Source organism: Sarcophilus harrisii, chromosome 4, assembly GCF_902635505.1.
Source record: "Sarcophilus harrisii chromosome 4, mSarHar1.11, whole genome shotgun sequence".
In the NCBI taxonomy this organism is placed as follows: Eukaryota; Metazoa; Chordata; class Mammalia; order Dasyuromorphia; family Dasyuridae; genus Sarcophilus; species Sarcophilus harrisii.
Genome location: NC_045429.1, coordinates 334584695 through 334709928, shown reverse-complemented (window position 1 = coordinate 334709928; position 125234 = coordinate 334584695). Strand labels below are relative to the sequence as shown.

At 47.0% G+C, this 125234-nt stretch overlaps 6 protein-coding genes across 14 annotated transcripts; 2 read left to right on the top strand and 4 right to left on the bottom strand.

Annotated features, from left to right (window-relative positions):
- The first annotated feature begins 9049 nt into the window (after positions 1-9049).
- Positions 9050-28691, top strand: PGAP3 (post-GPI attachment to proteins phospholipase 3). Of its 4 annotated transcripts, XM_031966189.1 has the most exons (8): positions 9060-9323; positions 14946-15043; positions 16122-16274; positions 25724-25786; positions 26016-26077; positions 26381-26517; positions 26911-27115; positions 27462-28691. In XM_031966189.1, the coding sequence occupies exons 1-8, from the start codon at positions 9143-9145 to the stop codon at positions 27523-27525; spliced, it is 963 nt and encodes a 320-aa protein (XP_031822049.1). In that variant the 5' UTR covers positions 9060-9142; the 3' UTR covers positions 27526-28691. The 4 variants fall into 4 exon arrangements, 3 of the variants coding, with proteins under 3 accessions (XP_031822051.1, XP_031822050.1, XP_031822049.1); XM_031966190.1 differs by lacking the exon at positions 16122-16274 and having other exon boundaries at positions 9058-9323; XR_004233860.1 differs by lacking the exons at positions 26016-26077; positions 26381-26517; positions 26911-27115; positions 27462-28691 and adding an exon at positions 21438-21764 and having other exon boundaries at positions 9050-9323.
- A 562-nt stretch (positions 28692-29253) lies between these two features.
- PNMT (phenylethanolamine N-methyltransferase) lies at positions 29254-32176 on the bottom strand. The gene is made up of 3 exons (XM_003768309.4): positions 31278-32176; positions 30517-30724; positions 29254-30025 (listed from the first exon to the last, which is right to left on the bottom strand). Exons 1-3 carry the CDS (start codon positions 31471-31473, stop codon positions 29587-29589), a joined length of 843 nt encoding a protein of 280 aa, XP_003768357.1. The 5' UTR covers positions 31474-32176; the 3' UTR covers positions 29254-29586.
- Positions 32177-35065: 2889 nt separating this feature from the next.
- Positions 35066-36761, bottom strand: TCAP (titin-cap). The gene is made up of 2 exons (XM_031966188.1): positions 36603-36761; positions 35066-35924 (listed from the first exon to the last, which is right to left on the bottom strand). The coding sequence occupies exons 1-2, from the start codon at positions 36710-36712 to the stop codon at positions 35519-35521; spliced, it is 516 nt and encodes a 171-aa protein (XP_031822048.1). The 5' UTR covers positions 36713-36761; the 3' UTR covers positions 35066-35518.
- A 2126-nt stretch (positions 36762-38887) lies between these two features.
- Positions 38888-59069, bottom strand: STARD3 (StAR related lipid transfer domain containing 3). 5 transcript variants are annotated; one of them, XM_031966183.1, is made up of 15 exons: positions 58697-59066; positions 48740-49018; positions 45913-45990; positions 45331-45408; positions 45131-45184; positions 44535-44652; positions 43813-43911; positions 43482-43537; positions 42854-42946; positions 42359-42421; positions 41741-41836; positions 41376-41455; positions 40995-41099; positions 39985-40078; positions 38888-39596 (listed from the first exon to the last, which is right to left on the bottom strand). In XM_031966183.1, the coding sequence occupies exons 2-15, from the start codon at positions 48959-48961 to the stop codon at positions 39492-39494; spliced, it is 1341 nt and encodes a 446-aa protein (XP_031822043.1). In that variant the 5' UTR covers positions 48962-49018; positions 58697-59066; the 3' UTR covers positions 38888-39491. The 5 variants fall into 5 exon arrangements, with proteins under 5 accessions (XP_031822043.1, XP_031822045.1, XP_031822044.1 ...); XM_031966185.1 differs by lacking the exon at positions 58697-59066 and adding an exon at positions 49377-49452; XM_031966184.1 differs by lacking the exon at positions 58697-59066 and adding an exon at positions 49336-49407.
- Positions 59070-62900: 3831 nt separating this feature from the next.
- On the bottom strand, positions 62901-76016 carry PPP1R1B (protein phosphatase 1 regulatory inhibitor subunit 1B). The gene is made up of 6 exons (XM_031966182.1): positions 75569-76016; positions 73251-73337; positions 71640-71754; positions 66151-66351; positions 63993-64118; positions 62901-63804 (listed from the first exon to the last, which is right to left on the bottom strand). Exons 1-6 carry the CDS (start codon positions 75647-75649, stop codon positions 63755-63757), a joined length of 660 nt encoding a protein of 219 aa, XP_031822042.1. The 5' UTR covers positions 75650-76016; the 3' UTR covers positions 62901-63754.
- A 31178-nt stretch (positions 76017-107194) lies between these two features.
- On the top strand, positions 107195-112162 carry NEUROD2 (neuronal differentiation 2). 2 transcript variants are annotated; one of them, XM_031966180.1, is made up of 3 exons: positions 107195-107416; positions 108969-110098; positions 110956-112162. In XM_031966180.1, exons 2-3 carry the CDS (start codon positions 108975-108977, stop codon positions 111011-111013), a joined length of 1182 nt encoding a protein of 393 aa, XP_031822040.1. In that variant the 5' UTR covers positions 107195-107416; positions 108969-108974; the 3' UTR covers positions 111014-112162. The 2 variants fall into 2 exon arrangements, with proteins under 2 accessions (XP_031822040.1, XP_031822041.1); XM_031966181.1 differs by having other exon boundaries at positions 108969-112162.
- The last annotated feature ends 13072 nt before the right edge of the window (positions 112163-125234 follow it).

The following is a 125234-nucleotide window of genomic DNA, read 5'->3' as shown; positions in this document are numbered from 1 at the left end:
TTATTGTTACTATGTACAATGTTCTCTGGTTCATATTTCACCTATCAATTAATTATTGATATTCATTCAAGATGCATCTTGGTAGGCTCTGGGGAAACAAAGGTAGCTGTAATGCCCAGGACAATCAGGGTAAGATTTTTACTGTCTCTGTTCCCCAAATCTTCCACAAGGTATGAAGATGTCTTGTTTACCAGCCCCTTTGTGACCTCACATCGATATAAGAAAGGAGGATCACATACATAACTTCCACTTCATTCCTTCATTTAATTAATATTTATCAAACTCTTTTTAGGTGCCAGGCAATCAACAGACCAACAAACATTCATTCAATTATTATGCTCAAGGTATTTTGTTAAGAAGTGGGAAGATAAATATAAACAAGGCCATCACTGTCCTTAACTAGTGTGAACTGGGGGGAAACAACATGTTCAGAAAATTCAATGTAAAATAACTAATTAGCTAAAGGACCATCAGGATAAGTTTCCTGAATGTAATAGATAAATATAGCAAAGTTCAATTGAACGTTGAGATAAGCTAGAGATTCAGGTGTGTTTCAGGTATGGGGGACACAGCCTATGCAAAGGTATGGGCATAAGAAATGTAATATTTTGTAGGGGGGAAAGGCAAATAGTCCAGTTTGACTAGAATGGAATAGGACCCTCTTGAGGAAACTCCAAGAAAAAAGTAATATGTAAATAGGCCTGGAAAAGTGGGGGTAAGGGGGAAGAACAGATTGGAAAGGACTTTAAATGTTAAACAGAGGGATTTGTATTTGTTTGGTACATAAATGCTTAATAAATACCTGTTGATTGATTCCAGAGGCAATAGGGAGCCATTAGAGCTTTTTGAATGGGGAAATAGCATGATAAAACCTTTGCTTTAAGAACATGTTATGTAGCAGCTGTGTAGAAGGCCAATTAGGAGGAAGTAAGAGTAAGGTCAGAGGTAATGGGAATATCATGGTTACATGAGTAGAAAAAAGGAACATGGGTTAGAGAGATGATTAGAACCTGTTGTGCTACCTAGTTGCCTAGGTATAAGCATTTAAATTATACTAAGATATCTAAAAGCTGAAGAAATTGGGAAACTAAGAACAAAGAAACACAGAGAAAGGCTACGCAAAGATTTGAACTCAGTTCCCAAGAAGGGTCACCTGGATGTCTGCTTAGGACGACTGGAACTACATGACCCTTCAAACGATCTATACATATCCAAAAATCAACACCAGATGAAGAGAGCCAGTTCTCAGACCCTAGTGATTTAATGGAACTAACAGGAGGTACAAGCAGAGGAGCAGCAGGGAATAGTCATGATCTGTAGGAGCAAACTTGAACCTTTACTAGAACTGCAAGTTATGTGGACTGTGCAAGTTTAGGAAGAGTCAGTAAGAGGCCCCTTTCTATTTGTTCATTATAAACTCAACAAACTTGAACATATCAACAAACAAGATACAGAAAAGACTATTTAGAAAACTGCAAGTTTTCTATTATATACAGCTTAGTTTAGGAGTATCAACACAACCTAGTGTCTGTGTCCCCTTCTGAATTTACTTTTGCTCTTATAAATGTATTTTTTAAAATGTTCCATTCATGCACTTTTCTTTTCTTCTGCATCACTAGTACTACCTCCAGTGCTTGCTATAACACTCCCCCTCCTCAAAAAAAAAAGTCATCTTTTGCAACAACAATAAAAATAATCATGCAAAACACACCTATACATCATTGGCTGTGTCTGAAAATATAATGCGTTATTGTGTGCCTGTATTCTATCTCCACCAAGAGGTGAGAAGAAATATGATTTATTAGTAGTAGAAGTAGTATTTATTATTATTATTAGTAGTAGTAGTATTCTGTATTTATAACTGGTCATTGTGTTTTTGTTTTTCCAAGTTGGTGAACCTTACAATAAAGTAGTCATAATATATAGTTTTCCTGTTTCTACTTCACTTCACTTCATGTCAATTCATATAAGTTTTCCCAGGTTTCTCTGAATTTGTCCTTTCACCATTTTCTTTTTTATATCATAATATGAATTATATTACATTACATCTTTTTATATCTCAATTTAAATTATATTAATAAACAACAATTTGTAAATTCATTCCTCAATTGATAGGCATCTTCTGTTAGTTTCCACTTATTTGCTACAACAAAAAGTGCTACTTTAATTATTTTTGTACATATGATATCTTTTCTTAGAGTAGGCTCTTTTTTGACAATAAGCAATATCCTCTTGTATGAAGGCCTCACTTAAAGTAATACTATAAGTTTACAATCTTGTATATATCCTTTGGAGGACTGTGTAAGTTTGGAGATGTGGGTTTACTCTAAAAATGGAAAGCTTGAATTTCTTGGTGGCTGCAACTTTTCTTCCCTTACAGGGGAAAGGGACATTTTGAGAAGTACTAACTATAAGCCCAAAGCAGTACTTTAGAAGTCTCTGTGCAGGTAAGGCTTACTATAGAGAAAGGCTATTTTTAATTCATGGGTTTAGTCAAAGATGGAAGAATAAGAGTCTCTACCTTCAAGAGCTTATAGTTAATAGGGGGTGGGGAGACAAGGAGGGAAGCAGGCATATATACAAATAAGAATGTTATGAGGTAGTATGTAATAAAGACAAAGTAGAGAACTAGGAAAAAAAATGTTTAAGTAGGGATAAATATATGAAGCTCTGAAGTCTTCATGAAAGAGATAACATTGAGCTAGGGCTTAAAGAAAGGGAAGGATTGGGGCAAATAGATGGTGCAGTAGAGTGTTGGCCCTGAAGTCAGGAGGACCTGAGTTCAAATGTGACCTCAGATACTTAATGCTTCCTGGCTGTGTGACCCTGGGCAAGTCACTTAACTGCACTTGCCTCAGCAAAAAATAAAAAATAAAAGGAAAAAGATTTAAGCTGAATTCTTCATCCTTGGTAATCTATTACTGTGCTTCGACACAAACAGTAATCACATGTTTGTGGAATGAGGGAAGGAATGTTTGGAGATGTGGAAAAAGTGGTTTAGAGGTAATTCTCTATATGAATGTATGGATGTGAAAGAAAGCAAGATGTTCAGGGAAACTGGTAATAAGTACTGTGATGTTTTCAAAGTTTAAAAGATACAACTTCTGGGCAATTAGACATTTTATTAATAATACCAGTGTTTTTTTTTAAAATAGCTTTTTATTTTCAAAATATATACAAAGATAGCTTTCAACATTCATCCTTGCAAAATCTTGTATTCCAAATTTTTCCCCCCCTTTCCTTCCATCCCCTCCCCTGGACAGAAAGTAATCCAAGATATGTTTAAAAAATGCAATTCTTCAATGCATATTTCCACATTCATGTTACACAAGAAAAATCAGATCAAAAAGGAAAAAAATAAGAAAGAAAAAAAGCAAACAACAACAAAAAAGGTTGACATATTATATTGTGATCTATATTAGTCCTCTAGGGATGCAGATGATTCTCTCTATCACAAGTCTACTGGAATTGCCCTAAGTCATCTCATTGTTGAAAAGAGTCACGTCCATCAGAGTTGATCATCACATAATCTTATTGTTGCTGTGTACAATGTTCTCTTAGTTCTATTCCACTTAACATCAGTTCATTTAAATCACTCCAGGCCTCTCTGAAATCATCCTGTTGGTCATTTCTTTTTGTACACATGGTATCTTGTATCATCTACCAGAATTTCTTGTAGAACAATAATCTTCCATTACACTCATATACCATAACTTATTCAGCCATTTCCCTACTGATGGGCATCCACTCAGTTTCCAGTTTCTTGCCATTACAAAGAGGGCTGCCACAAACATTTTTGCACACGTGGGTCCTTTTCCCTTTTTAATGATCTCTTTGGGATACAAACCCAGTAGAGACTCTGCTGGATCAAAGGGTTTGCATAGTTATAACCCTTTAATACCAGCATTTTTAATAAATAGGTCAGCAGCATTCTTGAATGCCAAAGGCAGTGATGGCAGTGGCTCATATGTCCTTTGGAAGAGATGTATTTCTTCTGGCAATCAACTCTGATTGATTAACAGTTAATGAGACATGGACTTTACAAACAAGTGAACTCATTCCAAAGAGGGGCTAACAGTGGCATGATGTCATTCTTGGCCAGAGAAACTTTCCCTAAGACTCAGACTATCTCAGCTGTGGGCAAAGAATCTATAATCCCCACCTAAACCTGATTTAGGGGGGTAGAGTAGCAATATTCAGAGTGAGGACAATCTTAATCCTAATTTTCATCAGCCCTGTTCTAAAGAGATTGGACAAATAGGAAAAAAGCTAGGATCTCCCTAATTTTAATAACTGACTATTATTATGAAAGAGAAATAATCATTTTTTCTCAGTATGGTGTGGTTAAAATAAAATCTGGCAGAAAGGATATGTAGTCAGATAAGATTAGAAAGATAGATTGGATCTAGCCTCCTGGGAGCCTGGAAGGCTAATCTAAAGAGCTTGTATGCTAGTCTAAAAGCAACTTTTGAACACCAAGTGATACGATGAGAACTGAACATTATATGGAAGATTATCTTAGCAGGATAGATTTAAAAAGAGTGGAGATGGAAGGAAGAAGACTCTTTAGGAAGCTATTACTGATAGGAAAGCATGAGAGTCTGAATTGAAGGGGTAGATTGTATGAGCAGCAAACAAAGAATGGATAAGAAGGAGGAAGATGGGATTTATGGTATTGGGCAGCTGATTAGATGTGGAGGATGAAGGAGAGGGAAGACTCTTGGGTGATGTGGAGGTTTTGAACCAGCGTAACTGGAGTTGTACTGTAAAACCCAAACAAGGAAGATGAATATATCCCTTGTGTTCTGCCACTGTCTATCAGGTGGTAGATTCTTCAAAGCCAGGGCTGTGTCCTCAGAACTGAGCATGGTGTCTGAAATATAATAGGTACTAAGACTTAAAAAAACCCCAAAACATTGAATTGACTTAAATTGGGAAGAATACATCTTTGAAGGGGAAGATGAATTCAGTGTCAAATAAATTGACTTTGAGGTACCAGTGGGACATCAAAGTGGAGAAATGTAACAAGGCAGTTGGAAATAGGGAACTGAAACTCAGAATTGATAAATTTGGGAGTCTTTTGCCTAGAACTGACAACTAAAGTCAAGGGAGTAGGTAAACTAATCAAGGGAGAAGGTATAGAGTGAAAATGATGGAGAATGGAGCTGAGAATGGAGCCAAGGGGGACAGTTAGAAGAAAAATGGAAGAGGGCTTCGGAAAGAGCTTTACAATACATTAATACATAGGAAGTAGGAAGAGATACCAGTGAAGAAGAAAGAGAAGAAATAGATCAGTGAAAGGAAAACTGGGCAGCTAGGTGGTACAGTGGATAGAGTATCGGCCCTGGAGTCAGGAAAACATCTTCCCAAGTTCAACTCTAACGATAGACACTTAATTAGCAGTATGACCCTAGATAAATCATTTAATCCTGCTCCATCTGCAAAATGAGCTGGAGAAGGAAATGGCAAAACATTTCAGTATCTTTGTCACAAAAAAAAACCCAAATGGGGTCATAAAGAGTCATACATGATTAAAACAGCTGAACAACAAAAGATAAACGATGAAGACAGTATCTAGAATGACAAAATGGTCAATCGTTTTAAACCCTGATGAAGCCTGAATATGGGCCAAGGAAGTTAGCCATTAAAAAGTTACTGATATCCTCAAAGTAATTTGAGAAAGCATATTCAGTTGAGTTCTAGTGACAGAATCCAAGCTGCTGGGGAACTCGATGAGTGGGTGGTGGTGTGGAGCTAGCATCTGTACCCCCATCAGATGATAAGCTCCTAAACAATTCTATCTAGAAGTTTAGCAGTGAAGGAAAAGAGAGATATAGGAGTAGAGCTTGAATAAGTAGCAGTCTTGGGAAGTTTGGGAGGTCGTGGGAGCTGTTTTTTATTTTAGAATTGTAGAGATCTAAATTTGTCTGTAGATTGAAAGGCAGGAACCAGCAAAACAGGAGAAGATACCTAAGGGGATAAACTGGGAAGTGACATGACACGGTCAGACCCATGCTTTAGGAATATCACTTGGGCAGTTGTGTATGGAATAAATTGCAGGAGGGAAGAGACTGGAAATAGGAAAAGCAACTGAAGAGCCTCTTCCAATAGTTTGGGGAAGAGATGCTGAAGGCCTGAACTAAGACAGCCTTCTGGAGCACAGTCTCAGGGCAGAGTGACCAGCTATAGGCCTGGGCCTGTCCCCGCTTGTGTGAAGGCCCCCATATAAGTACATCTGGAAGGACATGCGCATGCATACCAACAAGTTCGCCCCCTCCCAGATCAACACATACATTCCATAGCACACACCAGAAATGCTTGTAATTGAAGGGAAGGACTGTCTTTGGACTCTTTCAGTATCCCGGTACTTAGTACACGGCCTAGCACAAATAGATGCTTAATAAATGTTTGAGGGATGGAGAGAAAGAGAAAGAGGGAGTGAAGGGAGGGCAGACTAAAAAGAGTGGAAGATGAGTAATTGGAAGGAGCTCTCAATCAAAATAAGGAAGTATGGAAGATGGGATGATTTGAGAAGAAAAGTAATGAATTTTATTTTGGATATGTTGAGTCTGATGTATCTATGGAACATCTAGGTGGTTATGTCCAGTAAGCAGTTGGTGATGAGAGTAGAACTCATTCATTCAAGTATATTTATTAAGCTTCTACTATGTTCCAAGCAAAGAATAAAGCAATACCAAGTCAACAGGAGCTTATATTCTAATGGGGAGACAGAGACTGGGATCGGATAGATAGTAAATCTGGGAAACATTAGAGATAACTGCATCTATTAGATCAGAAAGAGACACAGACAGAAAGGGAAAGATAGGGAGAAAGAAGAGGAACCAGGTCAGGGCTTTGGGGTAGCTCTATAGTCAATGGATAGGATGTTCATCATCATTCAACAAAGTAGAATGGGAAGTACCCAGACCCTCCTCCTAAGCCCCTTACCTCAAACTTCTTGCCTTCTCCTCCTCTCTTCTGGTCTCCAAGGAAGCCAAGGCAGGAGACAGATTAGTTAACTATGTCAGATGCTGAGGAAGTGCCAAAAGAACAAAGACACACCTTCCCAATGTTCTCTGCCCCATGTTAAGAAAAAGTTGGGTTTAACTCTGCACTTTATTAAACATGGAGTCCCATAATCAGAATGTTAGAGCTGAAAGTGACCTTAGACCACAGAATACAAACTGTGAGAGCTAGCTAGACTTACCCCCTCATTTTAGAAATGGGGGCACTGGGCCTAGACTGGTAAAGTAACTTGTTCAAACACATGAAATGAGTCACTTCCAGATCCAGGATTTTAATGTAGGTTTCTGGACTCCCAGGCTAACCTGTCACAGCATGGAGAAGAGGGCACTGACCAGAAATGTTAATTTCAACAGTTCTGTTAGTGCTCAGAGGCTACCTAAAGGTGAGTTGGAAACTAGTCACCTTTTCCCATAAGTTTTTTTCCGTAAACAAAAATGGACTTTAAGGGGGAGGAAGAGAGAAGTAAGAGATTAGAACCACTTAATAAACAAGCATTTGTGAAGTGCTTAATCTGTACAGAGCCCTCCTGGGTGTGTGTATATATGTCTGTGTGGGGGAGGACTATGAGTAAGAAAGGATGCCAGCTGTGGTGGAAGGAACACTGAACTGAATCCAGAGACTTAGATTCTTGTCTCATTCTGACAATTTTGCTGTGACAAGTCACTTTCTCCTTTGTGCCTCAATTTTCTCTTTTGTAAACTAAAAGAGGATTGAACTAGACTTTTATTTTATTTATTTATTTTTATTTTTAAAGTTTTTTGTTTTCAAACTACATGCAGTTTTTAACATTCACCCTTGCAAAACCTTGTGTTCCAATTATTATTAATATTATTATTCATTCCAATTCCAATCCCTTCTCTTCTCCCCACCCCTTCTCTCCTAGACAGCAAATGATTCAATATATGTTAAACATGTGCAATTCTTCTATACACATATCCACAATTTTCATGCTGCACAAGAAAAATCAGATGGAAAAGGGAAAAGGGAAAGAAAACAATATGCAAGCAAACAACCACAAAACAAAGTGAAAATATTATGTTGAATCCACATGGAGCCCCCCACAGTTCTCTTTCTGGAGGCAGACGGCTCTCACTGAAATCGGCCTGAACCGCCTCCTTATTTAAAAGAGCCGCGTCCATCAGAGTTGGTCATCTCATCTCCTTACTGCCACGCACAACAGATCTCTTAGTTCTCCTCATTTCGCTCAGCATCAGTTCCTGTCGGTCTCTGCAGGCTGCTCAGAAATCATCCCGCAGATGGGTCCCCACAGATCAATAGTATTCCGTAACCTCCGCGTCTCCGAACTCAGCCACGCCCCATGGGGCGGGCACGCGCGCTCTTGTCACTACCGGAAGTCGCTCGCTACAAACACGGTCCGCATTTCCCTTTTTTATGACCTAGAAGTCTGGGGGCAGGGAGGACCCCCAGTCTTTTTCTGCTCCGCTAGCCCCTAGGCTGCCAGCCTCCACGTTCAATAAGAAAGGCAAAAAGATTCTGGAATTTCCCGTGCATATGCACGTTGGAAACCCTTCCTTCGCCGGAGGGGACTTGGAGAGATTCCCGCTTTGGAGTGGGAGGAGCTTGTTTGGGTGGCCCGGGGCCGTTCGGCCAAACTCGCGCGCGCACCCCCTAGAAATTTATCTTAATTAATCTTATTCCTTATGTACATATGCGTGATAAAACCCGGAACCTGCCTTCCCTCCGGCGGCTACACTCTGGGGGTTACAGCCCCGACTCCTCGCTTCCTGTCCCCTCCCCCATCCACTTTCACTCCCCGACTTCCTCTCGTCGATATGTCTATCGCGGTTGAACTATCGCGACATGCCCCCGACAGCTTTAACTAATCCATCAATATGTAAAACACAGAACGCTAGGCTGGGAGTTCTACTTGGGCTTTGGGACCGGGCGAGGAGAGGGCGGATCTCCAGGGCCCGGATCAGCCCCGGGAGGTGACCCGCGGACGCCCGGAACCCTCAATCAGCGAGCCAGAGGGAATGGGGGGTAGTGGGAGGGTGAGGAGCGGGGGGTGTGGTTGGGAAAAGAATGAACGCCCAGTACTTCCGGCGAGACCGGAAGGGGAGGCGAGGGAGGCGGCTACGGGCCCAGGCTTACGGGGATGGCCGGGCGGACGACGCTGCTGGCCCTGCTGGCCGGCGCCGCAGCGCTAGCGGACGCTTCCCAGGGTGACCGGGAGCCCGTATACCGGGACTGCGTTCTCCGCTGCGATGAGTGGAACTGCTCCGGGGCCGGGCTGCAGCACTTCCGCTCCCACCAGCCAATCTACATGAGTCTGGCAGGTAAGCCCCGCCCCACGCGGAGGCCCCGCCCGGCGGGCAGACCACGCCCACACCCCTCACCCCCTCGGCGGCCCCCTCCCTTTCCCCTTCTCTCCAGCATCTGTGCCTCGGTTTCCCCACTGATAGGCTCGGGGAGCATCTCAATGGTGGCCGCACAGGTCCTTAGATCCTCTGCCCTCCGCGCCTGGCACAACCTGGGGGTAAAAATTAGGGGCTTCGTGGTGAGCGTCAGAAATGTGGCCCGTGTGACCTCGCCTCTGCCCACCTCAGCGTCCTCATCTGTAAAATGGGAATGAATAATTAGAGCATTTCCTTCCCGGGTGGTGGGGAGGATCGGATGACGTAATACTTGTGCAACTGGAATGTAACAGGCCTGGGTCCTCCTCCTCCTCATTGTTAGGTTCTATTCGATTCCGTTTCATTCTATGGCGCAAAAATTAAGATCCTGGCGTGCAGCTGAGGTGCAGTTACCCCTGCTTACCTGCAGCTCAATCCCCCGGAGAGACAATAATGCGCAAGCAGGCGGAAACCCCGCCCCCCCTTTTGTCAGGAGCCCTAGGTCGGAGTCTAGTTCTGCTCTAATTAGCTAGTGGCCTTAGCCAGGAAACGTCCCTCCTCGCGTCCGCAAGCATTTCTCCCCCCTCCTTTTTTTTTTTTTTTTGCTTTTCTTTCTTTCCTATTTCACTTTTATTCTGAATTTAACAAACGCCAAACGAAACGGACATTTCCGTGTAAGCACAAGCATTTCTTACGGACCCGACGCCGGAATAGGCCGCAACAAAAAATCCCCTTTATTACGCCTTGAAAATGGCTTTCACATTTTACTCCTTTCGCTTTCACACGAGTGCATCTCACATCTCACATCTCACATCGTTTTGTTTTCATTTTTGAATGCATTCTCGTAGTTTGGGAAGCATCCGTTATACAAATAAGTAAAGGAATAAGAAAGGGAGGGGAAAAAGAAAAATCCGGAGCAACCCCTACTTGGGCAAACATCTATGTACCTTAGACATCCCTGTCCTCAGGAAGCTTATATGCTAATGGAGTGATAACATGTCCGCGAATGCAGACAAATGCATACCGAATGGAAGATAACCTTTGGTGGGAAGACTTGTACATACATAGATATGGATAGATAGGGCCTAGAGATAGAAGATAGCCCATGGAGGGAAAGACGTTCGCCCCTGTGGATAGGAGGAAGGGCTCTCATGGAAGGTGGTTTTCTCCTTCTGGTTTTTTTTTTTTTAGTTTTATTTATTGGTTTCCCTATAAAAGAGGGTTGAATCTGTTATTTGTCAGGACAGGTCCTGTGGAACATCTCCAGGATCTGCTTCCTTACCAGCCTGGTACACACCCTTATCTCCTATTGATTGCCTAGTCTACAATAGCATTATTGGCCTCCCTGCCTCTGAAACATCTCCACTATCTGCTCCGGCTTGGTGCACACCCTTATCAGCTCCAGATTAGATTATCGATTGGCTGCTCTGCCATCGCTCTGTTGGCCTCCCTGCCTACATCCCTCCTCCTCCTTCCGATCTGTCTTCTACTCCACTATCAAGGTGATTTCCCCAATATGGAGGTCTAACTGTGTAACCTTCCCTATCTAACAAACGCCAGTGACTCTTTAGTACCACCAGAATCAAATGTAAAAATCCTTGGTATGGCTTTTAAACCCTTTATAACTTGGCTCCTTCTCACTCTTCCAGTCATCTTATACCTTAATTCCCCTCCACAGAGTCTCCTGTGCAATGACATTGGCCTTCTTGCTGTTTTTGGAACAAAAGACTATCTCCTGACCCTGTGCCTTTTCACTGGTTGACTCCTTTATCTGAAATGTTTTCCTCCTCATCTCCACCTTCTGGCATCTCGAGCTTCCTTTAGATCTCAGTTAAAACCCCACCTTTTGCAAGAAGCCTTTCCCAATTTCCTGTTAATGCTGGTGCCTTTCTTCCGAGAGAACCTCCAATTTATCCTGTGTTTTGCTGATTTGCACATAATTGTTTACATGTTGCCTTCCCAATAGACCTGGAGAGCCAGCCTGTTTTTGCTTTTATACCTTCTCAGCACTTAACCACAATCCCTGGAACCCAGTTGTTCCTTACTAAATGCTTGTTAACTTTGTCCTGGGGTTCTGAGCAGGAAGGCAGCAGGCCTGCCCGTGTGTGCATGCATGTGCACATGGACTGTGTGTATAAGCAAGGTAGGTCACACAGTGGAGAGAGTCACAAAGACCTGAGTCCAGGTGCAACTCAGATCCCTGCTAGCTGCGTGACTCTGGGCAAGTTTCTGCACCCAGTTTGCCCCAGTTTCCCCATCTGCAGAAAGATTTGGAGAAGGCAGTGGCCAACTTCTCCAGTATCTTTTTGTTATTATTTTATTATTATAACTTTTTATTTACAAAACATATGCATGGGTCATTTTTCAACATTGACCCTTGTAAAACCTGTTCCAAATTTTTCCCTCCTTCCCCCCAAATCTCCCCTAGATGGCAGGTATTCCAATATAAGTTAACTATGTCTCTACAGTATGTTTGCCAGGAAAACCTCACATAGGGTCACAAAAAGTTGGACACGACTGAAACATGAACAGCATACATGTACACGTATACATATGTGTGTGTACACATGCACGCACATCAAGAATACAATTTTAAAAGAAACTGGAGCTGAAGAAAGAGTTCTTAAGGAAGTATCAGAAGAACCTGGAAGACACAAAGTTTCAGGAGAGCTCTGGCTTTATGATCTTAGTACCCCCTGAGAATGTCCAAAATCTCAGAATCCCCAGTGGCCTCCTCGTGGCTATTAGCTGCCTCTGTTCCATCCTCATTCTCCTTGACATTTCACTATGTTGGGGCACTGTTACCTTTTCCTTCTGATTCCTCTCAATTGTTTTGTCATCAATGACAATTCTCTTTTCTCGTTTTTTTTTGTTTTTTTGTTTTGTTTTGTTTTTTGCCTCTTTTGCTGATTCATTTGCCCTCTAAATGTCTTCTAGAGTCCTGCTCTCAAACCTCTTCTTTCAGTAGAATTTCTCCTGTGGTGATCTCATCCATTCCCATGGTTTCAATTATCACCTCTTGCAGATGACTCCAAAATGTAGATCTTTAGCTCTCATCTCTCCCCTGAGCCACAATCTTGAATTTCCATCTGTCTGCTGGATTTCTCCACCTGGATATCACACCCACACCTCCAGCTTCAATGTGTCCCAAACTAAATTCATCTTCTCCCCAAAAGCTGAAGCATAGTGCAGTGGAAAGAGAGCACAGGGTTTGACATAAAGTGAAATCAGAAGCATTCTATTCGGGCTCTGACTCTGCTATCAAGGACATTATGACCACTTTGGGCTTCAGTTCCTTACCTGTATAATGAGAGTATTAGAATAGAAGCCTCCAAGGTCCTTTCCAGCTCTAATCTGAGATCATTTGATTCTACTTCTGCCTTCCTTATTTCTACTGATGGCACAGTCCTTCTCTTAGCCACTTGGCTCAAAACCTAGAGGTACTTTTGACTCTTTCCTTTCCATCATACTCCACCTCCAACTCATTGCTTAATGGAGAGCTTTCTGGGAGCAGGGCAGTGAGGGCTATGTAAATTACTAATTCTACCTCCAGCATATTGCTTACAACCATGCATGCCCTCTTCTCAGCTCTCCTTGCTGCTTCCTTTCTTCGGCAGTCAACATTTGTTAAGTACCTACTAAAAGTACAAAGGAACACAAAAGACAGTTCTAACCTCGAGGAGCTCATGGTGTAATGAATACACAAACCAGTATGTACAAATAAGCCATGTACAGATAAATAGAAAGTGATCATCAGAGTGAGAGCACTGAAATTAAGAGGGCTTCAGAGAGGCTTCCTGCAGGAGGTGGGATTAGTTGTGACTTGAAAAAAACCTGGGAAATCAGGAGGCAGAGATGAGGAGGGAGAGTACCCGAGGCACAAAGCCGCCAGAGAAGGTGCCTGGAGCTTCTGAGAGATGGAGCAAGAAGGGGAGAAGGGGGGAGATGACTGAGAGAGGTCTGCAGCACCAGGTTAGGAAGGACTTTGAGGGTTTTGTGTTTGATACTGGAGTTTGTTGAGGAGAGGAGTGACAAGATCAGACCTGTACTTTAGAAAACTCACTTCAATTGCTGAATGGAGGTTGGATTGACAGACCCACCACTAGGCTGTTAAAGTAACCCAGACTTGAGGGGTTGAGGGGTTGCCTTAGAGTGGTGGCAGGATTAGTGGAAAGACGTGAAGATACTCTGGGAAGGTAAACTAGACGGGCTTGACCTTGGACTAGATTGAATTGGTTCAGGTTTTTATTACCTTTTAACCTGGACTCTACCTCTCTCCTTTCCTATATAATTAATTCTCTTAACTCTCTTAAGGTAACCTTAACTCTCTTAAGGTAAAGCTCTGACTACATCATTCCCCTTCCCCAGGGTCTTTGGTGGCTCTCCAGTATCCATCACCTAAAATGCAGACTTCCTAGTCGAACATTTAAAGCCCTTTGAAGCAGGTGCATCCTGCCTTTTCAGTTTTATTTCACTTTCACTTTCCACTCCTTCAGATACCCTGCATTCTAGCCACCTGGTGAACAGTCTGGCCTTATATAGTCTTCTAGGAGCAGGCTGTCTTCGATACTCTGCCTTCCACTTCCTTCAAGGCCATCTCAGGTATTACCTCCTCCATGAAGCCTTCCTTCCTGGCCTCAGTTTTCTATTAGCATTTTCCTAGGCCTTTCCACATCCTTACCCTCTTTTAATTCGTATCATAGGCATTTGTGTACATATACACAATTGCCCTAGTTAGATTGTCAACAGATTAACCAAAGGCACTGTGCTGTGTTTTATCTTTGTCATCTTAATGCTGCTGCGTGCCTTGCCCATAGTTGTCATTTTGAAAATGTTAAATTTAGTTGGATTAAGTGAAGTGGTGGTTGGGACTGGGGTGGAGCTAAGGAATTTGGGTCTGGTCCTCTGATCCAGATGCTAGAATCTTGGAGCTGAGAGGGCCTTGGGGCCAGCTAATCAACCTCATCTTACAGCTGGGGAAACAAAGACCCAGATGAGTGAACTTCCTTCCCCAAAGTCACGCAGCCAGTTAGAAGCAGCCAAGCCTAGAGCCTGTAGTTCCCCACACAGAGCTCTTTCTATCACTGTTAGCCCAAATGGCCCACATACTCACATATAGAGAGCTCTGTGATACTTACTCCCTGCAATGTGTGGGAGCCAGGAGTTTTGAGCCATTTTGGGAAATGGGGAGATGACCTAGTTTTTCTCCATTCACATTATAGAGCAAGGGAAATCTTCCCTGTGGAGGTTGAGACAAAGAGGGGAGGAAAAGAGGAAAGTTCTGCATCAAGAACTGGGCTGCGTAGAGAGGTCCCCAGCTCAGATGAGTTTCATCTCCTTTAGAGCATCAGAAGGTCTCTAGATTTGCCCAATTACTTCTCACCCTGCTTTCAGTAGCCTTCTCATAAGTGTCTTCTCATCCTTCATTCTTGGAATAAAGGCCAGACTTTTAAGTTCCATGTCACTTCTCACTGATCTGAAAGTCAAATTTCTCTGAGTTTCCTCCAGATCTTTTAAGACAGAAAGTAGGGTTGGGGTTGCTAAGAAACTCTTTGTCTTTTTCAGGCTGGACCTGCAGGGATGACTGTAAGTATGAATGCATGTGGGTCACCGTGGGTCTCTACCTTCGGGAAGGTTACAGAGTTCCCCAGTTTCATGGAAAGGTGAGTTGGAAAAAAAGATGGTAATGGGTGTGTTTGGGAGGAGCCATATGATGAGCCAGGCGGAGGGTGGGGGGGCACAGGAGTGTGCTGTGGAACAGCATGGTCTCCTGCAGTGCCGGGAAAAGGGCCCCAGGCTGAGTTTCTTTTTGACCTTGTTCTTATTTCTAATGTCCAGTAGGAATTCTGGGTCCTGACCTAGGCCAGGGGAAATCAGATCGATGAGCTGGTCAGTAAGGCCCATTAGTATCAGAGGAAAGAGAGATTGTCAAATTTTTTAAATAATAAGAAAAGGACTTCATAAGTAAATATGACTTTTTGACCTGCTTTCATGTTTTAAATTGTTTCTCTAGCAGTGGAGGTGGGTTATCATTATGACTGATGATAATGAATGTATATGTTAATGATAATTTAATAAATACTAAATAGCTTCCAAAATGGTTTCACAGATATAACCTTTCATTTGATCCTCAGTAAATGTGAGGCAGACAGGCGGGTGCTATACTGTGAGGCCCATTTTACTGATATTACTATTACAATTACAATACTCATTTACAGTATTGATACATAAGGAGATGGAGACACAATAAGGGGACTACTGTAAGTCAGCTGACTGGCCCACACTCACATGGCTAGTAACTGGAGGAGCTCAGACGGGAACCCAGGTCTCCCGGCTCTCAGTCCCTGTTCTATTTCACCTCCGGGATTTCGTGGGGTATGGTCTGCAGCCCCAGACAAGATCTTGTACGGCTCACTGAACAGAACAGGGAATGAAGCTATGGATTTGGTCAGAGGTTTTATCCTCCCAAGCCATCCCCCAGGTGGGAAGAAACACCCCAAATGCACCCTGCTTATGAATGCAGATTAACCGACTAGAACTCCCAGGCCTGTTTGTCAGTGTAAAGCAACATCGCAGTTTCTCATCCTGCTTTCACAAAGCAGGCCCAAACCACAGTTGGGGAACCTGTGAGCCTTCAGGCCTGAGCTGTAGAGGAGAGATGGAGACGCCGTCACCTAGAGCTGTGGAGGTGTTTGGGGCACCCAGCTGATGCATGACTTTGAGCTGCTTCTTCCTTTTCAGTGGCCCTTCTCTCGGTTCCTTTTCTTCCAAGAACCAGCCTCAGCTGTGGCCTCCTTCCTCAATGGTTTAGCCAACCTGGTCATGCTCAGCCGGTATCGGACCTCTGTCCCAGCTTCCTCCCCTATGTACCACACCTGTGTGGCCTTTGCCTGGGTAGGTAACTGGGCACTAGTCCAGCCTGGGCCTTGATTCCTTAAAGAGGAACAGAGAACTCCTGGCAGATCTTAGCGGCAGCATAGGGGGGCGGGGGGGAGGCTTGGAGACAGCAGGGAAAGCTTTCCCATGCTGGAGTTCCAGACACCCCAAAGAATGCTCACGAAAGACACCTCAGCTCCTGCCCTGTAGGAGCCCTTTTTTTCTAAATGGGAGGAAATACCAACAAATGCAAATATGTAAAAAATAATCCAAAGTTCCACTTGATTGAATAGCACTGAAACACTTTTTTGTAGGTACAAACAACTGCAAATGAATTTGTGAGCACCTAGAGGACTGAGACCCAGTAAAAGAGTGCCCAGGAAGGTAGGGTTAATTAGGAGAAGTTTGTAAGGCCAGCAATTTGGAAAGTGGGGAAGGAGATGGATGGCTTTTAAAGCCCTCCCTGCACAGTTTGTCTCCAGGCTTATTGTCCCCAGTGCCTTCGAGCCCTGCTGCATCCTAGCCTCCTTGTCCATCTCTTGCCCTGACCGTCTTGCATGCCTGGAATGTGTTCCTTCTTCACTCTAGACTTACGGGACTCAAGTTGAGTCCTCCTGGAAGCCTCCCCTGATCTCCATACTTAGTCCACTCTCCTCAAGTTTCACTCTGTGTTTCTCTGCCCAAATGTCTTATTGTTCCAGCAGGATGCTAGCTCCGTGGCAGCAAGGACTTTGTTGCCCCTGGTTTGAGGCACAATACAGAGCACCTAGGAGGGCCTTAGTCATTGCTTGTTGAATTTCATTTGGTGTCAGGAAAGCATGACAGAGAGGACTAAGAGCTAGTCTCAGAGCTGGAACAACCTCTGGTATGTCCTAGTTGTCTGGTCCTGGGCAAAGGACTTCACTTATCTACCTAGTACTTAAAGTCTGGGGTTGTAAGTCAGAGAGAAGATACTGGCCTGGATTCATTGAGGGAGTTCTCTATATTGTATTAATGAAATCATAGGTCCAGGCTTGGTGGGTATTGGGAAGGGTACAAAATTTAGATCCAACAGGCTTCTTACCTTCATGGTATTGACATATAAAAGGGATGAAACACATTCCAAAATATTGTAATACAAAATTAAATAGAGGGGATGAGAACTAGAGTTCTAGAATTAGCAGTTCAGAAGGACAAGGAATCTCTGTCTCATTCTCTGGAGGATTTTGTGTTCCTTTTTTCAAGATTTTAGGTTGCCCAACATCATTTTAGTCCCTAATTTCTCTTGGGACTAGGAGGGACTATCTGTCCTCCTGAGAACTACAAACCCCAGAATGCCAGTAGCTTCTCACATGCTTATTACATGTGTAGATAAAAGAATAGAAACAAAATGATCTATAGGATCCAGAGTTGGGGAAGGTTATGAAACCATAGACTTACAAAGACCTATGGTGATTCAGCAGGCAGAGGGAAGAAGGTATTTAAAGCTCAAAGGGTTCTGAGAGGAGAGGTGAGAAAGTATAGCTAAGCGAGGATGCCTCGGAGTCTAATCAAGCTCTAAGTGTCCATTCCCTAGTGTTTCCTAAATTCTCCAGTCCCCCATAACCAACTTCTTCCTAACTGTCACCCACCAGATGTCAACATGCCCCAAACATTATCTTTCTTTTCTCCTTCCCCACCTCCCCCTTTCTAGGTCACTGCTGTTCTTGGAAGCAGTCAGGATCACAACCTGTGACCCATTCTTGACTCTCCTCTCTCTCTCACCCTCCTCCCCACAGGCAGTCAGCTGCCAAATCTTGCCCTTTCTGCATAGCGGCTTATATCTTTTTCCTTCTCTCCATTCATATGATCGCTCCCCTGTTTTGGCTTCTCACTACCTAGACTATTAGTGCACCTTCTTCCTAATTGGTTTCTTTTCTCTGTGTCTCACTTCTCCAGTCTGTCCTCCACACAGATGCCCAAGTGACATTCCAGAAGCACAGGTCTGGCCATGTCACTCCTCTGCTCAAAAAGCTCTAGTGACCACCTGTTTTCTCTAAGATAAAATATAAACATCTATTTGACACTTAAATTCCTTCATTGTCTTATTCTAGTTGATCTTTTCAGATTTATTATGCATTACTCCCTTTAATGTACTCATTATTTTAGCTAGACTGGCTATTTAAATCTTATATACTACTTTCTATCTCTCATTACCATAGCTTTGCCCAAGCTGTATCCTAGCCTGGGATTCTCATTCATATTCTCTCTCTCTCTCTTTCTCCTCTCTATTTTCTCTCTGTTTCTTCTCTCTCTGTGTGTCTCTGTCTCTCTCTCCCTTGCCTTTTTCTTCTCTCCCTCCCCTTTTCATAATCCTTGGCTTCCTTCAAAACTCAGTACCAATGCCACTTCCTCCTGCATGAGGTCTTTCCTGATCCTTCCAGCTGCTTCTGTCTTCCCATCCCCCCAGATTGTTTTCTATTTATCTGATGTATATTTTGCATTTACTCTTGTAGAAAGAGAAAGATGTTAGGTCCGTGTTAAGATGGCAGTAGTGGAGAGAGGGGAGTGCAGATATAAGAGTTATTATTGAGAAAGAACTGATGGGGCTTGGTGATTGGCATGAGAGGAGCAAAGGAAACCCTGAAGTTTCAAACATGAGGCCTGTTATAGGTAGTTGATGATGTGGACCTAAAGCCTGAGAAAGTGGTCCCGGGCTGGAGAGATGATTGTGGGAGCCAGTAAGACTTCTAAGGGAGAGGGTTTAGAAAGAAGGGGGGCCAAGGACAGAAACTGGGAAAAGCCCTTCCTTAAAGTCTTCTAAGGAGGAAGAGAAGCTGCTGGAGAGAGGGTGATCAATTTAATATTTGGCTGAGATATCTCAGAAACGAGAGTGGGAGGAGGGACTGCAGAACCAGAGTGAGAAATAGTGTCAGATGCTTTCAGGAGGTCAGGAAGAACAGGAGCTTTAAAGATGCTTGGATTTGGGGAAAAAAACTGTCATTGGGGAGTCGTGTGGATAAAAGCCAGGTTGCAAGGGGTTGAGCAAAGTGTGGGTGGTGCCTTGGAAATAGTAGGTACTCAATAGATGCTTGTTGAATTGAATAAGCGGAATCAACTTTTTTTAAAAAGTTTGTTGATGAAGAGGAGGAGTGATAGGGTAGTAACTGAAACTGGGAGAACAGGCAAGGAAAGACTTGGAGAGCTCTGACTTTGGACTCGGAGAGCTTTATAGTAAAACACAAAATGAAATGGGATGAGAATAAGAACTCACATTTACATAACACATGACATTTTTTTGCAGTTGTTATATCCTGATTTGATCCTTTTGGCAACTCTCTGAGTAGGGGCCATTTTAACCTCATTCAACAGATAAGGAAATTGAGGATCGGAGATATTAAGTGGCACAGCTACAAGGGGTCTGAGGCAGGGTTCTAATCCAGGTCAGCACCCTAACTGCCGTGCTGGGAGAGAGCAAAGGCCACATCTCCTTTGGTCGTGTCCCTTCCGCACTCCTTCCTTGTTCTCCTGGCTCTGGGACAGAGCTGAGAGGTCCTCACTGTCCAGCGTGGTCCCTCCCTTTGGTCAGAGAGATCCTAATCCCACCAGGGCAAAAGGCCAATAGCACCTGAAAAATCCGAATCAAATTTTGGGTGATGACCAGGAAAGCCTTATCTCCCAGGACAGCTTGTGGCCAGGACATAAGGAGATTGGGATACACTGTGATGTCACAGCTTCTCCTTTGGATCGATGGCCCGGGGGAAGCAGGTGGACAGGGAGACGGCCTTGCAGAGGGGGGCCGCCCTCCCTCTCTCGGGTCCCCTCAGCGACGCCACCGTCTCCCCAGCTGCCTCATTCTGCTGCTGCCTGGGTCCTGTCTTACTTCTCACACCTTCACTTGTCACATGAGAACAAAGCATTCCTGCTTGCCTTCTCTCGGCCCAGTTCTCTGAATTTTCCAGATGAATCATAGGACAGGAAAAGATTTCTGGGGTCCCTGTCTGCAGGGAGACCAGTGACTAAGTGTTCCAGTTGGTTACCTGGAAACTGGTGAGGCTTTTCCCCCGACTTCAGTGTCTTGGGACGTCTGATTTGTTCTTTTCTTGACCGTGGGCACTCTCCTTTTTAAGGGGATGAGGCCTTCTAAGAGAATGGACCCTGAATTCTTGGTGTGACCCTGGCCCTCCAGGGTTGGTGAGAAGGAAAAGGGCCTCTGTTCAGTGGGGCCCTGGCCTTCAAATGGGCTCTTCTGAATTCGCTTAATGCTTTGTACAGATTTCTAAGGACCCAGAGAGAGCTGTCATTCAAGTGGATTTCAGAATTCACCTTCCACTTTTGTCTTGGTTGCTACATCTTTAGTTCATTTCTAGCAGACAGGGAATTTTGTTCAGTGCAGAATGTCATCTGAGCGCATTTATTTGTAGCCTGGAAGAACTAGGAGGTTACTGACTTAGGTGGGGGACTGGAGAGTTTAGTGCAGGAGAATCCAGTCCTTTCCTAGAATTCTGTACTACCAGACCTTGGTCTTTTCTGCCGGGGACTCTACCCACCAGGGCTGAGGAACATCCTGTCTTGGAAAGACAGCAACATCGGTGTTGTTGTCGCCTCGTTCTTGGGAGGGGGTAAATCTCCATCCTTCGACAGGGAGCTGAGCAGCAGCCGGCCGTCCCAGGCTCAGACGGAGCTGTGCTTTAGTCTGGTGGGACTAGAAAGTCCTGTCCCCAGGGACGAAGGCCAGGTGTGGCGGGCGTCCCAGCCTGTCCTGGAGCCAGGACGCCGAGAAAGGGGCCCTGAGGCAGGCTCCTGCCCTCCCCTCCCCTGCCTTTCCTTCCAGCAGCCACACAGTCCTCCCCTTTCTTTGGCCTGGCAAAATTAAGGTGAAGACCTAGGGGCCCGCTCTGAGTGGGGCTGAGGATTTGGCTGGAGGGGCGCAGGCCAGACCTGGGCAAGGACTCCCCCGCTGTCCCTGGGGGCGTACCCTCTCCCCGCAGGCAGGCATTCCGGGCAACAGCAGCCCTCATAGTTAACATTCTGACTCTCCCAGCTTCTAAGGCTCAGAGCTATTTAAAGAACTGCTTGTCTCAGAGGGAGTGTTGGTGACAGTCCTGAGCACTAGGTCTTAACACCAGGGTTTCACGATTCTGGATGGCACCGAACACAATTTTTACCCTGCAGTGTCTCCCATTATTCTAGTTTCTTTTCCTTAATGGTCTTATTTTGCAGATGACTAAAACTGGCTGCCCACTCCTGTCGTCCCCCCATTTCTCTGCGGCTCCGTGCCCCTCCATGGTGCTGGCTCTGAGATCCCTGCTCCAGAGTGTTTATGCAGAGCTATTGGCGCCTGCTGGGCTCCTGTTATGTGATCTCCACCAGCAGCTCCGTCTTACTGGCAGGGCCAGCCCAGCCCAGCCCCCACTCCCGTCTCCCCCTCCCCGCCAGGTTAGGACTAGGGGACTTGAGGAAACCAGCCAGCGCCGGTGACCCCCCTCCTGATGCCTCTTCAAGCAGAGTGAAATCCAGTCCTCCCAGACTGGGGGAGGGAGGGAAAGGGTGAGTGTTTGGTCCCACCCCCTTGCCTGCCCAAATGCCAGGCTCCGGGTGGACTCTTGGTCACCCGGACAGGAGCTAGAGTTACAGCCCTGGAGAATTTTTAGATCTGAAGTGATCTTAGAGAGCGTCTCGTCAAGGCCCTTCATTTTACAGCGTAAGTGGAACCATCCAGAGGTAGCCTAAGAGGTCCAAGGTCATAAAAAGTCTGGGGCAGAGGCAAGACCAGAACCTGGCTCTTTAAAGGCCCAGGCCACTGCTCTTGTCATTTCCCCCTAAGTATGATCCCTGACCGATGGGGAACATGAGCGTCTCCTGCACTGTGACCCCTGAGGCAGGAACAGGGGAATGTTTCCCACTAGAGAGCTGGGGATCTTAACATGAAGGGCCCAATCCTGCCTCTTGGTATCCAGGACGTGATGGGGAGCTAATTCTGCACTGGACTTCTGATGCCCCCCAGAAATAGGAGAACAGATAGATTCATCCTGGGGGCTGCCAATTCACTTTGAGATTATTGAATGCAATTCAGCTCCTACTCTGCACCTGGGGTTGGGATTAACGATTGGGACCCAGAGATAAAATTGAACAGATATGGAGTAGGAGAGGAGTCCTGGTTCAATGCCTGCCTTTAACTGGGCAGTCACTTTACCCCTGAGGGCTTCAGTTTTCTCATCTGTAAAATGGGGCTTAGACTAGAAGCCTGGAAAATCTGAATTGAGGAAATAGGGTCAGAGAGTTCAAATGATGTGATCAGAGCCAATGGACTTTTTTTTTTAAATAATAGTTTTATTTTCAAAATATATGCAAAGATAGTTTCAACATTCACCCCTGCAAAACCTTGTGTTCCAAATTTTTCTCTTTTCTCCCTATTCCCTTCCCTAGACAGCAAGTAATCCAATATATGTTAAACATGTGCAATTCTTCTATATATATTTTCACAATTATCATGCTGCACAAGAAAAATCAACTCAAAAAAGGAAAAATTAAGAAAGAAAACAAAAAGCAATCAAAAAACAATAAAAATGGTGAAAATATTTTGTGATCCATATTCAGTCTCCATAATGCTCTCTGTGGGTACAGATGGCTCTCTTCATCATAAGTCTATTAGAATTGGCCTGAATCACCTCATTGTTGAAAAGAGCCACATCCATTAGAGTTGATCTTCATATAATCTTGTTGTTGCTGTATACAATGTTCTTTTGGTTCTACTCACTTCTCTCAGCATCAGTTCATGTCAGTCTCTCCAGGTCTCTCTGAAATCATCCTGCTGATCGTTTCTTACAGAACAATAATATTCCATAACATTCATATACCACAATTTATTTAGCCATTTTCCATCTGATGGGCATCCACTCAGTTTCCAGTTTCTTGCCACTACAAAAAGAGCTGCCACAAACATTTTTCACATGTGGGTCCTTTAACTCCTTTATGATCTCTTTGGGATACAGGCCCAGTAGAAACACTGCTGGGTCAAAGAAGCACTGCTGTGCACAGTTTGATAACTTTTTGAGCATAGTTCCAAATTAGAGCCAGTGTATTTGAATCCTAGACCAACTTTTTGGTCTTGTTTTTTTCATGGGTCCCAGTAAGACATGAGATGGGGCCAGTAGTTAAAAACCAAGTCAACCCTTCCACCAAGGGAAGAGGTGTCCTGTCAGCGGAACATGGGAAAAGGAATGGGTTTCTTAACCCTGTGTTCTCTCAGAATCTTTCCCTTCCTCCAGTCCTCCCCACTGGGAACATTTCACTCTGGGCATCCTAAGGCCAAACCAGAGAAGACAGGCTTCTTCTTCATTCCCAACTACTACTTAACTCAGCCCATTTCACGCCTCCCCCTTCCTGTAGTGGTTAACAAGGCAGCTGGGTGACTGCCAGCCCAATCCCTGCCGGCTGGCTCCCTTCTTGGCTCTCAAGCATCCTTGGCACCAGGTCCCGTGTTCTCCTTCCAAATTACACCTCGTCTGCTTTGGGAAACCTGCCCTACCTGACTTGCAGTGTCCCTGCTCTTCCTTCCCAGCTCCTGTCACCTGCCATCCAGCCACTCCACCCTACCCCCATCCCCTTCATCCTTAGAAGCACAGCTTGGGAGACTCTCTCTCCTTTCCCCACCCCTTCAATCAACTCTTCAGTCACTCACCTAGTTCCAGACAGGATGCCATCAAAACCCTCACCCATAGAACTTTGTCCCCTTTTCCTGATCATCTCCAGAAGAGGGGCTGGGGAGGAGGGGAGATGTGTGCCCAGGGGGATGGTAGGGGCCTAACCTGTGATGAGGAAGAACTAATAACTTAGTCATTGAAAAGCTGAGCTAAAGGGAACTTCGGGGACCCTCTAGTCCATCTCTTCTGGAAAAAGTAACCCAAGAGGCAAGTGACCTAGCTGCCCAGAGTTACCCAGCACAGGGGCTGAGGCCAGAATTGACATCCCTCGAGTCCACAAGCATTTAAGTCCCTGCTGTGGGCCTGGTAGATGGAACCCTGAGACCTGACTCAGTAACTCGGCCCACAGGGACCGTCCTGGCTGCTTTTGGGTAGGCCTTCCCACTCCCACTCCCTCAGTCCCATTCTGGGACCTCCCAGACTCCCCCAGTCTGGCTCTGTGTTCTCGTCTGCCCTCCATCCCTTCTGCTGTCCCATATGTGCAGTGACTCTATCACCCCCATCTCTGCATCCCTTCCTCTCCTCTCACCCTACCCCGACTCAGACTCTAGCTGCTTGTTATCACTTTTCTTTCCAGCCTGATTTTTGTCCCCCACCCGATCCGAGGCCCTACTTTTCATTGTTGTCTCCTTATAAAGTAATTCTGTACTGTTAATGCTAAAATAATTAGGGCCTCATTTGCATGATGTTTAGTATCTAGTTCCATGTAATTAATTTTCTATCCAAAGGCCCAGAAACTGTCCTCTCCCCCTCCCCCCAGCAGCCCTTGGCTCCCTTTTGTGGGTGCCCCTTCACTCCTCCAGCCCAGGCTCTGGTCTATCAGGTTGGGCTGGCCTAACCTGGTCTGGCTCTTCAGTATCTTTTGTGGTGGGATCAGCTTGATCTTAAAGCAGACACACCCCAAGCTGGCTGCCCCCCTCCAAAAACACAGAAGCAAACCCCACCCCAAATCCGGAGGCTGAGGTCACCGGCTCCCCCTAACCTGCTGTCTCTGGGTGGAGGGCGCTGCCAGGGAGGAGGTGTGGCCCCTGGGGGCTGTTGTCTTAGAGATTGGGTAATTTGGCAGTCCTGAAGAAACAGGTTCCCAGGCCTGCGCAGGACCCTGCCAGAGCTGCAGCGGGGGGGGGGGGGGGGGGGGGGGGGGGGGGGGGGGGGGGGGGGGGGGGGGGGGGGGGGGGGGGGGGGAGGGAGGATGGGAAAGAACCACAATTTGGGGCTGGGGATTTCTCTAGTAGGTCCAAGCACTGGTTCGGAGGCTTCCTAAGCCATTTGGAAAACAGCTCACTTTCCCCAGGCCAGGAAATGGGAAGCTAAATGTTTGGAATGGAGGGTTGTGTGCAGGCCCAGACTGACTGCAGCAATGAAATGAAAGGAACCCCCCCCCCAAACCTGAAACTGAAAGCTGAGTGAAAGAGATAAGCAGGGACAGAGAGGGGAGGCGATGGGTGGGGAACAGTGTGCACCTGCAGGCTCGGTGATGTGTCAGTTCTGTTGAACTGTCTCCTCTCCTTCCCCCACCCCCTTTTTGGGGCTATGGTTTTTGTAGGGAGAGCTCACAGAGAGGAAGGGGGAGGACTGAAATGAAAAGTGATTTAAAACAAAGGATATCAAAAACAGCGTTTAAAATGTGAGGATGTTGACTCCATCCAGGGGACAAAGCCAGAATAGGGGACAAAGTGGGGAGGTGGGGAGGCCCCTGAGACAGAGACTTGTGGCATCCCTCCCTGAGCAGTGGGAGGTGAGGCTGGGGCCTGGAGACCTTCTCCCTATTCCCCTGACTCGGGCACTCACCCCAACCCCCAGGTCTCGCTCAACGCCTGGTTCTGGTCCACAGTCTTTCACACCAGGGACACGAGCCTCACTGAGGTGAGTACCCTTCTGGTGCCACGAGAGGGCCGGGTGCCCTTCCCAGGCCTAGGTGCCCACGCCGCCGTGTGCTCCCCTCTCTGGGTTAGGTGAGGGGATCCATTCCCTGGCTAACTGGGAGAAACAGCTACTTTCTTCAAAATCTTGCCCCCCCCCCCACCCCCATCCTACCCTCTCCCCAGCGAGGGAAGCAGGTATAAGCCCTTACTGATCTTGACACATCCCTCAGAAAATGGACTACTTCTGCGCCTCCACGGTGATCCTGCACTCCATCTATCTGTGCTGCGTGAGGTGAGTGCCCCCTCCTGCAGGGCCCTGCAGGGTCCGGGAGCAGGGGAGCCCAGGGACAAGCTGGGACCCCCCCCCCAGCTGTCCCGTTTGCTCACTGGTGCCCTCCCCGCTTGACATCTGGGTTGGCACAGGAGAAGGGACGACGGCACATTAGGGCTCAGGAGGCTGGCATCGGGGGAAGGGGACGAGGCCCCCGCTCTCGGCTCTCCCTGCGGCAGAGGCGCCGGGGGTGCCAGTGGCCCTCAGTCCCATGGCCTCCAGAGCTGAGCGGCTTTGTGGGGCGGGGGGGGGGGGGTGTCTCAGGACTCTGGGGCTGCAGCGCCCGGCTGTGGCCAGCGCCTTCGGGGGACTCCTGCTGCTGTTGCTGGCTGCCCACATCTCCTACCTGAGCCTTGTCCACTTCGACTACGGCTACAACATGGTGGCCAACGTTGCCATGGGTGAGCCGGCACTGGGGGAGGGGCGGGCCGGGGAGCCGGGGCTGACCACGTGGAAGGAGGCTCTAGGCTGCGGCCCAAGTCCTCCAACCCTGGCTGGGCTTCGGGGGCAGAGGTGCTCGGGGGGAGCGGGGGTGGAGAGCAGGGTGCCGCTCCCGAGTTGCTGCTGCTGAGGCTGGAGAAAGGGCAAAGAGCAGCCAGGATGGAAGCTGGGGGGAGACAGGGATAATGGCCGTGAGACAGGAAAGGGGGGGGCGAGGCTCCCAGCGAAGGGAATCTGCCCTGAGGGTTGGCCAGAAAGGGAGGGGAGCCGGGCCGAGAAGGGGGGCTCGGGGCCCTGGGGGCAGAGTCAGGCTGGAGGCGCTCAGGCACCCTCACGTGCTCCTCTTCCCCAAGGCCTGGTGAATCTAGTGTGGTGGCTGGGCTGGTGCCTCTGGAACCGGCCTCAGCTGCCTCACGTGTGGAAGTGTGCTGTGGTGATGGTCCTGCTGCAGGGGCTGGCGTTCCTGGAGCTGCTGGACTTCCCTCCCATCTTCTGGGTCTTGGATGCCCACGCCATCTGGCACATCAGCACCATCCCCATCCACTTCCTCTTCTTCAGGTTGGTGCCCGCTAATCTCCCAGACCCGGCCCCAAGCGCCGCACCACCTGTCAGGCTCCCCTGCCCTTGCCCCGTGCTGCCCCTTTGCCCCCTCCCTCTCTGTGTCCCGTGGGCACCAGTGCCTCCACCTCCCAGAGCAGACCCCAACCACCTTGTCCCCCAGCTGGGCTCGCTCCCCTGCCCCAGCTCGGTGTGGAGGACAGGGCAGCTCCTCCCTCTCCCTTTGTAGAGGGTGTCACCGTTTCTCTTGGGCAGAGGAGAGGGCACTTGTTTCCCCTTTCTGACCCCAGCAGCAGGGGGTGAGGCTGGGCCCAGAGCACTGCCCTTCCTTTTTCTGTTCCTGCAGTTTCCTGATGGACGACAGTCTCTACCTTCTCAAGGACACCCCAGTCCCACTGAAGGTGGATTGAAGAGGCTGGGGGCGGCACCACTCTGCCCAGCCTCAGCTCCGGCTCCTGGGAGCTCCAGCCCACAGAGTGGCCGGTCTTTCTTTTTATTCCTCAAATGTGGACTCTGGCGGAGAAGTGATTCCGGGACTCTGCCCCTTTCTCTGTGCCATTGCCCTCTCACTGCCTTCCAAGTGCTGTTGGACTTGTGCTAACCCCCATTCCCTCACCCCGCTTCCATCCCTCAGACATTGAGGGGCTAGTGGGGGAGCCTGATGAGTGGATGGAACTCCCCCCAGGACCTAAGGCTGCCTTCCCTCACAGTGAGTGTGCACCAGCCCGAGGGCGCCACCCCTCAGAGCGCCGCTCCCTCTCCCCGGGAAGCAAGGAGGGGGCTCCCCGCCTTTTCCAACAGGTGCTCTTTCCCGTGGCACCACTAGGTGGCGATGGATGCTGGCTGTCTGGCATCAGGTTGGGGCTCCCGGCCTCCCACCCCCAGAAAGGTACACAGAGGCCCCAGAGAGTGGGCCTAGGAGAAGCAGGCCCTCACTTTGTCCGCACTCTCAGGAGGAGCCGCCACCTTCCCCTTGCGGGGCCCCAAGCCCTCTCCATCCCCCGGCCAGGCAAAGAGCCAGAGAAGCCCGGCCACTGTTTGGCTCCATGTCAGACTGGCTCATTCTCTTGCTTCTCAGGGAAAAACGGGCTGTGCGTGTGTGCCTGAGTGTAGCTGTGAGTGTGGGCATGTTCGTGGGGATCCGGACAAACTCAGCAAAGTGTCTCTGGGCCTCTCGGCCAGCCTCCTGCTCGGCAAAGGAAGGCCAGCAGTTGGGCAGGGGACTGTACGTGAAGGAAGGACCCCGAGGGCGGACCTCTTCTCCAGGCCCTCCTTGATTCTCACCTCTGCTCCCCCCTCTATCCCTAGTCCCACCAGGGAGCCAGACTTAAGCTAAGAAAATAGCTCTCCTCAAGGACCCTCCTGTCCCCCACCTAGGGCTCCCCCCACTCCATAGCCTCCCTGCTCGAGCCAGTGCAAGAGACCAGCATCCCTCTGACCCACAGGTCACTTAACCTTCCTGAGGCCCCATTTCTTTATCTGTAAAATGGGAGGAACAGTCCCTCTCTTACCGCCTCACAAGGCTGCTGTGAGGCTTCAAGGAGATCATGTATGTAAAGTGCTTTGCAGATCTGAATCTGTTCTGTGTGTTGCTTTTGTATTGTAGAAAAGGGCATTAGGGAGGGGGTAGAAAACACGATTGTTCAGGGAGAGGAGAATCCTTGCCCTCCCTAAGGGTCAGACTGAGGGGCTGTGCCAGCGCAGCTGGGCGTGAGTGAAGCTGCCCCCCGCCAGTCGCTGGCAGCCCTGTTAAGTTCTTGCTATACAGTGACATAGAATGGCGCTCCCCAGAGGAAGACCCAGCTACTGGGGAGAGGTGGGGCTCTTTCTCTCATCTCATCTCACCAGTTTGAGGAGTAGGAGGGTTCTGTGTTTGTTGCCTCTTGACGGTGAAAAGAGAAGAGGAATATCTACCTCAATAGACCAATTCGGAGCCTTGCCCTCCTAAGTCACTACTAAATGTTTGGGAAGAGGGAGAGAAACTGAGAACCTGGGGAAACACGGAGAATCATGGGAGTAAGGGGAACTAGAAACAGGGAAATATATCCAGAACCAAATGAAAGGGGAGGGTGTTCTGTTGCCTTCAAATGCATCTTCCCTCCCCTAAGGTTCCTCTTCAATCCTGTGATTTTTCCCTAACCGGTCTCCTCCAGTCTCCCTTTTCCCCTCCTTCCTTTCACTTCCCTTTTCAGACTTCCCCCAGTTTAGAAATAGTAAGGAGGCTGACCCGATGTTCTGCAGACAGCATGAAGAAAGAAAACTTTATTGAACGAGGGTACAGGATTCCTATGTCCTTCCTCTCTCCTCTCCCATGCCTACCGAAAGAGAGCCTTCCAGACACCTACATGTTTTCTGTGAGAGTCACAGCAACTATAAACACCTAAGAATGGGTACTATGTTTTTATGCCACCTTGGGCATCAATGCAGATCCTGAAATGAATGGGCACCAGACATTGGATAACTCGGGCCCTTCACGCTACGTTCTTCTGTGCCCAAACAAAAAAGATGCCCTTGACATCATCCACACCAGTCTGCAGGTACGCAGGCATGGTGTATGTTCGAAAATCTCGAACTTGGTACCCACTGCGACTCAAAGCTTCTCTCACTTCCCTTTCCTGAATGGGCACCACAGACAGCTTAGCCTCCCCTGCCAGGTACCAGGACTCCTCCAGGGCCCCAATGAGCAAGAGATGCCCAGCAGGTCTCAGTAGAGTTGTGATGTGGTCCAGAGCCCTCTGGAAACTGGCATGGTCAGGGCTCACTGCCTCCAAGCAGAAGGCTGAGACCAGGGCGTCAGTGGGCAAAGGGGCTGGGCTCCCAGGACCCAGTGGCTGGGGCTGGTGCACATCAATGGGCAGGATCCTCTTCACTTTGGAACGAAGCTGCCGCTCCTTCTCCTGCCAGGACTCTCTGTGCAGGAAGACAAGGCTGGGATGAGGACCCAGAGGAGAGAATAGAATCCTTTCCAACTCCTCAGTGCCCTAATCTCCCAGTCGGTTCTGCGGCTGTCTATGTTCCAGCTCTGCTTGTTGCACCCAGGCAAGCTCCTTCCTTTCAGCCCGTCCTGACCTGATGCTTGGTCCTCGCCTGCGTGAGGGGCTTTCTTGTTCATGCCCACCTGTCTTGGGTTCCAGCTCATGTCCATTTCTCCACACGAGGTGCCTGGCTTTTCTCCAGACCTATTATGCCCAGATTTCTGTGCCCGCTGACTATTGAGGCTGACCATGGTCAGTTTCTCAGTGAGGTCTGTTTGCTACCCCCGTGTAACAGCAACTGATACCTGATTACTTCTGTTCTCTGCTTTTCTCCTTCCCTTCCCTTCACAGCTGGCTCTTTCCTCTTCTCCCCTCCTGCCTCGGGCGCCTCACTCATGTGAACCCCACCTATGATGTCTCACTCACCCTTTGCCCTCAATGAGGCAGACGTGTTGACTGTAAAGGCTCCAGTCAAAGGCATCAGGGTCCTGTCGCAGCCAGATCCCCAGCTCCTGGCGATTCACCTCCAAGAAGTCAGTCATAGTGATGTCCTCAAAGTAGGCACAAGCACTGAGCAGCTGGTACACGGTGGGGCCAGAGCCGATGTCAATGAGGCTGTGGCCAGTCACCTCACCTATGGGACCCACAGCCGACTCTTTAGTCACAGCCTCCCCTCTGGTCAGCCTCTGCCGCTTCATTCTTCACCTGTGCAGACCTCTTCTCCATATCTTTCCCTTCTCTACTCCCTGACTCTTCTGTTCTCTCCCTACCTCATATATTTGTCTCTGTGTATCTGTTTCAGTCTTTGCCTCTCATCTCACCTCTTTTTCTCTCCCTATCCCCCATCCTCTCTCTGTCTCCCTCTCTCTCCCGCTCTCCCTCTATCTGCCTGTCTCACTGTCTCTGTCACTGTCTCTATCTCTGTTTCTTCTCTGTCTCTCTGTCTGCCTGTCTCTCTCTCTGTCCCTGTTTCTTCTCTGTCTCTCTCTCTCCTTCCCTCTCTGTCTCTCTGTCACTGTCTCTATCTCTGTGTCTTTGTTTCTGTCTCTGTCTCTGTCTCCCTCTCCCACCCCCTCCCACCCATTAGCCAGTGCCCGTCTGAGTTAACAACCTCACCTTTCTCCAAAGTCGGTTTGCGACACCCCTTCCCCTCCGCCCCATGCCTCCGTTTCCCCCTCGGGGCTCACCCGTGGCAAAGGTTTCAGCTAGACACCGCAGCTTCCAGGGTCCCACGCCGTCTAGTTGGCGCAAGTCCCCTCGAGGGGGCCCATAATTGTTTCGGAGATAGGAGCGAGGCTCGAAGCGCTGGTAACTGGCTGCCACCGCTTCCCTACCTGGGTCCGAAGATGCCTCAGTCATAGCGACCTTATCCTCGCTGCTCATCCTGCTCGCCTCCTGCCTAATCTCTCGTCCAGGCCAGGGCTATATATCTCCTGCTGGATCTCCCCATCCTTCTCGCCTTCCACCCGGCCCGGGGCCGTTCCGTCCACCCCCCACCCCCGCCTCCCTGCCTCCCCCCTCACCACCGCCCCCCACCACGCTGGACTGGAAGCATGAGCTGCCCCAGGCGACAGTCCCTATGCTTTTGAACCCATCCATCTCGCTTAGTGTCAGCAGCCGCCGGAGCACAGTGTCCAGGTTGGGGGGTGGGAGTGGGGGGAGGCGGGAGGGAGAAGGAAGGACGGTGCACGCCTGAGGCTTAAACACCGGTTCCAGGTCCCCATCACGCTTCCCCATCACGCTTCTGATGCATCCTCATGTCCGGCTGCACCGCTCCCTCCCATCCAGAGCCCACCTCCTCCGTCCTTTCTCCCCAGCTCTTTCCAATTCCATTCAACCTAGATTCATTAAGCTCTTACTATATACCAAGCACCATATTGGGCACTTTGGAATGCAAAGGACTAAAAAATCCATGGGTCCCTGCTCTGAAGAAATTTACAATTCTCTACCTCCCCATCTTTCCAGATTCTCTCGCAGTCTATCTCTGTTCCCTAGGGCTGGAGTCTCACCCTCTCTCTGGTGCAGTGGAAAGAACACTGTTTTTTGGGTTTTGCTGAAGCAATTGGGGTTAAGTGACTTGCCTAGGGTTACACAGCTAGGGAGTATTAAGGATTTGAGGTCACATTTGAACTCAGGTCCTCCTGACTTCAGGGCTGCTGCTCTGCCCACTGAGCCACCTAGCTGCCCCAAGAATCCTGTTTTTATTTTTTTTATTTTTTATTTTTTTTATTTAATAGCCTTTTATTTACAGGATATATGCATGGGTAACTTTACAGCATTAACAATTGCCAAACCTCTTGTTCCAATTTTTCACCTCTTACCCTCCACCTTCTCCCCCAGATGGCAGGATGACCAGTATATGTTAAATATATTAAAATATAAATTAGATACACAATAAGTATACATGACCAAAACGTTATTTTGCTGTACAAAAAGAATCAGACTCTGAAATATTGTACAATTAGCTTGTGAAGGAAATCAAAAATGCAGGTGGACAAAAATATAGGGATTGGGGATTCAATGTAATGGTTTTTAGTCATCACCCAGAGTTCTTTCTCTGGGCGTAGCTGGTTCAGTTCAAGGAATCCTGTTTTTAAAAGTAAAATTGGATTTAAGAAGTTCAAGGCTCTTCTGTGTTCCTTTCATCATTAACATAACCCTATGATTTCAATATTATTTCCAATTTTCTATTGTTTAGTCTTTATCAGTCATGTCTAATTATGCCCTTCATTCAGGGTTTTCTTGGCAAAGTTACTGAAGTGGTTTACCATTTCCTTCTCCAACTCATTTTCAGATGAGGAAACTGAGGCAAACAGGATTAAGTGACTTGCCCAGGGTCACACAACTAGAAAGGGTCTAAACTTAGATTTAAATTCAATAAAATGGGTCATCCTGAATCTAGACTCTTCGCTCTATTTATTGTACCAGCCATTTGCCCAATTTTCTGTACAGATGAAGAAACAAGGCTCCGAAAGTTGGTGATTTGCTTGGGGTACACCTCCCCTAAGTGTCTGAGGTCTGGACCCCACACCCAATTCCCTATCCCTTTCCTCAGCTGTTAAATGCAGGGGTGGGATGGCAGGAGTGGTTGTGCTCCTTAAGAGTCTTTTCCAGCTCAAAGTCTTCAGAACCTATGAATCTATGACTTCTTCCCATTCATCTTGCTTCTTCTTCAGTCCCTCCAATTCCTCTCCCTCAGAATCACACTGCTAAGCTTCTGTCCTCTCTGTCCAAGTTTCTTCCATTTCTTCTGCCTCCAAGTGGCCCGGAGCTGTTCCCTCCTTCCTCTAATCTTTCCCTTCCTGCCTCCCACCCAATCCCACAGGATAGTCTGTCCCTTAATGCTTCCTGCGTCCTCGCTTCTGTCGCCTTGGGCCCCAAGGCTGGCCAAGTGGTGTCTCCCTTATCCACCTCAGCCTCCCCCTGCCCTTTGATGGCTGTTATGATAGGGAAGTCAGCAGGACAACCAAGGCCTGCCAAAGCGGAGGACTGAGAGTTAATGCAGTTAGCAGGCCTCCGGGCCCCTTGCTCAGAGCCACTTATCTAGTCCTGAGCATGGCTTGGAAGGGGCATGGGGTGGAACTGAGGGCAGAAGGTTCTGTTCCAGCCAGGGGGAACAGGAGGGTGGCAACCCCACCCATCCTGGCAACTCCAATTCATCAGCAGCCAACGGCGATGGAGAACTGGGGGATTCTGGGGAGGCAAGGGGTAAGAGTAGAAAAGCTGCTGTAGTGGGATCTCCCATGCTCTAGGGAAAGGAGGAGTAGAGGCAGGGACCACCATGGACAGAGACTGCAAGGGAGCCAAGAAAAGGCATTCTCTGGGGGGTACGGCCAGTGCCTCATTGCTACTGTGAACAAGCTCCTATGGAGCCCGGATGCCGGCTCTCTTCTCTGAGGCTTCCCATCTCCTTCCGTAGGCACAGGGCCTGCCCAGTGTCTCCCACCAGTCACAGCCCCATTTCCCTTCTGCCTAGGAGGGAGAGAAGGCACATTTTGTCCCAGCAGGATCGTCGAATTTAGAAGGGACCTTAGAGATCGATGTAGTCCAAACCGTTTCAGTTTTGCAGACAAGATAACTGAGAGGAGAGGGGAAGTACTTTTGCCACGGTCACACAGGTAGTAAACAGCATGGCTGGAATGGGAAGGAACCAGAATTTCTGACTGACTACAGTCTGCTTTCCCTTTTGCTCACTCCCTTCTCCGAGTTGGGCCTCCCAAGCCTTCAGATTACCCTTTGCTACTCCCCCCCCCCCCACCAGCCCTAGATTCCCTCTCCAGGGCCCAGACTTTCTGTCTCCCTCCTCCCAACCTGCCTCCTGCACCATGTAGGGCCAGAACAGCGGTTGCTTGGGGGTAGATGGGAGATTTGCTGGGGCTGGGGCGGGGGGGGGGGCAGGAGTGGGAACATTCTCTTCCTGCCGTCCCTTCACGATTGGGACATGAGTCACCATGACATCGGAGCAGGGCAGGCCAGGAGCCGGACCACCCCGCACCCCCGTGCCCTCAGGTTCCCTGCACTTGTGGGATCGGGACAGAGCTGGGCTCCCAGAGGCCCCAAACATCTACTTCCCGAGGCTCCCTTAAGAACTAGAGCTGGGAGTCGGTGTCCTCGGCCTCTGCCTCCCCTCCCCTGCCCTCCCCAGCGTGGCCCCGGACAACCCTAATGTCAGTTCTTAGGGAGCAATCTTTGCACCCATTTTTCCAGATTCTTGCCCCTCTCTGCCTGTGGGGAAGGATGCAAGGGGGGGAAGGGATGGGAGGAAAAGGGGGGAGAAGGGGAAGCGGGCAGCTGCCTCTGTTTACAGCTTTGTTCTTGTACCCTAGCCTGGGCAATGCCCAGAAGCCACACTATATTTAACCTAGGACCTTGGCAGGAGCTAAAGGACCATGTGCAGATCTGAACATCAAAAGCGTGTGGGCATTTGTGGGCTGGCAGCTGTGACCCCGAGGCCGGAGGGAGAGGCAGACCCAGGCAGAGCCAGCTTTTGCTTTTATTGTAGCACTAACAGATGATGCTTGGGCGGGACCCCGACACCGCCCCCCACCCTGTCTCCTCCCACTGGGGCTCCCCCCTCCACTTTCACATCCCCCTTCCATCTGGTCTCTTTCCAGGGAGCTTCCCAATCCCCCATTCACTCTCCCCTTTTTACTCTGGATCCAATACCCTCTCGTCTAACTCTTGCCCACACTGTTCAGGTGATGTCGATGTACCCCAGCTCCCATCTTTTCACTATCACCTCCTCCCTCTGGGAGCTCAGAAGACCCACACATTCTGCTCTTCAGCTCTCACTTCCCCAACCCAACTTGGGCTAACTACGAAGCTTTAATGACCAGTCCTTCCCACCCCCCAGTCTTAGGCGGGTAGTGCCCACAGCAGGGTGGGCACGGGAGTCGGGGGAGCAGGAATTTCACCCCCAGATCCCTCTTCAGCCTCTTTGTGCTTCCTGGGATAGGGAGCGGGACAGGGAGCGGCGGGGGGCACCCGGTTTGCCGAACTGGGGGTGGCTGGCGGCCACCACGGGGGGCAGCTCCTTTTTGATCTCAACCACCTCGCGCCGGTCCAGGCACTGCCCCCCCAGGGCGGTTTCCAGAGCCAGGAGTTCCCGAAGTTGGACAGGGGTAGCCTCCCGGTCTTCCTTGAAGCCCACCTTCGAGGGCGTGAAGATGGGCAGAGGCAGCGTCCGTGCGTACGGCAGCTGGTACTCCTGCAACCTATGGCCGAGGAGACCCATCCGCATCACCTGCAGGGGTGAGCACTGCACCAGCGCCCGGCACTGCCCCTGCCGGTGGTACGTCTCCCGACGCTCGGAGTCTTCTTCATGCACAGAACAACTGGGGAAAGAAAACTGCGTAGGCAAAGGAGCAGCCGCCGCCGCCCGCCTCCCGTGCTCCCGAGGTGGAGAGGGCCCGTCCCTGCTCCTTATTCAACACAGGCTGCCTGGTTCTGCTGGGCCTGACCGCTTTGTGTGTGTGACAGAGACAGAGAGAAACAGAGACAGAGACAGACAGAGACAGAGAGAAACAGAGACAGACAGAGACAGAGAGACAGAAAGGGAGGGAAAGAGAGATAGGAAGAGAAGGAGGGAGGGAGGGGGAGAGAGACAGAGACAGAGAGAAACAGGGACAAAGTCAGACAGAGACAGAGACAGAGAGAGACAGATAGGGAGGGACAGAAAGACAAAAAGAGAGACAGAAAGGAAGGGACAGAGAGAGATAGAGACAAAGTCAGAGCAGAGAGAGAAAGAAAGGAAGGGACAGAAAGACAGAGAGAAGGAGAGGAGAGAAGGAAGGAGGGAGGGAGGAAGGGGGAGAGAAGAGACAGACAGAAACAGAAAAAAAAAAGAGAGAGGAAAGAGAGAGAAAGGGAGGAAGAGAGGGGGAGAAGAGACAAGACAGACAGGAAAGAGAGTGAGCTTTCTAGAGCTTCTGTCCCTGGAGAGCATTGCTGCTTATTCTCCAGTTGAAGGAGTTCCCTGGTTCTGTCTTGAAGTGGGGGTGGGGGACACTTACCCCTCCTCTGGCCGGGAGGACAATGTCAGGTCCTTCCATTGGGCCCAAAATGCCTCCTTGCGTTCTACGTTCTCTTCGGATACTTCACAGCTTAACTCGAGGGAAGCCATGGTCACTCTGGGTCAGCACTCTCTCAATCTGCCCCTCTCTGATGCTTTATATAACTCCCCCCCCCACCTCCCAATCTATTTTCAGGTCCATTGCAAAGAGACTATATCTGGAGCCAGACTCAGGGAAGCGAGGGGGAGCCCGATGGGCAGTGTGCACTTTACTGGGAGGGGGGATGGTGTGAAGGAGGGGCGGAGATTGCCCACTTTCAGCTCCTGGGACTGAGGGGGGGGAAAGGGGGAGGGGAGGCACTCCCCCAGACTGACTTCTCCAAGACACCCCAGGGGTGAGGACAGAAAAATCACAGGCCTGCTGGGCACCAATCGCCAAGTCTCCTTTTGGGGAGAGAGGTGGGGGACAGACACTTCTGGAGCCCCTCAGAGGCTGGCCTGTGTGTCACTGGGGCCCCAGCCCAGCTCCTGCTGGGGGCAATAGCTCAGCCCTCCCTCCCTGCCCGGCCTGACCCTCTGCAGAGGAAGGTTGGGGACATGTTGGTAAACAGCTGAGCACACACCAGGCTCCTGTGCCCACAGCCTCACCTCCGGGGCCTGGCAGGCTTCAGGCCCGGCCGCCCTTTGTCCTTTCTCCTGGCCCCTCTCATTCTCTGCCCTCTGGCACACTGAGAGGCGTCATGGCTCCCTGTCCACACCCCGCCGGGACGGAGAGAAAGGGCACATCCCCTGTTGCCCAACAGATGCCCCCAGAGAGCAGCATCCAGCTTGGACCCCCTCCCTCAGAGAGGTGGGGAGGGTGCTGGTGGGGGTGTTAATCTCCGCTCTGGTCCCCTGGGCACTGATGACCTTTGCCTGTTGTTTGTCTTTCCTAAAGCCAAGCTGGGCCAAAGCAGCTGTTGCCCCCAGCCGGTGCCAGCTCCAGAGTAGCAGTCCTGGGAAGTCTTCTGGGCTCCCACCTCCAGCCCGGGAAGGTGGGGAGTCTGCCCCAGAGGAAGAGCCCCTCAGGGTTTTCCTCCTGTCTCTGCAGAGTTCTTACTAGAACCTGGGCAAAGCCTTTTTCCTCTTAGGATTTTGCTTTTTTCCTCTGTAAGAAATGGGGGTGGGGGCTCTTTCAGGTTCTCTCCAGCCTTGAATTCTGCTCTCTGGAGCAGGGTCAGTTTTGCTGGGGTTCAGTTTGTCACATCTGGCTCTTCTTGACCCCATTCAGGCTTTTCTTGGCATTTCTTACTCCGGTTCATTTTACAGATGGGGAAACTGAGGCAAGCAGTTAAGTGACTTGCCCAGGGTCACAGAGCTAGCAAGTATCTGAGGCCAGATCTAACCTGGGGAAGCAATGAGTCTCCCTGACTCCAGGCCCAGCACTCTACTTGTGAGCTGTGTATGCTGGTTCTCCGCACAAGACCAGACGGGGTGGTGGTGGGTATCCATGGAAGGGAGCACACAGAACAGTTTCAGAGCAGGGGGTCTTAGGGGCAGATAGGTGGTGCAATAGATAAAGCACCTGCTCTGAAGTCAGTAGGACCTGAGTTCAAATTCAGCCTCAAATGCTTAATACTTACTAGCTATGTGACCACGGGCAAGTCACTTAACCCCAATTGCCTTCCCTTCCCTTCTCCTCCAAAAGGAAAGGGTCTTAAAGATCATTAAATCCAATCCCTTCACTTATAATGAGGGTGGAGCTGGAGAAATGTCCATGGCTCCCCAGTTCCCCTAGGATCAATTGCAAGTCCTCGGTCTGCCATTGGTCCCGGGCTACATTTCTCACCTTGTTCTCTATTACTCCCTTCTATGAACTCTACAGACTGGCCTTTTTGTTTCTCAAACCCCTGTCTCGCTCTATCTGTGCCTCTGCCCAGGCTGGAATGCATTCTCTCCTCTCCTGCTTTCTCTTTCCAGTCCCCCTCCCCTATCCTGCTGCCAGCTGGAGTTGCCCCCCCCCCCGGGCACAGGTCCTACCCTCCCAATTTCAGTGGCTAGAGAGAAAATACAGGAGTGAAGTGTCTTGAATTCAGATCTATAAGCAGACCCCAACTCCTCTGTGTTCAAATGTTTAATGCACAGGGTAGAGGAAAGGCAGAGAGTCTTCCTAGACTAACTAATCCTGAGCTCGGAGACCAAGGGGTGAGCAGTGGCCACCACTCCTCCTCATTCCCAGTCCTCCTTCCCCCCTCCTCCTGGGGCCCCTTTCCTGAAGGTCACTCCAACAAAAGACCAGGGTCAGGCTAGTTTCATTCAGGTTTTTAATGAGTGGGGCAAAGACCCCCAAGGAAGCACTAGTTGGGGAAGGAAAAGGGAGGCAAGGGTAGCACCCAGGCAGGTAGGTTCATATCCCTCCCTCCACCAGTTTTTATGGGGATGAGGGAGGGGAAAGAGTCCCAGACTCTTAAAACCATGATTATAAAAAAACTGATGGGAAAGCAGGGGGACCAATGATTCCCCATCCCACCCACTGGTTATAGGGAGCTCCTGGTCCTGTGACGCAGGCCTGGGCATACCGGGCCCTCTGCCACCCCAAGTCCAGAACCGACCACATCCCGACACTGCTGGGATGTCAGGAGACGCCACTCTCCCCTCAGCTGTCCTGCCCCCCTGTGGCAGGACACGTGAATACCAGCAAGACGGGCACACCTCTAACCAGCAGAGTCGGCCCACCCCGGTCCCAGAACACTGGTGAGAGCTGGTCTCTGAGGGACTTGGGCTCCCAAGGAAGCTCTGGGGGGCAGGCAAAGGGAGGAGCCCTCAAGTCCCTGAGCCGGCAGGCCTGTTGTCCAGGCCGAGGAGGAGGGATGGAGGCCCCGCTGCCCTGCCGAGGATGGCTGCAGGGCTGCTACGCTTGAGCACATAACTCCCCGACCCGCTGCCGGAGGTGGAAGGCAAATTCAAACATGGTGGCGGCCAGGCTCTGGTGAATGAGGTATCGGGGCAGCCGGCCCTAGTTCGGGGAAAAGAGAATCAAGAGACAAGAAGGAACTAAGGGTCTCTCTTCTGCTCTCTCCAGGTTTAGAGGAGAGACAAGCAGTCCTGGCCAGTCCCCTCGCAGAGAATGCTGAGCTTGGGCGGGGGGCTGGGAGCAGCAGGCCCTTCTGGCCAGATAACAGCCAGGCTCTGGGGAGGTCGGGTACGTGTCTGCCCCTGAGAACACGAACCCAGCCACCCCGGGGTCCCACACGCAGCCCTGAAGCCCCACACACAGCCCTGGGGTCCCACAGGCTCCCCCAGAGCCCCACACGTAGCCCTGGGGCCCCACAAGCCGCCCTGGAGCTGGGGGCACAGAGGAAGCAGTCCCGGGGGGGTGGATGACATTCACACTTCCTAGGTACCTTGAGATCTGTGTTGAGGACCCAGACAAAGGTGCAGACGCGAGGGTTGTTAGGTGACTTGAGAACAATGAAGCCACCGGGCCCATTCTCACCCCTGTAAGAGAGTTAGTCTGGGCACACTGTACCCCACCTGACCAACCCTCCCCCTCCCCCGCCTCACTCCTTAACCTGAGCTGGGGAGGAGGGAAGAGGCACTGCGGTGCTGCTGGGGAGCAACCCTGATATCCAGGGGTGAGCCCGGGGACCTTGGGGGTGGGGGAAGGAGGGGGTGGGGCGGCTCAGCCCAGCTCCTCCAGGCCTCTGCCCAGCCTCAACCCCAGCCCCAAAGGCACAATGGTTCCTTTTTAGCCTCCTCTGAGGTCCAGGGTCTCCCCATCAGTCCCACTTTCATCAGCAGAACATCAGCAGCAAGACTGGCCTAGGGGCCTGGTAAGGGAAGAACCAGGGGAAAACTGTCCTCCCTGGAAGGGGCAGATGGACTCCAAACGAGCCGTTTGCTCCTTCACTCCAGGGACCGAAGTAAGAGAGGGGAATGAGGCTGGGGTTAGGGTGCAGGAGGGGAGGACCCTGGAGTGGCTGGCACTGGAGAATGATGTCCCGCTCTCTTCTAGTGCCGTCCAGAGCCTCTTCAGAGAGAATCTGAAACTACTCGGGGTCACCCCGCTGAGAACAGCCCCCTCTCTGGTCCCCCCCAGCCTCGACCATCCTCCCTCTGCAGCCACACTGAGTATCTGATGACAGTCTTCTCCCCCTTGCCCCCCCACTTTCCCCCAACCTCCCTCCTCACTGCTGAATTCTAACAACTGTGCCCACAGTGACCACTGGAGCGCGGCCAGAGCCACTGAATGGTTAGCGGTTTACCGAGTGACATCCAGAGGATCGGGGGCGTGGACACAGGGTGGGGACTGGGGGTCATTTAGAGGACGTTAACACCATACAAGCTGCCCCCTGGCTGGGAGCCCCGTGGAGCTGGGGAGAAGGGAATGGCTGAAACGGCCTGAGGGGCTCACCTGACATATTTGTGCAGTGGAGGCTTGGCAAAGTGGGTGGTGGCGATGCCTGAAGAGAGGTATCTGTCCTTTCGCCTCTCGATTCGTCGGACATTCACAAAGTCCCTGGGACAGAAAGGAAGTGAGAGAGAAGCTTAAGGTCAGGGGTCACGCTCCTGGCTGGGCCCCAGAAAGCCCAGAAGATGTGGCTGAAAGGGGAGAAGTCTGAGCAGAGGATGGGGGGTGAGGGGACAGAGGAGATGGACCAGAGAGAAGGGAGAGAGGGGAGACATGGAATTAGGGTTGGAAAGAGGTGCACAGACTTGGACAGGTCCCTTCCAGCTCAGAATCATAATTTCTTTCCAATGGGAAAGCACACAGAAAGAAAAAGGCAGCCCTCACCTGGGGGAGACCACGCCTCCCGCGGCCCCTGAAGATACATCATAGGTGATGAGAGTGTTGTCTTCTACTCGATGAAGAATCTGTAGTTTGGGAAGCAGTCAGTTTGACCCTCCACCAGCCAGAGCCTCCAGCCTCAGTATTCGGTGCCAGTGGGAAGTACAGAGGGAGGGAGGAGTCCCAGAGCCTCTGGCTCCATCGCAGGTCGGAAATCAGGGCCTCTTCCCTCCATTCCCGCTCCAGGACCCCATTTCTCCTCCCCACTAATCGGGGCAAGAATTTCCTTCTTGGAAAGCGAGCAGCCGAGGGTCCCCAACCAGGGGAAAGACTTGGGGCTCTAGGTGAGACGGGCCTCTTGGTAGACTTACCTGGCAAGCATTCACAGTCTTATTCCACAGGACCATTTTCTCGGGCTGCAGGATGACCTCCTGGTACACCAGCTCTGCCGGACACTGCAGGAATGCCTGGTGGGGGAGTGAGCACAAGCCTAGGTAACCCAGGGGTTGAGCGGCTCTGCCGGTCCCTCCCATCTGTGAATCTCAAAGGCCCCTGACTTCCTTACATACTTCCTTCTTGATAGGACTTGAGAAGAACTTGGCAGGTCATTCAGTCCAATCCCTAGCTAAGCAGAAATCCCTGTTACTCTCTCTGTAACCCCCAGTGGTTATCCAGTGTCTGCCTGAAAACCTCAAGGGAAGGGAAACCTCTCCACTTCTGGACAGCCCTTTTGGTGAGGAGGTTTCCCTGATGCAAGACTGAAATCTGACTCTGTACAGCCCACCCACTACTCCTGGCTATGTTTTCTGGGGCCAAACAGAACAAAGGCAGGCTCCCTTCCACGTGACAGCCCCTCAGGTACTTGAGAGGGCTCTCTTTGGGAATCCTTGGTAAGACAGTCTCTGGGACACCAGGTGTCTGGCAGGGGCTACACATAGTTGTGTATTTGGAGGTGGAGCTGCAACTGGGACCCTCCATGTAATTCTTACCTTGAGAATGAATGTCTTGCCATGAAAAGGAATTTCAATAGTGTACACTGTGTCCCCATACTCCTGTAATAGAGAGAGAAGAAAGGACGCTGGAGAGAGGAGGTAGCAATAAGGTAGCCAAGGTGATTAGCATGGGGTCAAGAGATGGAGAATAAGGGAGGGAAAGCAGAGGGAGTCTGGGATGATGGCAAGGCTGGACAGGTAAGGAACCGGTGGGAAGAAAGCCTTGGCCCAGTGACAAGAGCAGGTGGGAACCAACACAAGAATGAGCAGAGGATTGCTATGACATCGGAGAGGGAAGGAAGGGAAGGCTGGAGGCCAGTCTGGGGATCCCAGAGAGTATCGGCTCTTCCAAGGCCCAGATGGAGGCCCAGATCTGATTTCCTGAGGCAAGAATTCAGCCACCACTGCTAGTTCACTTTTCATGGCCAGACAGATCCTTCCAGCTCCCCCATCGCTCCCACCTCACAAAACCAGGGCTAGCTTTGGGCTCACGTTGTTCTTTTCAAACTTCCAGTTCTCCTCTTGAGCCAGGATCTGGTCCACCACCTCCATGGCTTCCTTCCCTTGCTGGATATACTCCTGATCCTAGTACAGTCCATGCATACATTACTCCGACAGGCCCATACGATGTTCTCTCTCCCCACTCCATTCCCAGAAGAGGCAGGTGGTAGGCAGAGGAGTAGTGATGGGGGGCAGAGACAAAAGGGAGGAAGGAGCCTGCAATCTAGGAGGGAGTCCAGTTCCCTCTCCCTAGGCTGCTCCATCTTCCCTATGAGTCTCTCCTCATTCTCCCTCTCTATGACAGATTCCACTCACCATGGCTTTCCCCATTCTTTCCCATGGTTCCCCATTTTGACTTTCACGACTACAGAATAATGATGTGGATCGTGCAACCTCTTTTGTCTGAAGCCCCTCCCCCCCCACTCCTAGCACTGCTCAGGTTGAGAAGGAAAAGACAATTGACCTTTGACCCAGGACCTCCAAAATACTTTTGATCAAAGACCTCTTGTCTAAAGCCCCTTCTTAATCTGTCCCTCTCAAAAATAAGTGACCCTTCCCTCAAGGTCCTGGTTGTGGGGAAGCCAGGTCTGGGGTCTCTGGGTGAGGGAATGGTGAATACCTGGCTAGAGAAGCCTTTCCTCCCAGCTCCTTCATCATCAGATTCATTGTCAGATCCTAAAGAAGCCACATGGAGAGAGTTATCAGTATAATGGGGGAAAAGGGCCTAAATATGTGTATATATGAGGGAGTAAAGTATGAATATGCTCCCTTGGGAACCCGAAAGAGAAACTCTAGTGTTGCTTCCCTTCCTTCCTCCGTCCTTCTGTTTCAACATGGATCCAATTACTGGAGGCCACCTGCCTTCTTACCCAATCTCCAGCAGGGTTAGAGAGGAAAGGGATGATGTGTACAAAGTCAATGACAACATTAAAGAGAACTATATGTCTCACCTGCAAATGACTCTGGAGGAGAATAAAACTGTCCTTCAGACAATGCCCCAGGGAAAAGCAGGGGACCCCGGGCAGCAGCAGCCTGGGCAGCCAAGTACCCTGGGGAAGAGCCACAGATGCTTTGTTCCCTTTTCTGGAATGCTCTCCCCATGCTCCCTTCAGCACTGTGCTAGCCCCAGATCTATCCATGGGAAAAGCATATTTCCTGGGATTTCCAGGGCTGGCCTAAGCCCACACTTGTCATATTTTTTGCCTATCTCAGTCTCTGAGTGACAGGCAAAACACAAAACAGCAAGGGAAAAGACTCCAGACAAAAGAAAAACAGGGTCTGACAGGGACTAGTGAGTGGTCCTCAGTTGAGTCACTTGGGAGAAAAGTCCCAAGATTTCTCCAGGCAACCCTGGGCTTCTCAGTTCACCAGAAGGATTTCCTCCAAAGGCATGGCACTCTTCCCCAAGCTTATTCTCTTTCCTACCCAGACACCTTCCCCCGGTCCTGCCAGCCCCTGACTCATAGGAATTAGAGCAAGAAGCAATCTTACAGATAGTCTAGGCCAGTCTCCTCACTTAAAAAAGAAAAAATTGAGGTCTGGAGATGGAAAAGTGATTTGGTCAAGATGACCCAGGTCGAAAAAGGGGCAAAACTAAGCATCAGGGCCAGGCCTTCTGAGTTCAATCTAGGCCTCTTCCCATTCCTTTTTGCTTCCTCCTCACAGAACTCACATCGCTCCTCCTCTGCCTCCTGAGTCAAGACCTTGAAGTCAAAAAACCAGGTCTCCAGCCAGGCGATGACGAAGGAAACGATGGGGAGCACGTAGCCAAAGGCGCCTTTGCTGAGCAGCTGGGGAGAATCGGCTGGGCTGGGTGAGGGGGTGACCACCCCAGCCACCCCCAAAGCACCACCCCTGGGGAGGCCAAACCTGGCCAGCTGGGAGGGTATGGGAAGAAGCCCCTTCCCTGATCTTAACGGCCTAGGAGCCCTCGGGTTTCTTTCCAGAGGAAAATGGGCTAGCGCTACAGTGAAAGTGACTAAGGGCGGACCTAAGGGAGAACTTCCAATTATCAATGGGGTATGGGAAATGGGACACAAGAGGAGTTTCCTTCTCTGGAGATCACTGGGACAGGACCCCAACCCCAATTTACCCAACTATGATGATATGCAAAGAGAAAGGAAGGCCTGAGCATTGGAGGGCGTCCTCTGTCAACCTCCCACCACAGCCCCTGATATAGCACCCTGACAAGGGGAGGCCTATTTCTAAGCTCTTCCTCCTCCAAGATTCACATCCCTTTCCCCACAAACCCCATCTAGGGTCACTGACCTGAGAGAGGATGACCTTGACAATGAGGAAGGCGCTGGACACAAGTGTGGTGATCTGGCCAGAGCAGGGAGAAAAGAAGCCAGAAGTTCAGGCCCCTCTTCCATTTGTTTTCCCACTCCCATTCCCCCAATGTCACACTGGTTGTAGTATTCCATGGAGGGGTCCCCAACATGAACTGGGCAAGGGGCCTGGCATCTTACCGCGATCACCCACCAGTGTCGAAGTCTTAGCACAGCGTAGCCCATCAGCAGCCCCGAAAACCGAAAGAAGGCCAGAAGCTGGAGGAGAAGCCACGGATGGAGGCAATTCAATAAGCATTCATATGTTAGAAGAGCGGGCAATGGGCATCTCAGTCCTTTATTTGGTGTTCCAGGGGACACAGCATCAGACATGGTGCCCAACACCAATTACCCAGGGCTTACAAGCAAACTGGAAACAAATCTCTTCTTCCTCTTTCTAGGTTCCTTTAATATTAGCAAATAAATTTGATTGCCTTTGTGGAACGGGGTCACATACTTCCTCTAAGCACAGCCCAGATAGAACCTGTTAGGTCTGGAGACCCTTGGCCCTTAAAGAGCACATCTCACCCAACCATCATCTGCTTTGGGGGAGGCTCTGTGTGAATTCCCCAGGATACCAGGAGCTTCCTAGGGGTAAAGGGCAGGTGTTTTCCTTATCAGATTAGAAGGAAAAACAAAGGTTGAAAGGAATTGAGAAGAAAAACCCAAAGAATGATGTGAAAGTTCCCAAAAGGTTGCTTCCTCCATGCTTAGGTCACTCACAAAAATATCGAAGAAGGAGGTCTTGAAGTTGTAGTTGATGATCTCTTCCTCTAGATTCTTCTTGATGCCCGTCTTTGTCTGGGAGTGGGGAACACAGAGAAAGAAATGGTGAATTGGTCAGGGCTGGACCCCCAACCCTCTGCCTTGGGCTACTCATCCCTCAATCCCCAGTGCTTTGGCTTCTGCCAAAAATGATGGAGAAAAGAAGCCTGTGGTGTAAGCAGGTAAGTGGTGAATTCTAAATCTCTCTACACTCCCAGGTATAATACCTATATCCTTGTATTTTTGAAGCATGAAGCAAGTTCACTCATTGAATAGGCAAGCAGTCCTGGACAACTCAAAGCCAAGAAGTTATGGCTCCAGGGTCACTCAGTTCCAAAAGAGGGGGAGTCTGGTGGCAGGCTGGGGACTCCAGTTTCCAAGGCAACCCAGACTGAGCCACCTCTGAGCATGTATGTGTGAGAAATGTGCACGACTGACGTGGAAACAGACAAGAGATAGGGAAAAGAGACATGGAGAGCTTCTCTCCCCCTGAGGACGTAGGAGGTATGATTCTCAGGGCTGCCTCTCATACAGAAGGATATGGAGCAAATCGTGGCAAACACAACATCTGCATAACCTAATATCCCTCTACCTTCCCAGTCAACAATCCATCTAGGGAATCAGAGAGGGGTTGGGGAGGACAGGGGATGGGGAGAGAAGGGTGTTGGGGAGTGAAGGGTGTTGGGGAGTGGTGTCAGACAGAGCCCCAGGTGGTAAATCAATTGATTAGATTTGCATCTAATGGGGAGAATCCATCACTCTGCCTGGTTGGCCAGGAAGAAGGAACAAATGGATATGTCATTATTCTTCCTTATTTCCAACCACATACATACGGTTTAATGCTGTTAGTTTGCCCCTTTCTAAAAGGAAAAGGACTTTGGGGAGATGAAGCCCTCTTCAATTCTGGCTGAGAGAACTGGACTGGAAAGTGAGTGTGAAAGGGGTAGGTGAAGGGCAACCGAGGAATTAGAACCCAACTGCTTGAGCACGGAGGCGCTTGGCCACCTACCTTACGCAGAGCAATTCAAACGAAGCTGCCTGTGCAAGGGTACAGGCAGGTGCCCCTGCCAACAATGCCCACTGGGCAGAATGGATGAAGCAAAGGCCTGGCAGCTAGGGCACTCGGGCTCTACCCTACTTACAAGCTCTATGACCAGGGAGCATGTCACTTTGCTTTAGTAGGCCTCCGTTTTTTCATCTGTCAAAATTAGAGCACCACCAGCCCGGCCTCCCTCACCAGGTTGTTATGAGGCACAGCTGAAATCATGAGAGCCTCTGAAAACTGCCAAGTGCTACAGTAACCATCTATTTCTCTAAATCTTCATCCTTCTCAAACCCACAAACTGTGGCTGCTCCTGCAACTCTGTTCTCAGCCTCAGAGAAATTATTCCCTTTTCTGTTTCATTTATTAACCATTTCTGGGCTGATGATGGATCTGAAATAAGAGGACCTGGATTCTAATCCTGGTCCTGCCATTAACCAGCCTGCAGCCTCTGAAGAAACAACTTCCTTTCTGGGGGCCTCAGGAACTTCCCCCTCAGAGCTACAGACTTGAGGATTTAGAATCCTACCTAGATTAGCAACCTACTCTACTCCTAGGGCATTCTGCTTCAAGGCTCACCTCTGGAAAATCCAAACTATCCACCCTTGCTAATATTTCTAAAGCAGAGTTCTTAGCAAATCAGCCTCTGTTCAAACACCTACCTTCTGCCCCCAAGATATCTCTAAATTACTCTGTCTGGTACTTACAGCTCTTTACAATCTGGTCCCAACCTACCTTTCCAGTTTAATCTAATCCAACTCTAGCCTACTGCATAAATAATCAAAAATTGTCTTGTTGTCTGCCAGATATAACAAGTCTATTCCCAATTTCCTGACTTATCCCTTTTCTCCCTCTGCCTGAAACGCTTGGCCCCTTCCTCTGCTTGGTGAAGGCCCGTCTATCTTTCAAAGCTCAGCTTCCGCTGTGAAGACCTTCCCAGCCCACCTTCACCCACTGGGATCTCTATTGTCCAGACCACACCCTTCCCATCTCCTAGACAGAATCCCAATGAAAGTTATCATTGTAATTTCTGTATGTAACTCTAGCTGGGAACTCTGGTATGTACCTGTCTCTGTATGTGCCGTGTTTCCAGAACCTAGCACTGGGCCTTTTGTGCAGAGGGAATCGATAAATGTCTGTGGAAGGTGGTGGTCATGATGATAATGAACTGAGTTTATTTCATTTCTCTGTCTCAAGGAGGATCGAATCTCACAAAATCTAGACTGATGGAGGTTTCCCTGGAACCCTTGTCCCTGGGGAGAAGGATGAGGATCACTGCAGAAAAGAGTGGGAAGAAGAGAAGCACAGAGCTAGATTCCAGAGTTACAGAATTGAAGGGGTCCAAGGAGATCCAACACTCATTTTCAGAGGAGGAGACCAAGGTCCAAAGAATGACTTGTAATTTCTAGTCTGCCTGCCTCCTCTATCCTGCCATCACCCTTTATCCATCATAACATCCTTTTTCCTTTCTAAGATATTCTGCCTCTGTTCTTTCATTTTTTCCTTAAGCCTTCTTTGAGGGGCAGAGTAAAATGCTCTCTCCCTGTTAACAATTTAAGGTCCAGATATCACACAGCAAATTGTCAACTAGATTAGAATTCAATTCTAGAATCAAAAGATATTATACATAGGGCATGGGGAGATGGGGGGGAAGTCTCTACTCTCATCTCACCCCCATTTTAAATAAGGGTTATATGAAGCCTAGAGGTATGTCTGTCCCAGGGCCTAGGCACACCCACATACATTCAGCTCGATGATCCAGAGCAGAGCGATGAAGAGCAGGTCGAAGGTGACAAAGAGGCAGAAGGTCCGTCGGACATCCGAAATGGCCCTGCGCTTCTCTGGGAGGGGAGGGAGGAAGGATGGCTGGAAGCTCTGGCTTCTGGGCAGTGAGGCGCCCAAGGAGGCTACAGCTGGAAGACTTTGCTCCAAGTCCCTTGACGAGATGACGGGCAGCTTAGTCATCCTGGTGGGATTTCCTCCCCCCTCACTGGAGGGGAGGAAGAGCTTTCAGCAACGTATCTGTGAAAGTAAAGGGAGGAGATGCTAGAAAGAACAAGACTACTGGGGAGGTGGTGATTGGGATCCAAATCTGAGACTGTGGCACCTGATGATTCCTTATTAAATGGCCCCTAGCTCTATTCTTTCTGCTCCCAACAACCCTTCCCCCATAGCAGCTTGCCAGACCCCTTCCCTCTACTAGTCTTATAAAGACAACAAACACACAGTCCCCTTCCCTCCCAATTCACAACTTCATAATTACCAGATCACAGATTCCCTAGAATTTTAGAATCCTCCCCACCCCTTTGCACACTCTGTTGGGCCACTCCTATCCTCACCCCCATTGTTCCTTGGGATCTAAGCATCTGCTTCTCCATACCCACTATCCCCGTCCCTTCCTGGGGCACTCCCAAGCATCCAGTCCAGCCCAACACTGGCCAGGCCATTGTGCTCTGCCAACAGGCTGCCCCCTCTCCCCTAGGAGGAGGGAGCCCAAGCTCTGTTCTTTGTTTATTGAGAACAAAGCCACATTCCCTTCCCCTCCTCTCCTGGCAACTCTAGGGGTGGGGTGGAGATGGAGATGGAGGGAGGAGGAAGACACTTCTCGGAGAATTCTTTAATTCTTTATGTGAGTGAAAGCTGTCACAAGAGCAGGACCAGCTTACTAACACTTGGTAGTGAGGGGCAGAGGTGGGAGATATGCTCTGCCTCCCTTCCCACTCCCCATGATTATTTTCCTGATTCTCTGGAAGGGAGGAAGGAGGAGGGAGACGGAGGCAGCACCCACATCCCAAGATCTAGCCTATGAAACACCAAGGGTATGCTGCACACCTCACCAGGGAACCCCCAGTTCAAGGCACTGATAACATCATCATGACCACCAACATTTTCTTAGTACTTTATATTTTCAAAGCCCTCTCACACAGTGTTACATTGTAAGGAAGGCAATAATGTTCCTGTTTGCATGCATTTTTATGTTTACAAAAGGCTTTACTTCTTTGAATCACAGGCCAGCCCTATAAGATAGGAACCATCATTATCCCCATTTTATAGATAAGGAAATTGAGGCTGCCAAAAGAGCCCTGCTCAAGAGTCACACAGTTGGTAAGTGTCTGGAGGGAGGTAACTACAAGCTCCGGGCCTCATGAACCCAGGCTCAGCATTCCATCTGCTCTGTCCCAGTGTCTCTCCGGTATTGCAGGTACTATAATCTCCCTTTCACAGATTTGGAAGCTGAGGCTCAGCCAAGGTGAATCATTAGCACAACAGCTACCCTTTTCCATGCCCAATGGCTATGATCTCCAAGGAAATCCAGAATGCAATGAGGCTTCAAGCCTGGATCCCGACATCTCAACTCCTGATGTTCCTTGCTCTTTGGTACACAAAAAAGCAGCTATTCCCAACTTCAAGGAGAGTTGCTTTGGGAGTCTTTGGAGGAAGAAGCTCAAAGACTGAGGGAGGGATGCCTGGATTCAATTCAAATAAAGCTCAGTGGGGAGAGGTCAATCCAAAAAGATATGCTGTAACTTCTTTTCTCCATCTCTCCCTCACTTTTCCTGAAACCATATCTGTTCCACTTCCTTCCAAAGGGATGAAGTACATTGAATTGCAAGTCCAGGATTACAATGACCACATTGAGGATCTTGTAGGAGGGGAAGGGAAAATTCTGGCTTTTCTGCTCCAAGGGTTCAAGATCCAAACAAACTCCTTCTAACAGCTCACTCATCCTCAGCATCACTCAAGGAATGTAAGGGGAAGACAACTGGCTTGCTATTTGGAACTAATCAAGATCTGCTTCTCCCCTTTCTCTACCATATTCCTGGATCTCCCTCACTCTTAATAACCAATCATGTGATTGATATTGGGTCAGGTGGGAGGGGGGAAGCTTTGGAGAATTGGACTCATATGTATCCTGATCTCTAAGTAAGGCCATACATGACCTTGCCCCAGCCAATAAAAGTGATTCTGCTCTTAAAAGATCTCTAATTTTTAAAATCACTGAAGCTCTACCAAGGTAATCAGGAGTTTTGTATGGCATCTCCAAGTCCTTCAAGAAAATCTATAAATTGGAAACCAACTTCCCTTCCTATCCCTCTCCCTAAACATCTTAGTACATTAAAGGCAAGCTCAATCTATACATCAAAAATCTATCTAACTATATGTATTGGAAGCATGGGAGCTTGCGGGGGGGGGGGGGGGGGGGGGGAGTGAGAGTAGGCAAGAAACTCATGATGTCAGGATGTGTGGTCTGTTCCTGTGGCTTCAGCATAGGACCCAGGAGTCCTGTCCCTGAGGGAAAACAAGTGGAATATTTGTGCCCCAGTCAATAATGCTTCTCTTCACTGACAGAGAAAGTTTCTCAGGGGGTAATTACATCCTGAGTTGGGGTTCCATCATCTATGGGACTGTCTCAATTCCTTCCTGTGGGGGCAAGAAGGGTAGTCCAAAAGCTGGGATGGAAGACATGGTGACTGGCTGCTAATGATGGGCCACCCCAACATCCATTCGTAAAGTGGGAAATGCCCAACTTTCCCTTTGAAAGAGGAAGCTCCAAGGCTCAGGACATTTAGTAACATCTTTCTGAGTTTCTACTTTCTGTTTCTGCCTCTCCTTTCTGTCTCATCCAGGTCTCTCTTCTCATCATGTTTCTCCTCTTCTGTCTCCTTCCTTTACTCCCTCTCTCCTTTTTGTGTATTCTCTCCCTAAGTATGTATGTCTCCTCGTTCTGTGTCACTCCTTCCCATGTCTATCTTCACTGTCTCCATAATTTTTCTTCTATGTTTCTCCTCTAAACTAATTCTGTATCCTTCTCCTTCTTAAGTCAGTCTTTCTTCCTAATTTCTCCTTCCCTCTCCCTCCCTTCAAGAACAAATACAAATGACAACAGCTTGGGCATGAGACAGTACAGCACTGACACTCACACCCCCAGATAAACTCAGAAGAAGTGAGACATACAAATGGGGGGCAGCGGAGTAGGAGGAGGGATGTCAGAGATAAGATCCAGAGGAAGAAATGAAAGCAAGCTGGAGAACCAAATATTGTACCTTAAACACATATACAAAGAATTGGGGGATGGGGAAGACTGGCCAAAAGTCAGAGAAAGGAGTTTCCATCATTTCAAGGTCCTGATTCCCTTTCTTGGATATTGAATCCCAATCTTTTCAAGCAGGCAAACCTAGCTTGGGAATCAGGAAATCTGGGTTCAGAGGATTATGGAATTCTGTCAGTAATTAGTTGTGTCTTTAGGCCTGTGACTCCTCCTCAGCTGCCTCCTCTGTAAACTAATAGCTTTGGACTCTATCTCTAAGGATCCTCCTAACCCTGACATCCTAGGATTCTCTAAAGTCAAGAACAACTGAATTCTCAGTCTGAAAACAGAGCTCATAGATCCCTAAGGCTAAGCCAGGGACGGCAGGACAGAGAAAAACAGTGAGGGCAGCAGCTGGCAGGCCAATCTATTTGCTCTATTATTGGGGCACTCCTAAGAATTTTAATATAACTTGCCCCAATTTGTTACATGGGAAGCTCAGCGGGCACAAGCCTGATTTTTGCAGTACTCTTAAATCAAACTGCGTTTTTACATCTGAAGAGAGAAGGGGGAATGGGGGAGTGCTGAGGTAACTAGAGAGAGCCTGCTTCCCGATCATCCTTCTGAGAAGCAGTAAACTCTTGGGCCCCCAGCTCAGCCAGCCTGCTGCTAACATCCCCATGACAGTTTCTGATATGAGCCCACCACCCCTCCCCGGAACTAGCAGAGGTGTTATAAAATGAATTGCAGGGCGTGAACAAGTCCGCCTGGGATGGCTAACAGATTTGACACTCAATTTGTTAGCAGGAATTAAGCTGCTAAGGCAAGAAGGGGGAGTGTTTGAAGTTTTAACATCCTAGGGTAGAGAGGAAAAGCAAAGGAGTCAGAGGATCTGGATTCAAATTGTACTTTGTACATTTGCAATTTGTATAACCCCCCTGGATTTCAGTACTCTCATCTGAAAAATGAAAGGGCTGAACTGGAATATCTCTGGGGTCCCTCCCAGTTCAAGCTCAATGTTCCTATGATCGAGGGCTTCAGACTGACCAAGGATTATCAACTTTTTCTTTTCTTTTCTTTTCTTTTTTTTTTTTTTTAAATCAAAGGTCCTTTTTGGCAGTTTAGAGGAGCCTATGTATCCCACTGAGTCTTTTTTCACAATGAGATTTTTAAATTCACAAAATATATGGAATTACAAAGAAAATCAACTGGCTTTGAAATAAAAATGTAATTTTTTCTCTCCATATAAGTTTATGGACTGACCAGAGGCAACTGCACCTATAGGTTAAGAACCCCTCATGGAGGCTAATTCTCTCATTTGACAGAGGAACAGCAATGAAGTCTAAACCAAGTTTGACAGACATCTAGCTCTCATAAGAGAATGATGGGAAGCCATGAAAAAGCAGAAACAAGAAACCGTTTCCTTCCCTCTCTTTTCAGGAGAAGCTAAAATCTATTCAAGATGCAAGACTACAGATGGAATTCTTCATGCAAGGCTTTTACCAAGAGATTTCTGAGTGGAGGAGAGCAGGTTACCTAGAAAGGGATAGGAAAGAGTCCCCAGAAACACCACCTGTTCTGCTTGTCTACAGTTGCTAAGCCACTTGCCCCTTCTTCCCTGCTTCCATAAGGTAAGTCTTTCTGACCATTCTCTCCGATCTTTGCCTGAAGTGTGACTCCAGCCCTAGACACACACTAGACCAGCTGACTAGTCACAATTGTTCTCCAAAAAGGAAGTTTTCCTCAGAGGAGGAAGTGAGCTGGTCTCAGGGTACAGGGCATTCCCATGCTCATCCATGTGGCCTACAGTCCTCTTCCTGGATAACAACAAGGATATAACTAGACAATCTGCATTACATTTCTAGGGTGCTTTCAATTTTTCCAAGTCATTTTCTGACAATAATTCTGGGAGGTGGGAGTACTATCCTCCTATTACAAATGAGGAACCTGACAGAGGTTAAGTGATTTGCCCAAGATTGCACAAAGCTACAAAGGGTCAGAATGGGCATTCAACCTCAGTCCTAACCTAACTTGGAGTCTGCATTCCTTCTATGATACCATGCTGGCCTTATATGGGCCGATGATGATAACTGGAAAAGACAGCCATAAGGGACATCGTGGGTCATGGAAATCATGACTTGCAAGGAGCAGTTCTGACCTCAGACCTCTGGCCCTTACCAACCTTTCTTCAATTATTGGGCTGAGGGCTGGAGGCTGCAGGGGAAGACTGTATTATTTATTGTATTATACCCTGCTTTGGGGAAAGGGGCAGGAGCCCTTGGAACATTCACTATACCCAGGTCCCCAAGAGGCTAGAGGACAAATTCAGTCAGATCTCAGAAGGAATAACATGGACTCCTCCTTTTGTGAGCCCCCTTCCTTATGAGGAGTTGGAGGAGTCAAGTGTATCTATTTTATAAGCGCCTCCTCCCAACTCCTGCCATCCTGTTAATGCTTTCAGCAGATATTAGATGAGAGCACCTGATTTAACATGGCTCAGCACAAGCCCCTGGTTCACACCCCAAGTCAGCTCGGCCTCCCCCCAAACACACATGCTCTCTGAAGTCACACCTCAGCCCCGCTCCCACATAATGTAGAGTCAGCCCCAAATGCCACATTCTTCCACCCCCCGACCCGCCTCAATTGGCCATAGATCTCAAGCTTTGTCTCACAGGTTAATTACCCAGTCCTTACTCATTATAAACTCCACTTTTTTCTAATGTCTCTCCATCAAGCCTTCAAGTCAGCCAATTTCCCCTGGGTCCCCCACACTGAGAGAGAGGCTGGATTAAAGCTTTCCATTCAGGGGTGAAGATCAGCCAACTACTCCATGCTTGATGGGGGTGGGTTCCCACAGTCAACATGAATGACGAAGATCTATGAGTAATCAGGCTACTTTGTTTCCTAAGCACTTTATTCCCACAATCGTCCCCATCTCAACACATACAATGGAGCAGCACTGAACAGCTTTGCTCCTTCTGATAGTTGGCAAAGCAGATGGGATGTGGCTGAGGACATCTAAGACAGGCCATTTTCCTGGGAAATAAGAGAGAACAAGGAAATTGGTATGATTCCAGGAGTCAGTTTTCACTGGGCAAATATATGCAAATACAGAGTCCACTTTTTATAGTCATCCTGATCTGACAAATCTCCACCTGAATAGGGAAATCATCAGTGTCTCTTAAATCTGGTCAAGTGAAAACAGGCTAGTGGTAAAGGTTCCTCTGGATCACCCCTGAAGCCCAGAGAGCTCCCAGATCCCAGCATGCTGGGCTGGGGTGCTAACAGGGAAAGATCTACTGTACTTTCCCTCAAGTTCCAAAAAGGAAACTGAAGATGGGAATGGCTAGACAGCAGGGCCCGTTTGCCCCCCTCCCTCAGCTCAACACCAAGACCTGCTGTGGGAAAGCTTCAGTGCATCACCAGAGGGTCCTGCCCTGTCCTTCAGGAGACAAAAGGCTTTTCCCTTTGGGCTGTCTTCTACAGATCGGAATCAGTTAAGGGTGGAGAGGGAAGCTACCAACCTTTAGTGGAGCCAACCTCACCTTTCCACTGCCCAGGCTTCTCCGAAGAAACTAAAATCCTCCCCATCTTGTAGGGACTCAGATCTCCTTCTGGGTCTCAGAGAGACAGCTTCCAAGACTGAAAGGTCATGCATGAAGTGGATCTTGGACTGCATTTTTGCAGCCGTTTTAAACATAAAGGGAACAAAGAAATTTGTGCCACATATTCCTGAGATAGGTGCTTCCTCTCTCTTCCCCCATCTGATGGAGAGCAGAGGACTCATTCAGGTATGATTACTAGAGAAGTGAGAGGGCAAGAAGACAGGGACAACAGAGATACCAAAAGCTGAAACCTTTGCTCATTTTTCTTTTGACTGTACTTGGGAGGTGTAATTTGGAAAATAAAAGTAAAAACAGAAATTACATTCTCAGATCTGGTTTCTCCTCATCCCCTATCAAAGCTAAGTACCAAGTGCCCTAGCCCAGCACTGGTCTCTGGAACCTGGGAGCTCTCTGGACTTCAGAAGTGAGATTAAGAGGAGCCTTTCAAATTCCTCTACAAGGTCAGGACCTCCTCCCCAAAGTGAGAAGGATTTTAGCTTTTTAGAGAAACTTAGGAAGCAGAAAGGGAAAGTTGGGCTCCTTTGAAGGTCAGCAGCTTTCCCCTCCATGACATTCCTGTGAACCTGTTCCTATTCATGGATAAGTGTAAAGAGCCAGCACTCTGGAGACATGTACTTGATGCAAGGATTCTTACAAGGTGTTAATTCGGTAGAACTGATAAGACAATGGTTATCTAGCTTAGCTTGGTGATTAATAGTTTTCTAGTTCGGCATGACTGACTTAATCTTACAACAAATAATGGTTCCCCAGTGATATAATGATAGCATGATGAATGGATTTAATTGTAATAGAGTATTTAAAAGGTCGGAGTCAGACCTAGAGGAGGTGCTCACACACCTAGGAAGGCTTAAGTGACTGAAGTCGGATTTGAACTCAGGCCCGATGTTCTATCCACTGCATTATCCACCTGCCCTAAGGAATGTATCTTTGACACAATACATAATTCCATTATGTCCCAGCTCTTTACTAATGGCTCCTTCCTTTGGCCTTCTCACTTTCATCTGTAATGGCAAGAAAAATGAAGCTGAATCCTTAAGCAATTTCTCCATCTGAATATCCACGAGGTGAGGAACTTTTAAGAATCCCTTGGAAGATCATGCTATTCTGGAAAACTACTCCAGCCCAAGTTCATTCATACTAATCCCTTCTCTGGGATTGTACAACTCTCCCAAGTACATGGCTACAGGGACAAATGTCCAAGAGCTCGGGCTACCCCCTCATCTCTTGGGAAAGGAGCAAGCGCGTCTCCTGCTGCTCTGCAGTCTAGGGATACCATTTCTCCATGCTGTTGTTCTGTGGCTGGGAGACGCTGACAACTCCCTGCTACTTACCATGCGGACAAACAAGTCATTAACCTCTTCAGACCTCATTGACAATCTTAATTTCCTCCTTTATAAAACCAGAGGGTGAAACGAGATGACCTAAGGCCCCTTCCAGGTTTTTCCTTGTCCATAAGTCCTAGGAGGTGAGATAATTAAGGTCTGATGTTTCTGAGAATCCTGGGCTGGGGGCAAGAGAGGTTGCGGCTCCAGAAGCTTTTGTTCTCCAATCTAGGTCCCAAATTCACTGAGTTGCTTAGGCTTCTAGTGCGGCAGAATTGAGGATAATTTAAAGATTTTTGAGAAAAGATCATTAATGTAACCTTGTTGCTGCTTTATGTGAAGTTACTCTCCCTAGAGTAGTTTGGAACTATGCTCAAAAAGTTATCAAACTGTGCATACCCTTTGATCCAGCAGTGTTACTACTGGGATTATATCCCAAAGACATTATAAAGAAGGGAAAGGGACCTGTATGTGCAAATTTTGGGCAGCCCTTTTGTGGCAGAAATGAAACTGAATGATGTCCATCAGTTGGGAGAATTAAAAATTGTGGTATATGAATAAGGAATATTATTGTTTTGTAAGAAATGACCAACAGGGTGATTTGAAAAGGCCTGAGAGACTTAATGAACTGATGCTGAGGAAATGAGCAGGACCAGGAGATCATTCTATTAACAACAATTAGATGATGACCAGTTCTGATGGATCAGGCCACCCCCAAAGACAACCAAACATTTCTAATGGAGCAGTAATGAACTGAACAGCTATACCTAGAAAAAGAACTCTGGGAGATGACTAAAAACCATTACATTGAATTCCCAACCCTATATTTATGCCCACATGCATTTTTGATTTTTCAAAGCTAATTGTACAATATTTTTGAGTCTGATTTTTCACAGCAAAATAACGTTTTGGTTATGTATACTTTTGTGTATCTAATTTATATTTTAATATATTTAACATCTACTGGTCATCCTGCCATCTGGGGGAGGGGTGGGGGGTGGGAGGTAAAATTAAAAGAGGTTTGGCAATTGAAGTGTAGTTACCATGATAAACCTGTAAATAAAAGGCTATTAAAAAAAAAAAAAAAAAAAAAAAAGGTAACTTGGAACCTGATTGTGAAACACTTAAAAAAAAAAAAAAAAAAAAAAGAAGTTACTCTCCCTAACCCCCAAATGCACAGTGCTGAGAGTCCTGGGCTGGAGGCGGGCCCGTGTGTCACAGAAGGGGGGGGAGGGTTGGGAGGGGGAGTAAGGAGATGCGGGGCCCCGTGCCCACGTCTGTTGCTTCAGGACCCCGTCTCCTCCCTCCAAGCCTCACCTGCCCCTCCCCACTAATGGGACGGGGGGGGGGAGGGAGGGGGTCCCCTGGGATGAGAAGCTACGGCGGGGTTAGGATGGGAGGAGGGGCAAAAGTTACTTCCCACTCTACTTGTCACCCCAATCCTCAGCCCCCATGTCACCCCGTAGGATCCTAGGTAGTTGGGGGGCGGGGAGGGGGGGCGCGACTCCCCTCCCCTTACGGAACGGCGCACGCGAGAAGGAACTCCAGAAAAAACAAGAGACAAGAGACAATGACAGAGGCAGAGGCAGAAAGACCGCGGGCGAGAACCGGAACCCGGGACACGGAGGGGAGCGGGCAGGGACGGACTGAGGGAGCGCGGACACCAGGCCGGAAGTAAGGGGTAGCGGGCGGAACCGAACGTCCCCACCCGGATATCACCTACCTTGTTCCTGTTCTCTTCTCTAGGGCCCGCTGGCTCCATGACGGCTGCGGCTCCGGCCCGTCTTCCTTTTCCAGTTCTCAATTGTCCGGTCCCCGCAGCGGACCAAACCGGAAGTCACTCGTCTTACCGGAATCGCTTCTTCCGGGGTTGAGCCCGCCCCTGGGTCCCTGGCCCCCAGAGTAATTCTCGCTAAGTCCCGCCCCTTCTCGCAATGCCCTTCCCTCTTGTGCTTAGGTCCCGCCCTCGCCTCCACCCCCTGGTTCCAGAACAGCCTCAGAACGAGGAGACTAGAGTTAGCGGATATTTAAAAGTGAGCTTTCAGAAAGGGCTTCCCTTCTGTCCAGAATGGCAATGGGTATGGCAAGAACAGAGAGGATGCTAAGAACTTCCTTCCCTCCAAAGTCGCCTCCCTCGTGGGTGGGTCCATGGCCCAGGGATGATTAGCCAATCAGGAAGATGGGTCGTGTCCCACCCTCCGGGAAGTAGCCAATCCTGGAGCTTGTTTCCATCCCAGCTACACTCCCCTCTCCGTCACTCCCCACTCGAATCAATTAATAACTTAACCGCAAGCAGGCACTCCCAAAGGCCGCTGACAGGTGGCCCTGCGAGCATCCCAGCCGCAGCCCAGTCTCCCCGCTAAGAGGGGAAAGTTACAAAACCACGCGTGTAACTGCTCTAAGTACCCACGCATTCATTAACAAAGATGCTAGTGCAGGACCGCCCCAGGCCAGGTCCCAGGGGACAGAGCCCTAGTCCCCACTCCCACGGAGTGTGTGGTCCGGGAAGAGAACGAGGCACGAAACTCCCACGGAGTGTGTGGTCCGGGAAGAGAACGAGGCACGAAACTCCCACGGAGTGTGGGGTCCGGGAAGAGAACGAGGCACGAAACTCCCACGGAGTGTGGGGTCCGGGAAGAGAACGAGGCACGAAAGCAGGCATCCATCAGGGAAGCGCGCGTCGGGATGGAGGTTGGGGAGGCCCTCCCGAAGTGGGAGCCATTGCAATTGAACTTTAAAGGGTGGATGAAGAAGGGGTGAGAGAAAGACCGTAAGGGAGCGGAGAGCTGCCCGGTGAGAGGCAGGAGCAGCCCAGAGAGCTCAGAGAGTTTGGATTCAGAAGACCTTGGCTCCTGTGTGGGCGGCTAGGTGGTACAGGAGACAGGGTCTGCTGTTAGGTGGATCCGAGTTCAAATCTGCCCCAGATATTCATTGGGTGTTTATCTCAATTTTGTCCTCTCTAAAATGGGCATAACAATAGCATTTCCTTCTCAGGGTTGTTGTGAAAATCAAATCAAATAATAATTGTAAAGAGTTTAGCAGCGTGCCTGGCACATAATAAGAGCTATATAAATGTTAGCTATTATTATTTCTCCCTCTGACTTTGGATCCCTTTAGCTCCTTGGGTCTCCTTTTCCTTATATGCAATTTAAGACATTAGATTAGGTGGTATTTTATATCCCTTTGATCTTTAAATTTAGGGTCCCAGAACCATTCAGAATAGTCCCAAACATAATCTGATTTAATTCAGAAAGGTAACAGTAATATGAAACACTTTGGTGTCACTCTGGGTTACTTAATTCTGCCTGTTCACCTTAGTTCAGTTGTAAAATGAATCGAAGAAGGAAATGGTAAATCGTTCTAGTATCTTTGCCAAAAAAAAAAAGGGGGGGGGGGCAGGAAGAGTTGGACGTGAACTCCAACAAAATATCAGATAAGCCTGATTGTGAAAGATTTTGAATGCTTGGAATTGCAAAGAAGTCTAGATTTCACTCTGGAGGCAATCGGGATCCAGTGCAGATTTTTCAGAGTGAAGGCGTGAGCACTTTTTATAAAAAACAAAGATTATTCTAGCAGGGATGAACTGAAAAGTGGAAATGAGTTGGCAGCTTATTGGATTTGAGAGGGAAGAGTCAGAGATAACCCCATGGTTTTAGCCATGGAGTCAAATATAATGATTTTGGATTGGAGCATGTTCAGTTTGAGCTTTTAGTAGAAAATTAAGATAAAGCTATCCTGTAGATTGTTAGGAAAAAAACAGGTCTGGATATAGGTCAGGATTGAAGATATAGATTTGGGAGTCACTTGTGGAAAGGCTGGAGTTTAAATCAATCAACAAGTATTTAAAAAATACTTGTTAATTAAATAATTACTATCATTAAATAATACTCATTATTAAATACATATTTAATAAATATACTTACTATGTGTTTGGCATTGTGTTAAGTGCTGAGGATACTAAGAAAGGCAAAACAGGCCCTTCTCTCAAGGAACTCACAGTCTGATGAGGGAGAAAACATTAAAACCATAAACAAACAAGATCTATACAGCACAAATGGGAGATAATCTCCCAAGGAAGGCAGGATTAAAGAGAATATGGAATAACTTCTTGCATAAAAGGAGATTTTAGTTGAAACTTGAAGGAAGCCAGGGAATCTGGTAGGCAAAGGTGAGGAAGGAGAATATTCTAGGCATAGGGGATACTCACTGAAAATGCCAAGAGTCAGGAGATTAAATGTCTTGTGTGAGGTACATACAGCAAGGAAGGCAGTGTTCCTTGATCACAGAGAATGTGAAAGGGAATAAAGTGTAGGAAGATTGGGAAGGTAGGAAGGGATCAGTGTGTGAATGGTTGTAATAACTGAATAGAGGATTTTGATTTTGATCCTGAAAAAGAGCTGAAATTTACTGAATGGGGATGGTGGTGACATGATCAGATCAATGCTTTGGTAAAGACTATGATAGCTGTAGATATGAATGAGATTTTTAAAGGGGAGAAAGTGGAGAGAGAAGAGCCACTAGCATACTCTCAAGAGGGAACACCCATCTTAAGGGAAGGAATAAGGATAAGAAATAAGGGGAGAAAAAGGAAGAGGGTGATAAGAGTGTAAAGTTTTTGAATCCAAGAGTGGAAAAAGGAACTACTAAGTAATAGTGTGTAGTTATCAGTATCAAAGGGAGGCAGCTAGGTGGCTCAGTGGATAAGGGTCTGGAATTAGGAGAACTGGAATCAAATCTGGTCTCAGATACTTAATTACTGTGTGACCTTATTAAGAAATGACAAACCGTGTAAAGTTACCCATGTATATATCCTGTAAATAAAAGGCTATTAAATAAAAAAAAAAAAAAAGAAATGACAAACCATTCCACTATCTTTGCCCCCCTCCCAAAAAAATCCAAACCTCACAGACAGTATTGTGTGTATTAGTCCATGGAGTTACAAAGAGTCAGTCATAACTAAACAACAACTAAGTATCAAAAGCTACAGACAGGTCTAGGAAAAGAATGATTGAAAACAGGATATTCAAGTCGGAAGTGAAGAATCCATGACCTTAGAAAGTAGAGTTTCTGCAGAGGAAGGAGTAGGTGGTGATGTTGAGGTATCTCAACATATACTTAAAAAAAAAGTTTACCTATATATGTATTGATTCACACATACCTGTAATGCCTGCTATCCAGACAGCTAAGATTGGTGGATTGCTTGAGCTCAGGAGTCCTGAGCTTCAGTGTGTTAAAAACTGTTTGTTTGACTGCACTAAGTCCAGTATGGAAGAAGGTGACATCTACCTAAGGAGATATGAATTGACCCAGGACAGAAACAGAATGGGTCAGGATTCCTTAACTGATCAGTAGTTAGGATTAGGTTTGGAAAGACAGCTGTACTTCTAGCCTGGATGAGATTGGAAGCTTCTGTCTCCTTCTACTCTCCCAAAATATGTGTTTTTTTTTTTTTAACAGCCTAGCCAGAAGAACACTGTGAGAAAAGTGTCTCTATAGCATATTGGTGTGTATAAAGAGAAAATTCTCCTTCTAGGATTTTTGCCTAAGGCTGTGGAAACCTGAGACTAACCCAGGAGAACTCTTCTACCCAGATTTTCCACTCTCTGTTTGTTCTTTGGGGGAGAAGACAGGAAATAGAGAGTTCTAACTTCCCTCCCAGCAGTTCCTATATCTCTTACCTTTGTAATAGGAATTCTCATTATAACACCCCCCACCAAAATAAATTTTGAACTGGAAGAAGGGTAGCTTATGTTCTAATCCTGACACTTAAGTCAGCTTCACTCTAATGTGCTACTAGGCAAGTTATTCCTCATTCCTGAAGTCTAGTTTCCCATCTGTCAATGTCCTAAACCCATCTCTTCCCCTACCTGTCTTCCTCTACTCGCCCATAACCTAATTTCATCTATTCCCAAACAAAGTAGCAGATCAGAGTTATTTACAAAGCTTTATTCCAGCAAGGAAGGGGAGCAGGCCCATTGGCAGTAGTAGGGAAAAGGGTACATGGGCAACAGGGCAGATTGAGGGTGGGGGAACCTTATCCCACCCCCACCCAGAACAAATACATATTCCCACACACATAGGCTAGGTTGCATTCCTGGCATCAAAGCAAAATAAAACAAACACAATCCCCCCCAGACCATCTTAGGGTGAGGGGAAGGGCTCCCAGGGACTCAGGCATCTAGGCTCCCCATTAGAAGTGGTAGGAATGGAAGCAATTTCCAAAAAGTAGGAGGGACACTTGAGACCTGTGCCCTAGGCAAAGCTAAATAAAGGGAAAAGGGCTACAAGAGATGCTTCAAAAGAGTTCCTGAAGCCAGAGGAATGGGGGAGTTCTCATCTCTCCATGCTTTTCCCCCCGACTCTGGGCTTAGGGTCCTGCCCTGTGGGTCTCCTATGCCTAAGAAGAAGGGGGCTCCAAGAAATAGAAATGGTGGGAGGTTCAATTACTGAATCCAGTGCCTTGGAATCTCTAGCATGAGAGATGGGCCAAGACAAGAATGGGATTCAAAACTAACCCAACTTTACCTCCTCAACTCAGGGAGGGGGAAATCAGGGAATAATATGGATGGTAAGGGTGGGCATCAAGGAATGTCTGGGGGCCCTGGGCATCAGCAAAGGGACAGGCAAACAAGCAAACACATAGACTAGCCTCGATCTTCTAGGTATCAGAAGCTGCAGCCTTGGCAGGTGAGAGGTAGGGGGTAGGGAGTGGGAAACAGTGCTGTTCCCCCATCTTCCTCCCTCTTTGTTGGTAGAAGGAAGAAACAGCATTCGGGGATGTCTATGTGCCAGGAACAGGAGGACCAGGATGCTGGGTCCCCTCACCAGGTTCTGCAAGATAAGTATGAACTAACTCAGTATGCAACTCTCTGTCTAAGCCTACTCAGAGTCACCTGACCCTCCATCCCCATCCAGGTCCTCAACCAATCCTTGTTCCCCAGTCCCACGCCTGGACATGGCTCTTTTTCCTGTGAGCTTCACTCCTTCCCTACCTCCTCCAATGCCCTCTTGTCTCTCACCATTCTGCACAGCCTCTTCTTTCTCTTCCTTTCCTTCAGAAGTTCCATCCTTCTGGGGCTCATCCAGTGGGGGTGGCCGCTCCCAAGGCCCCTCCAGGCCCTGGCCACAAGAAGTCGGCTGCACAGCTATTAGATTTGAGGTGGAAGAATGAAAAAAGGAAGAGAGGCTAGAAACTCCATTTATCTATTTGATTTTCTCTCCGCATCTTTCTCCAGCCCATTCTGCTTCCTCAGAGTATGGATATATGGTAAATATGTGCTTTAATTGTCTGCCTCCTTTTATTTTGTCTCCATCTCTTTGTCTCTCTCTGCTGGTCCAGTTTAGTGTTTTGTTTCTTGATAAATTGGTCCCCTCATCTATCCCCTAACTTTCTCTGACTAAAGGCAGACTTCTCTTTCTATCCCATAATCCTTTTTCACTGTTGTCTTTGGGAGTAGGGAAGAAAGAACAGGGCCCCCTCTAAATAAACAATTCATTTCCTTCCAGTTCTGCCTATTCAAGAGGATACACTGCACTCATTCTCATTCTCTCTTGCTCTCGCTCTTGCTCTCTTCCTCTTCCTCCCTCTCTCCCTCTTTCTCCCCTCACAAATGAATTCAAGCAAGCAATTGATTAGGGAGTAAGAGTTTGGACAATTAGTTGGCTTGCAGAATAAAAGATTCTGACACTGTCCTTCCCATTCACCCCTTTCCTAAGAAGAAGAGATAGAGAATCAAGTATTTTTCTTCTTATCTGGGGGCAGGACATTATTAGTACTTCTTCATTCTCATGCTCAAATGGGAATGTAAACTTCAAAGCGCTGTATAAATGTTGGTTATTAATACTATTTTTCTGTTTGCAGACCCTCTGAGAATAATACTTAAAATTCAGCAGAAAGGATGGAGGTTAGATATATGAACATGGCAAGAAATCAAGAAGATGAATAACACTACTGTTCTAAGAAACTTTCTGTATAAGGCACATCCCAGTTCAGGATTCATCTGTGGGGCCAAGAGCTCCTTCTGAGGTGTTTCTCTGGACTCAGAAGACTTTTCCATGGGGTCCTTTTCTGGATCTGGGGTACTCCCTTGCATGGTTCTTATGGGTTGGGAAGGGTCTCTACATCTGGGAGCTTCTCTTTAGGGGATCTCTCCAGATCTAAGAATTCCTCTATGGGATTTCTCTGGGCACCCTTCTGTGGCATTTTTCTTGTCTGGGAACCCTTCTGTGGGATCTCCTTATACCTAAAGTCATGTCTAGACAGACACAAACATCCACCTGTGATTCCCTATGGCCTTGTCACTTTTTAGGCCTTCAGTTTTCACGTCTTTTGAGTCAGGGATTGTATTAAATGATCTCTAATCACACTTCCATTGTTGACAGACTATATATTATGCTTAGGGTCTTCTTGGGCCTTCACACTGGCTGTCTCCCACACCTGGAATATATTCCCCCCTCTTAGCATCTGTGTCTGTCTCTTAACATCCCTTTCTTATAAGATTCTTGTGAGTATGTATTGTTTCATTCGTTATACTTGTCTCTCCAGCATTTGCATCTAGCACAGTGGCACATAGTAGGCACTTGATCTTTGATTCCTAAATATAGCAGAGGAAGAGGTTGGGGATCAGCTATTTCAGTTCTCCATCCAGACACTAGAGGGCATTACTCCCCTCGCCACAAGACAGTGATTTTAGATTCTTAGGTCACTTTTGAGTTTGGGGTGCTGAGAGGAAAGACCTAGGAAGACAGCCCAGAACCATGGGAAGCTTGAGATCTTATCTCATTCTGTCCTTTGCTTCTAGACTGACTGTCATCCATACCCTGTGGGAAGAGGCTCTCCGGGAAGGGACTTCTCCAGCATCCTCAGTCCTGTGCCTCCTACCTTTTTACCTGCAAGGAAGACCTTTCTAATTCTAACTTAAACTTCTTTGTGGCAGATTATTCCTTTTGTCCCAGTCTTAGAGGAGACTATGACATTTAAAGCCAGGAAATACCTTAGAGAAGACCTTCTAGATGAACTGAATTGATATTAGAACTGAGTACCTCTATTTCAGAGCTTAGATCTGGAATATGGCCCATAGTAAGGCAATCCTCCCATAGTTTTGAAACAATTCATAAGTATGAGAGAAACTATGAGCCAGAAAGGAGCTGTTCAGGGGCCCAAACCTTCTAACTCACCAGGCTCCTTTCTGCCCTTGATAATTTCTGCCTGGCTAGAATCATCTTCCTCCTCTTCTTCCTCCTCCTCTTCTTCTTCTTCCTCCTCTCCCGGACATCCTCGGCTTCCCTGCTCACCTTCTTCTTCTTCTTCATCAGAAGGCTGATTCTCACTCAGGTTGCTGATGGACTGCAGGTGTGATTCAGCAATGCGCTGGACAGCTGGCACAGAGAAGGCATCGTGGTTATCCATACCCATGTGGTCACTTAAGACCAGATGGGAGGATGAACCAAGGAATTTGTCCCTGAATTAGGGCTGTGAGAAACTGTGACATTCCTATTTGTGACAAAGAAGATACCTCCCATTTTTCTTGTGCCCCTTACATGGAAAGGGTCAGGGCAGCTTTCAGCAGTCAAATTGAAAAGAGCATGGCAGAGCCTAATGGATGAGGCCTGGTTGGCATCAGCTGTGCCCATGGTTAGCTCTAAGGTAGAGTTTCTGGCCTTCAGGATCCTGGCAAAAAGAAAGCTCTCCTCTAAATACCTTGTGCCAGGCGCCAGAGCCTGGGCAAGACCAAGTGGGCAGAGTATCGAGTCAATGTTCTCTGGCCAGGAAGCTAGCAGCCAATATGGTCTGTGATTCAGCTGGAGAGTGGGCCATGTTTTAGAGCCAGAGTGACAGTAAGCAGAGAGGAAACGCCCAGCTGACCCCCTCATCCCCAAGGATGTAGGGGTACCTGGACAAAGGGATTTTCTCCAAAGGGCAATATGCCAGTGTTACAGAAACCTCTCACTACCCCTATTGCCAGGTCGGGCATGTGTGGTCCAGAATTACCATTTTTTTTTTCTGGCAAAAGAGATCAGTAATGGTTTGAGCCCCTGGACACTATGCCCTCTAACCATATGATCATAGATGTAGAGTTGGAAGTAACCTTAGAAACCATTTAGTTCAACCCCCTCATTTTCCAGATAAGGGAACTAAGGCCAAGAAAAATTAAATGACTTGCCCAACATCATGTAGGTAATAAAGGTCTAAAGCAGAATTTGAACCCAAGTCCTCTCCAAAGCCTTTGCTGTTTCCTCTGTAGTCTAGCATGAGGGGAATGTTTCCAGTTAAGCATCCCACCCACTCTGATGGGTATTTCTAATTCCATCTCTCTATCATTGATTACCCTAGATACTAGTCCAGCTGGATACCAGTCCAGTTATTCCTGGTGAGTATCGCTTGTTTCCTCCAAGCACCATAGGGTTCTCACAGTCATGTAAGGAGGGTAATACCAAGTTGTATTGAGGTAGACAGTGTCCAGGGACCCAGTAAGTTCCCAACCCAGCCCCCGCTGGCTTGACCCACATCCCCTCCTTCCCAGCTCCCTCTGCATTGACCTAGAAAGCAGAAGTCATTACAGGCCTCAATTGGATACAGCTGACAAACAGCAGGCTGGGCATAGACCTCCCCAACAGGAACAGCAGAGGCATGGTTCCACCTTCTCCAAGCCAGACCTACACCCAGAGACAAGCCCAACTAGAAACCACTCCAGCTTGGACTACTTGGAGACAGAAGTGGGGAAATGAGGGGCAGAAACTTTAAGGACAGTGAGGGAGATGAAAGATCTGGGAGAGTGAGGTAAGAGCTAAGGGGACACCAGGGGAGGAGCAAGGCTAGAAAATACTGGGAACAGGGAGGATATTGGAGAAGAGAAGGGGAGAAGGTAAAGTCTAGAATGATTTCTGAGTATTTTGACATTAAATAAACATCAAGGAAAGAAAATTCAGGGTAAGATGCAAATGAAAGAGCCTTCTTTTGGGAGACTAAAACTCAGGTATTTCTTCTGTGGGCCAGGTCCAGCTTCTTGCCTTCCACTTCCAACCCCCACTGCTTGGGCACACCCTCTCTCCTTCCTGATCCCCAGGTTGGCACAGTGCCAAAGCAGGGAAGGCCCAGGGGGGCCTATCCTGGCTGGAAATCTTGCCTGCTGAGCCTGGGAGCAGAGCAGTCCTGGCTTCTGCCAGCTCCTTGAATGGCAACAGTGCCTCCATTGTCTGCCCACTGGTCCCGCCCCCAATGGCCCCTCCACCCCCTTCCCTCCATACCCCGGGAGACCCAGGCCTTCACTACAGCCTGCCTGACTTTCTGAAAGTTAGAAACGCAATAAAAACATCATAAATCCCTCCACCCTTGTCCTTGATCCCTTGCTCCAGAAGCCTGCAGCAACCCTTAAAACCTGAGGACTCTATGTCCTGAGTCTCCTTGAACCTCTGAAGGATCCAAAAGAGAGATTACAACTCCTTTCCCTCTCTCCAACTTTTGTCCTCTTCTTAATATCCTCTTTGCCCTTTCCTCTTTCTTTTCCTGTCCCCTTCAGACCTTCCCCTTTACCGTGGTCTCTTCCTAGCCCCCATTCTTGTCCCACCAGTGTCTTCCTACCTCCAGGTTATCTCTCTCCAGTACCCTCCAATTTGTCATCTCTCCCTTTCCAGGGGACCTCAGCCTCTGACTAAGAGGATAAATATTGAAAAAAAATGGATAAAATTTACAACAAGCATTTATATGGCTTTTGGAGATTTACAAATTGCTAGAAGTACAGTAATACCTTATCTGATCCAACAACCCAGGATCTCAAAGCATTTAGCAATGTGTATATTCTTCACACTGTTTTTCTCTCCTTTTTATCCAAAGAAGAAATCACAAAGGCTTATAGAGAGACAATTGCCCTCCATCACTGTATGTGTGGAAGCAGACGCTGGGGAAGGAGCAAAGTAGCCCAGGGAACCTGGGAATGAGGGACCAACTTAGCAAAGTCCCTGGAGGAAGCAATGAGAGAATTTAAGAGTTGAGATGATCACAGGAGTCCATAAAAAAGGGGTATGTTGTGTTGGAGAAGAAGAAATGGTATTGGGGATACCCAGGATAAAAGGGGTCCAGGGAGTGAGGAGGCTGAGGCATTCCCCCACCCTAACCTCAGCCCTGGGACTCTGAGATGAATCAGGGGAGGAAAATCTTGGAGCTTGTGAGGTATGAGCAAAGTCTGTAACAACAATAGGTTGTGTGTGTGTGTGTGTGTGTGTGTGTGTGTGTGTGTGTGTGTGGTGGGGAGTGGGGGATGGGGCAGCTCCTGAGTGGTTCGAACACTCTGTACTCATGCTGAAAGGTTGGCTTTCTTTGCCTTTCAGTCTCTTCTCTCCGTTTCTCCTCTTCCCTTGCCTATATCCAGACAGGTCCTTCTTTCCATGTCTCTCTATAGCTGCTCCCCCCTTTTAACTCAGGGCAGCCCCTCTCCAATTCTTCTTTTTGTACTACCCTCCCTGCTGCCAGTTGCGACCCTCAGCCTGAAACACCTGGAGTGCCCTGGCCGCCTGACCCCAGGAGTGGAACATTCCCTGGGCAACGTGAGTCCCCACTGAGAGGAACAAGTCTGCCTTTACCCCTCCTCCCCTGGCAGGCTCAGCCAAGTCAGATGCCTTTACCTAAGAGAAAGTAGGGGGGGGGTAGGGCTGGACCAGAAGGTCCATTGAATCATTTAGTACCCTTCCAGGCCCTCCTAAAGTCATATATTTCCCTCATTTTCCAGGAACGTCTCCCCTAACTCTTTGGGAGTGGGACTAGGGATTTGATCCCCCCCCCCCTCTATTCTTTCTGGACAAGAAAAATACCATGACATTTATCCTAGGACTTCGTGGGTAGGTAGCCCTTTCCCACTTTTATTCTCATTCTTTGCTGTAGTTTCATTCCCATGAGCTCTGCCCTTCTGGGGAAACTTTAATGTCCCTTTTCTTTTGATGGGAGTGTAGAGGACTAGGAGATGAGGAAAGAGGTAATCCAAGAGTCTGAGAATGGGGGTCAGTCAGTTACTCTGATTAAAGAGCTACACTCCCATCTCCCTCCTCCTTCCATTCCCAAGCTGGATGCACCTGTTGACTTTGGCTGGCATACTATGCTAGTTAAAGCCACCTCTGGCTTCATTACACTTTTTCTGACCTGGGGGAGGAGAAGGAGACAGAAAGGGAGGGATTCAGGAAGAGCCTCAGGCAGAAAGAAGTTGAGAAAGGAGAAAGGGCCTTGAAGTATTTATCCCCACTTAGTACTCAGAAGGAGAGATCATGGCTAGGAGATATCTTGCCCCTCCCACCATATATATATATATATATATATATATATATATATATATATACACACACACATACATATGTACATACATAACTGGAAAATGTTCAGCATAGAAAAACAGAGATAAATTCAGTCTATTTAGATCTTTGCAAAGACATGGAAAGGGAAAGGAAAGAAAGATAATGGTATTGTGGGGATTACCTCTCCTTCAGAGAAAACAAGAAGAAAAAAGAAAAACTACAGCTTTAGCAAAGCTGTAAAAATGCTTGTAAACCAAGCACTTTTGTGACCAGATATAAACACGAACTTTTATTATTTAAAAACTATAGACATTTCTTTAGGTTCTGTCACCTGGTTTGTTTGTTTTTAGGTTCAAAAAACTAAATTTTTTTTACACTAATCCACAAAACTGAATTATGTGAAGAGGGATAGGGATTGTAGAAAAACAGCCCATTTCAGAGATACCTCCACTAAAGGTCTTTCTGAATACCCTTTTCATTCTTTCAATCCATCCTCCACATGGCCACTGGATTGATATTCTTTTTTTTTTTTTTTTTTTTTTTTTTTTGGCTGAAGCAATTGGGGTTAAGCGATTTGCCCAGGGTCATGCAGCTAGGAAGTGTTAAGTGTCTGAGATCATATTTGAACTCAGGTCCTCCTGATTTCAGGGTTAGTGCTCTATCTATTAAGCTACCTAGCTGCCCCCTAGATTGATATTCCTAAAACACAAGTCTAACCATCTCATTTCCTGGCTCCAGATAGGATAAAATACCAACTCTTCTGTTTGAAATTTGGAGTCCTTTGAAATTGGATCCCAGCCCTTCTTTTTAAGTTTAATTTAATTTTTAATGTTTTATTGACATTTTTTTCTATCACCGTCCCTTCTATTCACCTTTGCATCCTAGTTGAGCCCTCCCTTGTAACAAATAAGTATAGTCAAGAAAGAAAACCAACATGTTTCTATCTTATCTTTCTGATTTAAATCTACAGTACTCCTTTCAAGCATTCTTGGTTCCAACTAATCTGTCCTATTCACTATTGTTCAGTATGGGGTATTTCATGTTCCACCCTTTGCCTTTGCCTAGGCCATCTCTGGCTACAATGCTTTCCCTCTTCCCATCTGGCTCTTGGAAATCCTTTATTTCTTCAAGAAGCCCTTTCCTGATTTCTCTAGTTCATAGTGTACCCATCTGAAATTACTTTGTATTTCTTGGTCTATACTTTGTATCTAATACCATACATGTCGTATCCTTTTGCTAAAAAAGGATCTCCTTTTGGTCAGAGACAGTTTTTTTTTTAATCTTTAGCACATAGCACAAAGTAGACACTTACCATCCCTAAGTCCCTGTTTTTAGCTCCAGGCCCAGAAAAGAGGCAAAGGAACAAATAAAAGAATAAGTAGTACCTTTTAGAGAAGGTGGAGTATAGGCACAGGGATTGGGTCTCTTGCTCTTGAGGTGATGCCCCTCTCCGGAGGATCTCTGCCAGAGCGAAAGTTTGGGATTAATACTCATTCTACCCTGGGCTCTCCTCCTCCCACAACCATTTGGCCCCTTTTCCCATGCTCACCCTATCTAACCTAAGGATTCTTTCTTTCTTGTTCCTTCCATAGTACCCTGCCTAAATATCAGGAGGAAGTTGAGCAAATTGTCCCTGATAGCACAGGATGTGTAGGAATTATGCTAGCCTGTAATGGTGTCCACCTTGGTTAGAGATGCCTGTAGAAGAGGGGGAAGTTAATTATGAGAGAGTCAGAGGTACCCTAGAGCCAGCAGTGACCCAGTAAGGTATCTGCCTATTGGTACTGCCTCCAGCTCCCTGGAGGCTCCACCCTGTGTCCTGGATCACATCCTGTTTAGGCTATAGAAGGTACAGTGAGATCAGTGAGGTGAGAAATAAGGGAGCTCTGAACCTCACTTCCATTCTCTGGGCCCATTTCCTCTTTTATAAAAATGAGGATGCTGGAGTGCATCAGAGGTCCTTAACAATTTTTTTCTTTTCTGTCATGTACCTCTGGCAATCTGGTAAAGCCTATGGACCCCTTCTGGGAATAATGATTTTTTAAAAATTGAGGGAAATGCTAAATTTAACAAGTTTGATGAACTCAAGAATTAGAATGATTATTTCAGCCTTCTAACTTATACAAACCCAATGAAAATCTGATCATGAGAGGATACTTCAGATTAGAACTTCTGAACTCAAATATTCAGCTCTACTCTTGCTGAAAGGTCCAAAAGGACAGTATTTTGATACTGATATAAAAATTTTGAATTGAATAAATTAGTGAATTATCATATGACCATCTGATTTATTTCTGAGCAACCTACTATGGAAGCCACTTCTCTGGAACAGACTACCAGACCAACAAAAAAAGAAACAGACTGATCAGTATTTTGCCAAGCCTAGTCCACAGACAGTATTAGATAATGTTTGAATTCAATCTACCAATTAGTGTATGAATTGATCAAGGACATCTGTTATATTTCAAGCTCCTAAACCTAATCCAACTCTCTAGCCTCCAATAGGAATTTCCTGACTTCCTCTGGAACCAGATCATCACCAGACGAATGACAATGAACAAAAGACGAAAAATCAGAACAGACTGGAGCTGAGGAATCAGTGATAGTGTGTCCAGTAACATCAGATGGACCAAAGACAGTGACTTAAGACGGGAACATCAGCTGCGACCCATCCTATCCTGAGACTACTGAGCAAGAGGTTGACTGACAAAGGAATTTCATATATCTTAAAGCTCTAGAACTAATCAACTCAGCTAGACTAGATAGTGAATGTCTAGAACTCTGATTGAAGCCCTAGACAATCCTCCAGGAGATAGGACTAATTCTAGGTAACAAAGGCACTAGAGATCTTAATTCGATTAGTCTCAGAATCTGAATCATAGGATCTGGAGAAGTGTGGAATGTATTAGTAGTCTTAGTGAGTTCAGAGGGTAACATCTGAGTCTGGGACTTCAAATGACAGGACTTAAGATACAGAGGAACATCAGCGCCTGAACCCCATCTTTATCCGGAGGGACCTCACCTGGAGAAGAGTGCTCTGAAACTCGGAACAACATGGCCGGGGTTGGTCTTCGGCGGCGGATCTGTAAAATTAGAAAAAGAAAAGTAGGGACAGGATAGTGAATGCTGCTGAAACTCTGATTTGACCCTCACCTACCAGGAGACAGGAACCTGAATTCCCTAGGGGTCAATTCAAATGGCCATCTCTAGAGGTATCTCCTTCCTTAATTCTGAATTCTCAGTCCTCAAATCTGAATCATAGATCTGGAGAAGTCTGATGTTTTCTCAGTGTCTTTGAGGAAGTCAGAGGGGAAGCACATCTGAGTCTGGCTTCAGTTGCCAGGACTATGCTATTCAGAGGAAGATGCCCTCATATTCTACTTGGCACTGCTCTCCGGTAGGTCAATTCAAGGACTCCTGGGGAAATCCAATCCACCTGCGGAGATGAGGTAGCGAGAGATGGGCTCTGCAAGCACTAGAAGCATCTCCATCTAGCATTATGCCAATTCCCAGGTGGAAGAGATGTTTGCCCTTGTTCTTCTGTAGGGGCTCCCTCACAAAGGGATCTACTACCTCTCTCTGAACTTTCTCTTGTCTAATCCTCTGCTATGCAATTGTGTAGGTCTGGAAAAATCTTCTGTGGAGAGTCTCACTCTATTCAGGAACTCCTCAATAGGGCTCGGCTCTGATGTGGGACCCCCAATTGAATGAACCTGACTCCCAAACACAGCTGGAAGTGAAAGGCACCCTCTGGATGCCCATGTCATGCCAAGAAGCCAGTGGTTTTAGCCCCTGAGCTGTTTCCAGTGCCTGAGATCCAAAAGTGGAGGCATCAATTAATTAGGTCCCCTCTGTGGGCTCCAGGGAAATTCATAAAGAGAACCAGGTGAGAGTTAAGATCCAACAATTATCTCCCCCCTGTCAGATTACCAACCCTTCCCCCATTCTTTCTTCTACCAGAAAAAAATGCTGCTTAGTTCCAAGGATCCCCCCCCTTAGCACCCACCCTCCAAAATAAAACTAAGTATGTGAAAATGCATTTTAGATGGTAAATTGATACATAAATATAAGGTACTGCTGTTATTGTTACTACTATCCTTATTCCCTCCCCCCAACCCACTTAATGGTTCCTTTAGAGCTGGGACTCTTACTTTCTTTGCTCTTCTTCAGAATGAGCTATATTTCAGCATCAGGTGATACAGCTACCATTCTTGACTGGGTCAAAAAGAGACCAGAACTCCCCCATACACACACATCTATGCCTTACCCCACTCCTATTCCCATAATCCACCCCCACTGAGCCAGTGACCCTTGGGAGGAACGTTAAGCTACGGGGACAGTCTCCAGAATGCTGGGCTATTTTTCTCTAGAGTTGGGCGTGGGGTCAGCGTCATTTCAACAAACATTATTTTGAAATGATCTGGGGGAAGGGTCCTGAGGCAGGAGGTCTGGTTGTTCTGTAGTCAGGGCTGCAACTTGTTTTCCTTTTGCAGGTGGGGGAGGGGAAAAGGGACAGTGGGGGTGGGAAACATTTCCCACAGCCCCACAAGGGGACTCTTAAGGATTCCAGGGGAGCCTGTCTCACCCCCAAAAGAGCTGAATGGGGCCAGCATGAGAAACTAATGGTAAGCAAGAGAGAGGCAAGGTATTAGGAGAGGGAGAAAGCAAAAAGTGGTTCTTCAGGGGATAGGAATAATGGGGTCAGTGTTGGGGTCCCTCGGGAAAGGAGTACAGCTTTGCTAATGTCCTTTCAGCCCAGCAGTTCTGAGATAGGAGGCAGCATTGCTGTGGGGGAGGAATGGGGACAGTGAATATGTGGTGGAGCGGATTAGAGGAGGTTGGAAAGTTCCCTTGGTGATACATTCATGGGCTTGACCCACGAGCTCCAAGCACCCCTGGCTTCCTGGCTACCTAGAGCCCTCGCTGAAAAAGCTAGGAGAGAGGAGGGGGAACTGGTGCCCCAGGAAAAAGTTGACCAACTCTCTAGCTAAGTTTGAGTGCTTTGCTTCCCTCCCCCCAATTCCCATGTTAATGTTCCCCTAGATAGCAGGAGCCTCTGTCTCCCCCTTCCCCCCCATTACTTCTGCACCATCCATCCTCACCCCTTGCCCCTAGTCCCACCCTCCACTCAGGCAGGAGTCCAGCACGGCATTTGGTAGGACAGGTATCCTAGGGAGGCGAAAGAGAAAGTCAGCTAGAATGTTAGAAGGGAGGTGGGTGCCTCCTGAGGCAGACAGAAGGGGGTAGAATTAGCTCTGAATGACCACAATGATATCCAGTACCCTCCGACCACAGTGCGCCTTCCTATGCTTACCATCTCCACCTGGCGAGGGTCTAGCTGGCTCGGGGGCGCAGGCACAGAGAATTGAATCTTCTTTCGGTCTTTGGGATCCATGGTGAGGACTGGGAGGTTGAGGGGGATGACTCTCCTCTTGCCTCTGTTATCCAGGGAACCGGAGGAGCCTGTGGGTCCCGAGCCGTTCTTCTCCTCCTGGGGTTCTGCTCCCCCGCTCGCCTCCCTCCTTTTCCTTCCCCTCTCCCCTCCCCTTCTCTCCCCTCCCCTTCCCCTCAGAGGGTGCGGTGACAGGCAGGCAACGTGTGGAGGAGGACTGTTCACGCACAGATAAAAATACAGTACTGAACGGTGGGGAATGAGGATTTGCTGGCTTTTTTTTTTTTTTTTTCTTCTCTTCTCACTCTGTCTCTCTGTGTCTCTCACTCTCTCTGCTTTCGATCTCTCTGTCTCTGTGTGGAATGAGTGTGTGTGTATGTGTGTGTGTGTGTGTGTGTGTGTGTGTGAGAGAGAGAGAGAGAGAGAGTGTGTGTGAATATGTGAGTGGTTCTCTGGTCCCCCCTGTCCACTCCCTTTACCCTAGCCTCAGAGTTGCATCCCAGCCCCTTTGGCTTATGACTGGCACCTAGGTTTCAGAGAGGGTGTTTAGAAAGGTGACCAATGAGAGGAGAACTGTTTTCTCTTTGGGACTGTAAGGAGGTGGGGTAGAGGGTTGGAATCAGGTTGGAGGGGGGCTTCAGGCTGGGGGCCCCCTGCTGGATCCCCAGAACTGGAAGCTGCATTATTGATGGAGTCCAGCAGGGTGGATAATGGGGGGGGGGGGAGTATGGAGAGGGCAGCAGGGAGGGGGACTGGTGTTTAATTAAGTCTTTAACTATTTCGTCCTCAGGATGTTCTGGTTCCCAGGGGGAGCATAGGGTCAGAAAGAATGTAGGTGCTGGGCCAGGTTATGTGAGTGTATGAGGATGTCAGGTGTGCAGGAATGTGTTGATGTACAGGTAGGTGTACCAGAATGTGTAGGAGTAAGAAGTAGGAGCATGTGAAAACGTGTAACATCTTCTCCTATGTCTGCTCCTCACATGCACATAAGGGAGAGGTCATGGGTACATGTGTGCATGGGTACACATGCTTCTGAGTACGTGTATAAGTATATAGACGTGTGAGCATGTGTACTCGTGTAGGTGAAATTTATCCACCGCTTTTGTCTGCTTAGTACTTCAGAACATGTATGAGGCATGTTTCTAGCATGTACTTATAGCTGAGAGAGAAGAGTAGTGGAGCAGCATTAGGGATGAGAAAACTCATTGAACTGAGGAAGAGGAATGACTGTCAATTATATGTGGGAAACAGGAAGAGAATGAGGAAGGGCAGAAATGCAAGGAGAATTTAGAATGTCAGATCTGGAAGAGACTTTAAAACATACAATACAGATTGTTGGAGACGGAAGGAGCTTTATTTAGAACATAAGATATTAAATGACAGGATTAGAAGGGGCCTTAGAACAGGACAAAAATGTCAGAAGTAGAAGAAACTTAAACATATTTTGTGTAAGCCCTTCATTTTCTATAAAAACACCCAGGATTATGGAGGGACATGCCCAGAGACATGCAGCTGGTTAATGGTATTGTAGAGCTACCAGACTTCTTAAATTTTTCTATTCTAGACTCCTTTTCACCCGAGAAATTTTTATGTGACACTAGGGTATACAAATAAAATATATACTGATAATAAATCATAATTTTGAGATCCCCTCATTCAATTGCGTGATCCCACATGGGGTCCCACCCCACAGTTTAAAAAGCTTTATGTTAAGAGGTTTGGCAATTGTTAATGCTGCAAAGTTACCCATGTATATATCCTGTAAATAAAAGGCTATTAAATAAAAATAAAAAATAAAATAAATAAAAAGCTTTATGTTAGAAAACTAAAGAATTTAGGTCTTCTTATTGACTGACTGACTGACTGACCCACCATCTGAGTCCTTCCTAATGTAATATGTTGTCTCATTCCATGTATGTCAACAGAATAATATAAAAGTATATATTTGTATTAATAAAGCAATGAGTCAGCAAGCATTTAGTAAGCTGCTACTATGTGCCAGTCACTGTGCTGGATGATGAAGATACAAATCCTAAGAATAAAATAATCATAGCCTCAAATAGCTTACATTCTAGCAGGGGGGAAGCCATGAATACCTGTCGAATATGTATCTGCATGACTTTGTATGTCTGTGTACCTATGTGTTTTCTATGTATCTGTGTTACACACAGATCTCCTGTAGGAGGCAATATGTCACAGTAGAGAGAAGGACCTGAATCAATCCCTCAATTAACAAGCACTTTATGCTGATGCTAATCTAGAAAGGGATAAAGGGGAAAGGAACAAGGATTTATTGATGTTTACATCTTGCCCAACACTGTACTAAGCATTTTATAAATATTAGTTCACTTGATCCTCAGAACAACCCTAGGAGAAATTGGTGCTATTATTAGCAGTTATGGCAAAGTGGAGCACAAATAGTCTTGGAGTCAGAAGACCTGAGATCAAATCCAGTCTCAAAAACTTTCTAGCTGTGTGATCTTAGATAAGTAACTTAATCTCTCTTTGCTACTGGAGAAAGAAATAACAAATTACTCTAGTATCTTTGCCAAGAAAATTCAATGGACTGAAGTCCACAGGGCCACAAAGAGTCGAACATAACTGAAATGACTGAATAACAACATTAAATCTAACACTCTATACCATGATAAAGTTGAAATGGGTTCATGATTTAGACATAAAGGGTGATACTATAAGCAGATCAGAAGAGCAAGGGATAACTCTTTCTGTCAGATCTATGGAGTGGAAAGGAATTTATGGCCAAAAAAGAAATAGAGAACACCATGAAATGCAAAATGTATAATTTTGATTACATTAAATTAAAAAAGGTTTTGCACAAACAAAACCAATGCAGCCAAGATTAGAAGGGAGGAAACAGAAAGCTGGGAAATGATTTTTATAGATAGTTTTTCTGATAAATGCCTTATTTCTAAAATATATAGAGAACAGTTTACAGTTGAGGAAACTGAAAAAGACAAGTTAAATGACTTGCCCAAGGTCACCCAACTAATAATCAGCTGAGGCTAGATTTAAACTCAAGTCTTTTGACTCCAAGCCCTGCACTCTATCAACTACATCACCTAGTTGCCTCTAACTTATTTACATAATATATAAAGAGAAGCAAAACTAATCCCTATCCTAAGGGAGCTAACATTCTCTTGAAAGAGAAAATGTAAACAAATATAGAGTAGACAGAAGATCATTTCAAAGGGAAAGGCACCAATTAGAGAGGCTGAGAAAGGTTGTAGAAAGTGAGATTTGAAAGAAATCAAGCATGCTGAGAGGCAGAGGGAAGAAGGGAGGACATTCCAGGTGTGAAGGACAGCCAGTGTAAAAACATGAAGATGGGAAATATGGACTTTTTTGGTGGGAGGAACAAGTAGGCCAGTGTAAACTGGATTGTAGAGTGAGTAGAGAGGAGTTAGGTATAAAAAGAACGGAAAGATGAAGAAATTTAGATGTGAAAAGAGGAGTTTCTATTTGTTCCTGAAGGTAATACAGAGCCACTGAAGTGTATTAAATAGGGAAGTTATGTGATGGAATTTGTGCTTTAGGAAACTGGCAGCTATGTAGAGGGTGGATTAGAGTGGGGAGTCCAATTAGCAGGCTATAGCATTGACTGGGGAGGCATAGAGAGAATAGAATTCAAGGCCTAGAGTCAGCAAGACCTGAATTCAAATCCAGCTTCAGATCACTAGCTGAGTGATCCTGGGCAAGTCACTTAACCCCATTTGCCTCATTTTCCTCATCTGTAAAATGATCTGGAGAAGGATATGGCAAAGCACTCTAGGATCTTTGCCAAGAAAACCCCAAATGGGGTTATGAAGAATTGGACATGACTGAAAAATGACTGAACAACCACAAAAGCAATAATCCAGGTGATGAGTGACTAACCTAGGATGGTGTCTGTGTGAGTAAAGATAAAGGAATGTACATGAGAGATGGTGTGAAGATTGAAACAAGATGTGAGAACAATAATATATGTGTGCCGGGGGAGTGAGGAGTAACATTGAGGTTGTGAGCATGACTGATTGGTAGGATGTAGGTACCCTTAACAGCGAGGGAAGTTGGAAAGAGGGGAGGGATTAGAGAGAAAGATAATGAATTCTGTTTTAGGCATACTGAATTTGAGTCATCTACAAGACTTCCAGCTCAAGATGTCCTTAAGGCCATTGCTCAGGAAAGAGCAAGATCTCTCTCTCTCTTTCCTTTTTTTCTCCTTTCCTCTCTATTTCCCTTCTCTCCCTTTTTCTCTCTTCCTCCCTGCCTTCCTCCTCCCTTCTCTCTTCTTTTCCTCCCTTCCTTCTTCTTTCTCTCCCTTCCTCCCTTTCCCTCCTTCTTTTTCTGTCTCTTCTCTTTCTCTCTTCCTCTATCCATCCATCCCTTCTCCCTTCCCCCCTCTTTATCTCTCTTTTCTTCCCTCCCTCCCTCTCTTCTTCCTTCTCTCTCCTTTTTCTCCCTTCCTCTCTCTCTCCCTCATTCCCTCTGTCTCTCTTACTTTTTCTCTCCCTTCTTCCCTCCCTTTCTCTCTCTTTTTTCTTTCTCTTCTCTCTTTCTCTCCATCTTTCTATCCATCCCTCCTTCCCTCCCCCTCCCTTCCTCTCTCTTTTCCCTTTCTCCTTTCCTCCCTCTCTCTGTCTCTTTCTCTTTTTATTCTTCTCTCTTTCCCTCTTCCCCTTTCTCCATCTTTCTCTGTTTCTCCCTCTCTTCTTCCCTTCCTCCTCCCTCCTTCCCCTTCCCTCCTTCCCTCCTTCCCCCTTTTCTCTCTCTCTTTCTCTCTCTTCCCCTCTCTCCCCCTTCTGCCTCCTTCTCTCCCTGTCCCTCTTTCTTTCCACACACACACAATATACATACATATATATGTATATATACATATATTTGTAATAACAACTCTAACTGGACAACTAGGTAGTTCAGTGTATAGAATGCTGGGCCTGAAGTCAGAAAAACTAATCTTCCTAAATTCAAATATGGCCTCAGACACCTACTAGCTGTATGACCCTGAGTAAGTCATTTAACCCTATTTATCTCATTTTCTTCATCTGTAAAATGAGCTGGATAAAGAAATGACAAACCATTTCAGTATCTTTGCTAAGAAAACCTCAAATGGGATCACAAAATTGAAAAACAACTGAACAACCACAAATATAGATGATAGATAGATATCTATAGATAGAGATAGAAATAGATATAGATATATAGGATATATAAAGATATGCACATTAGGGAGATCTACATATATGTGTATACATTGTATATATGAATAATATGCATAGTGATGATACTTGTACCTATATGAACTGATGAGATCACTAAAGCAGAAAAGAAAAGACCCTCAAGACAGAGCCTTGGGAGTTAGTGATAGTGATACAGATGAGAATCCAGCAAATAATGAGGAATAGTCAGAAAGGAGAACTACAAGAGAGCAGTGTCATGAAAACCTAGGAAGAAGAGAACTTCCAGCAAGTCCTGGAAGTATGAGAAGATAATGAGCAGTGACATGAACCCTAGTGATATACTAGCATTATGACCCAGGATAAATCATTTAGACCCTCAAAACTCTAGGTCAGTGATGTCAAATTCAGATAGAAGGAGATCCCTGTCATTACACATTGAATGAGAAAACCACTTTGTTGTGTTGTATTTTTTTTTTCATTAAACATTCCCATTTACATTTTAATACTGTTAGGAGTTTGACACTTCTACTCTAAGTACAGAAATTTTAGGGGCAGCTAGATGGCTCAGTGGATAGAGCACCAGCCCCAGAATCAAGAGAACCTGAATTCAAATCCAGCTTCAGACACTCACTACTTACTAGCAGTGTGACTGGGCAAGTCACTTAACCCCAGTTGCCTCACCCAAAAAAAAAAAAGACTAGAAATAGAAATTTCATAGAAGGTGTTTACTGCTCTTAGTATTTCCTCATTCTGGATTTCTCTATATCCCAGGCTCAGTCTCTATCCCTCTGTGGCTGAATAAACCTCAGAAGGATTGTGTATATATGTCTGTGTATGTGTGTGCTCTTTTTTTTTTTTTTTAATTTAATAGCCTTTTATTTACAGGTTATATGCATGGGTAACTTTACAGCATTAACAATTGCAAAACCTCTTGTTCCAATTTTTCACCTCTTACCCCCCACCTTCTCCCCCAGATGGCAGGATGACCAGTAGATGTTAAATATATTAAAATATAAATTAGATACACAATAAGTATACATGACCAAACCATTATTTTGCTGTACAAAAAGAATCAGACTCTGAAATATTGTACAATTAGCCTGTGAAGGAAATCCAAAATGCAGGCAGGCAAAAATATAGGGATTGGGGATTCAATGTAATGGTTTTTAGTCATCTCCCAGAGTTCTTTCTCTGGGCGTAGCAGGTTCAGTTCATTACTGCTCCACCGGAAATGATTTGGTTGATTTCATTGCTGAGGATGGCCTGGTCTATCAGAACTGGTCATCATATAGTATTGTTGTTGAAGCATAAAATGATCTCCTGGTCCTGCTCATTTCTATGTGTGCTCTTCAAGAATATTTATATGTTACTATATCTGTACTTACCAACATGGCATAGTTAACGAAAGCCATGCTGGATATTGAATAAGAAGACCTGGGTTTGAGTTCCAGCCCTAGCATTTATCTCTCTGTATGGGCCTCTTAGTTTCTCCTTTGTAAAATGTGGGGGTTAGCCATTGTGTGAGTTAGAAGTGGTTTCCTTGGCAGCCCTGCTTGTAGTGGCTAGAAGCTGGAAAATGAATGGATGCCCATCAATTGGAGAATGGTTGAGTAAATCGTGGTATATGAATGTTATAGAATATCATTGTTCTGTAAGAAATGACCAGCAGGATGAATACAGAGAGGCTTGGAGAGAATTACATGAACTGATGCTGGGTGATATGAGCAGAACCAGGAGATCATTATATACGTCAACAACGATACTGTATGAGGATGTATTCTGATGGAAGTGGATTTCTTCGACAAAGAGAAGATCTAACTCAGTTTCAATTGATCAAGGATGGACAGAAGTAGCTACACCCAAAGAAAGAACACTAGGAAATGAATGTAAACTGCATTTTTTTTTTCTTCCCAGGTTATTTATGCCTTCTGAATCCAATTCTCCCTGAGCAACAAGAGAACTGTTCGGTTCTGCACACATATATTGTATCTAAGATCTACTGTAACCTATTTAACATGTATAGGACTGCTTGCCATCTGGGGGAGGGGGTGGAGAGAGGGAGGGGAAAAATCGGAACAGAAGTGAGTGCAAGGGATAATGTTGTAAAAATTGTCTTGGCATGGGTTCTGTCAATAAAAAGTTATTTAAAAAAATAATAATCTAAGCAATCAAAAAAAAAAAAAAAAGAAGTGGTTTCTTTCCAATAAATAAAACAACACTGGGGGCTGGCTTGATCTCTGGGATCCTTCCAGAGATCTATAAAGAAAAGATTTATAGAGTATGTACTCTTGTAGGTGTGTATGTTTGCTTGTATCTCTGTAGGATGACAGGCTATGACTGTGATCTGACTTTGTGGCCCTCTTTAGGGCTCCAGATGAATATGGATCTTTGTGTGTCTGGACCATAGCCTCTCTGGCTAGGTCTTTTGTGTTGGCTGCTTCTCTTGGTCACAATCAAGAATTAGATAGGCCACCTTGAAGTTGGGAATGTTCTCTCCTTCCCTCTTCCCCCCTTCCCCTCTTTCCCCCTTCTTCCCTTCTTTTTTCCCCTCCCTTTCTCCCTCTCCCTTCAGCTCTCCTCATTCTGCCTTTGCCCGTCCCAAAGTAACTTTTCCATTAAATGTTCTTGAGTTTCCATAGTGGCATCTTTGACAGTTGGAAGGAGAGAAGCAGGAACAATTCTTTGGAAATAGGAGTTGTTGGATTCTGATGAGTTTCCTTGCACATGGTATGCTCCTGGAGGTAATTTTAGGACCATGAGGGAAAGGGTGGTAGGGGTTTTATAGAAAGGCAAGCACTAACTTTAATCTTTAGCCCTTCCTCCTACCCTCATCCACTCAGGCTCAGCTTAAGGCTTGCTGTATTTGTTGATTTATAAGCTTGTGGCAAAGCAGCCGGATACAAGGACATTGGAATTAGGGTGTGGGCAACACTGGCATTGCCCATTCTCCATTGGCATCAAAACTCTTGAGACACAGTAGAACTGGCAAACGAGGTTAGCCTGGACGCCCCCCTCCACCACCACCACACACACCCCTAGTATTTTGAGGGAAAGAACATTTGGCAGTGCCTCAGCACAGTAAACAAGGCGTGTCCGGCTGATGTCCTTACATTTGAATGGACACAGTGAAGCCATGTCCTGGGCAATACTTGGAGGGTGGATATGACTGGGATGGAGAGCAGGGTGAAGATGAGAGAAACAGGATGGTACAAGAGGAAAAGTGGAATTGGATTTGGCGTGAGAGGATCTGAACTGGAATCCTGGCACTACTGTACCACATCACCTCTGTGATCTTGGACAAACCCCAACCACTGTAGACTTCCATTTTTATCATCTGCAGAATGAGGGAGGTCAGACTCCATGACTGAGCATATCATTTTTAGATCTAAATATATGATTCTATGAGAGGGAAATGCTGCATGAATTGAGTGTCACGACCCAGGATAAATCATGTAGCTTTTCTGGGTCTCACTTTTCTTACTTATAAAACGAGAGGGTTTATAGATAATTTCTGAATTCTGGGAGCCTCTATGAGGGAGGGGAGAAGGGAAGATGTAGACATCTTATGGGCTGAATAGAAGGAGAAGGAATAAGATGAGAGAGGAAAAGTCCTGGAATGGAGATGGAAAGAGTCTCAAGGGAATTCAGAACCTGGTCCATAGAAACTGGTAGGAGAGGGACGCAGGTGGCCAAAAGAACAGATGGGTGATGAGAGGAGGGTAAAGAGAGGACAATGAGTCACCACCCTTTCCTTCCTTCTCTGTTCCCTCCTCCTCCTCCTCCCCCTGCATTGACGTCTGTTTGGCTCCTGCCTGAGTAGGACTGGGGCCTGGAGAAGAGGAGACTCTGGATAAAATATTTTAAGCCATAAAGGCAATGGGAGGGATATAGGTCACAGGTCATATAGACTCTGAGCCTAGAACGACCTCCATTAGCCCTTCTAGATGTAAACATATGCTGCTATGATAGGGGAATGTTGCCTGGGTCAGATGTTATGATCTAAGAGAAGTTTCTCTGGGTCTTGCTTCTGAGGGTGATTTAGTGGTCCCCCAGGCAGGGGTGGGTAAGAAAAGCAGGGAAGAGAGGGAGCCATGAGGTGGGGGAGTAGAACTTTGTTCATTGTAATCATGGGCAAATCACACTCTCCTGTAGACCTGTCTCCTCTGAAGGAGCTGGATCAGATTACCTTGGAAACCTATAGGTCTTACCCTGTCTTCCTTCTTGAAAGTCTATGGACAAAAATTCTCTGATGACTTTAGGGGATGGGGTGAGGAACAGGCCAGGAATCAGCCAGGCAGGCAGACTTGAGCATGGGAGTCACCTTGGAATTGAAAATGGCTCAATTATGGGTGAAACTATGATGCAGCAAAAAGAAAAGACCTGGTTGGGGTCAAATCCTTTGTTCCTTTCTTTATTCCTTGCTAGCTCTGTAACCTCAGTAAATGACAGCCCCTCCTCTAAGACCTCAGTTTCCAGTTCTATAAAGTGAAGGGGCTGGAGTTTAAAGTCCTAGCTCTAAGTATATGATCTCAGCCCTCTTTTCTTCTCTTTCCCAGCCATTGAAAGCTTTGACCCCATTAAACCCCACATATCAAGAAGAGGAAGGGGCAAAGGAATTAAGTTTGGGGAGGGTCTGACAGACAAAGACAAGAATGAAGAGAAAAAACAGATGGGGAGAAAGCACAGAAGAGACAGGAAGGAAAAGAGAGCAGTAGAAAGAAAGATCGACAGAGAAGACAAAGACAGAAAAAGGAGGCAGTTAAAGAGAGACAGAGAGATCAGAAAAGAGTGAGTGAGGGAGTAAAAATAGCAGAACATTAAGATAATTGCAGCTCACAGCTCTGCCCTCCGTTAGGAATTAAATGAGGTTTTATTACTTTGATTTTTTCTCTTCTGGATCCTACGCGATTGCAAACCTCCTCAAGAACTTAGGAAAAACTTTTTCCAGGTGGGTGGGAAAGAGGTGGGGGTTGTGGGAGAGAAAAGAAAGGTAAGTAGGGTATCAGAGGTCACCTAGAGAAAAGGAATGGGTCCTGGGGAAGGGAAAAGCTGAGTGAAGACTGGAGGAGAGTGTCAGGGGCTAGAGCTAACCATAGTATTTAGATATTAAATTAGCCTTATGCAAATGAATGCAAAATACTATGCTAATTATATTTATTATTCATGAGGCAACAACACAGGCACTTTGAGTAAAAAGAGCAAATAAATCCTAGATACTCAGAAATCTGGTCTTCGAGGTGACAACTCTTCCCACCACCCACCACCCGCTTGATGTAATAATTATAGCTGTGTGACCTTGGCCAAGTCAAACCCCATCTTTTGGCCTTTTTTCTTCTTCTACGACACGATAGAGATGGACTAGATGGTCTTTAATGCCCCTTTCAGTTCCGGCCTTCCCGCTCTGGGTGCGGGGGGTGCCCAGCCCCACACGATGCAGACTGGCCCATTCCCCACCTCTTCCGGGCCAGGCTGTGGGCTTTGGACCGAGCTGTCTCAGGAGGTGGGCAGGGAGCCTTGAGACCAAGGGTTGAAGTTCCGCTCATGGCCAGCAGGTGCCAGCAGCCAGCCAGGGTTTCCTACTGTGCCATCAGCTGGCGCAGAGAGGGCTGGCACCACCTCTGTTAGGAGCTGGGCACCACATCCCTGACCTTGGCACCGCGAAGCCAGAGCCAGCCCAGGCTGGATGGCAGGGACGTTGGCACACTGCTGCTGGCATGGAGTCCCCTAGAAACCCTGGGCATTGGCTAGAGATAAGCAGCACAGGGAGGATTGGGGTGGCAGACAGTCATAGGGACTACCCAGGCACTGGTGGCCCAGCACCTCCACTGGGCACTCAGGATTCTCCGCCTGGAACCTGGAAGGGAACAAGTCCCGTTCCCCCTTCTGGAGACTCCTGCTCTTTGTGTGTGTGTGGGGGGGTGTGTGCAGGGAAAAGATCTCGGTGCTGGGGAGTGGGAGTACCCAGTTAGACAACGCTCTGGGGCTTAGGACGGCAGGCATCCCTATGGAGAAACAGTTAGACTCTGGAACGACCGGGATTTGGGATACATGAGCCGAGACTCCCCTCTGGTGGCAGAAATGGGAACGGTGCTCCTCTTTATCCTCTGGTGCTCCCAGGAGGCAGTTGGGAGTAACAGCAGCGCAGGTCCCAGGAGAGGACCCGCCCAACTCATTGTGGGAGCGTCCTCCCTCTGGGCTACCTGGACAAAGGCTGGCTCCGGCTTTGGGCACTGCCTGGTGCCCTCCAGAGGGGCCAGCTGCCCCGAAGAAAAGAATTCCTCCTTCCCCTCCCCTATATAACACTCCCCTCCCCTCTACCCCTCAGCAGCCACACACACACACACTCACACACTCCAATCCCGGTCCAGTCGACTGCCTCCATTCCCTGAAGAAGAGGCCTAAAGTTAAAACAGCTGTTAATTTATAAACCAATTTTTCCGTGACTGCTTAATAAATCGCCAGCAGCTGCCGTGCCCTCTCCTACCGCCCAGGCTCCCGGCCCTGTGGGCTGGGGGGGCTCCCTCACAGAGAAGCTCCGAACTACTGAGCCCGACTCTCACCCTGACACACTCCCCCCAGTCTTCCTGGGACACACGGGGGCTGGTGAGGACAGTTCCTGGACTTTAAATTTTAGAGCTCAGTTTGAGCCATTCTTACACTGGGAAGACGAGGTAGGAGTAGGTTCCCTGGAACACTTAAAAAATTCTGTTTGGAAACTGGGAGGGAGACTGTCTCTCCCCTAAAGGGGTATTTAGGGATCATCTAGGAGCATCTCAAAGGTTCAAATGGTCTAAGATATTCCAGCTTTGGCTGGAGAGGGAGGAAGTACCACAGAGGCAGAGGTAGGATAAGCTACCTGCTGAATCCAGGCGGCCCAGAGGAACCCTGACACCTTAACCCCCAGTTTGGGTCAATCCCCTCATCCCCGTCCCAGGACCAAGACATTTATTTCACTTTACTTCCCCATTTCCATTTACTCTCAGATGCTCTTTTCTTCTCTGTTGTAGGATGGATAAAAGAAAAACGAGCTGGAGATTTCTCTCCTTCCCTAATGGAAGGGTACCCCTCCTACTTTTCCCATCCTAAGAATGGTGGTAGATGGTGTGTGGCCCATCAGAACCATCTGTTGACATGACTTCTTGGTTCTGGTCTGAGACATTAAGGACTGAATATCTGTCTCTGCCCCTGATAGCCTTCCTTATTGCTCCCTTTCCTTATGCCATTTTCCAGGGATCAATAAGTGAACCAGGGAACTGATCCAGCTATATTCCTCCTGCAGGCAGAGGGCTAGGGACTGGAGGGAACAAATATGACATTTTAATCTCTTATTCCTTGCTGCTGAGCACCAGCTGCCCTTGGGATATACTAGAACAGTGGTTCTCAAACTTTCTTGTCTCAGGATCCCTTTACATCTTCAAAACGATCCAAGATTCCAAAGAACTTTTGTTTATGCAATTTAATCTATTGCTATTGACTATATTCAAAATCAAAATATCTTAGTTATTATGACAGAAATTTTGACTTCCTGGATCCCTTGAGATTCTGAACTGTTGGACTAGAGACCATGTCTTGAATAGCTCCTGTTTCCCCTGCCCTATATAAGTTGAAGATTTGGATGGGGAAACTCAAGGGTCTCTTAGTTGGACTCCATTAAGAGGCAAAGATTTGGTGACAAGGCTAAAAATGGGTTAGAAGACCATAATTCTAGTGGATAGGGCACCAGCCCTGAAGTCAGGAGGACCCGAGTTCAAATCTGGCCTCAGACACTTAACACTTCCAGCTGTGTGAACTGGACAAGTCACTTAACCCCAATTGCCTCAGCAAAACAAAAACAAAAACAGAATTCTGAGGTTTATAGATGGCTTGGAAACCTGGAATCACAGTAGATCTCAGTGATGATGGTCAGGGAGTGGGGATAGGGGCTGTCCCAGAGTCATCTTGCCCATCCTCTGGTCAACAGGCAGGACAGCCCTCAGCCCTACAATATGGAGAGAGTGGGAAGGGAAGTGTCTTTTATGTTCTTTGAGAATTCTAGGGAAGTAGAGTATGTAACTTTCCTCAGTTATCTATTCCCTCAGGTATTTTGCTCTTTCACTTTGGGGTCACAAAATTCTTCCTGTTGATTCCATTCATTTTCTCTTGACTGGCAGTGGGAGAAAGGTTGGTAGGACTCTTATGTTCTCCATTCTATACCACCAAGGCCCAACATGAAGCTCCTCCCTATTGATCTTCTAGAAGGATTAGACAGAAATAGTCAGGCAAGGGAGTTTTTGTGGGGTTGTTCTAGGAATTCCTACTTTAGATTAAGTATGAGTTTTCTCTTTCTGCTTTGAAGTCCTAAATTTCCTCATGCGAAAACAAGGAGATTGGGGATTAGATGAACTCTGTGATTCCTTCCAGACTTAAGTTACTCAAATTCCAAGTCTCTTTAAACTTCATCTTCTATTGAGCATCTTTTCCCTGGGAAACCAAAACATGTTTCATTCAGATATGTTCTCATTCTCACACTTTGGATTTACCAAGAGGGCAACTAATGGTAGGGATGCGTCAGGGTAAGATAGGGTAAAGGGTAGTACAGTCTATTTATGTGAAGAAAAGGATTTGGGGGAGTGAACAGAGCCAGGTATGAGAACCTGGCTTCCAGCCTCAAGATACTCAAGACTACCTAGGGATGGTAGTGGGTCACTCAGTAAAAAAACCTCTGATTCCGGCTCCCCCACATCAAAGGAACCAGATTATACTATCCCAACCCATGCCCCTTACTCCCTCCTTATAATAAAGACAGGTCCCCAGGGCTCACTCAATCCTAGGGATGCTCTGCCAGGGTGCCAGCTGGTGCCAACAAGGGCGGGGGCATTGGCTCGATCATGTGGAAACTGAGAGCTGGATGGTACCCTCCACAGGCCTAAGGCTGGCAAAGGAAAAGAAAGGGAGGAGGTTCTGTACCCAGGGACCTAGGTAGCACCAAGGACATTGGATTTCTTTTTCTCTGGTGACAGGAGTCAGATTCGTGCCAGTCTCCTTTTCTGTGCCTTGGTTTATTCAAGCACCCTGAATTTGGTATTGCCTGGGGACAGGATCTTGGAGTTCCACTCTGTGACAGCATTCCTCCATCCCGTGCTTCTCTTCTTCACCAAAATCACCCCTAGACAAGGGATACAGACAGAGATTTCCCCTTCCCTTCCCTCCCCCCATCACCACCACTACTGCCAACACCTTCTTAAAGAGGTAGGTTAAGGCCCAGCTCTCCAATTCTCCTTTCCTCTTGGATGAAGGCAAGCGTAGGCTGAGCAGCAGTTCTGGGAATCTCAAAGCTGATGCCCCTCAGGATTAGAACAGGAAGCTCAGGGACCCACCTGAACCAGGCCAGAGATGAGGAAGGAAGTAATGGAACATCGCCAACCACAGAGGGGGAGGCTCATTTTGGCACGTGTCCCTGAAGCAGGAGGGCAACACAGCACCCAGCCGGCTTCCCACCCCCACTCCAGCTACGGTCCTCACTCGTCCCCCCCAGCCCAGACCCTGGGAGGTCACTCTCTGACACCCCATCCTGCTCCCGCCGCCACTGCCCCTTTAAGAGCCCTTCTCGGAGCTGCTGTCCCGGATCAGCCAGAGAGACCATTAAAATTTTATGCGGAATGAAAATGGGCCAGGTCTCCAGCTTCCTCGCTCCCATCCAATGATTTATTACTCGCAAATACCACAGAACTAATTAGTATAGTAATTAATTAATACACATTTGCATATTTGCATGTGCAATTAGTGCAGTGGAGTGATTACTGGGAGAATGAGGGGCCCCGGATTGTCAGATGTGAGTGTGAAGTGGTCTGGAAAGAGTTGGTAGAAATGAACTTTGCGGGGAGAGAGATCGTGGGGAGTGGGAGTGGGGGGGAAGCGGACGGAGAGGGGCCGAGGAGGCGGAGCACGGGGTCGTCTGGTAGGAGGGGGGCAGAGGGCAGGGCATAGGGAGGGGGTCAGGGGATGCCGGACGCTTGGGTCCGCGGTCGGGCCACCGCCACGCTCTCTCTCCCTGCCGCCCCCCTCCCCTTTCCCCCCTTTGGCTGGCGGGGATGGGAGGCTCCGCCCGCCCGTGGATGGCACGGCTCCAAGCGTGCCTGAGCCCGGCCTGATTGTTATGCATTGTGTTTCTCGTTGGTAGCGGAGCCGGGTGGGATGGGGATAGCGCAAGCTGTTTCTCTGCCACGCGGCGGTGGCACCTTAAAGGGGCAGCATCCTTTCCCCGCCCTCCCGCCAGCTCTGCCGCCACGCGCCTCTTCCCCTCACCACCCCTCTCCCCTCCCTTCTCCCTTTCCCCTTCCATCTCCCCGAGTTGCCCAGGCTCCTTCCCCGAGGAAGCGACTTTCTACCACACCCCAAATTCTTCAGGGGGGTAGGGTGACTGTGTATTCCACTGAGCAATGGGGCACGTGCCCATTAACCTGGGGTGGGATTGGAGGCTGTGGGGGTGGGAGTGGGGGGACGTGGATCAATCCTGGCTTCCCTTTCTAGTTCAGCTGGGGTCTGACCCCTGAGCCACTTTTTGCCCTCTGTTCTTCGCGTGGGCTGGGGACTAGGGAAAAGGGTTTTCCTCAGACCTGACAGAACCTTGCATAGACACAGATAAGCCTGGGCACCATGAAAACCTCTCATCCTAAAAGCAGATCCTGCCTCTCTCTCTTCCTCATTTCCCTGCAGCTCCTTTCCAGGGCCTTGCTCCTGAAATCTATTCCTCTCGATTCTGCCTGAGACTCTGAGGCAGCTAGAGGGCGCGGTGGATAGAGCATCGAGACTTGGAGGCAGGAAGACTTCAGTTCAAATTTAACCTGAGACAATCATCAGTATGTGAGCCTGGACGAGTCATTTAACAAATTTGCCCTTTAATACACTGGAAAAGAAAATGGAGAACCACTCCAGTATTTTTGCCAAGAAAACCCACATACAATACTGTCAGGAAGAGTCAGACATGATTGAACAGCAACCTATTCTTCTAGGGTAAAGATAGCAAAGGCTCACTTTGTCCTCAACTTCCCAACCCTCCTATCTTGACCCTTCTCCCACTGGCAGTGTAGTATAATGAATAGAGCATTGGTTTAAGTGGTACCTAGATAAACCTCTGTCTTTCTGTCTCTGTCTGCCTCTGTGTCTCTGTGTCTCTTTGTCTCTCTAAGTCTCTGTTTCTCTGTCTCTTTGTCTCTCTAAGTCTCTGTCTCTCTCTGGTCTCTATTTCTCTCTCTCTCTCTCTCTCTCTCTCTCTCTCTCTCTCTCTCTCTCTTTCTCTTTCTCTCTCTGTGTGTGTGTGTCTCCATCTCTGTTTCTGCCTCTGTCTCTGTCTCTCTGTCTCTTTGTCTCTCTATCTCTCTGTTTCTCTCTGTCTCTCTCTCTCTCATACATACTCTTACATTTTCCACTAAGCTGCCCTGCAACTCAATGTTCTCTTCTATATAATGGGTACTTTGAACTAGACGATCTATAATGTCTTTTCCAGCTCTAACTTTGTAGGATTCTCTGAACACTATGTAGTGTCCCTACTGGGGGAAAGGGAGACTTGCAAAGGATGCCTAATGATTTTCTCATTTTCATATTTCAGTGTCCATTCTCTGGCCCTGTAGGGTCAGCTGGCAAAAAAAAAAAAGTTAAGCAAAGTCTAGGGCTGGACTGTACCACCCACTGTGCTAGTCAGCCATCTGTGAAGGAAGGGGAGGGTGGTGAGGAAAGGAAGATGGTTTCACACTTGTTCTGGTCTCAACAACTCTCTCCCTCCCCACCTTAGGGACTAAGCCAAGAACTCTCTGGTTAATCTGTGACATACTGGTATGGCCTCCGCCAAATACACCACTGACTCCTGGCAGTCACTTTCCTGGAGACTTTTAATTCTCTGGGTGTGCTATCTCTCAGAGGGAGGGATCAGCCCCAGTGACTCTAAACCTCTCCCCAAAGGAGTTCATAGTACTCCCATCTTCCCTGATTCTGACCCATGCGTGATAGCTAAGTAAAGTCTAATGGAATTCCAGAATTGCCCAGTGTCTGAACTGGGAGGGCCCTTAAAAAAAGTTAGTGTTAGAAGTCACATTAGAAAATAAAACACAGGAAATGAGCTGGGAAAGCTCTTAAAATATAGAGAATATAAATAGAAAGAAAATAAATAGGAAGGACCTTAGAACATTGAACAAAGAGTGTCAGAGTTGAAAGGTATCTTAGAACTTAGAATGTGGAATATTAGAACAGCAAAAAAATCAAACTATTGATGACCACATACTACAGTGGATAGAGTGCTGATCTTGGTGTTAGGAAGACCTGAATTCAAATCCAGTTTAGGGACTTACTAGTTGTTTGACTTGGCAAGACATTTAACAGCTGTTTGCCTCAACTTCTTTGACTGTAGACACAGAGATGATAATAATGGCACCTATCTCCCAGGGTTATTGTGAGGGTCCAATGAGAAAATCTTTATAAAATCTTTAGCATTCTGTCCGGCACATAGTGGTCACTGTATAAATAAATGTTGGGTATTATTATCATCATCATCAGAGCTGGGAGGATCCTCAGAACATAAAATGATAAAGCTGGAAGTGTCTTAACAATCCACAGTGTCAGATCTTACTGTCCCTTATACCTGGGGAATGGGGGATGGTTTTCTTCCTCACTTCCACTTCCACAGAATCCCTTCTAGATTAAACTCAAGAACAAGGTCTATGTAAAGCCTTTCCTGTGAACTTTCCCTTCACTTGATCCTTCCATCTGCTGGTACCCTCCCTTCAAACTACCTGGAAAGGTACACAGGCATAATATATACACTGCTTATGTATATGTTTTGGGCAAAGTCATTTAACTTCTCAGTACTCCCAGACTGCTATAAGAGAAAATGCTAATAATATTGCATAACTTCCTAACAAAGAGTTTCCTAAACTGATGAAACCATAGATCTAGTTTAAAAAAATTTTTTTCCTGTATATACTTATATATTTACATGTTGTTTCTGACAACAGACTGTAAGCTCCTTAAAGGAAGGGACCAGTTCCTTTTTGCCTTTGTAGCTATCCAAGGTACCTTGCACAGAGTAATTATTAAATCTTTGTTTAGTGATTGACTGAGAAGAACCTTGAAACCAGAGAATATCAGCACCAGACAAGACCTGAAAACAGTGAATGAACATTGTTTTTCAAGAATGATCCCAGCTTGTCTATCTTAATGGCAGAGTGGCCTTGGGTTAGATATTTTCTTTCTCTGTACCTATTTCCTTCACTGTAAGATGAGAAGGTAGAACTAGAACAAGGTGCCTCAATTCTAGCTCTAAATCTTATCAAGAGATTTGTCTAAGACATGAAATATCACTCCCTTTATGGAAGAAAATATCTTAACTAAAATTTCATATCTGTCCTTATCCAAAGCAGCCAATTACTTGAAAAAAATTGTTTGTTCCTGGAGAGCTTTCCTAAGGTCCTGAAGAAGTCCTTTACTTACTTTGCTGCTGAATCTCTCACATCTGAATCCTTCCTTCTGCTCACCTCCATAATTTAAGCCCCCATCATCTGTCCCTTGAACTACAATGATAGCTAGTATTTAAGTCAGAATTTACAGGTTATTTCATTTGATTCTTACAAGAACCCTGAGAGGTAATTGCTATTATTGTCCCCATTCTACAGCTGGAAACTGAATTTGGGAGAGGTTAAGTGTCCTAAAGCTAGTAATTATCTAAGGAAGGATTCAAACTCAGATCTTTCTAACATTAAGTCTCAACCTTTAGAACAATCACAAATATCTTCTAATTAGTCTCCCTGGATCAACTTTCTTCTTTCCAATCTGACCCCTGCACAGCTGCCAAAGAGACTTTGGTGAAATGCTAATTTAACCAAGTCATTTTTCCCATTTAGTAAATTCCAGTGGCTCCCTATTACTCCAAGATAAAATCTAAACTCTATTTACAATTGAAATAATTTATTTACTAGCCTATATTCCCAGCTTATTACAAATTATTCCCTTCCATATTCTCTTCAGTCTAATCTACTGGCTTTCTTGCTGTTCTCCATCCACTTCTGCTTGTTTACCCTGTATATCCCCATGTCTGGAATAGACTTCCTCTTCACCTTTGCCCCTTGAAATCTCTTGTTTCTTCATCACTAAGCCCAAATAGTAGTTTCTGAAACCTTTCCTGATCTCTCTGGCTTAGAGTACCCTTTCTCCCAGAATTGCATTTATTTTTCTAGAGTGGCAATGTTGCATAGTGGAAAGAGCACTAGCCAGGAAGATCCAGGTTCGAGTGCCATCTCTAATATTTATTGGGCATGGGACCTTTGACAAATTTCTTAATCTCTCAGTGCTCAAAGCAGCATTCTAAGACTGTAATTGCATTAGATCTGTATTCCAAAAAGATTTTTTTTAAAAAAGAAAAATACCTATATGCACAAAAATATTTATAGTAGCTCTTTTTGTGGTAGCAAAGAATTAGTAATTGAGGGGGTTCCATAACTTGTAGAATGGCTGAACAAGTTATAGTATATGATTGTGATGGAATACTATTTGCTATAATAAATGAGCAGGATGTTCTCTGAAAAACCTGGAAAGACTTACATGAACTGATGGATAATGAAAAGATCAGAACCAGGAGAACATTGTATACAGTAAAATAACACTGTACAATGATCAACTGTGAATAATTCAGCTTTTCTCAGCAATACAATGATTCAAGACAATTCTAAAGGACTCATGATGAAAAATGTTATTTGCCTCCAGAAAAAGAATTGATGGAGTCTGCATGTAGACTGGACACATATTTTTCTTTGTTCTCTCTCTCTCTCTCTCTCTCTCTCTCTCTCTCTCTCTCTCTCTCCTTTTCTTTCAGTCTGTCTCTTTCTCTCTGCTGCTGTCTCTCTCTTATCTGAATTTTCTTTTACAACATGACTAATGAGGAAATATGTTTGGCATGACTACCCATGTAAAACCTATATCAAATTGCTTGCCTTCTTAATTGGGGGGGGGGGAGGAAGAGGAGAAAAGGAGGGAGAGATTTTGGGACCCCGAATTTTTTAAAAATGTGTGGAAAAAAACAACTGTGAAAGGTTATTTTTGATGTAATTAGAAGAAAAATGAAATATTAAATCATTTAAAAATATAAGATTATAAATTCAGAGAAGGGGGTCATCCATAGGGTAAAGACAATAACCTTTTATCTATCACTATTTGCCAGACCTTGTGCTAAGCACTAAGGATACAAAAAAAGGCAAAAGAGAATTCCTGTCCTCAGAGAGCTCACAGTGTCTCTCACAGGAGAGACAATATGGAAATAATGATGTACAAATAAGATATAGACAAGATAAATTGATAATAATCAATAGAAATATTAGCATTAATAGATGTTGGAAAACGCTTCTTGCAAAAGATGAGATTTTAGTTGGCACAAAAAAACCTGGGGAAACCTGGTGTCAAGGATGATGAGGGAGAGAATTCCAGGCATAGTAGAATGAGGTTCTATAGCTATTCATTTGTGTATATATATATATCTACTTATGTGCATATTCATCCTACTCCCACCTTCAGACCATAGATTCTTTGATCAATGATAAAAAGAAAGACGTCATACATTGCCAAATATTTATAGCAGCCCTTCTTATAGTAGTAAAGAATTAAAAACAAGCAGATATCACCTATTTTGCAGCTAATAACCATCCACTGGGAGATAGCTAAAAATACCATGGTACAGGATTGTAATGATTTCCATGTTGTAGGAAATGATGACTATGATGAAGATAGAGAAGGTTGGGGAGATTTTCAAACAGATGCATAGTAAAGTAAGAAGTAAAGTGATTACAACAATGTAAATGAAAGAACAAAACAAACAATAAGACAACAAAATAATCAAAATGAATAACTGAGAAATTGTAACGCCCACATTTGGTTTTATAGAAGAGAAATGAGAAGCTACATTTTAGCAGAGATAAAAGACCAAAGCTATTATATTACATCAGACATTTTCTAATGTGTTACCTAGTTTTGTTGAACTGGGTTTTTCTCTTTTTTTGTTCTTTGTTATAAAAGGGATAATTTTCTGGGAGGGGAAAAAGGAAAGAGATATTGGAAAATGTAAGTTAGGTGAAAACAAAGGAGATGGACGTCAATTTATTTTTAAGGGCAGGAACTGTTTTGTTTTTATCTTTGTATTCCTAGGGAATACACAGTGCCCAACATATTGTGGTTGATTGATTAAATACTTGAGATAGACAATGGATTTCATTTCTTCCCTTAAGATACTTTTATTTTTAAGTTTTGGGTCCTTAGCACATAGTTAGGTACTAAATAAATATCAAATTAGTTACCAAAAAAGACAGAACATTTTACTGAACGTAAGATAAAATGAGAGGAAAAAAGAAAATGCTAAGAGATTCAGAGTAAAAGTTCCATGAACCTACTATAATTTTGTACCCTGTATACCCTAACTTAAAAGATGGACCCTGTCTCTCTTCATACTTCTTCCTCCTATTCCCAGTGCTTTCCTGCTTCTTTCATCTCTGCCTTGTTACCTTCCTTTCATCTTTTCATCCTCCCCAGATGACACAATAGGTTAGGCCCATAACTATGGGCTGTTGAAATCTTGAAACCACAAAATCTTTGAAATGGAAATAAACTTTCTTCCTTTTTTCCTCCTTTTCCCACATCTGTAAGTAACAAGCTGTAGCTCCCAGTTTATGGTATTGACCTAAAAATGACCGTTTACATTTAAACAAAGACTTAGGCTTTCATTTCTTAGACTATAATAGGTGCAGTGCCAAAATGCCTCCTGCCTCAGGGTGAGGTGACTCAATCAAGGGCACTGGGGCAATGCCACAATTAGAACACAATTCTCCCAGGGCTTTTTGTGTTACCTATATCCCTATGCATTATCAGCTACCCTCTTAATCTGAGACATTATGAACCCCCATCAGGGACCAGGAAGTACAGTTACTAGACACTGTGAGAGGCAAGTGTAAAAGCTTCCAGACTCCTTAGGAGAAAGAAAACTCATTCTTAGTCAGCAAAGTGCAAAAATCGTCTGGAAACAAAGGTTTTCTTTAACCCACACCAGCAAGATTGGGGAGGTGTCTGTGCAGGAGTGAAGGAGCACTGACTTTGAGCCTGGAGACCCTAATCAAGTTCCCCATCTTTCATGAATGTGCCATGTGAACTTGCATGAGTGACAACTTTACCACTTTGGGCTCCAGTTTCATCATCTTTGAAATGAGAGGTTTGGGTTAAGGCCCAACAAGGTGCAATTAAAAGACAATTAGATTAAAGTCAGGTATCCTGAGTTCAAATTCTGTCTGACCATTTGCAAAATACAACTTTGTTGAGCCTCATTTTTCCCATCTGCCAAATTAAGGGCTTGAACTGGATTGGAAATATTATCTAATTTAATCTAAACATAGCTGCAAATTATCTAACAAAATGATTAATGAAAAATAAAAATACAATAGCATATGGATAATGTTAACATGTGGTTTTCTAAGTCATTATGTGGTTTTCAGAGATCCTTACATACCTTTAGCAGTCTTCTAGATCTATTTGAGTTTGACACCATTGGTCTAGATGACTTTTTTCTTTTTCTTTTTTTTGCTTAGGCAATTGGGGCTAAGTGACTTACCCAGGGTCACACAGCCAGGAAGTGTTAAGTGTCTGAGGTCACATTTGAACTCAGGTCCTCCTGATTTCAGGGTTAGTGCTTTACCCACTGCACCATCTAGCTGCCCCTGGTCTAGATGACTTTGACTTTGAAGGTAAATGGTGATGATCCTGGGCAAGTCATTTAATCTGTTTGCCTCGGCTTCCTCATCTGTAAAATGATCTGGAGAAGGGAAGGGCAGACCACTCCAGTATCTTTGGATTTTTTTTCCTTTCTTATATTTTTCCCTTTTGATTTAATTTTTTTGTGCAGCATGACAAATATGGAAATATGTTTAGAAGAATTACATATGTTTAACCTATTGCTTAGGGAGGAGGGAAGGAGAAGAGAAAGAAAAATTAAAGAAAGATATCGCTTGCTGTCTTAGGGAGGCAAAAAGGGGGAGAAGAGGGGAAAATATGAAACAAGGTTTTTCAAAAGTAAATGCTGAAAACTATTTTGTATGTATTTGAAGAAATAAAATACTATTAAAAATAAAAAATAATGATTTAAACAAAAAGAAAGAAAATACCAAGTGAGATAGAGTCAGACAGGATTGAAAAATGATTACAAAACAAAAATTCCAATTCTAAAGTTATGATTTTATTGGATGATATCTAAAATCGCTTCTAGTGCTAAATTCTATGAACTCATCCTTATGTCTCTCCATTATATATTATATATACTTATATATATATTTCTATGGAGAAAGTATTGTTCAATGGTTTTACCATGAAATTGTGAAATAGAATACCTGGACCCACATTCTCCTTTTTCCACATTCTTGCTCAGGGAAAATCACTTAAATTTCTCATTTATAAAATTAGGGCTTCATGAACATTCCCTGCTTCACAGGGTTTGCCAGAGAGCAAACTTTAAGATGAAATAGAAATGTGAGCTGTTATTAAGAATGACACCTCTGATAAGAAGCTGTTGGGATGTGGGAGACTGAAAACTTTGATAGCAGAGGTAGGTGTTAAATAAATGGTTTAGACAGAAAGTCATTCAGAGAAGTTATGAGTGAATTAAAGGCAAAAGTAGTCAGTCAGGAAGGGCTTCATTGAAGAGGTGGTACCTTGAAAGGTTTTAAGAGTTCAAGGAAGTAGTTAAGGAATAAGAGAAGGCATTCCAAGCAAGGGGAATAGTAGAAACTCAAGTGTTGGGGCTCTCCCTGACTTTTGGGAGGAAAGATATTCATTCATTCACCAAACACTTGCTGATCAATCAACTAAACAATAAGCATTTATTAATCATCCACTGTGTATCCAGCATGGCTAGGTAATGAAGATACAAACCCTTAGCCTTTTAAAAATCAAAACAAAGCCCCTCTTCTTAGCTTTACAAGATAAGGGATAGAGGCAACTAGATGGTTCAGTATAGAATGCCAGCCTTGAAGTCAGGAGGACCTGAGCTCAAATCCAACCTCAGATACTTAACACTTCCTAACTGTGTGACCCTGGGCAAGTCCCTTAACCCCAATTGCCTCAGCAAAAAAGATAAGGGATGGAGGAATGATGGCCATCAGCAAATATGATACAGAATACTGTGTGATAAAAGCAACAAAAGATAAGACTAAACAAAGGAATTGTTGTTTTTCATCCATGTCTAACTCTTCATGCCCCATTTGGGGGTTTCTTGGCAGAGATACCAGAGTGATTTATCATTTCCTTCTCCAGTTCTCCCAAGCAGGATTAAGGGGCTTGCCCAAGGTCACACAACTGGTAAGTATCTGAGGCCGAATCTGAATTCAGGTTTTCCTGATTCCAGACCTTGGCCCTCAATCCACTTCCTAAATACCCAAAGTACCATAAGAAAAATACGAAGGGGTAGTAATATTTTTCTACTAAAAGGAATTTTCAGAGTAGCTGAGCTTACTCCAAACCAACAAGCATTTATAAAGCATCTACAATGAGCTAAATGCTGTCCTAGATTCTGGGGATAGAAGACAAAAATAACAGTCTCTGCCCTGAAGGAGCTTCCCTTCTACTAGAGGTCACACATCTTTATCCATTCACTCACCTAAATGTCTGACCAAAATCAATGCAGTGTAGAGAAAAGAACATGGTATCAGAATCATAATAATTCACATTTTTCTTGAGCTTTAAGCATTGAGGCAGATAAGTAGCAGTGGATTGTACAGGGCCTAAAGTCAGAAAGATTAGAATTAAATCTGGCCTCAGACAAAAAACTTAACTTCTGTCTGTCTCCATTTTCTCTGTTGTAAGATGAGGATAAACAACAGCCCTTACCTCCCAAGGTTGTTGTGAGGATCAAATGAGAAATCTATTTTGCAAATACTAATTATTATGTCCCTATTTTAGAAATGGAGAAACTGAGGCTCTAAAAGTCGAAGTCACAGGATTTCAAACTCAATGCTCTTGACTCTAAATTCAATACTTAACTCATTATATTGCATCAGTTCTAAAAAAACAATTTTGCTATATATTACCTGTATGACTTTGGGCTCGGTTCCTTCAGCAAATAAAAGTGTTAGACCAATTGCAATTCATTTCAATTTAAAACTGTATATCAGATACCATGCTAGACTCTGGGCATAGAAAAAATAGAAAAGAAGAAATTCCTGCCTTCAGGAAGATTTCTTTCTTTATTTTTCAGTAGTCTTTTTTTTTTTTTTTTTGCAAATACATGCAAAAATGGTTTTCAACATTCACCTTTGTAAAACCTTGTGTTCCAAATTTTTTCTCCCTTCCCTCTCCCCAAGACAGCAAGCAATCTGATATAGGCTAAACATGTACAATTTTTTTTTAATTATTGAATGGTCTTTAGGTCTCTTCCCATTCTGAATTCTATAATCTCTTCCCACCTTCTTATAAGAGATAAAGTAAAAGACTTCTTTATGCACATATATTCCTTGGAGTTGAACTGCCTCACTGGGAATGTTTAAGGTATATTAAAAACTGGAAAAAGAGTAAGGGAGACAATTGCTCTGAGCAAATAACCCAGGCATTCTGACTCCTGTTATGCATAACCAAGGCCCTTAGTTGAAATAAGAAACAATAAGACTGGGAGAAAATTGCTTTATGATTTGGAGAGTTAGAGTGGGGTGACAACTTTATGAACTGGGGAGGCTTATTCAAAGAAATATTTTAATGCTGCCTCCTCCATTTTCATGTTGGGCCACCTGTATTGTTGCTCCCTCCCTTCCAGTCCCTATTCTTGTAGGAAATACATTACTTCCTCACCTCAGCCTTCCACACAAGAATCTGAGCATAGGACTAGAGGGACAGCTCTGAGTTATCCCCACTTTGAAAACAGTGGGTGGCAATTCAGGCAATAAGAAGAGTAACAATCCAGAATTTTTTCTTTTATTTTAAATTATTATTTTAGTTTAAGATTTAGAAAATGCTTTCCCCGTTAAAACTTTATATTTTTTTCCCTTTTTGATCTGATTTTTCTTGGGTAGCATGATAATTGTGGAAATATGTATAAAAGCATTGCCCATATTTAACATATATTAAATTACTTGCCATCTAAAGGAGGGAGTTGGGGGAAGAGAGGGAGAAAAAATTGGGAACACAAGGTTTTGCAAGGGTGAATGTTGCAAACTGTCTTTGCATATATTTTGAAAAGAACAAAAAAGGAATAAAACAGAAAAAACCTTATAAAAGAGGTTGTACAAGTCAAAAGAAGTCAAGCACCGTGCCAGGAACTGTGCTGAGGATAAGAACACAACAAGAAGAAAAAAGGTAATCCCTGTCCTCAAGGAATTTACATTATAAGAGAAGAAACACATAAAAGGGAACTGAAAAAACTGGAGAATGGGAGGGGATGGGAAAGGTAGAGGGTAGGACAAAATCTGGAGAATTAAAAGCAGAATCAGGAGAAGAAAGGGCTTGTTTGGATCCTTCAAAATGGAGGCCCCAGGAGAAACTCACCAATGAGAATAGGGGATAAAGGGTGGAAGACTGAGAAGGATACAGGCACTGAGTTCCTCTTCACAGTTCACAGGATTCCTGGAAGGAAAAGGGAACTGAGCCATGGTGGTGACGTTTAGAGTCAGAAGCAAAATTGCACATGAGATGTCAGAGCTGGGAAGGACTTTAGAATATTTCACAAGGAAGGAAATGGAAGCTCAGAGAAAAGAAATACTTCCCCTAAGATCAAATAGCTGCTAGGGCAGAGTGGGGATTTGAACCTGTCTTCCAAAGTTGTCCAGCAAGGCTCTACCAAAAATAGTTTTGTGGGTCCAAACATACTGTCCAGATGGGAGGAAGTGAGAGAAATGCTGGAGCTCAAGGAATCAGGAGGAGAAATGCTTCCCTTTCTTAGCGAGTTTTGGCTCCATATCCAAGAGTCCGAGGTCAGGGAGCACAAAGGTCATATCCCACATCCAGAGTGGGAGAGTTCCTTGTTGATGAATTGTTCTGCCCCATTTTTTGTCTTTCATTGATGGGGTGGGGGGGAAGAGGGAGCTTGCCTTGTTTGTCTTTTTCTGTGGAGGAAAGGAACAGCAGTGGCTCCTTCCCAGAACACTTTGCCCAAGGGCCTGGCATCCTAGGGGAGCGCTCAGCCAGCTTTGGGAGAGTGTCCAGCCCCAGAGCAAGTGGTACCGAGGTCGGAGGGAACAACCCAACGGGGGCCTCTGTGGGACTGACCCTTGGTGGGGGTCCGGAGAGAGGGGAGAAGGGCTCCATGATGCACGTGCCCTCCCCCTCCAACCCCATGGCACCACAAGGCAAGTTGCTGCTTCACTCCCATGCCAGCCCTCACCTCCCGGCAACGTCGCTGCGTTCCCAGCCACGCCATCTGGTGTGCCCGCCGCTCCCTAGCACACTGCAACGGGCGGGGGGTGGGTAGGGGGAGGGAGGAAGACAGCCCGGCTGGCGCCCACCCTGGAGCAGAAAAGGCACTGAGGGTGGGTGTCCCTCACACCTACTGGAAGACAAGGGGGCATCGAGGACTAGAGAAGTGGGCATGCTCTGCCAAGGCATCAGCAGGAAGCTTGGGGGCATTCTGAGTTTACAGAATGGTCACAGGCTGGACAGTGCCAGCCTGCCCACCTCTCCCTTCCCCCTCCTTCCACACACCTCGTGTTTGGGGCAGAGACCTTTAGTCTGGACACAAACAGGACTCTGAACCTGCTTTGCCTCGATGGTGGGGGAAGGCTGACCTCTCCTTCCCCCCACCCCACAATCTAACATGTTAGCTGCCATGTACACAAAGACTGTCAAATGCTTAGATATTTGGGACTGAATCACGAGGGCTAGAAATGAGATGTGGAAGGAGGATAGGGGCTGTTTTACAGTCACTTCATCCTCTAGGTAAAGCAAGCTTCCCCTAGTTTGCCAGCTGACTGAGGAGTCCAGCGGTTATTCCTTCCCTCCTTCCCTCCCTCGGCAACACTCCTATTCCAGGCTACTCATCACCCCTTTGCCCTTTCAGAGTCCCAGACGAAACAAAATGGCTGTCACCCCCTCGAGGCGGCCATCTTAGGTGCCCAGAGATCTATTTCCCTTGGGATAGGGGCTATGTCACCATAGGAACACTAAGGCTCCCTGAACCCAGGTCCCGTGTGGAATGGGAAGCTTAAAAAGGGCTCTAGTCTAAGCCTGAGTCTCCAAGCTCCCTTCACCTTCCTTTTTTTTAAACCAACTCCCTCCCTCCAATGCCAGGGGGAGGAACAGATGGTATCTCTGGGTGTCCTGCCTCTCTCGGTCTCTTTTTCTCCATTTCTGTCTCTCTGTTCTTCTCTCTGTGTGTGCTTGTATGTCTGTGTCTTTCAACCAATCAAGGAGACAAGCTCACCCTAAATCTTCCTTGGCTCCAATTCCTCCCCGTTTTTTTTTTTTTTTTAATGCTAGTTCCTTTAAAATAAGAAAAGGTTGAAATGTGTCAAATGAGGAAAAAACTTGCTCCGTTTTTGTTTTTTTTTTTTTCAAAAGGAAGAAGAGATGGAGACTAAGAAAGAGAGCTGGAGACAGCCAGAAACAGAGATTCCTGATTGCCACTCCCATTCTCTTCTCTCATTGGGTAAAAGGGAAGGGAGGATCAGGGCAGGTTAACAGCAAAGGGAAGGGGGGCTACCCTGGGGTCATTATAGGGTCAAGAGGGTGGCAAGTAGAGGAGCAAGAAGTGGGGGAAAGCAACCAAACCAGCTAGCAGTTGTTGAAATTTGGAGTCCTGGTCTCTTCATCCACCTGAAAATGTCCCTAATCCAAGAAATACTGATAATACTGAACTGTGCCTCAGGGGTCCAAAAGAAACTGGAGCAGAAATGTATTATCTTCCCCTCCATCACCTCAGAACTCCCCTTCTAAAGAGCTTGAAGGGAGTTTCAGATTGGAACAGGTGGAAAATTTGGCGGCAGGAAGAGAGATATAACAATCTCTGAAGGGTCCTACTTATCCTAGGATGTTCTGGCACCATTCTTGTTGTAGAAAACACTACTAGCTTTTTTTCCTTCCAGGGGTTCCCTGAGGAGAGAGCATGTGGTTGGGGGTGCCCACCGAAAATAACTCAGTGAACAGGGGCACCTGAAAACCTGGAGAGAACATACTTAAGGAAGCAGGTGTGTAGCCTTTCGATCCCCAGGAGAAGCAGGAGGTTAGTATCTGATGGAGCCTGAGGTGTCTTCCCTGGAGAGACAGAAGGGACAGAATGTCAACTGGAACAGAACTAATCCAACCATTGTCCCTTCATCCTTCTATCCTTCCTTTATTCCTAGGGCAGGAGTGTCTGTTCTGAGATCTGCTATGTGTATGTCTGTTTATGTGTCCAAATGCATGATTGCCCATGATGGGGGCGGGGATGTGAAGCACTGGCAGTTACTGTGACCCAAGGTCCTAGATACTCTGTTTCATAGTCTATGTCACAATTTCCTAGCATCCTGGATTGTGGGAAAGAGAGAACCTTTCTCCAGGTAACAGGCATCTTTTTTGAAAAAGTGGAGAAATCTGGGATGGGATGAGGACAAAAAGAGAGGGGAAGGACCAGGCTTCTTTAAGTCCTGAAGAAGCTAAGGACTCTGTCCCTTGGGATGGAGAAATTCTGCAGCTCTTGGCTGCCAGTTCTATTTCCTGTCACATACCTCTCCACCTGGACCTGAGCAGAGCTGGCTTCCTAGAATTTCAGAAAGGAGGGCAGAAAAATGGACTGATGGGGGTGGGGCTGGGCATCTCTAGCACTTAGTCTCCCTCTTGCAGTCATTTGTCTCTTATGCCTATCCCCAAGGCAAGTCCTGGCCCAAGAGTGTTGGAGGCAATGAGTGTGAATATCTCCTTATCTCCCTGTTTGTGTTGTCCCTGTTCTCCCAGATCCAGGATCAATAAAAAGAACGGGAAGATGTGTATTTATGTGCATGTCTATGTATACACAAGTATGACAATGAGTGATTATGTCAGATTATGGAGGTGCAAATGTCCAACTTCATACACAGATAAGTGTTAATTCAGGAGTATGTTTATATGATTGTGAGCATATAATTATATATACACACATTTATACACATTTGACACACACATTGGAATATATGTGCATGTGTAGCCACTGCATCTGGATCACTATATATGGAGCAGCTGTGCATGTATGTGTGTGTGTGTGTTTGCATGAACATGCAAACCGCCCCTGACTCTGCTTCCTTTAGGATTTGTGAGGGCCAATGACAGAGATGCCTGCCCTGCCCTCCTCAGCAGCTCTCTGGGGTGTCAGGAATAGCTCGGTAGGGGTTAGTGGAGTCTATCTACCTGAGTATCACTTGGGAGCCCCCCTCCCTACCTTAGAGATCTGACTCAGCCCCCCACCTTCTTGGATGGGGATCGCTCCCAGGAAGGGGTGCTGATTGCCCCTGGAAGGTCTGGGGCCTGGGTAGGGCTGTGTTAGCAGTCCATGCCCATACCCTCCCCAGATGGCTGGGATGTAGAAGGACCCAGCCAAGGGACTTCTTCCCAACCCCCACCTCCACACACAGTCAAACTGGAAAGCTAGCTACACCACGATCACAGAAACACACATGGCCACATTAATTCTTCCACAGTCTCACACACATGTAAGCAGAAGCACAGAAATGCAGAGACACACCAAGGCAAATCTTTCTCTTTCTCTGCTTCTCCTTGGTTGAATTTCATTCAGCCACATATGTTGTGTGTGTGTGTGTGTGTGTGTGTGTTGTGTGAGGGTGGGTGGAGGAGGGGCAGATAGAATGAGGATTGGCACGGTGCCAACACCTACCTATGGGGCCTGGGCTGGGGACACCCCCTCCCCACCCACTCAGGGACTTCTACCCCGGGAAGGGGGCCTCAGCTGTCCCTTTGTGGCTTGAGGGGGACCCTATTTGTAGGTGGCAGCAAGAACACAGCCCCTCTTGCCTCCCCAGCCCTGAGTCTGGTCCATGACCCACCTTGGGGGCTTAGTGGGTGGATAGGAGGAAGATTCCAGGAAGAGAAGGGGGAAGGGCAGATTAAGGGGCCATGGTCCCCCCACAGCCCTTTCCTTTTCAGCTTCCCCACCCTATTGTTCCCATCTGGGGGGACATGCCCCAAGGGATCTATTCCCCCACCCCTATCTAAAGCCCCGATTTTCCCTGTGCTGGGAGGGAAGGGGAGGACCGAAGAGATATTTATTTATTTTCTTTATTTATTTATTTAATTTTTTTTTTTTTTTTTTGGGAGTAGAGAGTGACAGATGGCGGCTGGTCCCGGGGGAGCCGGCTCTCCCCCAATGCAGACGCATGCCAATCACCGTCTCTCATGTGATAGCTGCTGCCCGTGACGTGCCAAGCCCATATGGCCCTGGCATAGAGGCTGGTACCCCCGCCTGGTAGAGATGCCACACTCGCTCCCCGCTTCGCATGGCGCTCTGAAGACGCCGGCGCCCGCCGCCTTGAGGAGCCGCTGCCCCCGCTCCTTGAAGATGGGGAAACAATGAAATAGACAGGAAGATTCCTTCTCTTCCCCTCTCTCTCTTACCCCCCTCCCCCCTCCCCTCTCCCCTGGACTCCGCTTCGAGGTAAGTTGTCCGAGGGGCAGGGAGATTTGAACCGCCACCTGGGAGGGCTCTGGATGTGGGCTTTGGAATCGAGGGACATGGAAGCCCCCAAATGCACCGTAGGCTTCCTGGGGTGATGGTTCCTCTCTATATAGGGTGGGGAATGGAGCCACCCTGGGATCCCTGCTCCTCCTCCCCCTCCCCACCTGGGGTCTGCGGCTTTGGGGTTTGGGATGCGGAGGTGGTGGCTTTGGTTTTCGAAGGGGATCGGGGTAAAGACAAGAAAAGCGGGCTGGGGGCTAACGGGCTGAGACAAGACAGACATCCTTTTCTGCTCCCCCATGATTTCCATACCGAACCCGAGATGTCCCTCAGCAAGAAAAAAAAAAGGAAAAAAAAAGAAAAACGGATTCTCACCAAATCCCAAATATAACGAGATTCGGGGAGTCATTCGGTGAGCGGCGAGGTTTAGGGGTGTCCCGAGCATCTTTGGACGCTGGGGTGACGAGAAGGGCTTGTTTTCCTCGCTTCTTAACGGGCACCCCGGTTCCTCTGTCCGACACTCCCCGAGCCCTGAAGCCGGGAGTCCGAGGACAGAGCCGGTGATGGCCTGGAGGAAGGAGCTGGAGCAGGAGACGGAGACAGGGACCAATTCGACTCTGAGACTGGGGTAGCTGAGGGCGGGGGCCGGGCTGGGCTGGGGGCGGCTCGGGGCCAAGTTGAAAATTGGATTAGGGGTTGAGGGTTGGTAGAGCGACTGGCAGCGAGGAACAGAGGGGGCAAAGCAAAGAGAAGTCGGCCTCGGGCACGAGGCACGACCGGGAAGCCGGACGGCCAGAAACACTCAAAGTCTCCGCCCGGAGGGAGAAAAGAGAATTATTTCGGGGCGTGCCCCCAGCGGAGAAATTCGTTCTCTAAAATACCCCTCCACCCCCACACCCCTACTCATAGAGAAAATATGCAGATAGAAGGGGGAGGGGGTTGGCTTCAAATCCGAGCTAGGGTTCTAACAAGGAGGTCGGAGTTGGGGGTTCCCGGCCTTGGAAAAGGGGTGCGCTGGCGCGGCGAAGAGGGGAGCGGCCCCTGATTTCCAACACCAGAGAATCTGGAGACTCCCCAGCGAAGAGTAAAATGGACCATTCTAAATAGACTTGGGGGGGGGGGGGTGTAGGAGTATTTCTGCGAGGCAGGGAAGGAGGCCTTGGAAGAAGGGGTACCTCTTGTTCTAAGTGCCCCAGCAGTGGGTAGAGGTTGCTATGGGGTAAAGGATAAGAGAGGGCAAAAGGTTGAGAGGGACGGTCGCCCAACGGCCCATTCCAGGAGACAGAAGTCTGTAAGGATACTGGGGATGGGAGGCTTGCAAGAGGTCACCCGACAGGTTTAATGCGGTTTGGGGGTGGGGGTCAGGAAAATGTGTGTGTGTGTGTGTGTGTGTGTGTGTGTGTGTGTGTGTATGAAAAGCCACCTCTAACAGGAGCGCGGAACTTGCGAGGTTGGCTGCCCTGGCTCCTCTGCCCCGCGCTCACCTCTATGTCTGTCTATGTCTGTCTTCCCCCCTCCCCCAACTCTTCAGGCCACCATGCTGACCCGCCTGTTCAGCGAGCCCGGCCTCCTCCCCGACGTCCCCAAGTTTGCCAGCTGGGGAGACGACGGCGACGACGACGAGCCCAGGAGTGAAAAGGGTGACACGCCGCCCCAGCCGCCGCCTCCGCCGCCTGGGCCTGGAGCTGGAGCTCCGGGGCCCGTCCGCCCCCCCAAACCGGGCCCTCTTCGTGGCGAAGACCCTCCGGATCCTGCGCTGGGAGAGGCCAAGGACGACGGCGAGTTGGGGGGCGAGGAGGAGGAGGAGGAAGAGGAGGAGGAAGGGCTAGACGAGGCAGAAGGCGAGCGGCCCAAGAAGCGGGGGCCCAAGAAGCGGAAAATGACCAAGGCGCGGCTGGAGCGCTCCAAGCTGCGCCGGCAGAAGGCCAACGCGCGCGAACGCAACCGCATGCACGACCTCAACGCGGCTTTGGACAACCTGCGTAAGGTCGTGCCGTGCTACTCCAAGACGCAGAAGCTGTCCAAGATCGAGACGCTGCGCCTGGCCAAAAACTACATCTGGGCGCTCTCGGAGATCCTGCGCTCGGGCAAACGGCCGGACCTGGTGTCCTATGTGCAGACATTGTGCAAGGGCCTGTCGCAGCCCACCACCAACCTGGTGGCCGGCTGTCTCCAGCTCAACTCGCGCAACTTCCTCACGGAGCAAGGCGGCGAGGGGGCCGGACGTTACCACGGTTCTGGAGGCCCATTCGCTATGCACCCCTACCCGTATCCCTGCTCGCGGCTCGCGGGCGCGCAGTGTCAGGCTGGCGGCGGGCTGGGCGGCGGTGCCACGCATGCCCTGCGGACTCACGGCTACTGTGCGGCATATGAGACGCTGTACGGGGGTGGCGGCGGGGGCGCCTCCCCCGACTACAACAGCTCGGAGTACGAGGGGCCGCTGAGTCCCCCGCTCTGCCTCAACGGTAACTTCTCCCTCAAGCAGGACTCGTCCCCGGACCACGAGAAAACCTACCACTACTCTATGCACTATTCCGCCCTGCCCGGCTCCAGGCCAGCTGGCCACGGCCTGGTCTTCGGCTCCTCGGCCGTGCGCGGGAGCGTCCACTCGGAGAATCTTTTGTCTTACGATATGCACCTTCACCACGACCGAGGCCCAATGTATGAGGAACTCAATGCATTTTTCCATAATTGAGAACTCTCCTCCCTCACCCCTCTTTTGTTTTTCTTTTTTGTTCGTTCCTTCCCTTTTAATTGATTTATTTTTTTCCGGAGAAGGTGGGCCACCCCCCACCATGGCAGGGATTTGGGCGGCAGGGCCACGTTAACTAGAGGCCACCCCCCTCCTCCAGGCTCCCTCCGTTCCCCTTAGTTGTGCAGTCGGGTTACCTGTTGATGTCTCCCCCTTTTTCGTTCCCCTTCCTTGTCACTCTTCCTTTGCCCCAGAAGTTTTCCTTTCCCAGGGGGAACCCCTCCTAGGAACTCTCCCAAAGGGTCCAGCTTCTTCGAGGAGCGCCTTCTTCCCCAGCTCTTCCCCCCGGGTTCACTACCCTCACACACACTCAACTCCTTTCCCTAATTTCCTAATTTCCTCTTCTCATCCCCTGCCCCCAAAGAGAGCAGTCTGCTCAGGCCTGGAGAAGGGGACCGGGGGAGGGGGCGGCCCAGCGGCCGGATTCCATTTCGTTTGTTAAGTTCTATTTTTTAAATACCAGAAAGGGGGATGAAGTAGCGGTGGGAAAGGGAGGGGTGGAAGATAGGGGGTTCTTCTTTCCTAAAGAGAATATATAAGTTAATCGTACTCGGGGCCTGAAATGCCTTTCACCCACCCGGTCTCTCCACTTTGGAGTCCTAATATGAATTGGGAGGAGTAGAGGGGAGGAGGAGGGGGAGGAGATGGGGATCCGAGAGGAAAGAAAAGGTCAAGACCATTGTAACCAGATTCCGACTTTTTTCTTTTTTGTTTTTTTCTTTCTTTTTTAAAAAACACAAAAAAACAAACACAAAAACGCAAAAAGGCGACGGAGGCCGAACGCAGAGTCCGGAGCGGAGAGAAAACACAGTAAGAACTTTTAGAAGCAATAAAAGGCAAAAAAAAAAAAAAAAAAAAAAAAAAAAAAAATTAAAATAAAATAAAATAAAAAAATAAAAAGACACAAATATCTATGCAAGGAGGTTCTGACTGAGCCAAGCGGCCCCGCCCCCTGGCCCCCCGGGATCCCCCTACCCCTCCTCGGCTCTAGGGCCGGGGCCGGAGCTGCAGAAGCGGATATGTGCACTTTGGTGAAGTTGGGGACGTGGCGCCTCCCCTCTCTCCCTAGTCCCCTCTCACCCTTTCTCATTCCTTCTCCCTTCCCTCGGTTCTTACAATCAGTGACTCCGAGATTTGGGACATCAGTGTCACTTTCCTCACCCTCCCTTTTCCCCTCCTCACCCGTCCCCATTGTGCGTCATACTGTTTTTTAAACCTGTTTCCAAATTTGTATGAAATGGCGAACTGTTGGGGGAGGGTCGGTTTGGGGAGGGGGGGTTGCATGATAACGACACACACTGACACAGCACGCACGCACACACGCACACACAAGTGACACAGCGGCATACACAATGACACAAAAGAGCACACACATAGCCACACGGTAAATATGCAATGCTACTTGGGAAAGAAGGGAACTATAGCCTTGCTCGGGTCTGGGGAAATCGAAAGAGGAAAGGCAACATATCAGGCCAGAGGCATCTCTTTAGCCCGGGTCATCCTTCAGACCTCCCTCCCTTCTACTTTCCAAGTCAATCAGTTCCCTGGGGCTTTGTTGCTGTGGTCTCCCTTCCCCTGTTGACGCCTGGGAATGGACAGGAGGATGCTTGGGCAGATAACAATTCCTGGAGATGAAACTTTTCCGAGGGGTCCTTCTGGTCTTCGTCTGGCCTCTTCAGCATCCAAGACTCGGAGGGGGCAAGTATCTCTGCTCTGTTATTATCACAAAACAGAGAAGTTAAGGAGAAACAGGTACTTGCAGAACAAGCCCACAACCAAACAGGCGAATAGACACATGTTGACACAAAGCAAAAATGCAAACACACACGCAGACACACTCAATCTCTCTCTTACACTCAAACACACGCAATTTCACCTTCATATCTTATCGAAGCTGAAACTCCCGTTGGACACCCGAAGTGCATTGCGTGTTTCTGTTCAGTTTAATGACGATTAATAAATATTTATGTAAATGAGATGCAAAGCTGGACGGCGGTTTCTCACGGTGGCGTCATTTCATTTGGGGGCAATTGAGTTTGGGGAACTGGGGAATGGCAGGGTTGGGGGTGACTAAGTAGGTTTAAAAGAGGTCAGAAAAGGGAAGTGGTACCTTGGGGTCAGCTAGAAGGCTGCTAGGGATCCCTGAGTCCTGAGCAATTATATCCTCTGTATGGAGAAAGAACTCCACAGAGACATGCAAGTCAACACCCTTAGATAAACAGGTACTCACAGATAATGCATTTGCACAGACACGTACAAACACATGCAAGAATGTAGACACTTACTTGACAATCATATCCTCAGACACATGATCACATAAGCACATGCATTCTCTTTTAAAAACAATAATAACATGCATCTGTTTCTATAGCTGGTTTCAAAGGGAAAAAAGTCAAGTCACAGGAGGGGGATCATCTGTACCTGATGACAAGAGAGACTCAAATCTTCATGTGTCAGACACGAAAGGGAGGGGGGAGAATTCTAATAAAGAGTCAGTTGTTAGGGTTAAAGCAATACTTTAAAAAAAAAAGATTTTAAGGAAGGAAAAACAAGGAGAAAAGTGTTCTTTTTAAAACTCGAGTTTTATTCAGAACGATCATTTTCAGCCTCTGAGGATTTAGGTCATCAAGTTTTAAATTTGTACACGTTGGGGAGAGGGATGAGGTCAAGGGGAGGCCTGAAAATGCTGGGAGCTGGAGATTGGTTCTCGATAAGCCTTTGCAAATAGATCAACAAAATCCTCCAGATTTTGAACACCGAGAATTTTAGAACCCCAGCGGTAGCAAATACACACTGAATATCTCTACAATGTGGAGCTGTCATTCTCTCTTCCATCTTATACTGCTCAGAAAAGAGAGGACCCTGAAATAATAGGGGAAAAAAAAGAGCACAGCAGATGAGAAGTCTCTGCATCACTTCATTATTCTTAAACGTTTCTCACAGAAAATAGTCACATTTCTTTCGGGCTTGTCACCTGTGGTAGTCTTGGATCTATTTCTAATTAAAAGTCTCCTTCCTTTCCCTCCTCTTTCCCCTAACCCCCAATACTTAGCACTAAGAAAGTGGACAATGATGCCAATCACATAGACAATCTTCCCATCATTCATAATCCACGATTGTGGAAAAGGCAATCTAGTTTCTTGTCAAGATTTCCTACTCTAGTTTTCTCTAAAATCGCATGATTTTTAGAAATGAGTTATCCTTTCTTTTAAGTGGAAATCTGGATGCTGTAGAGTTTTTAAGTATTGGTCTTATTTAAGACAGGGTCATTAGTCTAAGGCATCAAAGAAAAAGTTGGGATATCAAAGGAGAAAAAGGTTGGGAAAAAGGAAGAAAATCTAGCTCAAAACTGGTGGGTAAGACAAATTATATTGTTATATTGTATAGTGCCCATATACCTTACCTTTATTCCCCCCTCCCAACGTGAAAAAGAAAAATGAAAAAAAAAAAAAAACTACCAACACCTGAGTATGGAAAAACTGTTACAGTGATGAGCTGTCCATTGCCTTGGTGCTGAACTCTCAGGTTGAAGATCAGGCTGGCCATAGCTGTTTTCTATTGCTTAGTCCCAGACTACAGAGACTCTCACAATCCCCGGCCCCTCCTGCATTTCTCCCAGAATTTTCCCGCAGTTTTCAGGGAAATTCATTGCAATTTTTTTTCAGAATTTCAATAAATTCTCATGGGACTTTCTCTTGGTTCCGATCCGGGCTCTCAGTCATCAGCTTTCTTAGTGGCCTATCAGGACTATAGGAACCTTGAGATCTTTTTCCAGCATCTAAATGAGATACCTACCAACCATTATCCATAAGGTAAAAGAATACTCCCTTTCTTGCCTTCCCACATCTTGTCCTCTCTCCCATGTTCTGCCCTCTCAGGTCTCAGGAACCCTATGGCTCAATTCAGTTCTATGCAACTGATCCTAGGGATAGAGCAGAGGCCTAAGCAATAGGATCTTGGAGAGAGAAAGAATTCAGATGTTTGGATCCTGAAACCAGAGATGATTCTACAGTTATTACTTTTAGAGGAAATCAATCAATTGCTTTAAGTTTTCCAAGAAGGATCCATGTGAAGGAAGAAGACAGATCTCTTTTAAGACCCTAACTTGGCATACCTCCAGTACTCTGTTTCTCCCAGAAACTGAGTAGATATTGATTCCTGTTTTGGAGGGCTGAATTCCTAATCATTTAGAGGGAGAGATCATTTTGTATTGAAGCTTTGTCTGGGGGCTGGTAAAGGGGGAAGGCTGGGTTGGAAAGAGTTGTCATCCCCTCCCACCATAATTCTGAACAACTCCAATTCCTACAAATCTCCAGAAATCACCCCCTTATGCCCTATCCTTCTTACACTATTTTCCTATATACAGATACACAACTGGCTGTCATTTTTTGCCCTTCCTGCTCCACTGTCAACTTTTCCAGTGAAAAGAAAGGTGAAAAGGAGAATACAACATGGACACAAAGCCCCAAGCTTCTTTCCTCTCTCTCTCTCTAAATCCCTCCCTCCCCCCTCTCTCACACACAGTCATACAGAGCCCCCAGAGAAGTGTTATCAACAGAAGGAAGAGGCAAGGGAAGAGGGGGAAAAGGCCAGTCTTGTGCCCTAGGGCCAAGGGAAGAGGAAAAGATTTTCTTCCTCTTCCCTGGATTCCCATAAGTGGAGTCTCCAAGTGCAGAAGTGCTCAATTTACTCTAATTCCAGCAATTGCTGGGACCCCGAGGGGTTGGAATTCGTGGTTGAACTGGCATTTTTCCCCCTTTGGATTTATTCTTGTCCCTGTCAATGCCCTCTTTCCTTCCAAACCTACCAAAATAATCTGTGTTTCAAAACACAGGGAAAAATATATGTAGATATGTGTATATAACATATATGCATATATGTTTATGTATTTCACTTCTCTTCCAATCGTTTTTCTAGTTGTCCTGAGTGAAAGGGGAAGTTTTGAACCTTATTCCAGAAATCCTGGAGTTTTCTCCACCTCAGCTCCAATTCAGTCTGCTAGTTGGGCTCTCTCTCTTCTACCTCCCATTCCCCTCCAAGTACAAGAGATAACACCCAGATAAAATAGCCAAAAAACATTTCCCCCACCCCAAGCTCAAAGAAGCCTAGTATAGCCACCCATAGAGAGGGAAAGTGGCCCTTGGCCCCTACCCCCTTCTTTTTCTCTTCTCTTATTTTGAAAAAATATAGGGAAAAAACCATCCAGTTTCCAGTACTTGATGGGTGAGGATCGATGATTTCACTTTCCTTCTGTCCTCTTCTTTCCCTTTCTCTCTTGAGAATCCAGAACCCAGAAGCTCCAGAGTTACACCCTTCTAAAGACTCGGAAAGAATCTATTTTTTTCCTTCCCAGCGATTAACTTTCAGTGTTTGATTTTATTCCTATTACCAATTAAAGAATCCACGAAACACCAGTCCGGTGAGGAGTCTCTTACCCAACAGTCTTAACACCTGGCGCACCTTCCTTTCACTCATTGTCCTACCCTCCTATCCCAAGCCTATATCCTGAATTGAAGCCCTCTGCAGAAGAGTGCGGGTATCTGTGGTTCGAGTATTTTCCCAAACTCAAAAAAATTTTAAAGAGGAATTTTGAGTTCATGTTGTGTGGTGTGTGTGTGTGTGTGTGTGTGAAAGAGAGAGAGAGAGAGAGAGAGAGAGAGAGAGAGAGAGAGAGAGAGAGAAGAGAGAGAGAGAGAGAGAGAGAGAGAGAGAGAGAGAGAGAGAGAGAGAGAGAGAGAGAGAGAGAGAGATGGAGACAGACAGACAGAGACAAAGAAAGACACAGAGAGAGAGACAAACAGAGAGACAGAGACAGAGAGACACAGAGAAAGAGAATTCCCAGACCGGACCTGCGGTCTTCTCCTTCTGTCTCTCTATATCTCTGTTTCTGCCTCTCTCTATGTCGTTGTCTCTATCTCTGAATCATTTTTTTTTATCTTCCTCTCTGTCCCCAATCCTTGGAAGACGGGAGAGAGGAGGCGGGGGAGAAAGAGAGCAGGTAATGGAGACCAGCGAAAATCAAACTTGGAAGTCCTAAGAATGACAATTGAAGCTTTGTCAGTTCCAAGTTCTCACTAAGAACTATAATGGTGTCAACCGGTTGAGAATAGGATGATGTAAAGGTAGGGATGAAGTTTGGTGCTACGACTGGAGGACACTCGGAGCTCTGAAACTTTCTCAAGAGATACTTCCCTGGGAGCTAAGTCAGGGCATAGAGAAGGGTTTGGGGAATGAAATACGATAGGACTGTAATGGGTCTTTGGGAATGTGGCTAGAGTGAAAGCTCCGCATAGGGAGTAGATGGCATGTTGCTGAGCCCCGTCCTACTCTGCAATAACGTCCCCGAGCCCAAGAGGAAATGGAGATAGCTTTAAATGAGAACCCTAATCCATCCTTTCCCGGCAGCTCCAGAACGTGCCAGACAGAACTCAGTCAGAGAGCGGTTAGCCCCTCGGACCAGGTCTGATTGTGCAACAATTAATATCCATTCTCAAGCCACATTATAAACCTGACTTAGACGCCGGCTTGAAAATCGTGGAGCATGTTCAACTGTTGGGGACTACGCCATTGCATACGAAACTAATGTAATATTCTTGAAATAATTCGACGTGGCTCTCTCTCTCCAGCTCTTTCTTTTCCGGAGAGCTCCGGGGCTCCCAGCCGTAGCTGCCCTGCGCTGGGAGTGAGTAACTGAAATGGCAGGTCGGGTCTGACTGGAGGCTCAAAGTGGGCACCCCATCCTTCGCCACGACCATCCCCTTTGGGGACCCTCGTGCCAGCTCCTATCCTGAGCCAAGTCACCGCCAAGGGCACAGCTGGGCGGGTCTGGGCAGCCAGCCCGACTCCGGGACATCTGTTCTCGCCAGAGCCGCATTAAAGAGAGAGCGGACTGCGTTGGGGGGGTAGGAGAGTGGGGAGGGGAGCGCGAACCAAGGCCCACAAACTACCAACTTCAACCCCAATTCCACAATTTTACATTGCGGAGGAAGAAGAGAGGCGGTAGGCTTGGATTTACTTACACTTTTCAGTGTCCCCTGGGAAAGGGAGAAAAAACTGAGTTGGGGAGGGATTGTGAGCTGTTTGCTCTCACTCCGCGCCCCCCACCCATCCTATAACCGGTAACTTCCCAGGCTTTGCCTATTCCTCAATGGCAGGGCAGATTTACCCTGCTGTGGACCAGGTTACAGCTTTAAACAAATTCCCAAGGGAATTAGAGAGTCGGCAGACCGAACTGGGGGCCTGGCCCTATTGGGCAATGAATGAAACCCGCTTTCAGCGAACTCGGGTTTCCGCTGGGGCTGGGAAACAGAGTGAAGAGAGCTGAGGAAAAAATTGGGGAGAGGGGTGTAAAAGGAGCCGGTCGGTCAATATTAACCCAGTTAACGTTACTATAATTTTGGCTTTCGTGTTCCGAGGGAATAAGATAAGCGAATTGAGTGTGTCTGTGAACACGTGTGTTTTTATCACTACGAACCTAGGAAGAAAGCTCTGAAATCCTGAGTCATTTCGTAGAAAATAAAAATCTGTCACACCCTCTTCACCCTGTAGTGCTTTCCCCTGAGTATCGAGCCCTACCCCCTTCCTCGTGTCCTACCCTAGAACCCTGGCGAGAAGCCGGGGTGCCCCGTGCCCACCCTTCGCCTCGGTGGCTGTGCCAATCGATGCCACTCAGTCGGTGCCCAGTGCCCGGTGCCAGGCGCGGGGGGAAGGCGGGGAGGAGCCGAAGCTCCAGCTTAAATTCCATGGCATCTGTTCATTATTATACAGTGAGGATTTTTATATGGACAGCTAAATTAAAGACAGATTTTTGCCAGAATTGCAGATCCCATAAAAATGATGACACAGGATAGGGGGGTTTAATCTAAAAAAACAAAAAACAAAAACCCCACATCAAACAAACAAAAAATAAAAACAAAAACAAAAAACCACCATAACGAATCACGAAATCAGAGCCCTCTCGCCCTCATCGTCCATTCTTAGAGCTATCACCTCTTAATAACATACAATACCCCTCCCAGAAGACTAAAGGTAGCTTGGTAAGGATTAGTTCCCCTTTGGAGGAGACAGCAACCTTCTCCAAGAAATGCATAGAAGTCAGACCCGATAATAGCGTCCTAAACCGCTTGGCAAGGGACAAGAGAAAAGCGATGTGAGCATAGAGAAATGGAAGGGAAGATCTTTGACCCAGAAGGATTTGGGAGGTCAGTGACTGACCTCCTCTTGTTTTTAATTTAAAGATTGATTTTATTGACAATCCTATCCCATATTCAGGCTGCCACTGGGCAGCACTTGAGATCCAGGAGCTAGGGCCCTCCACTCCTATGCTTCTTACAAGGATGTCTCCTTCTACATTCCACCCGTACCAAAAAATAAGGCATTCGGCTATACCGCAGTTCTGCTTCTTACCCGGTTCTCCCACCCTTTACAACTGTTAATTTGAGGTCTCTAACAGAAAAATTGTGGAATTCTAAAATCATCAGATTCTGGCATCTTGGAATTTGCAGCTTTAAATAAGGAAATTCTGATATTCTAGAATCCCCAAATTCTCCAGTTTTGGAATTTTTGCCCTTTGAAATCTCCAATTTGTTTATTTATTTTTGCTTTTGTGGAATTGTGCGATTTTCCTATTCTCTAAAGCTGATATTCTAGAGTTATGGATTTTGGATTGGGGGGAGGGCGAAGTGGAGTAGAACTCACTGGAAGTGGATGAGAGCAGCAAGATTTAAGAAGAGAAAAAGGATCAGAATGTTGCTGATCTACCCCAAGAGTCTGAAGAGACTTTTTCTTTCTTGGGGAGAAGGAACAGGAGAGAGGGAAGACGCCTGGTCCTGTCTTCTTCGGGCAAATGTTCTATTCCATTCCGTTTCTCTGGTTCTATCTCTGTTTCTAACTCTGGGTCTCTCCCTTCTTCGTTTCAGAGCTGACAGAATTCATATCACAAGAGTTAACGCAGGGACATCTGTGTGCGGAATGACTGTGCCTATCCGAATCTGCCAATCGCTGCTGGCACCAGCCGGGGAACAAATGCCTTTTACCTCGGAATGCGGGGGCAGGGGGTGGGAGGGGGTGGCCAAGCCCGGCCCGCCGAGCTCCTGCCCGGGGCTGGACATCGGTCTCCTCCGGTCCGTAAACCAGAGTTCAACTGGATTGGATTATTAATTAACTAACTAATGCTGATGAGGGAATTAGGGTGTTTCTTTTCCCGGCTTCATTCTCTTGTCCCCTCCTGTTCTCTTCGTCCACTTCTCTCCCCAACTCGCACCCATATCTCAGTCTTGTCAGTCTTTTAGAACCAGCAGTCCAGTGTGTCGGAGACGGGGCAGAGGACATAGTCCCATTAGTGCCAAGGAAAAGGCGGGGGGAGGGGTTGGAAGAAAATTAGATTAAAGAGGGAAGGTGTATGGGAAGAGGAGGAGATCGGTTGCTGCTAATCTGCCTGGAGGTGAGGGCCCAGTATGCCGCAGCAGGCGAAATCTGACTTCTCTCGGTTACTATGTGGGCTCTGGGTGGGGCAGAGAAATGGAGAGACAGAGACTGAGAGAACCACAAAAGAAGAGAAAAAGAAACCCAGAGATAGAGACAGTTACGGAACGGGGGAGAGACCCAGAGATAACAGAGACAGGGAGAAATAGAGACAAATACAGAGACACAGCCACGTACAGAGACCGAGACCTACAGAGATCGCGTTGCAGGCTCAGACTGGATCCGCCCAGAGGCCTGTCTCCAGTTCATCCCCTCCCGCCTGGGCTAGCTGAGCCCTGCAGCTACTTCGATCCCGCCCCCGGGCCCCTCCCCGCCTCTGGCCGGAGTTCCTGCCCCCGCCCCACCCGATCCCCTCTGCCTGCCCTCAGCCAGCCCAGCTAGCCCGGCCGCCGACTCGGTCCGTCAGCCAGTTCGGCTGCCAGGGCTCCGGGGGAAAGCAGAAAAAAAAAAGGGGGGGGGGGGGGGGCGCCACGCCGCAGCCGGGGCCAGCTGGGGGGGGGGGTTATAGTGAGGAGGAGCGGGGAGCGCATCTAAAATTCCGAGACATCTGTTCACCCAGAGAGGAGACACAGAGCGGGAGAAGGCTCCGACAGTTTCCACCCCCCCCCAGCTCTTTCTTCTATCATTGAGGGCCAGGGACCCCCCACCCAAATTCTCTACTCCACCCCACAGACGCAAGAGCCTTCTACTTTTTGCCCTGGCCGAGCACGTTTGATTTTAGGGAAAATAGAAGGTGCGGGACAGGGAGCGGTGGAAGCAGCCTGCATTGGGAAGAGAAGGGATTCTTCTCATACACAACACAGAGCCTGAACTGGGGAGAAACAGGATGACCTCCCTCATCCATGCTAAGGGTCACTGATGCCGCACGGACCAATACAGAATGAAGGCGACTATACGAGAATGGGTGACTTTGAGGGCAGGTAGAGGGGCGGGTCTTCTGAGGTAGGGGATGGGGGGAGTAGAGGAGGAAGGAGGATGGTGGTTTGTGCCTAAAGTGGCTCCCCAGCCTTTAACCCACATACACACTACTTATATACATGTAAATACTAATATCCCTATTCCCACACACAGTGCTGTATACTCATAGGATAACAAAGGTGTCCCCCCCCCCCCCAGATACAACTAGATATATATGCATAGAGCAAAACAAATTTGTTATCACACAAACCTCCGATATAATGGCACATTCTTCTCCTTACAACCATGTGTTCAGAAGTCACTGGCATGACTCCTTTAAAATGTTCCCATAATAGAAATATTCTCCCCCCACCACATGCAAAGACTCACAAATTACCCACCTTTCCCTAGGCATACACATTAACACTTATACACAGTGACACATAGGCTCTCATTTCTGCCCTGCCCACCAAAGGCATTCAGATGAAAACACAATCACACATATACAGTCCTACTCTTCTCTCCCCCTGCCCCCTTCTCTAAGTATCCACATGCCACATATTTCCTTTCATTTCTAGACAGGCACACACACACACACACACACACACACTCATATTTTCTCATCTAGTCTATACAATCCCATTTCCAAACATGGTTACACCTATACACACACAGCCCTTTCTTGCCTCTCCCCAATCTGGAGGAGTAGTAGGGTGGAGCATATGAAGGAAGATAATGCCTCTGAGCCAATTTACTAGAATTCTTTATTTTTAAACAGTGACCTCTGGAATAGCTGAGTCTGAATGAACCAAAAGTCTAGGAAGGGAAAGGTCTGAATTCAGGGATCCTGAAGTTCAGATTTAGGGGTTCTGTCCCCTTCTTCCGTATACCTGTTGCCTCATCTTTTTCCTGCCCATTCACAAAAGCCCCTACATCACCCTAAGTCAAGCTTGAAATCAGCTCTCCTTCTTTCCTGACAGAACCGGGCAACTCTCTCTCTTAGGAAGCCCCTAGCCTTGGAACTGGATCCCCCTCCCCCAAACCTCTGCCAGGCTTGCTCCTGCATAGGGCCGGCAGAGGCTTGGGCTCTCAGCTGGGAAATGTCCATTTGGTTGCTACTTAAAAACTGATTTATGAGGCCGCCGCGGCTGTGGAGGTTTGGCCTGCGGTCCTGGTAGTAATCAAGGGCATATGCCCATCTCGACTGGCACTGCCCAGCTCATGTGCCCAACTCTGGCCTCTCCTCTCATATTGGAAAGAGGGGGTGATAAATACCAAGTCTCCTTTATACTTAACTTATCCTTCTCCTCCTTCACCTCCTGGTCTTCCTCCTCCCTTTTTCTCCCTCTCTTCTTCCTTCCTCTGTTTCCCTCCCTCCTTTTTTTCCTCCCTCCCTTTCTTTTCCTTCTCTCCCAAGTGGCATGGACCAGCCTGTGTGCCGTGCTGGCGCTCACAGCTGCAACCCATCTGCTATGATTGAATGGTGACAGTGATGAGACAGGAGCTGGAGAGAATGTTGGAAATATGAGGGGGGTGTCTTTGCCCCCATGGCCCCCTTATTCTTCTATTGCTGAACCAGGACACCCATTTCATCTGAGATCTTTCCCTCATAGTATGTGGACATTCCCCCTCCCCTTCTCCCATCTCAAAACCTAGGACCCAGAAGGGAAAAGATAGACAAAGGAGGCTTATAGGAAATAAGTTGGAGGAATGAGAAGAAAGGTAGTTGGAGGTTGGAAAGAGTTTGGGGGATGAATACAATCTCCATAAATCTCCCAGAAAGTTAAGGTCTTGGGTTCAAACTGGGAAATATGAGAAAGGGTGATCTGATTGGATTTTGGGTTGTAAATAAAAGACTAAAATCTTTGATTCATTAATCAAGGGGCTCCCCTCACCCACACCCTCACCCACACACCTCCATAAAGGCTAATTCTAAAGTGCAGATATCAGTGGCAATTCTTGTCTAACCTGGCTTCTTCCTTGACCTCCTTCTTTCTTTTCTACTACAAAACAGTCCCTATTGATCCTGCTTTGGAAGAGTGTGGTAGCATCAGTTGCACTGAGGAGTCATGACCTTCCTGTCCATAACAGGCTAGAAAAGAGTGATGGGGAACTGAAGTAAGAAGCTGAGATTAGATAAGAATTTACCAACCATGAGAAGTATGAGATGTAGACATAGGTCTAATGCAGACATGCTCACTCACAGAGAGGCAGGAATGCACATTAAGAAAATTTCATTCTCATAGATATATTTGAATATATGTCCACATACATACTTATGAACACATGAAACATAATTTCAGAGTAGCACACAATTGCCATACACAAGCAGTCACACTCTGAACACATTGTCATACATGCCCACACACTCACAGAGAGTAATTATGGCCTATCTTTCTTGCACTCAACAGAGGGCAGCTGCTCTTTCACATCCATGACCTTGGCTGCCTTGGGTGGAGTCTCAGTGCCCATGGTTCAAGGAGGAGCATGCCAATGTGAACAGCTGCAAGACCAGTCTTGAAATTCAGCCCTAATCTGGGGGGTGGGCAAGTCTGAGTGATGCTGCTTTTCCCACCTGGCACAATCCACCTGCCCCCTCCCTAGACACCTGACACAGAAGCCACTAAAACTGGCTGGGTCAACTAATATCATGCCAGAAATTGGCAGCGCCATGTGTCCACCACATATCTGACTGGTAGAGGGGGTGGTCCCCATCTTCCTCTAGTCCATGGATTTCCCAGTGCATTAGAATCTCCTCTCATTCTGGTTTCCTGTTTTCCTTGCAGCTCTCCTCTTTCTTTCTTCCTTGCCCTTCTATGTCTCTCATTTGTTCATTTCCTTTTACCCTCTTTCCTCTGTGCTTTTTTCTCCTCTAATCTTTCTCCTATCCTAATTTCCCCTTTTCTTATATCTTTCTCCCTCCCATCTTTTTTCTTTTCCCTCCTTAAATCTTCCTATTCTCTCCTTTTCCTTGTCAGAAGATGCCCAAGGCACATTCTCTCTCAACACTCTAAAGTGTTAAAAAAAAAATGTCTCCTTTCCTCTTTTGCAAGACCAGGAGAATAAGAATTCTCCTATTATCAGAAGATTAGGGGCTTTAATCTAGGCTGACTGGGAGTTGGTTGTGGGAAGAGATGTGATATGATAGATATGTTATAGGGTAAGATAGATAGTTGAGGCATGGATTTCAAGGAGAATAAAAACAACTAACAAATCAGTATTGTATATAAACACTATTAATTGATTTGGCTCCTGCATCTTCTGTGGAAGAAATGTATATCAATATTCTTTCCTATTCACCTATTATAAGTGGGGATAAGAAGTCAAGTGAACAGCTATTTGCAAAGTTTGTCTTATCATACCTCAAAACTTGCCTCCTCAAGGTAGCACTGGAGTGAATAGGGATGGTTCTGGGAATAGCATTTAAGTAGACACTGTGTGAAGGTGCATACATTTGATTGAACTGGATAAATATTTACTGAGTTTTTGTAAATTTTGGACATTGTGCTAGGCACAATTGGGAGATATAAGCATGAATGAGGCAATTCCTGTATGATCTTATCCTCTTGATATGGGAAGGGGAAGACAAGATAAGGAAACAAATAGTTATAATAGAAAGCAAGATAGGTAAATAAAATAGATGAATGTAAAACATAAATTTCTTTCAAAGAAAGAAAAAAAATCCTTGCCAATTGAGAGGGTCAGGAAAGCTTATGGGATGAAGTGGCATTTGAATTGGGCCTTGAAGTATAGGTACTCATTGGCAATATCATATCCATTGAACCCTCCTAATATTTGGCAATACAGATAGAATTCCCCTACCTTCTACTCCCTGGAATTCCTCCCAGAAGCTTATAGTTACTCATTTCTATTTTACATCTTTGCCCCTTTGTCCCTCTTCCACTTCTCTCTTCCAGGTATTTCTTCTCTCTCATGTTCTTCCCTCCCCCTTTCCATCCCCTTATCACACATCCCTCATTTACTCTCTCCCCTCCCCTTTTTTCTTCTTCTCATTTTCCTCTCCCTTTTTTCTCCCCTCACCCTTTTCTGGAGAGAGCAGTCTGGCGCTCCGTTTTCAGCACAAGGGACAGCGACAGAGAGTAGGCGTCTGCCTGGTCGTGGGAGCCAGTGATATCTGTATTTTTCTGTGTCCGTGCTTTTGGGGTGTATATGTGTGTGTGAGAGGGGGGGGAAGGAGAGGAGAGGTAGGAAAAAAGGAGGAGGAGAAGGAAGAGGAGGGAGAGAGAGAGAGAAAGAAAGAGAGAGAGAGAGAGAGAGAGAGAGAGAGAGAGAGAGAGAGAGAGCGCATGTGTGTCTGTCTGGGTCTCTATGTACAAGCACGTGTTTCTCTGTCTGTGTGTGTGTTGGTGTTTGTGCTGGTGTCCCAGCTTGCTTCCCCCACATATCTGGCTTAGAGAGTGATCAGGAATGGGGACACTCCGTTCTGGATCTGGGAGAGGCATGAGTCCCCTAGCCAGGGTCTGGGGGCGTCGTCCTTGCACAGACGCTTCACAGGAGCTATGTGGCATGTGGTGCCAAGTGCACAGACTGAGGGCATCTTGCCCGGCTCTGGGGGTTTGGGTGGAATAAGGGAGGAAGCATCAAGTGAAGGCCAAGAGAACTGTGTAAATGAGTCTGGAGCTCAAACTCAGAGCTAGTTATCCT

Bases quoted from the DNA above. Each gene is read 5' to 3' on its own strand.
- PNMT (XM_003768309.4), bottom strand. From the start codon at position 31,473: ATGAGCAGCGAGGATAAGGTCGCTATGACTGAGGCATCTTCGGACCCA. The intron at 30,725-31,277 runs GTGAGCCCCGAG...TGGGTCCCATAG, and splicing joins AGCTGAAACCTTTGCCACGG to GTGAGGTGACTGGCCACAGC. The intron at 30,026-30,516 runs GTGAGTGAGACA...CTTCCTGCACAG, and splicing joins TGCCTCATTGAGGGCAAAGG to AGAGTCCTGGCAGGAGAAGG.
- NEUROD2 (XM_031966180.1), top strand. From the start codon at position 108,975: ATGCTGACCCGCCTGTTCAGCGAGCCCGGCCTCCTCCCCGACGTCCCC. The intron at 110,099-110,955 runs GTATGAGGAACT...AAACGCAAAAAG, and splicing joins CACCACGACCGAGGCCCAAT to GCGACGGAGGCCGAACGCAG.
- TCAP (XM_031966188.1), bottom strand. From the start codon at position 36,712: ATGGCTTCCCTCGAGTTAAGCTGTGAAGTATCCGAAGAGAACGTAGAA. The intron at 35,925-36,602 runs GTAAGTGTCCCC...TTCTTTCCCCAG, and splicing joins TCCTCCCGGCCAGAGGAGGG to TTGTTCTGTGCATGAAGAAG.
- STARD3 (XM_031966183.1), bottom strand. From the start codon at position 48,961: ATGACTAAGCTGCCCGTCATCTCGTCAAGGGACTTGGAGCAAAGTCTT. The intron at 44,653-45,130 runs GTCAGTGACCCT...GATTCTCCCCAG, and splicing joins TCAAGGTCATCCTCTCTCAG to CTGCTCAGCAAAGGCGCCTT. The intron at 40,079-40,994 runs GTGAGCCCCTCA...ACTCTCTTACAG, and splicing joins CCACTGCACAAATATGTCAG to GGGTGAGAATGGGCCCGGTG.
- PPP1R1B (XM_031966182.1), bottom strand. From the start codon at position 75,649: ATGGATCCCAAAGACCGAAAGAAGATTCAATTCTCTGTGCCTGCGCCC. The intron at 73,338-75,568 runs GTAAGCATAGGA...CTAATTTTACAG, and splicing joins ACCCTCGCCAGGTGGAGATG to ATCCGCCGCCGAAGACCAAC. The intron at 64,119-66,150 runs GTGAGTTAGAAG...CAAATCTAATAG, and splicing joins CAAGGGCAGAAAGGAGCCTG to CTGTGCAGCCGACTTCTTGT.
- PGAP3 (XM_031966189.1), top strand. From the start codon at position 9,143: ATGGCCGGGCGGACGACGCTGCTGGCCCTGCTGGCCGGCGCCGCAGCG. The intron at 15,044-16,121 runs GTGAGTTGGAAA...CTTCCTTTTCAG, and splicing joins TTCCCCAGTTTCATGGAAAG to TGGCCCTTCTCTCGGTTCCT. The intron at 27,116-27,461 runs GTTGGTGCCCGC...CTGTTCCTGCAG, and splicing joins ATCCACTTCCTCTTCTTCAG to TTTCCTGATGGACGACAGTC.